Raw genomic sequence first — 144179 nt, 5'->3', positions numbered from 1 at the left:
TTGACATAAACAACTTTAAAGTTAGGGGCTCCCATCTTTTCCTTCCCCTTGACATTATAGTAAGTCCCATTTATCAATATTTCTTGGCTAGGTTAAGGGAGCTGTTCCAATCCACTATAAAGGTACCTCCTCATTCTGAAAATGCTAATTAAAATGTTCAGTGTCATCTCGAAAGATCTGGAGTATAATAAGGGTGGTTTTCATCAAAATCCTATTTTCTCTCTTTCGGATTAGAGATAGGAAATGAGGTTTCTCTGGGTAAGTAAAACATAATGGTCAAAAAGCAAAATGTTGGGGCCAGCATTGTGGTCTGGTGAGATAAGCTACCACCTGCAATGCCAGAATTGCCATATTGGAGGGCAGGTTCCCTGTTAATGTGCCTGGGGAAGGAGCAGCAGATCGTCCAAGTACTCAGGCCCCTGACACCCATGGCTTTGGCCTTGATCAGTCCTGGCAGTTGCTGCCATTGGGGGGTGAACCAAAAGTGGAAAATTCTCTCTCTCTCCTTTTCAAATAGATAAATAAATAAGCAAAATATTACACTAACGTTATGTTACCTGTTGTGTCACCGGAAACCTGGCAGTTTGGGTCACAACAGGTAAGCTGTCACCTGCAACACCCTCTGAAGAATGAACACTGCTGCTAGCTGACTAGTTTTTATGTGGTATGTTCTTCTGCATCTCCACACCCACAGATTTCCTTGGCGATCTGAGCTAGTCTGATGTTTATCCCAGCTCTCGTATGTGAGGGTCTTATCACCAAGGAATTAGTAGTATCCTACTCACCAGGAGAGTGTATTCTGCCTAAGCCTCATTCTGGATAGTTTAAGAAAATGCAGCCCTTGGAATCTCACATATTCATGAACCAGCTGTCAAGAGAAAGAACATGAATTCTGATTTCAGGCCTTTCTGAGCAGTGGTTTTGGAAGGGTTGATAGCTTCCCTGCAAAAGGCCAAGTTTCTAAGACGCTATTGCTATTATTGGAAATTTCCCAGTGCGGGCCACAGTTATGCAGATTTGAGAAGACAGAAGGGAAAAGACCTCAGCTGACGCAGTTCGTGAAATGTAGGTGAGAGATGGCCAGGGAGCCAGGGCTTTGACTCAAGGAAATGAATGCATCCCTACCTTATACACAATTCTCTCTCTGAGGCAGCCTTTCTTTCTTCATTATTGAGAGTATTGAGAAATTGCACTATCAAGATATATGTCCATATTGAATGCACAGAGAGTAAGAAGATAAACTTCTTGCCTTCAGAAGAAATAAAACTACACTGGCAGGCTTTCTAATGAGTGCAGGAATGGAGGTTTACACACAGCATTATGACAGAGGGGCTGCCCAACATACTCTGTCCTGCAGCAGTGGGTCATGGAGTAAGGGATTCTCGGGCTGGGCAGTATGTGCTGTTTTGAAGATGAATGGAAGTTTACAAGGCTAACAGAGGGAATGGAGTGCAAAGGAAGGAAGTGTTTTGGGAACAAGAAATTGCATGGCAAAAAGCAATGAGCCAAAGCGAAAGGTGCACTCAGGAAACTGAACTGAGTTATTTGCAAAGGTTTGAACGCAGAATGGTTGATGACTGGCAGAAGGAAGTTAGAAGATAGGAGAACGAGTGGAAAACATAAAAATGCAGGTAAGACCACAAGTTAAAGACCCTGGCAAACATGACAAGGCTGCCTGAACTCCTAAGGGCCATCAGGAATCATGTCAGTTTTATTTGGTCAATGCAGTGGATTTTCTGGTTTGTTTTGAATTAGAGTATCTTTAGCTCCTCCATTTAATGTAGAATCACCACTTCCTACGTTCCCCACCCGGAGCCTTACATACTTCATTATTCCACGGGCCCCTTAAGACATTAGAGTGTGCAATCCCATATTGAGGCCAAGGAGGCCCCCGGGGAATTTCAGGCAGATTTAAGTTTGTATTTTAGAATGTTTATTCTGGAAACAGTGAGAATGGATGATTGAGAAGGGGAGAGCTCTCTGGAAGGCAGCCCATGTGGATGTTACAGCAACAATGGAGGGAAGAGGGGAGACACGACAGCTCTGGGTTACAGTAACGGGGATGGACCAGGCTACAGATTAAGAAAGTCCTTAAGGAAAAATGGTCTACTGACCAAGTTTTTTTTTGAAATGAATGAATTTCCAACAGAGGAAAGGGGAAAGAAATTGGGAAGACGGAAGGTATAACTGAATTCAAGCTTGAGGCAAGTTGAAATTCAGATATTAATAGGTTGACTTAAGTGGCAGCAATCAGAAGAAAATTAGGACATTAGATAATTAGAAGGATCTTGGAATAAAGTATGGGCTGTTTAAAGATATAGGGTTGGGGGGTGTTGCCAAAGATAAATAGGAAAAGAACATGAACAGTTATGGTTAAAGACCCTATAATGAGTAGATAAAATTAGTATTAGGAAGACAAAGAGTTGTGAAAACCAAAGAGATCATGTGTCAATGGCTTGCCCAGGCCGGCACCGGAAAAGTAACAGCAAAGCCTGACTTTTCAGGGCAGGTAATCTATAATTTGCAGACATTGTTGTATTTTTGTTATATATACCTTCCAGCATAATACTATGCAAAATAGGTCAGAAATTCTATCCTTTGGCCTCTGTCTTTCCAACACAGGTATTTCTAGAGTGGAATAGAGCAGAAACTTTCCTTGAGAGTTGTCTGTTCCTTGGCAGGTAGACCTGACCTGGAAATAAAGAGAATATAATTCCCAGGGTTGCAAGTAATTCTAGAGGAATCTAAAAGGCTTTTCATGCTCATTTTGGAAAGATTATCACAATTAAGTTTATTAGTACAGAATTGAGACAATAGTACATTTTAAAGTGATATAGGAGTAGGTGATAATGCATGGCCCCATTAAGCCTTAAATTACTGCAGCTTCTGGTCAAATTACCCCTAAAGGTTAGCATTTGAACTCCCGTCAGTGTATGTGGTTGACTGTAGGAAAGATCAGGAGTTTCTTTCCTACATGCCAGTTGCCTGTACAACAGTACAAAACAAACAAAAAACAAGGGCAAATGCCGTACAGGTAAAAGCTGATTTGTAGGAACACATGGAAAGATCCCTGCTAAGTGGAGTGGGTGGTGTCATGAAAGTAGGTAGTGAAACCCCAAGGAATGGCATGGTGAGGGAAAATGTTTATTAGTAATAGGACAGCAGTTAGGGATAAGGGAAGGACCTCAGAGGATGGCGCACTGATCAGCTGCGGGACAGCACTGGTGTCAACCCTTACTTTAGTCTCTCCTACTGACTGGATTGAATCCTTTTTTTTTTTTTAATCCACATTTTGATCATCGCAGCACTCAAAATGCTCTTTTTAATTGATGGGTAATTAATGGCAAAGGAAAACGATGGTTTAGAACTTGGGGAAGTGACTAAAGTTAGCATTACAACTTTGGTTTTCTCTTTTTTTTTTTTTCTGCTTACATTTGTATTTTTTCAAGGTAACAGGAATTGTATACAAATGATAGTAGACCTCTACCTCTTTAAGCTTATCTAAAAAAAGGTAACTCATAATGAATTATCAGGAAAGAAAATAAAAGATGTACACAGGGACTCTCTCTTCATTGTCTACTTGGAATCTTTGTTTTCTCTATAAACTATAAAAGAGGAGAAGAGATCTCTCCCACTTAAGATTTATTTAAATGACTCAGTATATTCAAAGGTGCTGCTGTGACTAAAACAAGAACAGAAAAAAGCTTACAAGATCAGAGTAGAGAGGCAAAAGACCAGGGCACATTTTAAGATGTACCGAGACCACAGGGGAGGTGAGCCAGCAGATGAAAGGTTTGTTTCTCCTCTCTGTTAACTTTGATTTTCAAAGAGACTTCAGCTCCTGATGCAAAGAGTTGCCACAGCTACCATAATCAACCCATCTGCCTTTGGGGAAAAAAATGTAGGAAAACACCCCTCTACTTCTTGGATCATTGTATCAATTAGCCACAGGAAAACAGATCAGACAATGCACCTGCATTGCAGTTCTACTCTCTTACCAGTCATGTAGCTTTTCAAAAGCACAGCCTATGACACCTGTACAATGTTAGCCAATTTCCTTTTCTAGATGTGACCTCAGAGATGAACTTTATCAGGAAAAATGATTTAAAATGGATTGTCCTAAAGGATCACAGACATTTCTCAAGGCCTGGAGCACATTCCCATGAAATTCGGTAAAAGATACAGTGGGAAAATAGAAGTTCATTTAGATCGGTCAATAAAAAGGTTGTAAGATTAGTTGGAATGGTTCAAGATTATTTTTAAATTTGATATAAACACCTTTACTTTAATCACTCATAAAGGGCATCAAAAGTGTATAGCACTTCCCTAGGCCTGGAATTTGAGATTATTCTCTTAGCAACTCAAAAACATTAATTTGGTCTTTCAGAGCACAGATCATTAAATTACCTAGTAAGACAGCATCTTACAACTGCCGTAACTATTACTGTACCAAGCATTTGAAGAACTGGGGTATTAAATTAACATTAAATGATGCCAACAGTAAGATTCATTTACCAACCTTTACAAGATTGGGTACTTTAGTGGTGAATATTTAAATCCTACTTTCAAAAGCCAAACAGGTCTCAGTTTAGAGATTCAGGTGGTAGAAAACAAACTTCAAAATTATTTGTTGGTATTTCCACATTGGTTAGCATGAACTAGAACCCTGCATATGGGGCTGGTGCTGTGTCACAGTGGGTTAATGCCCTGGCCTGAAGCACCGGCATCCCATATAGGTGCCAGTTCTAGTCCTGGCTGCTCCTCTTCCAATCCAGCTCTCTGCTATGGCCTGGGATAGCAGTAGAAGATGGCCCAAGTGCTTGGGCCCCTGTACCTATGTGGGAGACCCAGAAGCTCCTGGCTCCTGGCTTCGGATAGGTGCAGCTCTGGCTGTTGCAGTTAATTGGGGAGTGAACCATCGGATGGAAGACCTCTCTTTCTCTCTCTCCTCTCTCTGTAATTCTTTCAAATAAATAAATCTTAAAAAAAAAAAAAAACTGCATAATGTCTGCAATTACAGTCTGATGTTCAATACTCCGCTATTAAAAGTACTCACTATATTGTAATCAGGAATGCTACCTACTGGTTCTCTTAAATCCCTTTTAGATCATTTCTTTGATGCATTTACCATGCATTTTCACCGAATAATAAAACATAGCTGTGCAGCTTCTGATGGCTGCATCTATCCATTGTTTAGTAATGTGTCATTTTTCAACATTTTAATAATGGAAGCAGGATATATTTTTAGTAATTGGATGTTTCTAGACAATGTTCATAATCTGTTGAGAAGTTGTATGGATTACAATAGATCTATTTTATTCACAGAAATGGATTATTTGGGAAAATGTCTTCCTCTTTAATGATGGTTAATATAACTGTAAAAATGTAAGTTCCTTGGCCCTCAGTTTACAAAATAGAGTATACTGGGATCTGTTCCCCTAAATAAACTGGTCTCTAATACTGATTACATTCATATATTGCCCATCATTCTCAAATAATCATTACCTACATATCAAATATATTTATGTATGTACATTTGTGTGCACACACGCGCCACACTTGGGGAAACGATGGCAGCTCTTTTTCTTTTAAAATAATCTGCTGAAATCTGGAAAAAAGTCTGCCAAGAAAACATTTTTTAAAGATTTATTTATTTGAAAAGCAGAGTTACAGAGAGGCAGAGGCAGAGAGAGGTTTTCCATCTGCTAGTTCACTACTCAAATGGCCGCAACGCCCAGAGCTGTGCTGATCCGAAGCCAGGTACTTCCGGGTCTCCCATGTGAATGCAGGGGCCCAAGGACTTGGGGCATTTTGTACTGCTTCCCCAGGCCATAGCAGAGAGTGGATTGGAAGTGGAGCAGCTGGCGCTCACATGGGATGCTAGCACTGCAGGCAGCAGCCTTTACCCGCTACACCACAGTGCCGACCCCAAGGAAACATTTTCAAGTATCTATGGGGCTGGTGTTGTGGCTCAGTGTTTTGTTACAATGGGAAGAAAATATTTTGCAAATAGTTTATAAAACAATTACCATGAAAATAAAAGTGATAAACACAAAAGTACAGGGAACAGCATTGTGGTTGTGGTTCAGTGGGTTACGCTGCTGCCCATGCCACTGGCATCCTATATCTAAGATTGAGTCCTGGCAATCCAATCCAGCTCCTTGCACGGCAACTGGAAAGCAGTGCACAATGGCCCAGTTACCTGGGATCTCTCTGCACACGTAGCTCAGGAGGGAGTTCCTGACTCCTAGCTTTGGCATGGCCAGGCTCCACCACTGCGTCCACTGGGGAATGAACCAGCAGACAGATCTGTCCCTTTCTTTGAAACACATCTTTTTAAAAGGGTTTGTGTGTGTATGTGTCTACACATACATATACACAAATATTCAACTATTTTCAAACACTGCACTAATTCAGATCCACGCAAAAAGTCTACAATGACCATTTACACACTGAGCAATGGAAGAGAGGCTATAACCGTTTTTATTTTTGAATTATGTTTCAATTGCCATTTCTAGATGTATTAGTATGCTGGTTCCCTTCTGTTTTTCCTCCTTCCATTTTTTCTGAGAAGAGACCTGTTGCTATTTTTATAACCTGGGACATTTGTTTATAGAAAGCTTAAAAGGCAGAAAAAGCCCACAAAACAAGTGAGTTAAAACAGAGACAATGCATTTTTTTCTCATTTATTCAAATTCACTGCAGGAAGTAAACACTAAAAGATTAAAAAACAAAACAAAAAATTCACACTGCAGTATGTACAGTTTCATGACATCACATGAAGAAATTAAACTTCTAATAAAAATGACAAATTATATTACTGAGCAGAGCGCATCAAAACTGCTTGTGTAAACCCCAGAATTCTTACCATGAATGGTAATGTGCCTGTATCCCAGTATTTACTAATATTGGAATACTCCTGGTATAATATGCTTCCAATGGGATTTAAAAATTCATGAAAGTAGTTGTGTGAATTCATTATGTCGAAAAGTAGTTGAATTGGTTTTTAAAAAAATTTTAAGACCATTGGATTTAAAGAACATCCTTTCACAAAGCTTTAACCACGGAAGTCATGTCCAGAAATGGAATACTGCCATATTGGGATGAACATCGGATCGGACTTGTTAAGACATTTTGCCAAATGCACAGATGCACAGGGTCCCCCATGCACTTTTCATGCAGCAGATAATCACAACTTAAATAAAAGGTTTATTCTATACATTTGTCCAGACTTGCAACTGTATACATACATGCACAATTTTTAAACCTGTCTGATTATATTTACACTTATACATGGAATATACAGGAACCAAAGAGATTAAAAGGCTTTTCTGTTGCATCAGAACAATACAAAATATGTAATTTTCATTAAGGAAATCACTATTTACATCACCTTTAAAAACTGATTTTAACATCTTCATGTAACAAGTCAATATATATATACATTTTATATATATATATATAAAATATATATCTCACCAGTTTACTCTTCTGTAAGACGCAGCACAGAATAAACAGGTAATGCTACCTTACTGATGTCAATGAGAGCTGTAGTACCCCTTCACAAATGACTTTATTAGGAAGAATTTGTGTAGATATCTAAAATAGTCCTTGAAAACGTGTAGTATGTGTGCATCCTTGTAAATACATGTGCATAAACAAAGTGACTGTGGATGTATGCCCTTTCTCACCCCTCTCCTTACAAAATCAAAGGCAACTCACATTGGGGACATTCTCTAGTAAATCAGAACAGCATTCTTTGTGGTCACATTTATTTATGTATTACATATTCTCAAGCCTTTCATTGTTAACAACAATCAACCAACAAAAAACCAGCAGTGCTGGCCCTTGATGTTCTTCTCCCTGACCCATGTCTTACTCACTTCCTTCTAACCAAGGGAGAATACTGGTATTTTTTTCTGACGTACCTGAAAGGCTTTTCACAATGATGAGAACAATGGTTTGTTTAAAAGCTTACTTACACAGTGTAGACAATAAGATTGTCACAGTATGGACATGGAGTAGAATATATTCACTGGCCCGAGGGATTTTCATGTCAGAATAAGTATATGCCTTCACCAATATTCACTCTTGACTATTATATAATATATCCAATAACTCTGTGTACAAAGCATTTTGAGAAAAAAATAACCATTTTGAATTTTAGATATTAGGAAATAACGCCTGTTTTAATATAAAATTCTTAGAAACAAGTTCAAGTAGAACAACTTCAAATTAACTTCCTTCTAATTAACAGCTGATAATTTTTGATAGGTTATTTTTTAACCCGTTTAACAATTAAAAGCCAAAATATTATCTGGTACATGAATTGTGGATTGTAAACACTGAACTTAAAAACGGACTTGCTTCAAGACTGAAAACCAGGTGGTTCAGAAATACACTAAGTTCTTCTAAGACAGTATCAATGTTTACTTTTAATCACTATTTTAAAATACTAGACTCAATGGAGTGGCTGTATACAATCTGTCAGATAAGTGATCTCTGTACACATTTGTTTAGTCAATCTGAGATTAGTGCCTTTCTTGGGTTTGAACTAAATGTTTTAATCTTTGTCAGCATTGTTCTTAGTCCGGACAATGGTTTTAATAAGTCAAGGATGTAGTCAGGAGAAGTTTCCAAATCTTCCTGGAATCACCTGAGTTTAATAAGTGGCCCTGTTATTCCATCCCTAAGGCTAATTAAGTAGATGTTACTCATTAGAATACATAAATAATCACAGATTTTCCTGAGATGTTGAGCCAGATAAGAAAATTGTCCCCCTCCACCCAATTTTTTTTGTCATAAAAAGTATTTTGAACCCGATTTCCAAAGACATAACGGTAATATAGGAATGCTAATATTGCAAATTTTGAGTTGATATGTGACTGTACTGGGGAAAATATAGGCATCAAATAGGTTTTTTTTTTTTTTTCTTTTTACAGTCCATATTCTGAGAAAAGTCATAAGCAATGGTCCTCAAACTTCAGCGTGCAGAAGAAACACCTAGGGAGCAGGTTAGGTGCAGATGGAAGATTCCCAGGTCCACTTAGCAGATACTTGCTTTGCAGATCTGATTTGCTGCCTGTAATTCTGCATTTTAAAACAAGTGCTCCAGATGGTTCTTATGCAGGTGGTCTGAGTCCAGCTTTAAGAAATCCTGGTCATAAGACTTACAGGTACCACAGGAATGGTGAGAATTAACTTTTACAAGAGATGGTGAAAGCTGTTCAAAGAAAAGCCATTTTACTTCTGTTATAAACAATTTCTTAAATATTCAACTATTCAGGAAACCACCTGAACGCAAATGTTAACTTCCCTAATTCTGTAAAAGGAGGAGTAATAATTTAGTAAAGTAGTTAAAATACAAAAATGGAAATCTGTCCTTTTTTATAAGGATCTATCAAACTTCCCTCAATTGTAATCAATTTTTACTAAGTAGTACAAGGTTTAAAGAAATATGTATTGAAAAGGACTGGGGCGGGCAGACATACTGGGAATCAAAAAACCCCTTCCAAGAGTTAAAAACAAATATGTCTTTTAGCAAAAGTGAAAAATGTTAAGTATATAGTTTTTCTGATTTATTGGATAATTTATTACTGGATAATGAGATGTGAATCAGAACTAAAATTTTAATTTGATATTATTCCCTAAGAGTTATTTAAGAGTTTGGATTTTTAAAAAAACGTGTAGGCTGACTTCTGAAAAGCAAAATGAAACACCGTATTCAAGGCATCAAAATGCAGTAATCCACTATGGATGGAGTTTTACATTTTAACTTATGCCTCTTATTTATGATTATAAAATAATTTCATTCATAGGCTACTCACAGTTGTTATCTGATGCATACAGAAGTGTGAAACAACCAATTGCTAAGTTCAGTAGTTTCCTCATGACATCTAATGTTAAGCAAAAATTAGTATGCATATTTAAACATCACCAGTAACCAATACTTCTCAAAATAAAAAAAAGTTTCAATTATACCATGCTTTTCTCAAATCATGCTCTTATTTATACAGATCTCAAGTTCATACTAATTAGTTTTAAAGTGATCCAAAGCTGACTGGTAGGTACATTTCATTCGGATTCTTTTTTTATTGTTAGCATGTTTCCCAGAAGTCCGTAAACATCTCCATTTGCACTGTGTGGGCGAGAAGCATTATTTCCCATATGGCTGTTGTAAGGGCTTCGTAAGTTGATAAAAGCAGCCTTAGGTTCTGCAGCAGGGAGTAACTCTTCTTTGACTGGAACCTGTGAGACACTTTCAGAAGAAGGTTCCCTCCAAATGTCCTTATCCTGCGTTTCTCGACTGGTAACAGAAGTGCCTCCTTTCTGGAGCATGTAATACAAGATTGGGTTAGTTTTGGTCAGTCTTGGAGAGTCTTTTTCATACTCACTCTTATCTACATCTGTGATAACCCACTTAATGGGTCCCTTCTCACTGGGCCCGGGACAGCCACTCAAAGGCCCAGTTTCTGGCCGAGAACCCGCACAGCTCATGTGCTCAGAGAAAGGTGGAGTCACAGGAGTTTTTACTACTCCTGGGTATGAAAATGTCCTGTTATCCACGCAACTACTGGGCTGACTGGAACTGTACATCAGTCCATTTAAAGAAGAAATGCTGAATTCAGGTTTGCTACTGGTCACATTATTTTTGTGTCCTTTTCTTTTACTGTCAACGACAGAGTTACTCCTGTGTGGGGACAAATCCCGCACACAGTTTTCTGAGAGAAGGAGCTGTTTCAGAACATTGAAACTTTTGCTCTCTCGGGCCCAACTCCTATGTTCATTTTCATTGGCTGAACCAGAACCAGCAGGATATTTAAATTCAAGGTCATTTCTGCTAAATTTCAGCTCTTCCTGGTTAATCAAAGACCCATACAGTACTTCTGGAGCGCTGTGATTGTTTGCAGCATCAACAATGTTATTTTTCATCTTTTTAAATGGATTTTCTAATGGCTCAGAATAAAGCTTCCTTTTCTTAGGGACCATACAAAGATTCTTTGATTCCAGAAGCGTTAGTTCGCTGCTTCTGTAGCTCTTGTCCGGGTCATCTGCCAGGTAACTCTCATGGTTTTGTCTCAGCAACCGACTTAACAAACCATTCTTCGAGAAAGAAAAATCCTGAGGTGAAACTGGCTCCGATTTCAAGTCCTCGGATGCTGGTAAGGCAGCTGCGTTTCTCTGCATGGTAGGAGCCGTACCCAGTAGTGGGGCACTCTTAGTATCATGGTTCAAGTGCAGATTTGTGTTGTGAATATGTAAGTCATCACAAGGCTCAGATTTTATTTTCACCATCAGTATTTGTTCACTTAAAGCTCTCTCGCTGTGTCCCTGAGTACTTTCATCTCTTATAGGAATCTTCTCTTTTTTTTCACTCTTACCTTTGTTGGTATTTCCCAGGAGCAACTGGAGGACAGTGCGTCTTTCAAGCAGATTTTCTATTTCAGAACTAGAAAGTCCTGGCTCAGGAGCTGCTGACTGACTACTGAATGCCTTACTGTCTTCAGCTGCATTTGTTTTATTTGCGAGCAGAGGGCTATTTAATCTCTCCATCATACCTAGCGGTTTGTCTGGGTTTACACTTAGCAGCTGTTTGCTGGGGCGCTGCTCGTCCGCTGACACGGAAGACTGCATCCCACACTGCGCTAGATTCTGTAACAGCTTACTGGCACTGAAAGTGGCAGAGTTTGGTGCACCTTCATTTTGGGCTGGTTTCTCTCCTTGTGATTCTTTGCTTTTTGTCAGGTCCATCAAGTGGTTAGATGCAGCATTCATTAGCTTTTCAGACTGAGTACTGCAGGCATATGGTGTGGAATTCCATTTGATGACCAGGGAGTTCTGAGAAAGATTGATGGGAGAATCTGCTTTGGTGGATGCAAGTAATGGTGGAGTGCTCACTGGAGTAGTCCTATTTGTACTGGGGCTTTCTATTACAGAAGTCCTTGTATAATTTTGTGGACTGAACTTTGTCACATCACTGTGTACTCCCTGAGTGCTGGTGGTCTTTTCTACATTTTCTTCATTCTTATGGCCAAGTAGCAACTGAAGAAGGGTTACTTTCTGGTGTGAATTTAGCTTGGAATTCTTTGAGGTGTCTTGATCTTCTTTGATATCCACCTCTGGGACTTTTGGATCCCAGGTGTTGAGCAAGGACTGAGTTAAGTTATCTAGAGAAACAGGTTGGTCAGATTCCACTTTTTCGATTCGGTGTTTGCAAGACAAATCTATGGGAACACAGTTAGAATAAGAACTTTCATCACCGCTACTGTCATCTGTAAAACTAGGATTGTTGTCTGAATATTCATCAATAGTTGTAGGTGTACTGCTATCCTCAAAAATGCTTCCTCTCTCACTATGACTATGTCCATTCATAGGCTTAGGTATGGTCTGGCTTTTAAGAAGGTGTAAAAGCAAACTATTATTGGCAGCTTGTTTTAGACTGTTTCTTTCCAGTGAGTTCTTATAGCCTGCATTTTTGGGGGAAGAAGGAACAATACCCATTGGATTTTGAAATGCTGTAGCATTACTTTTGCTAGTCATTAGTTTGCTTGACGATGTTCTTGCCTGACCGTTAAGATGGGTTGGCATTCCTTTCGAGAGCTGGAAACCACCAACATCCTTCTGGCCATTTTCTTGCAATCTGGCCATCGCAGCGAGTCTTTCACTTGCCACTTGATTTGCATTTTGTGTTTTTAAAGCATGTTCTCGAGAATACTGCTGCAAGTGAGCTTCACTTGAAAGGAGTAATGCTAACTGGCTACAAGCGACGCTAGGTTTAGGCGAGGTGGCAGGACTAGCCCTTTTTTCCACCATGCTTGCAACAGCCTGTAATCTGGCGGCACATGACAAGGGTTCACTCATGACCTTTGTTCCGCTTTGTCCAACGTGATGAGGTGATTCCACAAACCTATCTCTGATGAGGTTTTTAGTTACGTCAGGAAGATTGGTATCAGGCTTTTGATCTTTAGCTTTACTTTTCTTCAACAAAGTCTTTAGGTGACTTGATGCAACACCATAGCACCTTAAATCCTTTTCTACTTTTAAAGAATCATGATTGAGGGCATATCCTTGCTCCTTGAGGCTCTGCCTAATTTGTTGTGACAGGGCAACAGTCTGCAGCCTAGAGCTGAATGACTGGAGCAAAGAGGCCAGTAATGTGCTATCTTGTTTGCCTTTAGGCACATTGTCAACCATGCCAGCCAGCAAAGCTTCCTTCTTTACGTTTAAATTTACGATGGAATCAGACAACCTCTTCCGCTTAGCTGCATTCCAGTCCTCAGAAGACTGCAGCAGCCTGGCCTTTTTGAGATGCAGCATGCCAGATCCCTGGTATGTATGTGTATTGAGAACGGGACCATTACTTTGACAGGTGGGAAATGCACTGCCAGAAATGGTAAAGTTCTGATCTTCTTCATTGCGGTCAGCAGACTTTTTGTCGACGGCAGTACCTGATCCCCCTGCTGCCTGATGCATTAGTAATCCTTCTAGGTAAGTTAGAACAATAGAATCCTGGTGCACATCAGAGCCAAGCTCTTCTCCATGAGTCATGTTCAATAGAAGTATTCACAAGGGCTTGGTTTCTATTCACTTTAAAGGTTGGTTTTCTGTGGGTGATTGAGATGTAACTTTAATTAGTGAATGTCAGTTTATCACCTTCCATAGCAATCAGAGGTGTCCTGTTACATTCTGACTTAGACTTCTTCTAGCAATAACAATGCAAAAGGCAGGCAAACTCCAATGCAGTCGGACCACAGGGCTGATCAACTTTTACGGAAGAAGTAGAATTCCTTAACACATGGGTCTGTAGCATCAAGCAGATATACTCCTTAGTGAATATACTGTTTTGCCGTCTTCATCTTTTGTTTCCCATTAAATGCAAATATCAGTACTCTAAAAAAATAAATAAAAATAGTTAAGGAGGTGTAGAACTAGGACCACACTATGATACCTAAAACAAAAGGACATGGCATTTGTAAGTTTATACATACATATCACACATAAAAATATTTAATACATGCATATATATATGCATTAAGAGTCACTTCTTTAGTACTTTATGTCATTGTTATTTCTATCACATCGGAAATCTCTACTAGAAATCCTATGGGCTAACCCATATGGTTCACAATCATCAAGTCATTTAGAGAAAATAATGTTATATAACTATCTTCCAAAGCCTATCAAGTTTTTTAATTTCTTAAGCATCTTCCTAGAATATGAATGTGAAGTCTCCTTTACATTGTTATAGGTCTATGAGGGAGCTAGAATTGGCCTCCTTATACTTCTGGGCATTTAAGAAGAACCAAAGTAATATACAGAAAAAGACAGAGAAGTATCTATGACATGGGCTCATCTGATAATGTGGGGTTGAGGTGAACAGAAAAGATTTACTTGTGACGACATCTCCCAAGCCCCAAGATTCCCTAAGTAATTTTTAGAATTCCTGTTTTCAAAGAAATGGAAGCACTAATAAGTTTAAGATTATTCAGTGGGCCTCTGCAAACCATGATAATTTTAGTCGTATTTATAAACATTAAAATATGTATAATCACAAGCTTATCTATCCATAATGTTTACCACGACTTATTAAAGACAGAAGGGAGTAGCTCTTCAGAAGCTCACTTAGGGCTATCAAAGGTTTAATATGTCTGTTTTTAAAAATCCTTACTCATGTGTTCCATGCAGAACTTTTAATTTGAAATTCATTCCTTCGTAAATTAAAAAAAAGTAGGCTGTGAAGTATGATGAGAATTATCTTTTATTAGAATTTGCAACACTCCACTGATAATTATTATCAAAGATGAAACAAAACGATTTTCCATCATGAACACATAGGCAATTGAAGAACTCACTGCATTTCTAAAAACTTGCCAGATGTATTTTTTTTTTTTTTTCAATTTGACCCCAAACCAGGAAGCCATTACACCATTAGAAGAGAAGCTGGAATGATTTCCATGAAGTTTGTTAGTGAAGATGGCATATTGCTCAAGTTATGAGACCTCCTCAGTTCTATTAAAACTACCTTGGTCCCCATTGGTATTTAAAAAAAAGTTCATCTTAATTTAAAGACTTCTCTGTAGCTTTCTGGATAAAATAATTAATAGAAAGTCAAACTTTAGGAAAGAGTTATTACACAATTATTTTTATCAAATTACTAGATTTCTTAATTAAAAGGCTAAATAATTGTAGTCAAGAAAAAAAAATAGGGAAAAGAGACAGTGACAATTAAGATAAATAACATGTATAAGAAATAGGTAGAGAAGGGTTTTCCGTGAGATTTCAACCCTAATTAACTTAATGGGATCTCTGGGTGAATGTTGGTGTACCGATCAGATGCTGCTTGGGATACCTACATCTTACATCATAGTACGTGTGTTTGAATACTTGATATACTCTCAGTTCTAGCTTCCTCTAATGGGTAACCTGAGGGCAGCAGCTCATTAAGTTGGGTCCCTCTCATGGAGACTGGATTGAGTTCCTAGCTCCTGGCATCAGTGTGGATCTGGCTGTTGGAGGCATTTAAGGCTCGAACCAGCCAGTGGAAGATGTTTCTCTGTCTATATGTCTCTATCATTCTCTCTTAGCCTTTCAAATAAATAAAAATTTAAAAAACAAAATTAAAAATAAAATCAGAGTGCATTTTTACAGCTGACAGTAACAGAGTTACATAAATATGGTTTAATAATTATATTGACTTACAGTTAATTAAGACATTTAATGAAATATGTAAATCTATTGTATGAGTATTTCTCTCCCTACTATTGGCTACCTTTTGATACTTGACTGGACTGGAGAAAATCAAATCACATTAGTCATTTGATATTTGATTTATAAGTAGCCTTAAGAAATTTCATTGAAACAGAAGAATAAAATAAGATTACTGGAGCATCTTTGTGTTCATACTACTTGTGTTATTTCTATTCAACTTTTTACTATTCATAGTATATGCTGCAAAGTGGTATTCACTGCATCAAAAAGACTGAGTTTATATATTTCTGAATTTACAAAGCATAATCTGCAAGTTTATTTAAAAAGGATCTGTCATATTTTCTTTGCAAAAGGGCTTCAATGCTGCATTTAACCATTTATTCACCTGACCATTTACTTCCTATTTTAACAGAAATATTTAATGACAGAGATTAAGAATAATCATTTCTATTTTAACCTATTTACTTCAAGAACATTACATTTTTAACCTAACTTCAAGAACATAATGAAATATACAGCTAATTTAAGCAGTTCTTGGGTCTGAGATCTCTGCTTATTAGAATTAATACAGTGCAGAATATGCTATATAATAATATATATAATAATATATAATCTATATATAATGCTATAATACATGAAGTTATTGAATGAACAAACGGGAAATAGGAAGAAGGACATTTTTATTCAAACACAGACTTTCTATTCTCTTCAAGCACAGATAGATGAAAAGCTACAATAATGAAATAACAAATTTGAAGCCATACTCTCTAATTTTCTCACTGTAAATCAAAAGAATGACAAAGGCAAAGGTCGTTCTAAATATTTAATTTGTTCTTTTCATTTAAATAAATGTAACAAACTAAAACTTCATTCTTTCTACCTAGGCTTTTTTACATGATTTTCGTAAATCACTAAGTGTAAGTATTTAAAAAATTAAATGTGTTTTGAAAAATCCTTTAGGATTATTTTAAGATTTCTACATGAAAATTACAAAACAAATTTTTTAGCTTAGAAAATATGGCTCGTATACTTTGTATAAATATAATTACATGCATACACTAAGCTATCACACTCTTCCCCAGGAAAGCAGGTATGCATCTAGAGAAGAGTTGGAGGGAAAACTAAGACACACTTATAAGGAAGGGGATTATTTTCATTAATTCCTTCAAGAAGTCGTCTTCAAGTACCCATTCCAGGAAGCAGCAGCAGGAAGGAGAGCTTGCTCCTGGAAACCTGCTTTTAGGGTGGGCAGGCATCTCCAAGTCAAAGACTGTGTTTACTGGGAGAGGCTGCTTCAGGCGACACTCCACACTCTGCTGCAACAACTAGCCACCACCATCCCAGCAGAAAATGAAACGCTTAGAAAATCAGGCATTCCAAAACTCTTTCTTGAGGCCTTAATTCAATTACCTTCTTTAATTGAAAACTCTTTAGAGGAGTAGAGAGAGCCAACTTTCTTCAAATAACTTTCTTTTCTATGTCTTAAACAACTAAAGAGGGGAAACATGGTTAAAAAGCCTACCCACATTCATTAAGTCTTGCCTTTTGACTTCTGTAGTACAAAATCAGAGGAATTTCAGCAAAAAAGGAAAAGAGGCATGATACTTGGATATAGTACAGCTCACTGCGACCTATAAATACTAGGGTGTAGTGTAAATTATGAAAAGCACCTGATAGAGATATCTGAAGGTTAAAAATGTTAAAATCATTCTGCATTAGCCTAAAATTTTTTTCAGCAAAAAGATAACCATATTATTCATGAAGCACCAATATACAGTTCATTTGCCTGATCTTAAATATTTCTGAAGAGTGTTGCCAAGCTTATATTTGAGTACATTCAATCACAAGTACCTAAGTATCAACACATGTTTAAGCATTAGGCTTCTTTAGGGATTTGTAAGTAATATATTTAAACTGGAACAGTTTATAAAATGCTGTGATCCACTAGCTTATCAATCCACTAACTTCAACAATGATTTTATGGGAGATTCTGTATCTGTCTATTTGAAGGTACTCAACATTTTCCTCACAGACACAATATAAGAGAAATTTTACCTCTATGGCACGTACTTGCTAAATGATTCTAAGTCAAAAGAGCAGATTTCTTCCTGAAGTTGAATTATGAAAGAGAAAAGCAACCAAAGAGAGAAGAAAAAATAAATTACTACGAACAAATGAAGACCACACAACTTCTGCCAATCTCATTAAGTTTAGAAGGAAAAATTCAGTATAGAAACTAAAATAGGTGATACTATTTAGCCTGCATTAAGTATTGGGTTTATAGATGCGACAAGTGAATAAAGATTTCTTAACACTAAAAAATTTATATATATGAAGGTAAAAAAATATCTACCCAGTAGATATTTTGAGTGGTTCTATAAAATTTTAGAAAAAAATGACTTTAACAAAAACATTAGTGTAAGCTTTAATACCAAGAAATGATTAAATAAAAATCTGCTCTTTATAATTTTAGAGATTTTTAACCCTCAGCATAGCAATAAAAAGTTATCATCATATACATCTGGATCTAAAAGATATTTTATTAATGTTTAATTTATGACTAATTTACAGACTAGAAATACAGGGATAGTAAAACAACTTTATTGGACTTTTTAAATGTATTACTGAAGACTTAACATTTACTCTAAAATTTCTTTGAGTGGGGAAGAGCTCCCTAAATGCCAGCAACAGCTTAGGCCAAAGCCAAGAGCTTGGCACACAATCCAAGTCTGCCACGCGGGTGGCAGGAGCCTAGATACTTAAGCCATCTCTGGTGCCTTCCAAGATCTCCATCAGTAGGATGCAGGAGCCAAGAGCCAGAGGCAGGAATCAAACCTGGGCACTCCAGTATGGGATGTGGGCCTCCCAAAGGGTGCCCACACTCACAGCCTCTCATTTTTTTCAGAAACTTTCAAAAGTATCCTTGTACAGGCCTAAAAGATTCCATGACTTCTGGGTCGTTTGTACTTATTTAATTTAAAACATGTTACTTTTGAAAACTTGAACAGCTCTTAATAAGGTTGAAAAGAGGTAGTGCCTGGGGTCGACGCTGTAGCACAGCAGATAAAGGTGCTGCCTCCAGTGCTGGCATCCATATGGGTGCCAGCTCGAGTCCTAGCTGCTCCACTTTTGATCCAGCTCTCTGCTATGGCCTTGGAAAGCAGTGAAAGATGGCCCAAGTCCTTGGGCCCCTGCACACGTGTGGGAGACCCGAAGGAGGCTCCTGGCTTCCCGTCAATCAGCACAGCTCCAGCTGTTGCCATCTGGGGAGTGAGACAGCGGATGGAAGCCCTCTCTCTCTCTCTCTGCCTCTCTTTTTCTCTCTGTGTAACTCTGAGACTTTCAAATAAACAAATCTAACCCCCACCAAAAAAAAAAAAAAAAAAAAAAAAAAAAGTAGTGATCTTTGTCCATTCAATGAAATATTTCATTTCTATATCATCTCTTTGCTTCCAATCTCCTTTATCACATAACTGCATTACTGTTTTTTTTTCCATTTAATAAACAGTTTCAAATAAATCTGAGTGGTCTAGCATCATAAAAGATGAAATAATATGTCACATAGACCCTCTGAATACAACAGGGTTAGAGATTCTTATTACAAAATACTGAATGACAACTGGATGAAAACACTATATTCCTTTAGTCTTTAGAAGTATACTGTTCAACAGTTTTGCTTGCACACTGATTTCTGAGATGACAAAATCCATCTAGGATGTTGTCATCTGAAGACCACAGAGATCTGTTTCTACACAATGGCACCACCATTGCTCATGTCTAGAATGCTAACGGACTCCTGTTTGTTTTCATGTTCTGATTTGTCTAACTGGATTATCTTTCCAAGTCAACTTTCTTCTTACTGATATTCTGGACAGAAAGTGAAAAACTACTGAATTCTCAATTGTGTTTAAGTTCAAAGACTGTAGAGTCCCCAGGTTTGTTTTTTTTTTTTTTTTTTTTTTTTAAATGTTCTTCAAAGATGGTCTAGTTTAATGGGGTCTGCAGACATTTCTCTACTGTATCATCCTTCTAGGCACTTTCATTATTTTCCTTTTGTCTTATTATTTGAGTCTTAAAAAAAACCCACATCTTCAAATAAATGAATTCTTTCCCAAGATAATAAAATGGCAACATGCTTAATAACACAAGGAAAAATAAGATCATGAAGATACAATAATACACAAAGGGCTCCAGGGGACAATTTATAAAAGGTTCAAGTAATAAAAGGTTCCAACTGGCACACAGAGAATTAGCAAGACAGAATGTTTTATTCTATCAAAATGTTTTATTATAAAAACATATTTATTACACTTCCTACTAGTTAGAAATATACCTATAAAACAACTCTCAAAAAGTAAGTCCAAAGAACTCTGATATTATACCAAGAGTTAATGTATTTCAAGACAATTTAACAAAACTTTTTTTTTAAAGATTTATTTATTTATTTGAAAGTCGGAGTTACATAGAGAGAGAAAGGTCATCCATCCTCTGGTTCACTCCCCAACTGGACGCAATGGCCACAGCTGTGCCAATCAGAAGCCAGGAGCCAGGAGCTTCCTCTGGGTCTCCCACGGATGTGCAGGGGCCCAAGGACTCGGGCCATCCTCTACCACTTTCCCAGGCCACAGCAGAGAGTATGATTGGAAGTAGAGCAGCTGGGACTCAAACCAGCGCCCTTAGTGGATTCTGGCACTGCAGACGGTGGCTTTACCCACTACGTCACAGTGCCGGCCCCAGTAAAACTCACGTCTAGTTATGTAACTATGTTAAAATTGTAACTTAATCTTCCTTTTATTCATTTAAAATTGTTTATCAGCATGAAAATCTTTTAAAATTTACAAAACTAAAGGTTTACTGGTTCCACTAGCATGCAGCAGAAAAAAATTGTTATAGTGAGATAAATTATCCAAAAATAAGAAAATTGAACAAAATCATGAAGGAAGTTTATGAAACCCTAACTATATATGCATGGATAGATTTGGGGAAAGATCTGAAGTGTCAACACATAGATAATTTTTTAAAATATCTAGAAAAATGCTTTTCAAATTACAGTTTTTAAAAGGCCTGCAATTAATTTTTAAAAATATTTGATACTGAGTTGAAGTGTTAATATTTTCATGGACTTAAATAAAAGACAATTGTAAATAATTTACATAATGTAACTCACAAAGGCATGTTACACTGATTCTGCAAAGCAAATTGTCTCCATTGCAATACGTTTCTATTTGAAAATGGTTTATTAAGCACAAGGAAACTTTGCTTAACTTTTTATACACTTCGAAATAGTAAAACCCAAGTACTAAGATTTTACTTAGATAAAAAGAGACACATCTAATATAATTCTTAAATGTGAGACTCCTTCTCGCTGAGAATAAACAAATATTAACAAAGGTCTTTTTCCATTTGTTTTTAAGAGAACAATTCCATACCTTACTTGCAACCAGATTCTCCATTGAAAACACATTTAAGTAATTAAATATCTATGAAATCATGCGGTATGCTATTTCAATTATGTTTAAGAAATACTTCTTGACTTTCAAATGTTTCCATGAAATCTTGCTCAATTTCTTCTGTATAATCCAGTAATATCAATTTGAGTCTTGCATTTAAAGGCATGAGCATTTAGATTGATAGGCCCAGTTCCTGAAAATCCAAGTAAATAGTTCAGAGGCCTCTTGGCTTCCCTCTAAGACAAGACTGTGAAAGCAAGTTCAAAAGTTGAGCAATGGGGCCTGCGCTGTGGCGTAGCAGGTAAAGCCTGCTGCCCGCAGTGCTGGCATCCTGTATCACTGCTGATTCAGGTGCTGGCTGCTCCACTTCAGATTCAGCTCCCTGCTAAGCACCTGGGAAAGCAGCAGAAGATCCAAATCCTTGGTCCCCGTGCACCTATGTGGGAGACTTTGGAAGAAGCTCCTGGCTTCAGCCAGGCCAAGCCCCAGATATTGAGGCCATTTGGGACTGAATCAGTGGGTGGAAGATCTCTCTCTCTTTCTCTCTCTGCCTCTGCCTCTCTATAACTCTGCCTCTCAAATAAATGAATCTTTAAAAAAAAAAAAAAAAGTTGAGTAAGAAACAAAAACCCAAGTACCATTTATCAACAGGATATAAAACCAAACATTTTCTCTAAATGGATGAACTTTCCAAATCAAGAGTCAAATAAAAATTAGAATACATAAACCTCAATGCTTAATTTCATAGAACTAGAAAGAACAGGCAACATTTTAGATCAGAGCCTTGAAAATTCATCAAAATGTAAAGACAGTGAGTTCTCTAGCATAAACTAAGAGAAAGTTAATGAAAAAAATTAAGAAAAATAATTAAAGAAACATTCAAGGGTTGGCATTTCCCAGCAGAGAACAGAAAGGGAATAGTAAAAGAGTAAGCTTAAAATCTCATTAGAAAATTCCATATTTCTAACTTCTTGCAAAAATGAATCATAATTAATATATACTCTGATCTGAATTACAAAACAATTTTTTGCAGTATTATGTTTATTGGTTGTACAATTTAATGGGTATGCCCTGCCCCCTAAAGTGAACTTATTTTAAAACATTCTGCTCAACTGAACGCAACATTTGTGATCCTCACTGTGAGAGTTTTTGAGCCCTGTCCCAAGGGGCCTCCTTCTAGGTGCAAACAAGCTTCAGAGGTGGGAGACAGGCAGGCCGCTGACTGACACTGCAGAGTGAGGCAGATGCCCGGGCGGTCCTCCACTGCAACCTGAGGGACTTAACATATTTTTGCCCAAGGCCAGATTTGCTCCTCACTTCGAGGCCCATCAGCTTTAACTTGCTTGTCAGCTGCTTCCCTAGGAGTAAAACAGTGTCACTCACATTCTCTATTAAAAAGGCTCATCAGGAGACACTACTGCTTGTCGAACTTAAGTGTTCAGCACAAGGACATAAGTGTCTGTGGGCCTCTTCAACTCTAAAATTTTATTTCTATGATTCCAAGTAATTTGTCAAATTTTAGTTGATAAAAATGACAAGCATTTTAACCAGAAAGATGGTACTCTGTCATAAAGTCGAGGAAACAGCACTGACTAATATGTTTTATAGTCTTTTTAGTGAATTCTAGGGGAAGGAAATGGTTTTGATATAGCTGTATACCCTATCCACCCAATCCCCCCAAAGTTATTTATCTTTGCTATTTTTTCATTAGGGTTACAGAATTTCAAACAGATGTTTATTTAAAAGCTAAATATGAACTTACATTCAAACTGGAACTTCTGCTTATCTTAAAATGGCTATATACTGAATAAAATGGAAGATAACAGTAAAGATTTAAGATCATCAGCAACATACACAAATGTAAAAGTAAGCTAAAATAATAGTCTTAGAGACACAAACACAACTATAGTTGATAAATCAAAATAAAGGACTTCTTTGTTCTAAATTATGCTCAGAAGTCTTACATATGTGGATCAGACACAATAAATCCATTATTCATTTTACTCTGCCTCTGTATCTAAAATAAAATACTAACTTCACAATCAAAATTAGAAGTTAGAGAATTTAAGTTAAAAATCAAATGGCTAAAGAACCAAAGGAGCTACAGAAAAAGCTAAATTGCCAATTTCTGTTTTATAAAATGCAATACATTCCTGGCTGTTGTGCTGCACTGCCTTGAAAATATCAAAACTAGAATATTGTTAAATAAAATTGACTCTAGCTACAATTTCTAAAAATCCAGAATAATTATATGACAGAGAATACATGCAATATCATCAGCATTAATGTCTAGTCATTGTCTTCTACAAGTTTCTCTGAAGAAATATAAAATAATCATTAACTTACTTTGATAGCATGCACGCATAAAACAAAGTTTAAAAGTAACAAAGGGTATAGCTTCTACTAATCTTTCCCAATTGCAAAGTAACTGGTGCTATCAGTTTTCAGACACATAATATTTCCCAATTTCTATCAAAATAAAAATATAATGGAAAATGGATCATTTTCTCCTAGAATTAAGTGTTTATAGTATATAAACATCCTTTGAGATTGGAGCATAAATCCTATTACACTCAACTATGGTTTCCCCATCCCTAAAATAGATTCGACATACAGACACTAGCACAAGGTCAAGGTCACAGATCAGTAAGAAAGATTACCAACAGAACTGATGTAACAGCTGGCATCTGATCAAAGCTCCTAAGGTTTTTAGTATACTTAGCAGACACTCTGCATTTACTCAGAGTACACTCTGTTTTAGAAAATGTTTTTCATCTTTGAAGACAAAAGCTTTATATACTTTTTATTATATAGAATGTTCTGCTAAAATACTGTATTGGATCACAAAGTAAGAATACATATGTTTTGGAATTGTGAGTTTTTATGTGTATGTATGCATGCTTGCACATGTGTTTATTTTTGTTTGTTACAGCTGCTTTCTGCCATGCGAAAACTTAGAAAGTAATTTACAGCCCATGAGTGGACCGTGCTCCCAAACACTGCCAAGCCTTTGCTCCACTTGAAGTTGAAATTATGGTATATTCTGCGACATTCTCAGGTCACTTATTCCCAAAATACACAGATTTAACTGCTAATTACTGGCTCAATCACAGAAGTTTTATAATGTGTACACAGTCTTCCATAACAATTTCCAAATCATACATATAGAAGAAACTTTGGTTATCAACAATAGCAACAAAAGTGATTCTTAATGGAAAATACTGTTAAAGAACGCAGTTATATAACAAACCCAACACCTTTTGTTTCAGCTTGTCCAATAAGATGTTGAATTTATCTTAAATTACAGTTATGAAACAGTTATATGATGAGTGTTTGAACTGAAGAATTCTGATCCACAATGCATTTTTAAGGATTGCTGTTGAGGCAAATTTACACTATAAAAGTTTACCGTGTTAAATCAAGTATCACTTGCTAGGCTTTATATATTTAGTAAATTATTTAATGTATGCCATGTAAATGCTCTATTAGTTTTTGTTTTGTAAAATTATTTTTGATCAACAGGCTTGAATGAAAATACCAGAGCTGTACTACCTTAGAAAGACTTCTAGTTTTTCAATAACAAAGTAAAAAGAAAAAAATGTATCAAATTATCATAGCGAGTTCTTTACTATGCAGTGGATCATAGGTTTACCAAAATTATTATTGATACATGCTAATTCATTAATACATTAAACTTTGATCACAAAATCTATTAGTACATTCTCTTTGAAAACAAATGGATAGTGCTTGGCCCTGTACCAGCATGAGAGACCAGGAAGGATGTACCTGGCTCCTGGCTTTGGATCGGTGCATCACCGGCAGTAGTGGCCATTTGGAGGGTGAACCAATGGAAGGAAGACCTTTCTCTTTGTCTCTCTCTCACTGTCTAACTCTGCCTGACAGGAAAAAAAAAAAAAACAAAAACAAACAAATAGATAACTAGATACAAAAGATACTAGTAAAACCTTTTTTAGATAAATCCTTTATAAATTAATAAATATGTTCTGCTTTATTGGCTACTTAAGAAAAAATGCTATAGCTATACTGGCTATGAATGAATCAAGAATTTTGATTTGATTTTTCTAGAAATACTAAGCATTATATGATATACACTCTTCCCAGAACTGGCCCAGAACACAAAGATATCTAGATTGAAAGCTCTAGTTCTAGTCAGTCTGCAGAAGAAAAATGCTACCACAAGCATAATCCATGCACCCACATAATGGTGATGGCATCTGTAAAGGGAAGGTGTCAACAAGCCTGAAAGGGTCCCTTTCCAGAAGATTAATGGACAAAAAGATCAGTATATGCACAATATGTCTTTAGGTAACTTTCAAATGTCCTTCAATTAGGCAGATAAACGCACTAGCATATCATCAGTAGGCTGCTAACCTTAAATGGTTTCATTTCTATTCCAGCAATGCTATGCGTACATTCCCCTGACCTCTCTTGTGTCCATCTGTGCACAAAACCAAGTGTTTGACGTAACAGTCTCAGTAACTGCTTTCCAAGATCCAGCTTTGCTGCTGTCCAGGTCTAAGGCATGCTAGGTCCACAGCAGGCATAGATCGACCACACATGGTCCTTGCCAAAGCACCAGGAACTCAGAGGCAGCCTTCCCTGAAATCCACGGTGGGGACAGCTTTTCATTTCTGTGATTCTACAACACTAAGATCTTTGAATCACCTCACGAATAAAGCTGTACTTTGGTTTGTTAATTCCTGGCTCCCAACTAGAGTGCAAATTTCTTAGGGGTGAGAATGATTTCTTTTTTATCCTTACACCCTAACCCCAGCACCTGGCAGAGTGTAGCATTCCAGTAAAAACATACAGCAAGTCAACTTCTTGGAGGCAGAGTCTGTAAAATGAGGTCAGGCTGTCATAATTTTAAGGCACCTTACAATTTCAAGTGATAACAATAATGTTATTTATGATGCTTACTAACCAATTAGAGACATCTTTCTACCCTCAATATAAGGTAATACAAAATTACAGATTAAATAATACTCTATCCTACACAGGAAGTTATATGAGTTTGAAAAATATGTACAACTAGTTTTCTGGTAGGAAAACACAAGATTTAAACATTTAAATACATTCATATTTTTAGAAGATTTTAAAGTTTATATGAGATGATCTTTAACATCTATTTATAAAGAACTAATCAGATTGATTTAGTTTCCTTCAATTATTCTCTCCCCAGTCAAGATTAGTAAATTCTGGTTTGCAAACCTAACAAGAACAAGTATGTGGAGGCCAGCATTGTGGCACACAGCAAGTTAAGCTGCCCGCAATGTTGTCATCCACTGTGAGTGCCAGTTCAAGTCCTGGCTGCTCCTCTTTCAATCAGTTCCCTGCCACCGGGACTGGGAGGGCAGCAGAAGACGGTTGGAGTGATTAGGCACCTATCAACCACATGGAAGACCCAGATGGAGTTTCTGGCTCCTAGTTTTGCCTGGCCCACCCCTGGCCATTGCAGTAGTTTGGGGGGTAAACTAGCAGATGGAAGATTTCTCTTTCTCTCTTTCCTCCTATCTCTCCCTCTCTGCAACTCTGCCTTTCAAGCAAACAAAATGATTTTTAAAAAATGAGCATGTATTTCAAAATACTGGTAGTATCAGGCATTTTATCACACTTTCTTTTCAAATTATCTCCCCCCCCCCCAGAGGATAATACTTAAAACCCATTTAATATTAAAACGTTACTCAAGGGGCTAGTGCTGTGGCGCAGAGGGTTAAAGCCCTGGTCTGGGGTGCTGGCATCACATATGGGTGCCAGATCGAGACCCAGCTGCTACACTTCCGAACCAGCTCTCTGCTATGGCCTGGGAAAGCAGTGGAAGATGGCCCAAGTCCTTGCGCCCCTGCACCTGCGTGGGAGACCTGGAAGAAGTGCCTGGCTCCTGGCTTTGGATCGGATCGGTGCAGCTCCAGCCATTGTGGCCAACTGGGGAGTGAACCAGCATTTGGAAGATATCGCTTTCTCTCCTCTATGTAACTCTTTCAAATAAATAAATAAATCTTAAAAAAATTAAAAACTAAAAAATAAAATTACTCAAAACATCTTTTTGGTTGGAGATGTATTATGAAAGAAGTGGGGGCGGCACTGTGGTGTAGTGGGTAAAGCCGCCGCCTGCAGTGCAGACATCCTGCATGGGAGAACCAGAAGACATTCCTGGCTCCTGTCTTCGGATTGGTGCAGCTTTGACCCTTGTGGCCAACTGAAGAGTGAATCAGCGGATGGAAGACCTCTCTCTCTTTCTGCTTCTCCTTCTCTCTGTGTGTAACTGACTTTCAAATAAATAAATATTTTAAAAAAGGAAATATCATGATGAAAGATTTATTCCCCAAAATCAGACAAATCAAACTCATTCTAAGAAATAACTAATTATGGGAACCTAAGTCTTTCTTTTTTTTAAGATTTATTTATTTATTTGAAAGTCAGAGTTACACAAAGAGAGGTCTTCTATCCGTTGGTTAACTCCCAGTTAGCCATAACAGCTGGAGTGGCTCTAATTTGAAGCCAGGAGCCAGGAGCTTTTCCCATGCAGCTGCAGGGGCCCAAGGACTTGGGCCACCTTCAACTGCTTTCTCAGGCCATAGCAGAGAGCTGGATCAGAAGTGGAGCAGCCGGAACTTGAATGGGTGCCCATATGGGATGCCAGCACTGCAGGCGGTGGCTTTACCTGCTACACCACAGTGCTGGCTCGGAAACTAAGTCTTTAAGAAATAAATGGGTTTTTTTTTTCCCCCTGAACTGTCAACAACACTTGTGAAACTGTTTCTTCATGCCCATTTAAAAAAGTTATCATCCAAGTAGATAATCACTATATGCCAAAGCACTTGGGTGATAGATTCTATCAAATCACACAAAACTGGTCTGGGTTCAATTTCTGGCTCTTTCATTTATCAACTACTGAACTTTGGGCAAGGTTTTTCATTCATAAATGTGTAAAAGCTAAATGTTATATCATTCATAATGTGGCTCTGTGAAGATTCTAACAAAGACAGACAGTTCTGGGCTTAAGTCTGTGGTAGGTACTGCAAAGACTTGATTCTTTACAAATTCTTCACTGCCCAAAATAGAATATAACATCTTCTTGGGGGTGGGCATTTGGCCTAGTTGATAAGATGCCATTTAGGACACCCATATCCCATGCTGGAATACTTAGGTTCATCTGCTCTAGCACCAGACCCAAGAGGCAGTGGGAATGGCTCAAGTAGTTGACTTCTTAACACCCATGTGGGATACCTGGATTGAGTTCTCAGCTCCTGGCTTCGGCCTGGCCGAGCCTAGGCTGTTTTGAGAATTTTGGGAATAAGCCAGCAGGTAAGACCACATGTTCTTATGGGGCCAGTGCTGTGGCGTCGCAGGTAAAGCTGCCTTCTGAAGTGCCAACTTCCCATATGAGCACCCATTTGAGTGCCAGCTGCTCCACTTCTGATCCAGCTCTCTGCTATGGCCTGGGAAAGCAGTGGAGGATGGCCCAAGTCCTTGGGCCCCTGCACCCACTTGAGAGACTAGGAAGAAGCTCCTTCCTCTCTGTAACTTTCAAATGAATAAATTAACCTTAACAAAAAAAAGCACACAGCACATGTTCTCCTTTTTTTGAAAAAATGTAAATGTGTTTAATTTTTTAGTGGAGAGTGATTTTTTGAACAGAGGATTCATTCTCCAAAAGCCTACAACAGCTGGGGCTGGGCCAAACTGAAGCCTAGAACTCAGGTCTGAGTCCTCGAGGGGGAGTCAGGGATCCAACTATTTCAGCCACCTCCTGCTACCTCCTAGAATGCACATTAACAGGAAGTTGGAATCTAAGTCGGGTGGCAACTCAAACCTAGGCACTCTAATATGAAATTCAAGCATTTCAAGAGGTGTCAATCTCTGCACCAAATACTCTCTCTTTAAATTTTATTTAAGTTATGCATTTCATGTATTTCATATATACAGATTTAGGTACATATTGACACTTCCCACCCTACCTTCCCTCCGCCCATGCTCCAATCTTTCTTCCTTCTCCCTTTCCCATTCTCACTCTTAATTTTTACAAAGATCTACTTTCAGTTTACTTAATGATCATAAAGTTAACCCTACATTAAGTAAGAGTTCAACAAACAGTATGAAGAAAAAAACTGTTCCCCAACAGAAGAGACAGGAGCTGTAAATAATCATCGAATCTCAAAATGTCCATTTCACTCCCGTACATTACACTGTAGGTACTCTATTAGTTATCTTGGATCAGGGTAAATATAGGGTAACTGTCTTTTTGGGACTGGCTTGTTTCATTAAGTATAATGGTTTCCAGTTGCATCCATCTTGTTGCAAAAGAGAGGATTTCATTTTTCTTTTTACAGCTGAGTAGTACTCCATAGTGTATATATACACCATAATTTCTTTATCCAATCATCAGTTGATGGACATCAACGTTGATTCCATCTCTTAGCTATTGTGAATTGTGCTGCAATGAACATGGGGGTACAGATAAGTCTTTTCATATGCTGATTTCTTTTGGTTTGAATAAATTTCCAGGAGTGGGATGGCTGGTAGGTCTATGTTTAGATTTCTGAGGTATCTCCATACTGTCTTCCACTTTCTGTCTCCCCAAATAATTTTTTTAAAAGCCTCTTTTCCAGCTGGATCCATGAAAGTTGCTGAAAAGTAAGAGAAGGTTCCTGCTGGGCAAGAAACCCTTAAAAAAAAAAAAAAAGGGGGCACAGGGATTTTGCAGAGCCAAAGACCAAGTGCCTGAGAAAGCAGTTTCCCAAAATGATGATTTGAAAAGGCAAGGAGGAAGCTTGTGTCATGAAAAAGCTAATCACTATCATAAGGAACACAGGCAGATATACCAAAGCGAAACTTGAATGGAAAGGATGGCAAGAAAAGCTCCTAACTTCTTCATCTACGACGTGAGTCCCAGGGTCTGAAAGTGTGGCAGCTTTTCTGCCTTTGCCAGATTTCCAATAGTACTTTTGCTCAGCTCAGTAAGGCTTTAGTGAACAGGCTGAGGACTGTAGAACCATACACTGTATGGATGTACCTGAATCTGTAGTAAATGAATTAATTTGTATGTGTGGCTATAACAAAATCAGAAAGAGGTGAATAGATAACACCACGACTGCTCAAACTCTTGATAACTATGGCATCATTTGCATGCAGGATATGATTCATAAGACCTAGACTATTGGAAAACACTTCCTTCAAGGAAGCAAACAACTTCATGCAATCTTTCATACTAACTTCTCCCTGAGGTGGGATGAAGAAAAAGACCACCCATCTTTCAGAAGGCAGCAACGTTGACAACAGGGAGGATCAGATCAACAGGTTTCTTAAAAGGATCAATGATGGTATTTACCATATTTTTGTAATCTGGTATGATAATAAACAGTGACTACCCTCCAACTGAAAAAAAAATTAAAATCCTGGGAGCTCTTTGCCATAGACTGTTGACTCCTACCAAGTATAGGAGTCATTAAAAAGCCCCATTTTTTCATAGGTACTTTAAGTCATACCTTGTCCTCAAGCAAAAATACCAGGACACATTTTCTTTGATTCTCTTCATGGAGTTGGTTAATATATAATTTATCCTCATTCACCTTTTACCAAACAAGGGCACAAAACCTCAGAACCACTGAGTGATTGGTTAACTGTCTAATAAGTAGCTGATCCAAAATTAAATCAAGTTCGTCTGAATTCCAGCCTTTCCTGTTATATTAAATTGACTGTAACAAAAATAGATTCAAAAACATTTGGCACAGCAAATACTTTCACAGCACTTTCAGAATTTGGGATTTCTTTTTCTACTCTAAAATCTTGAATCTGCAATTGTAAATCTTTTGTTTTTATTGGAAAGATCACAAAGCACAGTGGTTTAGAGCATAACCTCTGGATTTCCAATTTTGCAATTCAGCAGGTCAATTTCCTTACCCATTCAGCTTCCTTAGCTGTAATAGGGGAATACTAATAATATCTACTTAATAACACCATTCTATGAAATGAAAAATATATGTAAAACTTTAATATAATCCCTAGCATTTTCAAAGCACTTGATGTTAACTATTCTATTCTTCTTTTTTTTTTTTTTTTTTTTTTTTTTGACAGGCAGAGTGGACAGTGAGAGAGAGAGACAGAAAGAAAGGTCTTCCTTTGCCATTGGTTCACCCTCCAATGGCCGCCGCACTGATCTGATGGCAGGAGCCAGGTGCTACTCCTGGTCTCCCATGGGGTACAGGGCCCAAGGACCTGGGCCATCCTCCACTGCACTCCCTGGCCACAGCAGAGAGCTGGCCTGGAAGAGGGGCAACTGGGACAGGATCCGGCGCCCCGACTGGGACTAGAACCTGGTGTGCCGGTGCCGCAAGGCGAAAGATTAGCCTAGTGAGCCGCGGCGCCGGCAGAATAAGTTTATTAAAAGCAGTAATTTCATATACAAAAGATGTCCATCATTTCTTTTTTCCCTAGATCTTTTTCTAAAGAATCTGTTCTTTACCACAAGTGAATAGGCCAACATCTGGAATCTGACCAAACTGGACCAGTTATTTCCTCTCTTTGGATCTGGGATTCAGACACAGACCAAAAACACTTCATCTTGTGGTAAGCTTACATTTCACAGATCAGTATATAAAAGTTAGTATGCTGAGAGGAAAGAATGCAGTAGGTACCTAAAGAGAAGCGGAGATGAAGAGGGCCAAATGAGAAAGACAAGAGATGGCAAGGAGCTCTCTAACAGCTTTCCTGTCTCACAAAGGTACAGAACACTCCTCTTGCTGTGTTCCTCAAGAGCCCGCTGGCCACTTCTATTAAGTCTCCCACGGGCTGCAGCTGTGGTGTAGCGGGTAAAGCTGCCACCTGCAGTGCCCCGAGTCCTGGCTGCTCCACTTCTGATCCAGCTCCCTGCTAACAGCTTGGGAAAAACAGCGAGAGCTGGCCCAAGTGCTTGGGGCACTGCACCCATGGGGGAGACCTGGAAGAAGCTTGTAGTTCCTGTCTTCAGACTGGCCCAACTCTGGCCGTCCTGGCCATCTGGGAAGTGAACCAGAGGACAGAAGATCTCTGTAACTCTGCCTTTCAAATAAATGTTTGTTTTTTTTTTTTTTTTTTTTAAGTCTCCCTGTACTTGCACTTCACCAAGGGAGCTTCTGTTCTGTGGAATCATATCATTCCTAAGACACTTCAATGACAGCATGTAAGACAAACTGCACTTTTTGATGCATGATTTTAACAAACTATGTAAACATCAACATCATTTTCTCTTTTCCTACAGAACCTTTGTTTACTTCATGTGTGGTCAAACAGCAACATGTATCTCCAGTTTTCCAATGGGAAAACTAATGCCACAAAGAGGTAAATAAGATGTCCAAGGTCATACTGAAGAGTCTGCAGGGGCAGAGCTGATAACAGAATTTCAGATTTCTTATTTCCAGGGGCCTGCACTAACCAGCTACCTCCCTTGACAAAACTAAAGTATGCCAATTATCCAAACTGTGTAGGAAACACTGACCAAAACAGGGGTTAATTGGACATTGGTTGTTCTAATTCCATAATCAGCTCTTTCCCTGAGCTACCCTGGGAGTGAATAACATATCTTTTGCAGGAATGGGAAGGAGGCCAGCACAGGCCATCTGGCTGAACATGTCCTTTCGTCAAGTTATCCCCGCAGCTGTGTGAAACTTACTGATGTTGAAGAACTTTACAGTTCAAACCGTCTTTTATCACTTTCCCTCTATATTAAAAGTCTACTTTTAATATACTAGTCAGCCAGTTTCACTCTGAATTTACTGAATATATAGAACATAAATATTCTGTGTGTATGTGTAGGTAGGGGTGGAGCTTAAAATTTTCTGGTATTAAGAACAGTTTCTCATATTCAAAGAGGGCAATTCAGACTACGACCATTAGGATAAAAGATGACTCATTATTGTTTTCATGTAGAAACTAAAACAAAATATTGGTCTTCCTATTAATAAAGAAAAAGAACTATGAAAGAGTACACTCAACCTACTTCCTTGCTTTCATTGTAATTGTGCTAAGATGACAACAAATGTTTACTATTAATACTTTATAATATCTCAGAATTGGATACACAATCATCCAGTGAGTTCCCATCACAATGCTAGTGGAACTAGCCTTAGAGCTGCTCCAGGTCAGATGTACACATTTTTTTCCTTCCAGTCCTCTGTTCTCTCTTCTTGCCTTCTCCCTTCCTTCTTGTTGGATAGTGTGTTCTTTTTTTTTTTTTTTTTCATCTTTTAATTCTTAAATGTTAAAGTATTCTACATGTCCTATTCATGAACACTCTTGACATTCAGAACTATAAGGCTCCTAATACTGACATGAAGGCTACACTCCATATGTTAAGAATAGAGGATAGGGGTGGGAAGGAGTAAGGGTTACCTTTATGCAATGTAAGAGTAAGAATTAATACCCAATTGCACTATGGTTGTCCAAACCCTAGATGACTCACCTTGAGCAAGGTCAAGAGAACCCTTATAAAGAATGAATGAGGCAAACTTAGAGGAAATATCTTTACCCAACATATGATCTACATGGTATGTATTTTAATTATAAGTTAAGGGCCCAAACCACAGAGCAATGGCAAGAATCAGATGAGAGGTGACAAAATCTTAAAGAAGAAACTGATATTCAAGCTGTATGTGTAAGTAGATACAGAAAATGAATTATTAGTGTGAAAAGTAGCAGAAAGTGTGGTTGACTGGTTATATTGAAGTTGGCTAGCAAACTAGGAGCAGATTATTGTTTCTGAGAGGGCTAGATAGCAAAATATTTGATAAAGGGATCTTGATTCAACTAACATCTACCTTCCCCAGCAAACTATGCCCATTTTTTTAAATTTTTTTAAATTTTTTTTATTAAAGGCTGGGGAGCGCCCGCACTATGTCCATTTTTAACAGAAAATGGGCAAGTGATCAAACAGTGCCTTCAATCAGAGTTCGTTAGTGAAGGTGAGTGATTATCTTGCATCAGTTAAAGAAAAAGGGATACACTGGATCAGACAAAGTTAGCTGTACTAAGACATTCTATGAGTTTCTCCTCTTTCTTTTACTACTCTACACTACTGGGTTTCCACATGTCTTCAATTCTTTGCAAGCTTTGATTGGTCCTGGTCCTAGATTACTGACCTAGCACAAAATACTCCTACAACTGTCAAAAAAGAAAGTATCAATAATGATGCCATGATGGAATAATCTAGAAGAAGAGGCAGAAGTTTCCATTGCTGTAGCTCTCCAACTACTTCTTACTCAATTCTTGACTGTGTATCACAAAACACATCTCTTATTAAAAGAACCCGGATAGGTTCAAGAAAAAAGACTAAATCCGGCGGGGTGGACCAACTCTCAGAACTTTGGGGCCTTGAGAGTTACTAAGGAAACAAAAAGTGGGTATGTTTTGTGTTTCTTGGTGCCTCACTTAAAAGCAGAAGGCTCAGCTCCTCTTCAAGATTATACTGCATTTCCCCGGGGTTTAGTTATTATACCCCTTTATTTTAAAGGCTTTCTTGAGAATGTTCTTAGTACACCTAGATCTAATTACTTTTCTTTCTCTGCTCCATCTTTTAGGATGATGATTCTTTCAGGCATTAAGGGTACACTCATTCCCTCTCCAGATGGAATAAAGTGTTTTATTTCATCTGTCTTTTTACCCATAAAAGAGGAAAACCTTTAAAAGTGTCACTCCAGATTTTTCTGTAGTTGAGTTTCAGAGATTATTATCATGGATCAAAAGAAAAAGTGTTTGCATAAGCAATATCAGGTTTTCAAAGAGTGAATGGAATAAAGAAATTAATATACTCACCTATAGAAAAGAAGAAATGTAAGGAAACAAAGTTGTCACTGTTTCATTTACTCTCCCCACAAAATTCTTAGAGCCTGGATGTGTGACAAAGATATACCAAAATGGAGATGTGACTAAATTGTTCATCTACATCTGAGATGGCAAGAAACCTCATCCAGGATTAAACAGTCACTCTTCCTTAAAGAATTTCTCCCTTTTTCTCTCTTGTCTGAAAACCAACACTGTCTTCTCTATTCTCTGTATCTTACAGAGCCTACAGAAAATTGGTTTACTTTTGAAATAAACCACAAAGGCAAGGATATCACTTAAATAATTTAAACACAATCAGTGAGTATGCTTTATAACACACTGATGGAAATAGTTGATAAATGATAAACTTCTGCAATCTATTTATAAGAGAAAATGATTCAAACTTTCAAAACAAAAAAATTACAATTTTTCTCTAAGTAAGTCCGAATGCGAACATGTGTTTGCTACAAGATGTCTCCCCTCCACTCTGCAAAGCACATATACTGCAGGGATATTTTCAGGAAGACTGACACAAAGGGGAGAAAAAAAAATCACTCCTTCAATATGCTAAGAAAGTATGCAGGATACTAAAGAGCCCTTAAATTTCTAAACAGTTTTCTTTCGAATATATTATTTAACAGCATAACCATTATGAAGTAGAATCAGTTGGGATACATGTTCAAAATCACAAAGGTTCAGTGGAGTTCTGTATAACCAGCAAAGTGGAGAACAAAATTATATTAAAACACACATTATTATTATATATGCATACATCAAAATCTACATATTGGAGCACAATAAGACTTCGTCTTGAATTTCTACTTTTTACTACATAATTTGAAAAGAATGGTCATCAGCCAATACTAGTCAAATTTCAGCAAAATTATGACTGAGAAGAGATACGAATGTTTATATCTTCTTAAAAATCTGTTAAATCATCCGTTTTTAGTTACAAGTTACTTCTACTACTGCAAAGAGAAATCCTAGTATTCTGTATTGTATTTACTACCTTTGTGCTGTCAGTGATGAACCTGCAGACAAAAGATGACTGGAAGAAACAAACTATAACTGAGACAAGTAGTTTAAAAAATTGGGAGTTGAGAAAAAACCTCCTATACTGGAGTCATGAAGTGTTTTACTATGTTGGTACTTACAGGACTAGACACCCCTCCAAGCAACCAGATGTCAATTTCAACAATTCAAAATAAAGAAAACATAAAAGTTGGGTTTTCCATAGTCCATTTCTGAAAGAGCTTCTTTTATACCTTCCAACAATTTCTATGATCAAAAACTCCTTCCATTTTAATTTCTAAAAGATACCATGAAGAATGTTAACACTGGGGCTCATTCACTTGTTATGAAGTGTTGGGAAAATCTGCTTAAACCTCAATTTAATTTATAGAAAACCAACTTACCTAATTGGTAAGTTGAAAAGATTAAAGATGACAGTAGATGCAATATGTAACAAAGGAGGTCCTCAGGAAATGTTGATTCACTTTACCCCTTTGTGTTACTCATACCTATACTAGGTATATATCATGATTCATATAATTGTCTTAGCATGACTTTTTTTTTTTTAAAGATTATTTATTTGAAAGGCAGAGTTACAGAGAGGCAGAGTCAGAGAGACAGAGAGAGAGAGATCTTCCACCCGCTGGTTCACTCCTCAGATGGCCACATCTGCAGCTGCACCTATCCAAAGCCTGGAATCAGGAGCTTCCTTCAGGTCTCTCACATACATGCAGGGGCCCAAGGACTTGGGCCATCTTCTACTGCTTTCCCAGACCATAGCAGAGAGCTGGATTGGAAGTGGAACAGCTGGGACTCAAATTGGCGCCTGTATGGGATGCCAGCACTGTAGATGGCAGCTTTACCTGCTACAACATAGTGCGGGCCCCATGGTTTAGTATAATTTTATACTACCAGGGCCAGTGCCCGTCAAATAAAAAAAATTATTAAAAAAAAATCTTATACTACCTAGCATAGCATCTTTCCTATCCTAAAACAAACCGTATGTGGGAACTGAAGTAAGCTGCATTACTTACCGTGAATGTTTTAATTTCCTATTTAGTAGTATCTGGTATTTCTGACTCCTAATAGAATCTAAAATCTAAAGTAGAACCACATATTATAGTCATATATATATATATTTTTTTTGACATGCAGAGTTAGACAGTGAGAAAGAGAGACAGAGAAAGGTCTTCCTTCTGTTGATTCACCCCCTCAAATGGCCACTATGACCGGCGCACTGCGCCGATCCGAAGCCAGGAGCCAGATGCTTCCTCCTGGTCTCCCATGCAGGTGCAGGGCCCAAGCACTTGGGCCATCCTCCCCTGCACTCCCGGGCCACAGCAGAGAGCTGGACTGGAAGAGGAGCAACCGGGACTAGAACCTAGGGTGCCGGCACTGAAGGCAGAGGATTAGCCTAGTGAGCTGCGGCGCCGGCCTATAGTCATATATTCTATTGATTTCTTTCGCCTTTGGCTTATGAAAATAAGAATTAAAAACAAACTCCCAGACTTTAATCCTTGAGTACTACCTGATATTTTTTCTTATTTTCCAACTAACTAGAACAAATAAAATTGCTAAGTTTACCAAAAAACGATCAACCTTGTTAGTGATTAGACATGAATCAATGTTAATTGCACTAAGGACATGATTTTTTAAAAACTGTAACTTTTGATTAGAATTCCAAATGATCTTTGCTTTTTACAGTGAAAAATATTGTTGACAAGTGTGACTACTGCACAACAGAGATACTGAAACTAACAGGTCCAGCTTTGGAGTCAGGTAGTCAGGCCTCTGAATCTTAGTTCAGATCCTTACAACTTTTCTGACACTCTGGGGATAATAACACATTCTTAACAGGGCTATAAAAAAGATTTAATGAAATAAAGTATTCAAAGCATTTAGCGTATGACTAGTATGCTTTAAATACTCATAAGTAAAAACAAATTTTATAGCAGGTAAGTCTTATTTTTCCCTCTAAAGTGAAAACAAAGCAAAACAACTTAAACCATACTGACATGTCTTGAGTTTTTTCAGTACTATACAAAATATAGTAGTCCCTCCTCATCCATCGGAGGTATGTCTCAAGACCCCCAGTGGATGCCTGAAAGCATGGGTAGTACTGAATCCTACATATAATCTCTCCTATACATACATACTTATGATGAAGTTTAACTTATAAATCAGGCACCAGTAAGAGATTAATGATATAACAGGTTTTAGCAATCTCATCACATTATGTTTTTTTATTATTAAGTACAGATTTTCCACTTAAAGGGAGAACTTTATAACTTCCTTGGCAAATTGGGATTCCCAACATCACTACTTTTGTTTTTGGGGGACATAATTAAGTAAAATAAAGTTTACTTGAACACAAGCTCTACACTGTGACAGTGATCTGACAACTAAGATGGCTACAAAGTACCTATCAAGCAGGTAGCATACACAGCCTGAATACAATGGATAAAAGAGTAACTCACGTTGTGGGTGGGACAGAACAGCATGGCAAAAGGTATCACACAATTTAGAATGGGTGTAATTTAAACTGATGGATTGTTTATTTCTTGTACTTTTCATGTGATAGTTTCGGAACACAGCTGGCCCAGAAAACTTTGTACCATTTCAGAGTTGTGTAAGTAATAATAAAAAGCCAAGTAATTACTCTAATTTCATGCAAATTAAAGGGTGGTTCTACAAGTAAAGTGTCAACCAAACAAAAACAAATGGAAAGTTTATTTTATATGCATATAAATACATACATAAAAGGAAAAAAAGAGGGACAGTACATAAAAGGAGCAATTAGATAAGCAGAAATTCCAATATGTACCTGAAAGATCTGAATTTTAGCCTACAGTATGTCACTGACTACCAGTATTAACTTGGACAGCTTGCTTAATTTATTCAATCCCAGTTTCTTCACTTACAAAACAGAGAACAAATCCTACTGCAGAGAACAGTTCAGAGGATCAGAGGTTGGAATGGATGATAAAGTTTCTTAAATCTGAGATGGAAGTCTCCTAAGAAATATATGTATAGTCCTGTGAGATCCATGTCAACAGCTTCCAACAAATCATCAAATCATTACTGGAACCCCGAAGTATTAAGAAATCTTGCAGCTTTGTAAAAAGTCTTTCAAATCTTCAAAGCTATTTTATTATTTTAAAATATTACTAGTTCTACAAATTACAGTGTTCTGGGAGGATGGCAGAGATTTAATTTTGTAAGAATTGTAATATTCCATGAATATGGATGAAGCAGTGATACATATAAACCTTGACCAAAGCCTATATCTGTAACTTAAGAATTTCTATCAAATAAGTTCAAGAAACTCACTGATAATTACAGAGACAATATTTTTACATAACTATTTGACAACTGTTTTGTTAATTGATTTAGCTCTATGTGTACATTATTGTACTAGTTTCCTAATTCGCCCCTATCCAACAGTCTCAAAACTGTAGCCAATGCTCTTTGTACAAGACAAATCCCATGGCTAAAAATGCATAATAGTTTTTGTTGCACTTAGAAGAAAGTCTTACTTCCTCTCTACAGTCTAGAAGCCCCAGCATTAACTGGTTCCAGTGACTCTCACCAATCTTATCTCATGTCATGTAGTCCCTTGCTCATCAGGTGATGTCCAACAGAACTGGAGAGAGCCATGAATATAATTTTTAAATTCTCTAGTAGTCATGGTTTTAATAGTTTAAAGTAAAAATAATTCAGTATATTTAAACCAATTTATCAAAATACCAAGCTATTAACATGAACTCAATATGAAATTCCTTGAGATGGTTTACACCTCCAAGTTCGCGTCTATTTTATACAGATGGCTCATGGCTACTGTAATGGACAGCACAGCACTAGCTACAAAGAAATTCCTTCAGTCCTAGAACTCAGGTAGTGCTTTCCTGCCCTCAGGCCTCTATGTTTTCTCCTCTTTCTGAAAAGCTCCTTTGGTTCAACTCATGGCCAGCTAAATAGCCAACCTCTTCAACTCAGCTTATATGTCACCTTCTAAAATAAATTTCTCCTAGTGTTTTTTTTTTTTTTTTTTTTTCTTGACAGGCAGAGTTAGACAGTGAGAGAGAGAGAGACAGAGAGAAAGGTCTTCCTTCCATTGGTTCACCCCCGAAATGGCCACTAAGGCCAGAGCTGCTCCGAACCGAGGCCAGGAGCCAGGTGCTTCTTCTGGGTCTCCCATGTGGGTGCAGGGGCCCAAGGACTTGGGCCATCTTCTACTGCTTTCCCAGGCTGTATCAGAGAGCTGGATTGAAAGTGGAGCAGCTAGAACTTGAACCAGTGCCCATATGTGATGCTGGCACTGCAGGCGACAGCTTTACACGTGACGCCAGAGCGCTGATGCTTCACTGCTTTTTTACACTTGCTTATAACCTGTCCTCTAGCAATACCCTGTAATCACTGGTCCATGGACAAGGACTGTTTCTATGTTGCTTACCATGGGTACATCTGAGATAGCGAATTCTTGCTGAACAAATACATGTTCATACATATTCCTAGCTTCTGTCTGAATAATGATTTAAGAGAGGGTCTTCAGAAAGCTCATGGAAAATGCATATTATAAAAAGAACTTTACACACATCAAATTTCTGCAACAAAATGAACTTATCTTTTAATTCCATTTTTGCATGAAGTTTCTAAAATACCCTCCTATATACTTATACACACACACAATACTAGGAAACAACTGACAGTATACCTTCACATGCAGAAAAAAAAATAGAAAATACAAACACAATTACCATGTACACTAAATAACATGTTTATAATATAACTGAAAATCCTTATTTTCAAGTAACAAGCTTACTTCATCTAAAATTACAAATGCTCTCTATTAAAAAGTAAACTTTTATTTAAATTCAGACCAAAGCATAAGGCATCCTGAATATTCCTCCCTCTCCAGCCTTCCAGAGAAAACAATGGAGCAACTGCAATTCATCTGGCATTCACACTTACACAGATCACCGCAGTCTCCCAAATAAAGATCCTCAGAAAGAAAAAAAAATCCGCAATTGCCCAGAAACTTTTTAATTAAAAAGAGAAAAGAAATAATGAAACTGAGTGGCATCTTGAGAAAGGTTTACCTTATCTGTTTTTTACTATATTTCTAAAGTGAGAATCATGATTTACTTAAGACATTTTACAGAGACTGATGTTGTGGCACAGTGGGTTGAGCTGCCACTTGGAACACCAGCATCCCATTTCAGAGCGTTGGTGTGAGTCCTGGCTGCTCCACTTCCCATTCAGCTCCCTGTTAATGTGTCTGGGAAAGCAGCAGATGTGGTCCAACTACTTGGGCCCCTGCCACCCACGTGGGAGACATAGATGGAGTTCCAGGCTCCTGGTTTCAGCTTAGACCAGCTCTTGATCTTGCAGCCAATCAAGGGGTGAACCAATTTCTGTCTCTCTCTCTCTCTCCACTGCTATCCATGTCACACAGCCTGTCAAATTAAATAAATAATACATAGATATATAAACAAATCTTCAAAAAGACATTTTACACTTCTAGGTGGAAAGGCAGTCACTGAAAATTAAGCACAGCTTTTGAAACATATATTAAGAAAGCCAATAACATAACAGATCAAGAATATATACTTTGGGGCCAGCGCTGCGGCTCAATAGGCTAATCCTCCATCCTCCACCTTGCGGTGCCAGCACAGCGGGTTCTAGTCCCAGTTGGGGTGCCGGATTCTGTCCCGGTTGCCCCTCTTCCAGGCCAGCCCTCTGCTATGGCCCGGGAGTGCAGTGGAGGATAGCCCAAGTGCTTGGGCCTTGCACCCGCATGGGAGACCAGGAGAAGCACCTGGCTCCTGGCTTCAGATCAGCGTGGTGCGCCGGCCGCGGCACACTGGCCGTGGCAGCCATTGGAGGGTGAACGGCAAAAGGAGGACCTTTCTGTCTCTCTCACTGTCCACTCTGCCTGTCAAAAAAAAAAAAAAAAAAAAAGAATATATACTTTGGGAGAATCAGATTAAAGTCATTGATCATTTCTCAGATTATAATCTGAGAATAAATTAATAGGTAAAAAATAGGAATGAAGATTTAGAGTACCATACTACATATAAAAGATGGAAAAGTCGTAGCTCTGACTTGAAATAACCAAAGAGCTTTACTATATCACATTATGGTTACCTAAACAAGTCTAATAGGCTTCCTACAAACTCCTCAAAAGAATAATGACCATATATATAAAATGTTCCTTCCAGGCACTATGCATGTGTCTTCTCATTTCATCCCCATGATAACCTATGGATATATGGATAACCTGATGGATATTACAATCCTGATTTTGCAGATGCAGAAAGTGTGGTTTAGAGGGGATTGGTAATTTTTTAAAAAATGTATTTACTTATTTACTTGAAAGTTGGAGTTATAGAGAGAGTGGAAAAAACAGAAAAGAGTCTTCCATCTGCTGATTCATTCTCCAAATGGCTGCAATGGCTAAGGCTGGGCCAGGCTGCAGTTAGAGCCAGGAGCTTCATCAGGGTCTCCCACATGGGTGGCAGTGGTCCAAACACTTGGGCCACCTGCTGCTCTTCCCAGGCCTTTAGCAGGGAACTGAATTGGAAGTGGAGCAGCAGGGATTCAAATAGGCCTCTGTCTGAGACAGTGACATTGAAGGCAGCAGTTTCACACGCTATACCACAACAAAGTTCAGTAATTTGTTTGTGAACTTCACCCAACTGCTGAACTAAAGAGCCAGATCAGGGAATTCTTTTTGGTCTTATAAGAGGGAAAGGGTTAGAAGTAGCTTACCTGCCACCACTACAACTTACACACTAACTCGGGAGTGTTAGACAGCCAAGTCTCCAAGTCATATCCCCACTGCTTTTATGTTTGATCAATTCGGCTTTCTGACAGTGTGTCTTGTTCCTTGTTTATTTCTACCTTGGAAATAAAATTTAGTCACAGATCTCTGCTCAGGGCTAGTTGTGTTAGCCCGTTGAACTAGGCATTGGGTTTTTGAATGGACTTCCTCAGTCTTTAAGATGGATACCCACCTGACATGTACTGCTGAGACATACATGTAAACTCCAACTGCACTTCCGGAAGTCTAATCTCTCCATGAGCAATATGAATTAAAAACATTACTCAAATTTCACACTTCAGCATTCAATTATCCATGAATGAGGTGAGGCCTACCTAGGATTCTCCCTTGGTAGTCTCCATTGTTTCAATTGGTTGTCTACTTTCTTGGCCTAGCAATGACTGTATTATTACAGAAAACACTACCATAGGATTAAATATCAACAAAATGATACTATTCACAAATTTATCCCAATACAGACCCTATAATTTAATAGATAAAGTTTTCTGAATTTTTTATATCTTTCTTGGTGATACCCAATACTTAGTCACCCATCCTTGATAGAAAAAAAAAACACATATACTGGGCCTACACTCACAGAAAGGAATCCAAGAAAGGTACACATAGGCAATACACACATGCACAATATCACTTTGCTGTGATTTACACTCTACTGCTTATAAATTAGATTTTACTATGATTACAAATATCAAATTTGGCTAATATTGACATAAAAACTATTATTTTAGAAGCATTAATTAAACAGAGTTGTTCCTGTAAGAAAAAAAAAATTAAAAAGCGAGCCAATTTATGTTTTAGTCCTGCTCAGGAACTAAACAGTTTTACAATAGTGGCTAAGTAACAACTTGTCTAAAACCCAGTATTCTTTTCAGGGAAATGAACCTTTCATATTAACTAATTTCTATGGTTCCTATTACTGTAGAACTCCAGTCTGAGCCTAGCTAAAGTTGTATACAAAACAATGAAGAAGGTCTGCTCATTAACTGAGATTAAAGAAGTGTCACCTATTTCATGGCATAAATTACCCGTCACTACAACGTGTCAAATTTGGTTTTCTCCATAATTTAAAGTATCTAGATCTGACTAAAGTAAGCATACAATTTTCTTGGATTTTCTAGATAATTTGCCTAAATAGTCAACAAATATTTACTGAGCAGCTATTACACCTCAGGTACAATGCTACACTGTAGAAACTTTGGTAAACAAAACACAGTCCTGTCTTTTAAAAACAAGCTATTTGACCAAAAAGAACTAAAAGAACAAGAAAATAAAATATAAATATCAATGTTCTCTATTTGGTATTCCAGCCCACACCGTTATTTTGTCTGTATTATTTGGTTAACTATTAAATCTATGGCTGGGGCCAGCGCCGTGGCGCAGCAAGTAAAGCCACTGCTTGCAGTGCCAGCATCCTATATGGGCACCAGTTCAAGTCCTGGCTGTTCCATTTCCGATCTAGCTCTCTGCTATGTCCTGGGAAAGCAGTGGAAGATGGCCTAAGTCCTTGGGCCCCTGCACCCACGTGGGAGACCCAGAAGAAGCTCCTGGCCCCTGGCTTTGGATCGGCACAGCTCCGGCCATTGCGGCCAATTGGGGAATGCACCAGCGGATGGAAGACCTCTCTCTCTCTCTGTCTCTCCTTCTCTCTCTGTGTAACTCTGCCTTTCAAATAAATAATCTTTAAAAAAAAAAAAAAGTGTGCCAAAGTATTTCTTCTGAATGAATAAAAGATTTCAAATTTTTCAAAAACTGTAAGGTAATCATAAAATTAAAAACTAAAATAAAACTAAAAAAAGTTGTAAGATTCTTCATTTTGGAAAATTAAAACATTCTGATTCTTAGTTCTAAGGTTTATTTTTCCTGTATGTTTTCTGATCCTTTTTTTTTCAGTAAGAAAAATCTCCCACACAACTATGTGTATAAATGCAATACTAATAAATATGATAACTACATTATATCAAAAACATTTAATAATCTTAATTTTGTCATGTAGTTCAAAAGTTCTTTCAAACATCTCATTTCCTTTACTGATAACATGATCTAAAATAAATAATTTCAATCACTGTTTTATGTCAGGATCTGGTATATTTGTAATTAACATATGCTTAAAAATGCTTCTCCACGTGCCCATTTTCCATGTAAGTATCTGTGAGCAAGTCTAGACCAATGTCATAGCTTACAAGAATCTGCATCAAGACGTCTTTATAATACATAATCAGTATATACAACAAATTATACACACATACTTTAATGGAAGTGAAATGTAACCTAAAAAATTTTGTAAAGTAATATATTTCAAGAATATGGAAGCAAACAATGGAACAGAACTTTAATTCCATCACTGTATTTGAATGAGCTGTTCTGCTTCCTATTTTTTTTTTAATCAAGTGCTGTGATTATAATTGAGGGATCAGGATGGGAACAGCGGTGGCAAAGGGCACCTGCCAGGTCACATGTGGCAATAAGCTTGGACAAGAGGGACTCTTCTTTCCCCTTACAGTACAGATTTACATACAACTTTAAAAGTGCAGCTACACCCACATTTCAAGAATGCTTGAAAATGGCAAGGTTCAAACTCTAATCACAGAGATTTCACATTTTGTAAAATATGAAAACACTCAGTCCATACTAAGCAATTCCCAAACCGTATACTTCAAGTATCTATCTGCAAAACATTCACAGAATTTAAGAAAAAAAATATTGACAATAAACACTGCAATTTCTTTTCCTACAAGAGAAATCAAACAGTACAAGGTTTATACAAATCAAACTAGTGAAAGACTAAAGTAAATAACACATTTCTTAATTTCCTTAACATAGTTTAAGATGATACAGTTCGTATCTTTTTTGAATGAAAATCTTCTTCCTATCCTCCATGCCACATAAGACCTTTAATAATATGATGTAATGAAAAATAATGTAATTTCCCAAACTAATTATGTCCATAACACCGCATGCGTCTCTCATTCTGTGGTTAAAATTGTAAAATATTAGCTTGAATTTCATCTCTGTCCGAAACACTTCAAGCAGTGAAGCCGATTAGTGCCTCAGAGCACTTTGTAGGGTTTCGTTATCAATCAGGTTATGTTCCCAGTGACGCTTTCAGCAAAATTGTCTTATTTGAATGAACTCTCCTGGACTGAAGTAAACAAAGCTGTAGCCCATTGCTCTTGCATACTTTTCATTCATTTATTTCCCCTTTCTTTAGTTAGGACTTACAGCATGAACCATAGAAAGAGTACATGTTAAATATTCCTGGAGTGTCACAATATGTAATACAATAAAACAGATTACAGCCCTACCTTTCTTTCACAGCAGTGGTGCCAAGCACAGGTACACCGGAGCAATCAATTTGTTCTGCAGACAGTAAGGCTTTCATAGAATACTAATGTAAAAATCTCTTTTCTTTCTCCTTTGCTTTGACTCCCCAATGCCCAGGTCCCGACCAATACAAGGAGGAGGGCGGTATATCTTCTGCTGAGATAACCACAACTACTAATCAAGTATACGTGTACAAGGGCACAGGATTAAACCTCCACCAAGCCTGAGTCAGGGTTTGAGAGCAGCTAAACACATGCACAGCTCAGTCAAAATTAAACATACTCACACACACGCAGGTGCCATGAAAATACAGACATGTCTACTCCAGTGAAATAATTCATCACAGTTTACCACTCCTTGTGGATTTTTTTCTTTATCTCAGCGGTATAAAATTACCTCCTGTTGAACCGAGGTCTTAAATCCAATAGCATCCAATAACAATTGTTTTTCCAGAAACGAGAATTATGATCAGTATTCTCTGCACTGAACTGTTCAACGCTTTTAAAGCAAGATCTTTTTTCTAAATTGTACTATCCAGTGTAGTTTACATGAACTCACTTTTTAGTAATCACATAGGGTTAATAAACTCAACAGATTCTTAAGATTTCACACTTAAAAATCTATCAGAATAGCTCAACTCTTGTTCTTCAAGAAAAGCATGCAGAAATAATATGAAAATTTGTTCATGAGATTTCCATTTACCTTTAAGTGTTTACATTAAGTATAATCCCATCTACTTAAAAACAGTCGCAGGTCTCAAAAATGTTTTAAAAAGCACTTTAACACTTTATAATTACAGCAGTGCAATGTTATACTTTTGATCTCATAAATCTAGAATTCTGAGGTTCCTTTCATTCAGGTATTTTCAGTTGGTTTATTTTTCCTTTACTCAAAATATGAAAAAGTATGCCAATCAACGAGTAGGGTGATACCAGAAGTTGTTAAATATTTTTAATATCACACATTACCTCATCTTAAGTCACGTGCCTTAATTTTCAAACAACTCTTGGTACGTGTTAATAGTCAAAGGAGTGCAAACTACATAATAATTATAACAAAATAATCTAAATAATTCAAGAAACTTCTTAGGAGACTTTCTAAATCAGCTCTGCTTTCATGTAAATCATTGCCTTAGCACAGTGAAAATACAGGTTTTATTATGTACTCTCTTCTTTAAAAAATCAGTAGGAATAATTAAGAAATACTAGCGATTCAATGAAGTATTGCAATAATGTTTAATCAATACTGATGCATTTGTCCTTGACACACTGACCATGTCATCAGGCTACTGTCATGTGATATCATGTCATTTCTCCACCTGGCTCATGACCTTGTCCTCTAAATGACCTAAAGCTTCCCTCAAGTAGCAGGAGGCCCCTCCCCGCTGTCTCAGCAAGGTCGAATGGGTCAGCGTGTCCTCATCTATAATCCACCACCATTTGTCAGCAGGGAGGCTGGAGGAGGCAGGCTTGCTACAAGGGGAGAATGCCCAATTAGGCAGCTGTCACACAAAGCATAGGCTGCAAAATTATCCCCTGTCAAAAGAAAGAGCAGCTGCGGGTGCCAATTACAGCAACCTTTCAACCCTTTAGGTACTGGAAACTACACAGAAGTAAATGAAGAACAATTAGTGATAACAAATCGATGAATTAGGACAGTAAATTAGAAATTACTAGCAGGTGAGCTGGGGTCATACATAACACTGAGGGCATACTAGACTCCAGGCAAGGGCAGGATGCACTGAATCACACCAACTACTTCCTTGCATAGAGATTTCCCCTCCAACACTTTCTTTCTGCAAAGCTGAAATGTTTTAAAATACTCATTCCTAAAGATATCTATCTTAATGTATACATACTCTTTCTTTCATGGACCCAAAGAAATTGCTTTTTGACAGGAAGAAAATCCTTCAGAACAGTAAATCTAGTTAATTCTAAATTCTTCTTACAAAATCTGTATATTATACATATTATACCCTCAAACTTCAATGTTTTAAGTGTGACAAGCAAAATCCAAAATCTCACTTTTGATAATCACATTTAAAATACTATCCATTTTGTAAAGTACCTGCCCTAATTCTATCTCAGTCACCTTTTACAAGGAAAACTCTATTTGAAAAAGCAACTGCTTGCGAATTCTAAGAAAACTCTTTTGCTAATATCATAATACTGAAGTCACATGATGTGATTTTTGTGTATAAAGAAATAACTGCGATATATAACATAAATATGTAAACGTCAACCACAAAATCACTCTCTTAGATTATTCTGCTTCAATCCTGCAAAGGTGATGTGCATTAAGGCTCCAGAATAGAGAGCAAGCCAACTCACTTGGTCTCCATCCAACTGATGTACCTGGTACTTGTCGCTCCAGGCAATGAGGGAGGATTTACACTGGGAAACAAGTCCCTCAAAGGAGAGCAAATCCAGGATGGCCATCATGTGTTTAAGGACATGGTTTCACCGTGCCTTAGGATGTCATGTAAGTTCAGAAACAACTCTCTTAAAAGACTATTTCAAAATAATTTTTTCCTTAGAAAAAAAACACGTCTTCTATACTAATATTTTGCAAGTTGAGAAACCTGAGTATGTGCTGTAGTTTCTAAAGATGCAGGGGTAAATCACTTCACCAGACCTCTACAGCATAAATGGGTAAGAATGAGAAAGAGAAGGCAAGGCCATAAAAAAGCACTATACTCACCCCTCTCCCACACATTATAAATAAATCATAGTTGCCAGAAGGAAAAGTGTACAGGGAATCTCTGGTTCCTAACTTAAGCTATTTGATAAAATTTCCAAGAAATAAATGACATGGACGAAAACTTCCTTAAAAGTTTAGCCAAAATTTTATTTATAAATTATGTTTTTTACCCTTTTGCAAAAATAAGCAAATAATAAGTCAATCGACTCTCTAAAGTCAGACAAGGAATTCCAAAGAAGCAGAAGCAGACAGGAATGAAAGAGTTAATGCCTTTAAAATTCAGCTTCCATCATACATGGGTGACTATCTCTTTAAATAATTTAAATCCTCTCCATCAACTACAAAGCTGTTTTGAAGCCATTTAGCTTTGTTCTTTACATGTGTTCTAATTAAGAAATGACCTTGTCATCACACACACCAGAAATCCGGGATTATTTCCTACAGCAAAAATTCACAGAGCCCCCAAAAAAAGAAAAAGAGGGGGGAAAAAGACTTCTTCCTGAGTTCCTCACGAAGGAAGTTGTTGGTTGGCTGAATGCTGAAGCAGTTTCACCGCATAATTTTTTTTTGTTGTTGAATGTCACAGGGCGGGTTAGTGTGACCTTGAGCTGCATCAGCAGCACAGCAAGGGTCGAGATGCCTGCAGGCGCCCTTGTACTGGATTTGCAAGACAAAAACCTTCAAACTGGCTGAAGGACATCTTAAATCTCTTCAAAGGTTTTCTGAACTAATCTGGGCTGCTCTTAGCAGGATCTGTGCCAGTGTGAGAAGCAAAATTAAAAACAAGGTCTTTGACAGGATGTTTTCTTCTATTAACCCTTCCCAAGCGAAACAGCACAAATCACAAGCATTCTGGAGAGATGGTTCACCTCGAAGCATTCTTTCATAACAAATTATGTAAACAAGTGATCACAAAGGATGGGGCAGCTATTAGTTCTCAAAAGTAAACAACCCTTCCATGTGCTTATTAAAGAATTATTATTTCACGACCATATTTTAGTGTAGTAAATGCAAATTTTAACCTCTACTTGTATCTTTTAGACTTGTAGTAGTGACATGCTACACTAGGGATATATTTCCGTAACATTAATCTCAAAAAATCTTATTTAAAAAAAAATAAGCTATGAGCTGATTAAGTCACTTCATGGACATTGCATATAGCCTACTGAAACTGACATAGGTAAGTTATACCACGTGTTTACTACATTCCTCCTTCCTAACATGAGGGAACAGGCTGTTAAGAGAAGGGGGAAAATCATTAGACAAGTGGAAATAAACATAACCAAAATAAGATAAAGTAATGTTTTAAGAAATTAGCATGACATTTTATGATTGGGTTTTAACATTTCCAATACAAGGACTATGAGAAAGTATTAATGCTTGTGGAGAGTTGCTATGGTTTTGAAATTCATGCAACTGGAAACTTAATCCCCAAATTCATATGACAGTGGTGTTTGCAGATGAGGCCCTTTGGAGGTAACTAAGATTAGCTGAAGTCATGAAGGTGGGGCTTATAAAAAAGGAAGACAGTCTGAGCTGGCGTACTTCTTCTGTCTGCCATGCTATGATGTAGCAAGAAGGTCCTCATCAGACGTCTAGCAGATGCTGGCACCACGCTCTGGAACCTCCCAGACTCCAGAACCATAAGATAAATGAATTTCCCTTCTTTATTAGTTAGTAGATCTTAAGTATTTTGTTACAGCAAGAGAAAACAGGTTAAGATACTTTCCTAGCAATGGCCTCAAAATTAATTTAGTGGCTACTGTAGACAAGTTTTAAAATCACTATTCTAGAACAACAACAAAAAGACAAAACAGTCCTAGTTCTCAGCAAACAATGAACAGCTATAATACTTAAAATGCAATGTCCTAAAATCAATGTCTGCATCTAAATGATGGTTTGTCATTATCAGATATCAGGTATGTAATGACTGATTCTAAATTTGAGTATTAATGTGAAGTATGGAGATAATTAAGGTACAATAGGCTGCAAATTAGTCTTTTATAAAAAGATCAAATAAATTCAAGATAAATACTGAGCAACAACAGCCACACTTTTACGCACCTGAATTCAGTATCTGCTTTCTTGAAAAAGACAAGAAAAAAGTTAAATGCCTAGTGAATGGATAAAAACAAGAGTGTATACAGCAGATGTGAATTTCTTCTTTAGTCACCAGGGGGAAAGGAGTAAAAGTACATATTGCATTAAGTGCTATGACTGAAATAGGCAGGAAGTGCTCTAGGAACACAGAGTTGGCTATAACTATTGTTTCTACTTCACGTGTGTATGTGCAGGTGGTGGTCAGCAGTAGTTAAAGGAATCAGTACGGATTCTCCAGGCACAAGGGAGTGGCAGCCAATCTGGGCTACCAAAATAGCACTCCAAGGCAGGGAAGAACTGACTGTGATACAGGAAGGGAGATAGTCCCAAAGTGACAGAGATTAGGCTGGAAATGCAAGTGGGACCAAGGACTTGGAATCAAGGTCATGCCAAGGAGATGGCCTTTATCTGGTGGGCAGTGGAAGTGGAAGGTTTGTAGGCAATAGTATGATTAGAAGCATACTAGAAAACAAAAACAGAAGCTGTGGAGTTGTTGATGGCTTAGAAAAGACAAGACCGTGTAGTCCAGTTACACACACACAAAAAATCATGGTCAAGAGAGGGTGGGGGCAAGAAAAATTGAAGAAAAAGACATCGCTGAACCCAAGAAGGTTGGTTTGAATATTCAGAAAGCAATTTGTGAAGCATAAATACTTACAGTTCTATAAAGGTGTGTGTTATTGAATAGTAACCATTAAATCAGAACAATTCTTGTGTCTCCAGCCTAGGTTTGTAAAACACTGTTGAAATATACAAAGTTTCGAGAATATCAGTAACTCTTATAAAGGTATGGAAGAGAGACAGAATGGGAGCCTGTTTGAAATCTGAATTTTATACATTTTGAATATCAATCTTCATTAAGTTATTAGGTAAAGCTTGTACTTCTCAAGACAATAGCATACACTCTTGCAGAGCAGTGTGATGGCTTATTTCTCCTGGCTATAAGGGAGAGACTTCTGGTTTAAATCATGGAGTGGTAGCTGGAGCTAAGAGTTTCATCTAACACTAATGAGAAAAAAATTAACTCAGTAAACATTTATTGAGTGCCTACGGTGTTTAGGACACAGAATTAAAAAATAAAAACTCCTCAGCATTCTACTGGCTTTGTGCTTCTAGATTATCACTCATGATGATACTAATTCCAGCTAACCCCATGACATCATCACACAATAAAACGAGGTAAAAGAATATTCAGCTGTTGGTGAATCAAGAGACTGAACTAGCATCCATCTTGGTATTCCCATCCAGCTGAAAGGTACACTATACATTCCCAGAACTCTCAGGGAAGACCTAGTGCTGTGTAATTTGAAGAGTCGTCAAATACTCTGGAGACTGACTGTCCTGCTAAGACCTCAGAAAGAATTTAACAGAGTATCAGCCAAAGTATGAGGGTAGGGAGTGAAAAAGAACAGAAGTCACTAGGGCCAAGAAAATATCTGCCAGAGAGCAGACTGTACTCTCAGAAAAGGAGCGCCAGCATCAGGGATCAGGTTGAGGCAAGTAGAGGGGAAGGTCACACAAAGGAGAGAAGAAGGAAAACTCAAAGGGAAGCTAATTCACTCCCCTCAAGGAAGATGCCCACTTTATTCTGAGAAAATGACTAAACCTCTAAAACCCAGAGCAGGGAGAATCATCACCGGAGCAACATTTGGAGGTTCAGAAACTGTAAAAAGGGCTATGACTTGAAAGCCAGGGTTACTGACAGGGCACAACTAAGAACGACTTTACTGCGTATCCACAAATAAAATGACTTCTCCTCGAGTAAGCATCTCTCTGTCTCACAGCTGCCAAGACAACAATGGTAAAGTTCCAGCACATTCTATGTCTAGACATTAATAGAAGGGTGGGTAACATGATAAGCTTCATAAATTTTTTTTAAAAACATAATCTACAAACAAAATCTAGATTACAACATTGTTGAAATAAAAGTACAGAATATTTTGTGGTCTTTAAACAAGTTAATTCCTTTAAGCAGCAGTTTTCACAGTGTGGTCCAGAGAGCCAGCGGGTTCCCATGACCTAGTTAGGAGGTCCATGAGGTTGAGACTTCTCTCAGAATACTGAATTATCATCTGCTTTTTTGTTATCTTTCTTTCATGGCTAATCAGGGGAGGTTGTCTAGAGGCTGTGTGGGGGGCACTTCAAAAAGTTCATGGGAAATGGAATGTAAAAAGGTAAAGTTTATTTTGGTGGAAAAACAATTTGAAATCTACAAATATAAGGGGTCTTCAGAAAGTTCATGGAAATGTATATTATGAAAAACAAACAAAAAAAACTAATGGATTTCAAAGTGTTTTACAACAAAATACTTATCCACTCCCTCTAAACTTTGTGATGTATCCTCTGTATCTGTCACTGTTTTGATGAGAATGGAATACATCCCTGTGCATTCTTATGCTTAAAATTCTTTCCTCAGTTTAAATTTATAATATAGTTGATATGATTCTTTTAAATAAAAACTTTCTTGGGTTCTCAGTAATTTCAGAATATAAAGGGTCCTGAGAACAAGAAAACTGAGAACTGCTGCTGATCCACTAAGCAGTCATGAAGTGCTATTCTAGTTGTCGCCAACTAAAATGTCTACTTCATAATTTCAAGGATTTCCACTACAACTATGCCAGATAAACAGTGTTCTTTGTGTAGAAATACATCCAAGACACAGGTGGGGAATGAGGAGAATTATTTTATTAGAGTGAGGAGGATATGAACTATGTCCCATCTTTGCATAGTCACTATTATTCTGAATTTACCATTCAAGAAGTAGCAAATTCACAAATGTTCGTTTTAAGTTGTTTTATGGTAAAAACTGAAACTATCAGTATAACTAAGTGATAAAATAGCCCTTACCAGGCTCACAAGGCTGTAAGGAAATCACAGAATCAACATTATAGATCCTAGCAAAAAGGCACGAACTAGGTGGAAAAAGTATTGAAAGAAAGATTTTGGGGGAAAAGACTAGATGACAAGTCAGGACTGTTCCTTTTTTCCTTCCTTCCTTTCTCATTTTTACTTCATAAATTTATTTTTCTCAGAACCATGCAGCAGTTGATACCACGGTCCATGATCATGATTGAAAACAACCACCGTGGGGTTCCACTAGCCCCCACAAGACAGAGAATGCAGGTCACCTGAGGCAGAAAGTGATTCACAATGTTCTCCACTCATAATCCACAATTAAATTTGGCCAAAAGTACACAGGTGGTCTCTTTCCTCCTTGCCACCAAATGTTGGTGGTCAATCCAACTGTTCCTTGACAAACTAAACCATTTCAGAGAAAACTAAATTTCATTACTAAAGACAAGACCTGTGTATAACTTTATTGGCCATTTTTATATATTGGTCACTTTCAAAATAAGATCCAAAGCTGTGTTTAAGAGGACATGAAGTTAATATATTGATACATCAAACTGGTGGTTTATTTAAAATACCAACTTTGAAATTCTGCATTATTTCCTACTTTTGAATTTACTCTAATTTGGTCTCATTTTGAACTTGGCAATTTTTCTGAATGCCAGACTACAACTTTTCCCTTCTAAGGAAAGTTTTCAAAATCTTTGGTGAAAATAGGGAAAGTTCTTATGAGATTAAGAAAAAGGGGCTTTCTAATCTGCATGTTTTGCCTGTGAGCCCAGTTACACTGGGCACTGTTCTTAATAAAGGCAATCCTACAGAGGAGGCATGAGAATCAAGTCTAGGAATAAACAAGGCTTTGCCAGTTGGAAAAAAAGCTACAGGGTGGTGTATTAGCCCAAGCAAGAAAATACAGCAGCCACACTTCTAGAAACTTTATCGACAGTAATTAGAAACTTTCATAGAATGTGACAGACTCATCTGATGTCCACTGAATTTAATGATGAAAGTTTGAACTTACTATTCTGTGTGGGTTTTTTTCCTAATTTCCAATCTGTTGTACAAAGAAGCTTTTTAAAAACAATAAAAATTACAAAAATAAAGTGATATGAAAACATGCAAACAAAAATTGGTCCTTCATTGCAGATAGTTTGAGAAGCATTAGCTTGGAGGACAAGTTGCAATATGGCAGGAGGAGGAGGAAGAGAGGTGGCAACAGCAGGAGATAAAGCTTCAAGCTAGAAGCCTGCACAGATTGTAACAACCTTTTTATAAGTAAAATACAAAAAAGGAAATAAATGGGGGTTTGAAAATAAATTTGTGTATCTCTAAGCCAGAATGGGGAAATTTTAGTTATCTAAATAAAATGCATAGTAAACTCTTCTGTTAAAATCCCACCAATTTCAAAATTACAAACTGCAAGCCACATGGTTGAAGGGCAAATGTAACAGGCATTGAAGGAGAATATCGAGTTCACCAGTTACTTCCAATGAAAAAGACCTAGGTCTATGTAAGAAGAGAAAGTGAGTTGACGGTTGGATCAACACATTTTAAAATTATTTTAATCACTTAATTTGAAACCTTCCATGGAATAGGAAAAAAACCTGAATTGATTTGGAGACTTAGTAGGGATTTTCCTCCCTAAATTATGTTAGTTATATCAATTAATGTATTAAGTAAGAGACTTAAGGCGAGTCAACACTTTAAAAGAGATCAAATTCAGAAGAAATGTTACTTATATTAATGTTTAGCATTCTACGTTAGGGTTAATTAAGGAAGGCCATTGGTTTCGTAGTGTCATTATGCTATTAGAAACACTAAATTACTTTTGATCAGAGAAGTAACACAAATAAATTAGCACTGTAGGAAAACCTACCAGCTGTGATAGAATGGAATAAGGACATCACTAAAACAGGCTCAACCGTACAAGAGCTCTAGATAAGAAATGACAGGGCTGCCATGACTGGCTGTGAGAACAGGAATTAAGAGTGGATAGCATGGAACTGGCACAAAAACATACTTGTAGACCAATGGAACAGAATAGAAACTCCAGAAATAAATCCATGCATCTACAACCAACTTATCTTTGACAAAGGCGCTAAATCAATCCCTGGAGCAAGGACAGTGTCTTTAACAAATGGTGCTGGGAAAAACAGATCTCCACATGTAGAAGTATGAATCTAGACTCATACCTTAAACCTTATAGAAAAATCCATTCAAAATGGATCAAAGACCTAAATCTATAACTGGATATAATTAATTTACTAGAGAACATTCAGGAAACTCTGAAAGACATCAGCATAGGCAAAAACTTCTTGGAAAAGACCCAGAAGCAGAGGCAATCAAAGCCAAAATTGACAAATGGAATTACATCAAGCTGAGAAGCTTCTTCACTGCAAAATAAACACTCAGCAAAGTGAAGAGGCAACTGACAGAAGGGGAGATATATCTACAAACTACACAACTGACAGAGGGTTAACATCCACAATCTATAAAGAGGTCAAGAAATTCAACAACAACAAAATAATCAATACAGTTAAGAAATGGGTAAAGAACTTGAACAGGTATTTTTCAAGAGAGGAAATTCAAATGACCAAGAGACACAAAAAAATGCTCAGGATCACTAGCTATCAGGTAAATGCAAATGAAAACCACAATGAGGTTTCACCTCACTCCAGTTAGAATGGCTCTCATACAGAAATCAACAAACAACAAATGCTAGAGAGGATGTGGGGAAAAAGGTACTCTGGACCACTATTGGTGGAAATGTAAACTGGAGCAGCCAATGTGGAAGACAGTATGGAGATACTTCAGAAATCTGAATATATACCTACCATATGATCTAGCCATCCAACTCCTGGGAATTTACCCAAACCAAAAGAAATCAGCATATAAAAGATTTATCTATACCCTCTTGTTCAATGCAGCACAATTCACAACAGCTAAGATATGGAATCAACCCAGCTGTCCACCAACTGTTTACTGGAAAAGAAATTAAGGTATATATACACTATGAAGTACTACTCAGCTGTTAAAAAAAAAAATCCTGCTCTGTGCAACAAGATGGACACAACTGGAAACCATTATACTTAGTGAAATAAACCAGTCACAAAAAGACAGATACTGTATGTTTTCCCTGATTTAAGTAATGGAGTATCTAAATGTAATGAATTGGAATGAAATAGACATTTTGAGATTCAATGATTGTTTAAAGCCCTGTCTCGTCCATTGAGGAACAGTGTTTTTTTTTTTTCTTCATACCACTTGTTGAACTCTTTTACTTAGTGCAGGGTTAACTATACAATCATAAAGGAAACTGAAAATAGATCTTTGTAAAAATTAGGAGTGGGAATGTGAGAGGGAAGAGGAGGAAAGGTTGGAGCATGTGCAGGAGGGAGGGTAGGAGTGGAAGTGTCACTATGTTCTTAAATCTGTATGTATGAAATACATGAAACTTGTATAACTTAAGTAAAATTTTTAAAAATTTTTAAAAAATGGATAGAATGGAAGCGATGTTGAAAACTAACAATTTTGACCCAAGCATCCAGATTTTCATAGCCAAGTTTCCCAGTCAGGGATATCCCCATCACAAAGCCAAGTTGATATATGGCAACTAATTCCAACTAAGATGACCTTGGTTTCACTAGTAGTACCACTGTTCCACTAAAAACTTATAATTTTAAGCACTGTTTACAAAGTGTTTTTATTTTAAACACAACATACATTACAGTAGTTTTTCTTAACCATGGTTTCACTTTCCACGGTTTTAATCATCTGTGGTTAACCCATGTTAGCACAATTATACAGTAAGATTGCAGAGAGAAACACCATATTCACATACCTTTTATTATAACATACTATGATAACTGTCCTGTTTTATTATTATTGTCAATTACTTAGATATGTCTAAATTAAACTTTTTCATAGAATGCATGTACTTAACAAAACAGTACTATATACGGTTTAATACTATCTGTGCTTTAACAGGGGACCACTGTACTTTTCAGGAGAGTTTTATAAAGTTTGGGGAAGGCATTACTAATGCCTACTTTACAAAAATTAGCCTTCTTTATTGTCTATTTTCGTATCTTTATAGATATTTGTTTGTTGAACACAAAAATTTTAACAAAATTTTCCAGTGAATTTCAAGACATCTGTTGAAATCATAACAATTCAATCAAACTGGGAAAAAAAAAAAAAACAGTAAAGAACATTCCACAGACAAAAGTTATGACATATAACAATAAAAATTCCATTTAGTGAAAAAGTTGATATATTCGGAGGCTTAAGCTAAATTGGTTTACAGTTAATTTACCTAATTCTATCCAAGTTATTCATTGCTTTTGTATCATCAGTTTCGTCAAAATTAGCTAATAAATGTTACACACTGATATGAGCAAACATACAGAGTATATGGAGTCAAATAAAATAAAATAAAATAAAACATGAATTTGTTAGTTAATACCTACAATGACTTCCATTTCTTTCAAAAGGGGAAGCTAACAAGTAAGCAAGGGAAATCTGGTCTGAAACACTAAAAAGCTTTATAAACACTTCATGTTTTATGTGGTTTCAAAGTATAAGTAATCAAATTCATTTTTCCAATACTTTCTTTGGACTTTCATTCAAAAGGACATTACTGTACTTAAAAGTATAACAAGACTTTTTAGAATATGGATGTGTAACAAACTACAGTAAAGCATGTTAGTCGAGAATCTCCAACTGTCAACTAGTAGTCTCCTGAGATACATACCAGAGATCTCCCTCTTGGAGACATAATCCACTGGCTAATGGAAGGGTACTGAAAAAAATTCATATACTTTGACCCAACATATTCCAACTAACTGATCATGAGCTCCTCATTTCAAAGGAAGAACGACCTTAGACAACAGAAACTTGGCATAATTCCTTTTAAAATCTTAAATCGTTTTTGAATATATGTAAAGAATTTAGAAAATCTCCACTAATAATACAGTGTTATGTTTTCAAAGTTTTTCACTGTACCTTCTAAATAACTTTTGTTAATCTGAAAGAAAAATCTTTGATCATGTCTAAGAATAACTCATTTACATATTTACTCATATGCCATGAGTGATTGTTGCTTACCATTCTGATTACTCAGTAGAACAAGGATGCTGAAAAATTAAGAACAACAAACTATATCACGGGGCAAGGGGCAGAAGTGTTAACAGGAGTATGCCTGGTTATAATGTTCTTTTTTATAAAACTTTAGGGGGCCAGTGCACATCTCCACTGCAGTGCCGGCATCCCATATGGGTGCAGGTTCGAGTCCCAGCTGCTCCACTTCCCACCCAGCTCTCTGCTGTGGCCTGGGAAAGCAGTGGAGAATGGTCCAAATTCTTGAGCCCCTGCACCCATGTTGGGGATCCAGAGGAGGCTCTTGGCTCCTGGCTTCAGATTGGCATAGCTTTGGCTGTTGCAGCCATCTGGGGAGTAAGCCAGCAGATGGAAGACCTCTCTTTCTCTGCCTCTGCCTCTCTGTAGCTCTGCCTTTCAGATAAATGAATGAATCTTTAAAAAAAAATTAAAAGTTGATAAACAGGGTTCAATATCAACTATATTTTTCCAAATATAAAAGATTTTAAAAAATCAACTTATTGCTTAAATTTTCCATGAACTTAAAAAAAAGTTTATTTATTTTCATCATTTGAAAGAGGACCAGAGAATAAGAGCAAGAGAGAGAGAAAAAAGAAACAAAGAGAAACACACACACGGAGAATAATCTTCCATCCACTTCTTTACTCCCTAAACACCCCTGTCAGAGCTGGAAAAGGAATTCCATCCAGGTCTTCCAAGTGGGTAATATGGGCCCATTATCTGCAGCTTCCAAAGAAGCATTAGCAGGAAGCCAGATCAGAAACAGAAACATAGGTGCAGGGACTTGAACCGGCACTACACTATGCAATGTGGCATCGCAAGAAGTAACTTAATCTGCTGGGTCCCAAACACCGACCCCATGAAAGCAAATATAAGATTATCAATCATTTCTTAACACATAATTACAGCTGAATAAAAGAAATTTTAGTATTTCTAAATAAAAGTCTAGTGTATTTACAATTCTAACTTAGAGGTAAAAATATGTGAATAGTTGTAAAAAAAAAATGCAGAGCAACCAAAGAATTAACAACAATTTTATACAATTGTTTTTGACAAGTAATGTTTTAGAGATTTTTCTTGGTGAAATTACAAGAAAAGCCAAAGCAGTTAAGTGGAATGATTAAAATAACCCCATCGCTAAGTTTTCTTAACATAACCAAAATAGTGCAGAAAAAGGATTAGGTACTATCACTGTGACAACCATATTATGCCTGCAGGTAAAGTGCAAATTTGGCTGAGTTCCCAAGCCCGTTTTGAAACATCCTAGTGAATTAGAACACCCAGAATTTCAGGATGCTCCACCTGCTCTCTCTTCTGATCAGAGTTTTCAGGTAAATACCTGAAAGAGGTATTAATCACAGTTAATTATGAGAAGAATAACCATTCACTGTGCCTTTTTGCAGTTACCTGTGCCTTTACCTAGTTCACCTGGTTTGCTTCTGCTCAGAAACAAGCATGACAAACATGACGTGACAAATTCACTTAGGTTGCAGAAAGACTAGAAAACAGGAGTGTTAATCCAAGTAGAATTAACCACTCACTCTGCTCTCTCCTTGCACTGCGCACCTAGTGGTGTTGATTTGAACCAATTATTGTATCACTTCTCAGATGCTAGTATAGTCTTTGCCTTGGAAGAGTAACCATTTCACATAATTCCAGAAGTAATCACTGACCTATACCATAACAAACTCATAACAACCAAACATCCTTCCACATTTCCTCAAGATACTATATAATTAATTTTTATCTGAAATGATTGCTACTTCACATTTTGTATTAACTATCCAATTTCTCTGATTTCTGGTAAAAGTAAGTACCACCCACACAAATATAATCTCTTCTTTTAAGCTTCCCAATCTCTTCAACCAGAAGTAATCTACACATTTAACTCTTAAGAATATCTGCTGTGTTTTTCTTAAGGAAATTTTAATCTTTTACTGTTTGACTACATTTATTTATCTACATTTATCCTTTCCCTGTAAGTTCCTTAAAGTAGGACTGTATCTTATTTTTTAACCAATAGTCCAATGAAATAATCTGCATTGATAAAAGCACATAATACACATTTGATGATTATAATTTATAATTATATAAGAATTTATAATTCTATAACATAGAATTTTCAGAAATATATCAAAATCACAATGATTAAGCCTGAAGAAATAAAAAAAATATTCTCACCGTCACTCCAAGGTTTAAGCCTCTGCTTTCTGTGAAAGGAAACTGAGAAGGCTGTTGAAAAGTAGCTCTGATGTCATCTGGAGTCTTCAGATTCCCCAGTCCTGCGTTAGTCAAGTATGCATCTTAAGAAAAGGAAAAAGATAGTTTGGCAACTATTCCAAGCCAGATTCTAGAATACCTTTTCTAAGTTCGGTAAATGTATTCAAGAATCTTTTCTTGTTCAAGTTTAATGCAAAAGTTAAGTCATTTGACAGGGAAATACAAAGCTTTTATGAATACTGTTTTGTTAAAGGAAAGCAACAGATTTTTGTGTTCCAGATAATACAATTACTTAACTGATAAAAAGTAGATGCTTCAACAAAGTAAACTACAAAAAAGGCTTAGGGTTGCTAGGATGTACTTAATAACCTTTGTAAATTTTTTCATCTTAATAGTGTTCTGTCAGATTAATTCAATCAATTTACAACCAAAAAGTCTAAATTTTCCTGAAGGTATATTTCCAATAAAGAAAAAAAGGAAGGAAAAATAAAAGCTATAATTTCTCTCTTACAAACATTCTCAGTTGTAGATTCCATCTGCATAAAATTCTAGAAAATGAAAATTAATCAATAGTGAAAGAAAACAAATCAGTGGGGTAGCTGGGGATGGAGAATTTAAAAGGGAAGGACTATATATAGATGTTATCTTTTAGTTAATTGTCTGAGAGGCTGAAAAAGAGATGGAGAGAGAGACAGAGAGATCTCATCTCTTGGCCCACTACCCAAACGCCTGCAATGGTAAGGACTGAGCTGGGCTAAAGACTCAAGCTGGAAACTCAATTCAAGTCTTCTGCATGGATGACAGGACCTCAATTACTTCAGCCATTACCGCTGCTTCCCAGTATCTGCAGCAGCAGGAAGCTGGAGTCCGGAATCGGAGCAGGGTTTGAACCCAGGTACCCTGATACACAATGTGGGCATCTTAACTGCTAGGTTTAACAGCTAGCCCTGGATGTTGGCTTAAATGCAGTAATAGTTTCACAGATGTACATATATGTCAAAATATATCAAAGTATACATCTTAAATATGTGCAGTTTATTACTTATCAACTGAAATTCAATGAAGTTGTAAAAAAAAAAAGTCAAATGCCCATCAATGTTATTTGATGTCATAGTTGCCCAAGATTTCTCCTACTCAAAAATAAATAAATAAATAACCTATGAAGGATTTATACAAATATTTGACCATAAGGATATTCATATTATTGCTAACAGAAAAATTTATAAATATCATTCAATGTCAAAATAAAATAATTAAAACTAATTAAATAAATTATGATATATTATGGCCATTAAAATATTATCTAACAAAATTAAGCTATATGGAATGATGTATTAAATGTCAAATAAAAACAAGAGACATGTTCAACATAATTAAATTTTTGTTTTAAAATTATACAAAAACACATTTTTTGCATTTAGACAGCTAAGTTTGTTGTTGATTTCTATTTTTTAGTCTCTCTACAATGAATATATTACTACTTTACTAACAGACAAAATAAATTAGAGGATGAAAACAGCAAAATGTAAAACTATCCACTCCCTAGAGCAAGTATAAAACAAATACTTAATCCTAAGAGGCAGTACACATTACAGAGGTAGTTCTGGCTGTCATGCTACCCTCACCAGCGACCTAACAAACAGAAAGAGGCAGATCTGACAGATGAATGGGAACAAGCATTATGTAAGCTACATGCTTTACCAGTTTATAAAGCACTTTCACGGACATGACCTTATTTGATCTTCATTACTCAGTGAAATGAGCAGAAGGCATTCTCCCATTTTACAGAGGAGAAACAGACACTAAGCAGGGCTGGCTAAGTGACAGGCCTCAAATTACAGACCTTGGACTCAAATCAAGCTTTGCCTATAAATTCTATCAGCAATATAAGAGGGACATGTGGGGCAGGGGAATAACTTTTCTGATTACCTATACTAGAAGGAAATGATTAATATCTGCTTTAAAACAACCAGATTTGCAATTGTATTAGTACTCCTATTAGAATTTGCCGAGGAACTTGGTAATTTTCTAAATCCCATTTTCCAACCTCAGAAACTATAACTGTTAAGCCCATATTGCCCCTTGTCATTTTTGACTAAACCAATGAAATTTTTGCATATAACTGAACTGTTTTAATTTTCAGTTATATTTCTTTCTTTAAAGTTGAAACAAGAAAGTAACTGTATTTTTGAATGGTGAATATCATAAATAGTGACCTATAAATTGATGTCAAAGGATCTAACTTAATGGAGGTTTAAAATACAATTCCCAACTTGACTCTCACTGGGATTAAACATGACAATAGGTCTAATCTGATTTCATCATCATTTTAAAAAATCATCTATTATTTTTCACTTTATGTTTCTGTGTGGGAGCAAACTGTTGAAATCCATACTTAATGTATACTAAGCTGATCTTCTGTATATTAAGATAATCGAAAATGAATCTTGATGTGAATGGAAGGGGAGAGGGAGTGGGAAAGGGGAGGGTTGTGGGTGGGAGGGACGGTATGGGGGGAAAGCCATTGTAATCCATAAGTCGTACTTTGGAAATTTATATGCATTAAATAAAAGTAAAAAAAAAAAAAAAATAAAATAAAATAAAATACTACCTTTCAAGTAAAATCATTTTGGAACAAGGACACAGACAAGAAACAGTCCCCAAACAGATATATTCTATGAACAAAAAACAAACTCCTGGCAAGAGAAAAAGTGAACATCTTTTAGATGAGCTAGTCTTACTAGTATCTTATTGATGAGCTGGTCATTTTCTGTTGAGAAGGCCTTGAGGCACAAGGGATTCTCGCTACTACTCTCATCAACACTCACAGGACAGAGATGGAACAGATTACTACAACTTGGTTGACTGAATAGTAACTACATATCAAACATAATACTCAGCGAACCTTATGAGATGACTACTATTGTGTCCATTTTACAGATCCAGGAACTAAGTTCACATTACCCCAAATCACAAAGCTATGTGGAACTGGAATTCAAATTCAGATATTTTCCACTTGAAAAAAGAAGGGGCCTTGAAAGTTTCCCAGAACATAAATATTGACTTTTCATCCACAGTGTTCTCAATTCAGGTAGTGAAAAACATCTGGAACCAGTATTGTGAGGTTCTTGAGTCTATGTTTTCCATGTAATAAGTTAAAAATATTCCACACCACAATTTTTGTCTTAATATTTTGCCACATTCTAGAATGCTTTATTTTAATAGTTAGTCCCCTATTGATTACACTTCTTTCAAGCTAAGTATATGATCTCATGAAAGATAAGTAGAAACAGTATTTAAATAATAAAAAATAACTAAAGCAAATGTAAAAAAACCTATTCTTACAGATTGGTAGTTACACATTTTCTTGTATTAATAAATGGGTAATAAATGCCAACTCAAAGAAATTAAATGTGCCAGATGTGCTTTGATTCATGACTGAAGAGATATGAATATATTTAAATAACTATAATAATTATATTGTGGAAATTTAAAAATTATCAAAGTATATATGCCCAAAGAGTAATGATAGGGTAAAATCATCAGAATAGGATGCCATGAGAATGATATCCTATTCTAATTGAACAAACTGTCAGCAAATTAGAAGTCTAAGCACTAAGTTAGGTGTTGGAATTCAAATGTGAACAAGACACACATAGCCTTCATGGAAAAAAAAAGACAAAAACAAGAAAACAAAATCAATACAATTATTTGTGAGTTCAAACAAAGCAGGAAGTAGGGAGGAAGTTACTTCACATAACGTGATGAGGATAAGCTGCTTTGAGGAAATGACATTTAAGCTAAACAACCTGAAAGCCCTGGCCACAGGAAGAAAATAAAGAGAATTTCCAATATAAGGAGTAGCATATGCAAGGGCCATGAAGCAAAAGCATTTGCCTGGTCCAGGAATAGAGAAATAACTGCAGTGGGTAGTAAAAGCACAAGGAAGAACATGTTAAAAAATATGAGGTCAGAATAACGAGCATAAAATGTGATCTCCAGTTAGTTTTTGTAATACAAATGTTACTACACACAAAATACTAAAAGTGAGGCTACTATAATCATGATAGTGACAATTCTAGATTGTGAAAGGAGTTTGGATTTTTCTCCCTACTATTTTCCACATGCTCCAAAATAAGTTGTATATATATCACAATGAATAGAAAAAAATATGGTACTTTGTGGCTCAGTATTAAATAGAATTCATGACAGCAGACACTCATGCATTGTCCTCAGAGTACATGCACACCAAGAGTGAACTCTTTCAGTCTTTCACTATTAATTATTATATTTGTTATAAATTTTTATTCTCTCTATATGCCTAGTTTTTAGTTTATGTATTTGTTCTAATCATCAATTTGTAGGCTTTTGTTTTCTGCATCTACTGAAATAACCATGTGGGTTCTGCTTTTTATTCTATTAACTGCATATTGCATTTAAAACATTATATATTATGTATACATTCAACATTACATTTTTGACATTCCATGTTGAAATAACTCTCGCCTTCTGAAATAAATGTGTACAACTAACATCAAACTAATAGTGAAAGACAACTCAGCTCTCTAAGATAGGGAAAAAGCCAATGTTATCTGAGATCTACTCAGTTTAACAAGAGAAATATAAACATATATGGAATGGAAAAGATAAAATTGTCCTTATATACAGGTAACATGAACTTGTGTACTGATAACCCTTAGGGATCCACAAAAAAAGAAAAAAAAAAAAAAAACTAAAATAAGACAGTTTAGAAAGGTATAAGAAGATCCAAACACCAAAATCAATTGCATTTCAAACACATTAGTAGTGAACAATTTTTTAAAAAAGGATTCCATTCACTAGTAAAAAGAATTTAAAAAAAAAAACCTTAGTAAATTTAACGAAAGTGTAAAACTCAAAACCACAAAACATTGTTGAGAAAAATTAAGGAAGATCTAAATATACTCCTAGTTCTTTATTTACTGGAACAAAGATTCAATTGATAGGAAGATTCAATGTCATTAAGATGTCAATTTGTACCCATGATGATCTACCCAACTCTATCATGAGTTTTAATAAAAACTGGTTTTAAAATATATATGAAAGTATAAGTGACTGACACTATCTGGGAAAATTTTGAAAAAGACAATTGAAGTTACAGGATTTAAACTACCTAATTTCAAAACTTACTATAAAGCTGCATAGTAACCAAAACAGCGTCGGGTACTGGTGTACAGACACGACATATAGATAATGGCAGACTAGAGTACAGAATAACTTTGACTTTTTTTTTTTTTGGACAGGCAGAGTGGACAGTGAGAGAGAAAGGTCTTGCTTTGCCGTTGGTTCACCCTCCAATGGCCGCCGCAGCCGGCGTGCTGTGGCCGGCGCACCGCGCTGATCCGATGGCAGGAGCCAGGTACTTCTCCTGGTCTCCCATGGGGTGCAGGGCCCAAGCATTTGGGCCATCCTCCACTGCACTCCCTGGCCACAGCAGAGAGCTGGCCTGGAAGAGGGGCAACCGGGACAGAATCTGGCACCCCGACAGGGACTAGAACCCGGTGTGCTGGCGCCACAAGGCGGAGGATTAGCCTAGTGAGCCGCGGCGCCAGCCATAACTTTGACTTTCATGTTGATTTGATTTTCAACTAACAATCCACAGCAATTTGACAGAAAAAGAACACTTTTTAATAAATGGTGCTGTCGCAATAAGATATACAATGCAAAAACAAAAACAAACAAAAAAAAAACTCAAGACGGATCATAGTCTGAATTATAAGAACTAAAACAACAAAAGTTCCAGAAAAAGAAGAATACTGTGAACTTAAGGTATGAAAAGATTCCTTAAATATGACAACAAAAGCACAATTCATAAAAGAAAACACTGAAAAACCTAAACAAATTCCTGAAATCACATCAGTTAGATAAAAGACCCAAAATGGCAGAAATTACTTATAAATCATATGTATCATGAAGAAATGGTATAACATTAAGCTCAACAACAGATAACAGAAGACATTTAGCCTAGTTGTTAGGATGCCTGCAGGCCACTTCGGAGTGCCAAAGTTCCATTCCTGCCTGAAGCCCTTTTATCCAAGCTTTCTACCAATTGAGGCCTTAGGAGGTAATGCTGGCTTAAGTAACTGGGATGCTGCCAGCACTTGGGAGAACTGGATTGTGATCTTGGGTCCTGGCTCTGGCCCAGCCCAGTCTCAGCTACTGTGGGCATTTATGGAGTAAACAAGGAAGTAGAGAATGCACATGATTTCTCTCTCTCAAATCAACAAAAAATTTTTACAAAGGGGTGGGCTGGCATTGTAGCATAGCAGATAAAATCGCCACCTGCAACACTGTCATCCCATATGGGCACCAGCACCAGTTCAAGTCTCAGCTGCTCCACTCTCTGATCCAGCTCCCTGCTAATGGCCTGGGAAAGCAGCAGAATATGGCCTAAGCACATGGGCCCCGGCTAACCACATGGGAGACCTGAAAGAAGCTCCTGGCTCCTGGCTTCAGGTTGGCCCTGTGCTGAACGTTGTGGCCATCTGCAGAGTAACCAATGAATGGAAGATCTTTCTCTCTCTAACTGTGACTTTGAAATAAACAACCTTTTTTAAAAAATTAAAAAGATAAACTAATACATATTTTACAAATAGGCTAAAGATTTAAAGGTGCTGCATCAAAGGCGACAAATGTTTAATAAACTCACAAAAGGAGGCCTATCATCACTAACCATTATAGAAGTGCAAATAAAATAACCAAATACCACTACACATTCATTAAAATAGCTATAATTTTTTTAAAAGAACTTTTTAAAAATCAAAGGTTGAGGAGGACAGGAAGAAATTAAATCCCAAGGTGGGCATTGGGGTAGTGGTTGAACACTGAGAAAGATGCCATGCCCCATACTGGAGCACCTGGGTTCATATATGGCTCCAGCTCTAGACTTCAGCTTCAAGATAACGCAGACCCTGGAGGCAGCAATGATAGCTCAAGTAACTAGATTCCTATTATGGATGTGGGAGACCTGAACTGGATTCCTAGCTCCTGGTGGTAGTTCAGCCAGGTCCTGGATGTTGCAGGCATCCGAGCAGTGATCCAGCGGGTAAGAGTGCGCGCTCTGTGTGTGTGTGTGTGTGTGTGTGTGTGTCTAAGAAACAAAAATTAAGAGAAAGAAAGGGAAGCAAGGAAGGAAAGAAGAAAGAAGGCAGAAAAATATATTTTAGTCAGTCAAAGAATGAGTCTAACTGATATCTATTATCTGGTCTCAAAGCCAACAAAATACTTGCTTGCTTGCTTACTTACAGAAATTTCAGAACTGTCTCATGGGAGATGGTCATTTTGAAGAAATTACTTAGTGTAGGAGATAGGGAAATTGGAGTACTTCAATACATTTTAGGTTCTAAACAAAGTGCATTTTCCCCTGCAAATCTAAACAGTCTTTTCTCCCTAGTTGGTAAGTCATATTCACCATCAACAGCCAAAAGTATGATGAGAAATGCCTGCTCTACCTCCAACGGCAACGTTTCTCTGCCAATTAAATATTTCTTTATATTTACTGCATACTACTTCTATCTGAAAAAATAATTACACTTAAATATTCTCAAAAACTTTGCATTATAGGTAGGGCATATATTACTAAGCAATAACCACTGTATAGAGTTTATTATTTTTGAAGTTTTCAAGTAAGTTAGAAATGTTAATGATGTTCTAAATCACATTTTCTGTAAATATTCCCCGAGTACCTAGCACATAGAAAGTACTTGGAAAAGTGACTGTCATCATTTTATGTAATACCCATAGACTGAAAATCTTAGTTATGTGCTGCATCCTAGGTTAAATACGAACAAGTACATCTTGGGCTAATTCCTCCTCAACAGAAAATAAGAAGTCCCTCATGAAGATAAACTCACCTCAAATATGTCCCGTCCCACGGGACGTCAACTAGGGCCAAGCACCTAGAGGGAGAAATGAAGGGACAGGAGACACAAAGATGGCAGCAAGACAAGGGTCCTGATCAAGCTGCACATTTTATTTTTCAACCACACACTTACATATCATAAAGGCAGGGTGTCGGGCGGGGGAAGGAGGGGGACTTATCTTGTAGCTGCAATGCTTGTGCAAGTGGGGAAAAGGTTACAAGGTCTTAAGGCACAAGGTCACACAAGGTTGCGTTATCAGTACTCTCCGGCCTGGGCTGTCTATCCCTGCCTCAGTAGTTTTCCACTAAGAGGCCACATGCTGCGTGGTCCCTGACACAGATACACTGTACCAATTCTTTCTCTTGGCTGAGGTTTCTGTTTAATGATCTGCTTGAGTATCAGTTATAAGTTGTACAATATGGAGGAAGCCAGGTCGGGAAAGATGACCTATTTGTTCATAACACACCTCCTTTAGAAGGATCATTCACCACACATAGAGGTAACAGACTTAGAACTAAATCCACACCACTGGTCCTTATGGTGTATTTCTTCTTTCTAATGTATATTTTCATGAAGTTTGGGGCTTCAATAATGCATTGATTTGAAGAATAAATATATTTAGTATTCATTTTTTAAGCAAAGTGAGCACTAAGTATTTGTTCAGTGTTTAGATGTTTCTTGGAATACTCTATGTTAAAAGCTGAACCCTGTTCTTCCAATTGCACAGACTAAACATCTGGCTGCCATCTGAGATGTTTCTCTTCTCATCCTACGTCCAATTTGTCAGCAAATTCAGTCTCTCATCCAGAGAAACTCACCTAAGATGTACTGTACCGGGGCTGGCGCCATGGTGCAGTAGGTTAATCCTCTCCTTTGGCGCCAGCATCCCATACGGGCACCGGTTCTAGTCCTGGCTGCTCCTATTCCAATCCAACTCTCTGCTATGGACTGGGAAAGAAGATGGCCCAAGACCTTGGGGCACTGAACCCACGTGGGAGACCTGGAAGAAGCTCCTAGCTCCTGGCTTCAAATCAGCGCAGCTCCAGCCATTGCGGCCATTTGGGGAGTGAACCAATGGACGGAAGACCTTTCTCTCTGTCTTTCCCTCACTGTTTGTAACTCTACCTCTCAAATAAATAAATACTTTTTTTTTTTTTTTTTTTTTTACTTGACAGGTAGAATCATAGACAGTGAGAGAGAGAGAGAGACAGAGAGAAAAGTCTTCCTTCCATTGGTTCATCCCCCAAATGGCTGCTACAGCCAGTGTTACGCCGATCCGAAGCCAGGAGCCAGGTGCTTCCTCCTGGTCTCCCATGCGGGTGCAGGGCCCAAGCACTTGGGCCATCCTCCACTGCCCTCCCGGGCCACAGCAGAGAGCTGGACTGGAAGAGGAGCAACTGGGACTAGAACTCGGCGCCCATATGGGATGTCGGTGCTGCAGGCAAAGAATTAACTAAGTGAGCCACGGCGCCAGTCCCAATAAATAAAATCTTAAAAAAAAAGATGCACTGATCATTTCCTTCTCTTGGCTGAGATTTCCATTTAATGATGTGCTGCAGTGTCAACTACAAGCTACCCAGTGTCCACCTACTTCTTACCCTATTCAAGTTATCCTCTTTTCTTCTAGATTATTAAAACAGCCTCCTAGTTTCTACTTTATAGCCTGATTTCTGCTTCAAAAGCCCCTTTGGTCATTTTAACAGGGCAAAGCAGTTCTGGGGAAATGGTATATTCTATCACGTCTAGTCTCCTAGTGGTTTCCCCCTCTGATCTCATCTCCAGTGACTCTTCCTCATCCATTCCATCTAGCCATAATGCCTCTGACTGGAACACTTTTCCCAAGACAGCTGTTATCACCTGTTGCCATGCTGATTCAGTCTTTCAACCAAATCATCCTCTAGGTGCAGTCTGTTCTGGACATAATCTAGAATTTCACGCACTCCACCTCTGAACTTCCACACGCCCTTCTTAGCTTCAACTTTTATTTAGCACTTATTAGAAAGACACCATGAAACCGAAATGCTTATCTCAACTGTTTATAAAATAGGGGCAACAATGCTTTTCATTTTTTCTCTTGTTCAGTATCTGTTCCCAGGGCCTAGAAGAATTAGCAGAACACAACAGGCATTCAACATGACCATATTCTGTGATCTCACAAGAGACATTACAGAAGCTAACAAAACTGCGTTCCTCACTTGCTATGGTGCCTCCCCAAAAACACACTGTCCCCTTTCTTGCTTCATGGCAGGCTCAGGTGGTGAACACTGAACAGGAAAAGCCATTTATGACAAGCAATGTTTCCTCCGGGAATAACAGGCTTAGACTTGAGTACGCGAGTACAATTATTGTCAGAGCAGGTGACTAGGAACTATTTTCCTCATTTTAAAAAAGAAAAGAAAACAACATGGGAAAACGGCTAGTTTGCAGCCATGAAGAGTGACATCACACAGACATTCAAGATGATATAGTTGAAAGACAGAAAACCTAAGTGGGTCCTTGGGAACTTTGTTATGGCAATTGTGGGGAGCAACTCGGACTAGACTAAGTTACTGGAATTAAGACTTAATTCTATGCATCTGCTCTCCCACAATATGGCGCTGGGAGAGAAGAAAACAGCTTCTACACAGCTGCCTCCAGTTCAGCCAATAAACTGTAGGACTTGCTCCTGATTGGAGGAGAGCAGCGTACTCGGCGTGTGGGCAGCCGAGTTGGGATTGGCAGAGGAGGACTATAAAGGAGGAGAGAGACCACATGCACCAGGAACATCTAACGGGAACATCTAAGGGGAACACCTGTGCAGCCCCCGAGAGAGCCGGCCGGCGGTGTGCCGCTCCCCTGCGGAAGTGGGGAATGTGGCAGGGGGAACTGCCCTTCCACGGAGGTGGAAGGGATAGTAGCCAATCCGGGAAGAACCAGCAGCAAACCCGGGGAGGGCCGAGCAGACGAAAGAACAGCGCAGGGTCCTGTGTCGTTCCTCCATGAAGAGGGGGAGCGACAGCAATTAGTCACCCATACTGCAAACCTCCTGATGAGTGAAATAAACCCTTTATCGTTTTAGTAGTCTTCCATTTTAATTTTAATACACAGAATTTTTTTTCAAGTGTTCACATTGTTTCCTGCAAACTACAATGAAGGTGAACAGAACTTGGCTGTCTATCCCTTTTTCAGGCTGTAAGCCTCCAGGACTGTCATACAACAGAACTTCAAGATATTTCAATGTAAGTCATGCTTCTCACAGGAATGTTACAAACACTGTGGATGCAATTAATTGGGAATTTAAAAAGAATATGACCAAAGCAAAGGCAGTTCAAATACAGAGCTTTAAAATAACTAAAATTGCAAAATCAGCTCCAAACCATTATATGCCTAAAAATGTTCTGTAGGACATTAAGTGCTCATCCACAGGAAGGAAAAAAGAAAAATGAAGTCAAGAGGACAATGGGAGGTAGAGAGAGGAAAAGAGGTCCCAAGAGAAAATAAACAGGGAATTAAGAAAGCAAAATTAAATAAGATAATTATGTTCCCTCTGTATGTGCACATACTCTGGAAAGCAGCTGGGGGACGTGATCCATTCACTGGAGATGTTCCTTTCATCCCTGAGGTAATCCCAGATCGGAGGAGAAAGGAGGAAGTCGATGACTAACGTGAGGAGTCCAAGTGCTGGTTTTGAGTCAAGGGGTTTTGATTTTTAACTCAAAGCCAACATGTTAATTAGTGCCAAAGCCATAACTATAATGACCCAAAACTAAAGCTCTTCAAGTTCTCAGTATGACACCCTAACAAACCAAAGTGCCTCCGCAGAGAAGTCTTATAAACTTTGAAAATTCTTATAAATTTATTAAGTCCTTTGTCAACCAAATTACTTCCTGTAGACAGAATGAGACCAGAAGGAAAAGGTAATAACCTTACTATACAATAAACTTAATTTTGTATTTAATACAATACCTATAATATATATTAACTATTTAATTACTCATAGCTCCATTCACTGTCATTTTTGGAAAATTGTTCTGATGAAGTACAGTTCTAGAAAATAATTTGTTTAAAGTCACTGAGAAAAGTAGAGATTTTATGCAAACTCTTCCCACCATATTCTCTAATAGCAAACAAAGCAGTAAAATTATTTTGTTGTTAAAAATATTATTTGTTGGTAAAACTTCATAAAGCAATCATTGGATCGATTTAACAAAGGACTTTTGTTCAGAAATGATGGGGGATCATCCAAGGCTAACTATAGGCTGATTTCAAGTTCAAGTCTCACTGCCTCCTGCTCTTCCTTGTTTCTTCTTTGGGTCAGTCTCTACATAGGAAATGAAGCAGGAGGGACAGCAGACGAAGGAATTAAAAGCCAGTCTTTAACTGATAGAATTAAAAAGGAGAGAACGATACAACATGGGAAGCAGGATACACAGCAGACTCATAGAATGGCAGATGTCCTATACAGCACTCTGGCCTCAGAATCAACCCTTAAGGCATTCGGATCTGGCTAAAAAGCCCATGAGAGTATTTTAGGCATGGAAATCCAAGACACTCTGGCAAAAAAATAAAATAAAATAAAAAAATAAATAAATGAAAGATCTCTGTGAGATCCCAGTGGAAAGAAAGGGAAATCAAAGGTACCTTTCTCTGAAGGGAGGAGAGAACTTCCACTTTGGCTACGACCTTGTCTAAATAAGATCGGAGTTGGCGAACTCAAAAGGCTTCCATAGCCTTGGCAACTCATGACTAGAGCCTAGGGTGATTACTGACACCATAACCAAGAATGTCAATTGTTAAATCAACAACAGGAGTCAATGTGCACTTACTCCCTATGTAGGATCTCTGTCCTTAATGTGTTGTCCAATGTGAATTAATGCTATAACTAGTACTCAAACAGTACTTTACACTTTGTGTTTCTGTGTGGGTGCAAACTGTTGAAATCTTTATTTAATATATGCTAAACTGATCTTCTGTATATAAAGAGAACTGAAAATGCATCTTGATGTGAATGGGATGGGAGAGGGAGCGGGAGATGGGAGGGTTGTGGGTGGGAGGGAAGTTATTGGGGGGGAGGGGAAGCCACTGTAATCCAAAAGCTAAACTTTGGAAATTTATATTTATTAAATGAAAGTTTTTTTTAAAAAAAGGCCCGTTTTAGAAAGACAAATACCATATGTTTTCTCTGATTTTTGGCAGTTGATACAGAATACCAAAATATGTATAGAAATAAAATGGTCATTTTGGGGGCCAGCGCTATGGCACAGAGAGTTAATGCCTTGGCCTGAAATGCTGGCATCCCATATGGGCACCAGTTCAAGACCCGGCTGCTCCACTTCCAATCCAGCTCTCTGCTATGGCCTGGGAAAGCAGTAGATGGCCCGAGTCCTTGGACCCCTGCACCTGCGTGGGAGACCAGGAGGGAGCTCCTGGCTCCTGATCGGCACAACTCCGGCCATTGTGGCCAACTGGGGAGTGAACCAGCGGATGGAAGATCTCTCTTCTCCCTCTCTGCCTCTCCTTCTCTCTCTCTGTCACTCTTTCAAATAAATAAATAAATCTTTTTAAAAAAGTCAATAATCAGAAGTGACGGCAGAGTTAGGTATTCCCTCCTGGATCATCTACCACACCACAGTGCCTCAGCCCTTGCTAACTTCAATCCATTCACCTGTAAACACTGTCTTAACTCCAATGTGAGTAAAATCTTTAGGATTTTAAGTAGTGTCAAATAGACTTCTGTAAGTTTTAAAACAACCCTTTAGGAGTTATTCCCACTTATTAATTTTTATTAACTAGAAGCAAGTAAATAGCAGTTATTGACAACCATGCTAAATCGTATGTTATCTCCCTTAATCATTACCTATAAAGTAGATATTATCCAGTTTTACAGACAAGCTCAGAAAAGTTGAACTGAGGTAAGAGGCAGATCTGCAATTCAAATCCAGGTCATGTTTCTGCACTGCACAAGCACTATCCATAAAGCCTCCATATTGTCAGACCAATTGCTTTGGTTAGTCAGCCACCTGACCTTTCCACACAAGATTAATAGTCTGTTTATAAATCACTGTTCATGTCTTGTGTGCCTAGAACTATGCTAAAACACAAAAGTAAATTTTTTAAGATTTATTTATTTATTTGAAAGGCAGAGTTACAGAGAGGCAGAAGCAGAGAGAGAGGGAGGGAGGGAGAGAGGGAGGGAGGGAGGGAAGTCTTCCATCGGCTGGTTCACTCCCTAGATGGCCACAACTGCCAGGGTTGTGCCAATCCAAGGCCAGGAGCCAGGAGCTTCTTCCAGGTCTCCCACACTGGTGCAAGGGCCCAAGGACTTGGGCCATCTTCCACTGCTTTCCCAGGCCATAGCAGAGAGCTGGATCAGAGCTCAAATCAGTGCCCACATGGGATGCTGGCATTGCAGGCGGCTGCTTTGTTGGCTATGCCACAGTGCTGGCCACAGACACAAATATAATTGTAAGACTTTGCCGACCCTGCTAGACTCCTTCACTAAAAACATGCTGTGGCAAAGTGTTAGTTTGAGTCCTAGCTACTCTGCTTCCAATTCAGCTCCCTACTAATGAGCCTATGAAGCTGCAGATGATGGCTCACGTAGCTGAGTCCCTGCCATCCATGAAGAAGACCCAAATGGAGTTCCTGCCTACTGGCTTCAGCCTGGCCAAGTCCTGGCTGTTGAGGGCATCTGGGGAGGAAATTAGCAGAGCTAAGTTTCTCTGTCATCCTGCCTTTCAAGAAATAAATAAGTAAATAAATAAATCATATATACTCCTAGAGTATGTATGGGTGTGTATGTGTGGGTGTTCATAGGGTAGTCTAGCTTCTGACAGTTTCTATTGGCAAATTCACCAAATACTCTGCCCCCCCACCCAAACACAGCATAAAGACCCTGAAATTTCCCTGCCAGAATAAAGCCTACTAAAACTTTGTGCAGCAGTATCTTTAGGACTTAAGTATCAAAAAACTGAGGAACTGTTGATACTTTAAAAATAAGTCTTGACCCAGTAAAAACTGGCACCTAGCCTTTTATTTTTCTTCCAGTCAGCAAAACTTTAAACCTATAAAAATTCAAATAGTACTTAAGGCCATGCATTTTGAAGTAGTTCCATTTATGGTGAGTCACTTCCAAACTCAGACTTTATACTGAAAACTTATTTTTAACCTGGGTATGCAGGCAGAAGTCACTTTTAAAGCCTGTAACTGCCACATGATGAAACACAAAGCAAGTCCAGGTGAGGTTTTATCAATTTTTTTTTTTTATCTGAAAACTGTCTGTCTTCCCTAGGGAAAAAATAAACACTATTACTGACTCTAATGTACCACCCTGCTTTAAGTTCAAAGAAATTTAGACATTGCTATTCCTAAGCCAGAACTGATCTAGAACTCTACAAAAATGGAATGAAGGCCAGATAATCACCAAAGAAACACAGTAAGCAAGTGTGTACTGGGAAAGGAGAATTGGAGGAAGTGGTAACTATATCAGGAGGTGGCAGATGCTAACTAGTTCAGACTTCATAGGAATTCAAAAGCATGGACCAGGGTTTGTGAAAACTCTTAAAAGTAAAAGCGAAAAAAGAAAAACAGAAAACATAAGGAGGAAAGTGTTCTAATTTAGGAGGTGCTTCTGAGTAAAACAGTCATTCTCTTAAGACCCATTTATTTCTTCCAAAAAATATATCAAGATTAATGTCAACAGCATGTGATCTTGCTATAAGATCACACTGATGAAATACAGTATATATTTCCTCATTTATTCTGTATAATATTCCTGGATGAAGGTTGTATCCTCATCCTACAAATCAGGAAACTGAAAATCAGGTAAAATAAGTGCCACAGTCTATGGGGAAACCCAGGGCTTAAATATAAATCTTTGAATTGTAAGACCACCATTCGCCACTCTACCACATTACACTGTGGCCATGATGGTGCCTGCTCTTAATGTCTACATAAAGAGGTAAAAGAAAAATATCAGTCACCCTCCACATCCACAGGTTTGACATCTGTGAATTCAACTAACTGTATATTGGGGTTTGAGGAGCGTGGGGAATGCATTACATCTATACTGGACATATACAGACTTTTCTTCCCCATGTCATTATTTCTCAAACAAAACAATATCTCTATTTACCCAGAATTTACATTATATTAGATGTCCTAAGTAACCCAAAGGTGATTCAATGTATAGAGAAGGATTGTGTAAGTTACATACAAATATTATACTGTTTTACAGAAGAACTTCCGCATCTAATCCTAGAACCAATCCCCCACATATATCCAGGAACAACTTTGCAGTTCCCCTTTTCCATGGTTTCACTTTCCAGTTTCAATTACATTAACTGAGGTCCAAAAATATTAAATGGACAATTACAGATATAAGCAGTTCAAAACTTTTACACTGTGTTCCATTCTAAGTGGCATTATGAAATCTCACACCAGCCTACTCCACCTTGCTGGTAATGACACATTACTCTGTCTACTGTAGTCACACTAGATATGCTACTCACCTGTGAGACACTTACTAGTCTTCTAGTTTATCCAATCAAATGCCACTACGTAGCAAATACTGTGTTCCAGTAACCCTATTTTTACTAATAGTGGCCCCAAAGTGCAAGGGAATGATGCTGGCAATTTAGATAGGCCCAAAGAGGCTGCACAGTGTTTCTTAGGTGAAAAGGTAACAGTTTTCAACTTAAGGGAAGAGAAAAAATTATATGCTGAAGTTTCTAAGACATATGTATTGTAAGATTAAATCACTTATCCATGTAACTTTGAAAAAGGAAAAAAAAATCCATGCTGGTTTTGCTGTTACACCCCAAACTGCCAAAGTTAGGGCCATAGTTGTGGGGAGCAATCCGGACTAGACTAAGTTACTCGAATTAAGACTTATTCTATGCATCTGCTCTCCCACAATATGGCGCTGGGAGAGAAGTAAACAGCTTCCGCACAGCTGCCTCCAGTTCAACTAATAAATTGTAGGACTTGCTCCTGATTGGAGAGCAGCGTACTCGGCGTGTGGGCAGCCGAGTTAGGATTGGCGGAGGAGGACTATAAAGGAGGAGAGAGACGGCATGCACCGGGAACATCTATGGGGAACATCTAAGGGAACCCGTGCAGCCCCCGAGAGAACCGGCCGGCGGTGTGCCGCTCCCCTGCGGAAGTGGGGAATGCGGCCAGGGGGAACTGCCCTTCCACAGAGGTGGAAGGGATAGTAGCCAACCCGGGAAGAACCAGCAGCAAACCCGGGGAGGGCCGAGCAGACGAAAGAACAGCGCAGGGTCCTGTGTCGTTCCTCCACGAAGAGGGGGAGCGACAATAGTGTGTGATAAGTACTTAGTGAAGATGGAAAAGGCATTAAATATTGTGTAAATACAGGAAAAGAAAACACAACATATATATTTGTCTGAGTACTATCTGTGTATACCCAGGAATACACTGGGTATCTTAGAACATACCTCCTGTGGGTAAGAGACACTACTAAATAATTTCATATACTTTTTATCATCTATTATTTTTCACTTTATGTTTCTGTGTGGGAGCAAACTGTTGAAATACTTACTTAACGTATACTAAGCTGATCTTCTGTATATTAAGATAATCGAAAATGAATCTTGATGTGAATGGAAGGGGAGAGGGAGTGGGAAAGGGGAGGGTTGTTGGTGGGAGGGACGGTATGGGGGGGGGAAGCCATTGTAACCCATGAGTCGTACTTTGGAAATTTATATTCATTAAATAAAAGATAAAAAAAAAAAAAAAAAAAAAAAAAAAGAAAGTTAGAAAAATAATCCCCATTTTCCACTAAAGATGAAGAGAAGTTACTCTATTAAAAGGTATTAAAGCTAACAAAAGTATTGTGATCAACAGACTGTTTAAATTATATGACTTTCCAACAAATGCTACTCCTCTAACAGACACTCCTGGGAGTATTTAAATAAAATTAAAATGTTATCAACTTTTCATATCCTGAAGTTACTGTGAAAATGGCAAATTAGTATTAATCCACTAAAGCATCACTATTAATAAGCTGTATTTTTAATACAGCATAACAATCATTGTCTACCATGGGCTCTACCCATTTCTATGAGAATAAACAGGCTTTCAGAATTTTGTCTATAAAGTAAAAATAAAACTAAAGAATCAATTTTTTAATTAAGATTAAAGAAAAGGCTGAAGTTTTTCTAAATTTTATGGCCTATGTATACAGTAAAAGGTACCTATACTTCCTAAAGAAGTATACAGGGCAGCACAGGAAGTTAGCCTCATAAATGTATTAGTTGTTCAAAGAGCATTATCTAAATTAAACATAGTATTTTATTATGCATAACAAAGATTCAGAAATCACAACCACTGTCTTCTCTCCCAAATTCAGTATCTATTACTGGTTTGTGTAACCAACATTGGAGCTTTTAAACACATACCATAATCAGTGCAAACTAACAGGGACTATACCACATGGTTTAAGCCTCTGATTCTAAAAAATCATTCCTCCCAGAACCTCTTTCTGTCAACTAATGTGAATTAAATAAGAAAAACTAAGGATCACTCTGGAAAGTCAATCAAACTTTTAAACTTATTCATATTTAAAACTGCCACATTCCACAAGGGTAATTTATTACTTTTATGACTGACAACTATATTTTCTTTCTTGGTGAATAGCAAAGAGACTTACTAAGGTAAACATTCAGTTAACCCTAAATCAATCTTGTTTATTGTTCAGTCAAAGAACATTTAAAACGTATTATGTATATCACATTAGTCTAAGAAATTTATACATTCAACACAATAGATACATGTACTATCACAAATACTCATACAAATTTCCAATACACATTATCACTTCATCTTCAAGAAAACCCTATGAAAAAAATGCTACACAAGCATAAGTAACTTGCATAAAATAAGAAAGGATGAATTCTCCTTTTTAAAAACTGTCTCTGAAGCTTTAAAATGGTATCATAAGGTGGGCATTGAGGCACAAAGTGTTAATTCACTGCTTGGGATGCTGCATCCCCTATCCGACTATTATCTCCAAGTTCTGGCCACTCTACTTCCAATCCAGCTTCCTGCTCCTGCATCCCAGGAGGAAACAGATGATTTTTCCAATTGCTTGGGTCCCTGCCACCCACGTAGGAGACATAAATGGAGTTTTACACTCCTCACTTTGGCCTGGCCCAATCCTGGCAGTTTCAGATATTTGGGGAGTAAACCAGTAGATGGAATCAATCTCTCAATCTCTCTCCTCCCCCACCTCATTGCTCTGCTTTTCAAGTAGATGAAAATAAACATCTTTCTAAATTTATTATTACAATAAATAAATAAAATGGTATTGGGATATAACCTAGAGTTTTATTTCAATAATACTTCATCACCTTGTGAGGCTTACAGTGAAGTGCTTTACAAATCACAAAAATCATAAAATATATGATCCTTTCCCTTTAGAAGTTTACATTCTTACTGAAGAGATGAATAAAAAGCTATGAAAAATAAATGCAGTATGAATTGTAGCCATAAATTACTATGGAGTAGAAGGTGGCTCATGTTCCCTTTGGGCAGAGTAATTGCACAAATCACAGGATAGGTAGCATCTAGGTAAAAGAAACTAGTGGGGAAATAAAAAGACATCTGAGGTGAAGAAAGCAAAAATAATGTGGCATTGTAAGAAATGGGCAATTAACATATTTTTTAAATGGAGCAAATCAAATATTGGATACTACGGTAAGCATGAACCAGACAAAATTAGGACTTGCCCTTTACCTTGTGAGCAAAGGCGTTTTTCAGGATAATGATACTTTCATCAGAAAGTTTTGTTTTTACTATACTGTGTGGAAAATACTAGGTAATAAATACTAAAAGGCAACAGACCAGTTAGAAAGTCATTGTAGTAACCAACAATTAGCACTAAAGCCTGAATTTGGAAGATGCAGTAGAAAGATAAATAAAGAAACTAAAATTTCTACATCTTCTTGTTTTCATGAAAATGATTACCATGATAGCCACATGTAGGAGAGTCTGCTGTCACGTGTTCAATGTCATGTGCTCACTGCAGGTACAGTATAAAACAAAAATTTGCAAACAAACTTTCTGAGTAGACCTTCTTAAACTATCCCATAAAGTTATCTGTTCTATAAGGGAGTAAACATTTATAACATCACTTTGAATGTATTCTGGAGCAGCAGCATATACATGTTTTGATTATATTTTTTCCACAATTCTGAAAAGTTACTGTAGGTAACCTAAAAATACAACTTTCAAAAACTACAATTAGAGACTACCTGCATAAAATGAAAGGCAACTATATAACATGAAACAGGAAAATTACTTCCTAAAAGCTTTTTCAAGGTCTACCTGATCCACACTAATTTTAAGATATCAAAGTAGTGGAGCCAGTGCTGTGGCACAGTGGATTAACGCCCTAGCCTGAAGTGCCAACATCCCATATGGGCGCTAGTTCGAGACCCGGCTGCTCCACTTCCAATCCAGCTCTCTGCTGTGGCCTGGGAAAGCAGTAGAAATGGCCCAAGTCCTTGGGCCCCTGCACCCGCATGGGACACCCAGAAGAAGCTCCTGGCCCCTGGCTTCGAATTAGTGTAGCTCTGGCTGTTGCAACCAATTAGGGAGTGAACCAGCGGATCGAAGACCTCTCTCCCTCCCTCTCTCTCTCTGCACCTCTGCCTTTCAAATCAATAAATAAATCTTAAAAAAAAAAAAAGATATCAAAGTAGAACATGTCTCCTGTATCTTACTGAAACAGAAGAAATCTCTTACAAATGTACTTTTCAAACAGATTACCAAATTAAACCATCCTTGTTTCAGGAGGATAAGGAAAAAAGAAATCTACCCCAAAAGTAAAATTCTACCCAGCATATGTCACCTGAGATAAGATGAAAGGTATGAACCTACACGTCACATATTTTTATTCTACAGTTAAATACACATATATGGCCCCTGAACATTGGCTAATTGAGTTATTTGACATAAAACCAAACAGGAAGCAAAATAAGCTGTTTGAGATATACTTAAACATAATATATTAGACATCCAACACGGTCTCTTCTGTTGGGTCTTTAAAGGTGTTCTGAACTAGATGTGAATTTGACTAAAGCATTGTCTTTTAACAAAACCCATGATGTAGCTGTGCTGTCCAATATGAAACCACTGGACATGTGGCTACTGAGCACATGAAAGGCGCCCAGTCAGAACTGAGACATGCTGCTGTAAGTAAAAGTACACACCACATTTCAAAATCTTACTAAGAGAAAAAGAATGTAAAGTATCTCATAACTTCTATTCATTATTCATTGAGAGAATATTTTTCAAGTTACATGATATAGCGGACATTATACTTCTGAATAGCACTGTCATAAAGACCTAGAAAAAACATTAACATAAAACTCCTCAAATCCTTTTTTTTAGAATATCCACTAAATTGCTATACAGTTTTCTATAAACATAAAGTCACAAGAAACACTGAGATAATTTTTATATCTCAAGAGCATCTATAATGTTAAATATTCAAAGAAGTATCAAAAATACAGTAAAAAAGTCTTCATTATATGTTACACTGATTTTGCTCCAGAATTCATTTTCTGTATTTCCACAACTGTAAATATGTACAGGAAGGTTTCAAGCCCTATTTTCCTTCAGTAGGGTTAGGAGATTGTGAACCAAATACATATATATTTATTATAATGGAATCAGAATGTCAGCAACTTAATTTCAATGGATGAGAAATTTGAAATAACTCCTAAAAAAGGGACTTACTATTTACATTAAAAGTTGAAGGAAAATAAGTCTATCACATAATACGGGCAATTACTAATAAAACATACAATGATTGACATTTATTAAATATCCTTAAAAGCACTTTAAGTATCTATTATTCTAGAGCTAAGCATATGTACATCCCACTCAGCAGTTCCACTCCTGTCCATATACTCGTCAGAAATGCTTATTTCTACCAAAAAATATAAAGAAGTTCATAGCAGCCTGATATTTAAGCACAAACTAGAAAAATACTCAATGTCTGTTTACAGTAGAATGGCTAAATAGTGATACAACCATAAAATGGAATATAGATTATTTGGGAAAAGAAAAACAAATGATATCCAAAATACAAATGACTTACATATATAATGTTGACCCCTTCCCCCAAGAAACCAGACAGAAGACAGTTCAAACTATGTGATTTCCTGTTTTATTCAATATATTTATGTGTCACCCTCCATCTATTCCTATTTCAAGAAATCTAGCTAGATGGCCAGCACCGCAGCTCACTAGGCTAATCCTCCGCCTTGCGGCGCCGGCACACCGGGTTCTAGTCCCAGTCAGGGCGCCGGATTCTGTCCTGGTTGCCCCTCTTCCAGGCCAGCTCTCTGCAGTGGCCAGGGAGTACAGTGGAGGATGGCCCAAGTACTTGGGCCCTGCACCCCATGGGAGACCAGGATAAGTACCTGGCTCCTGCCATCGGATCAGTGCGGCGGCCATTGGAGGGTAAACCAACGGCAAAGGAAGACCTTTCTCTCTCTCACTGTCCACTCTGCCTGTCAAAAAAAAAAAAGAAAGAAAAAAGAAAAAAAGAAATATAGCTAGCTAGTTTTAAAAAGTGAAACAAAAGATATAGGGGAGGTATAATGTTGGCCCCTAAGAAGGAAACCCTGCATATGGGACTAAGCCCAACATTGACTTTAGCCATACTGGTTGGCATATCCACAGGGGCTTTGGTGGTACATTATGGTCTAAATGTTTGTGACCCCCATCATTCATATATTGAAAGCTATCCACTATGTGAGGGTATCTGCAGGGAGAGCCTTTGAGATGATTTGGTCATGAGGACAGTACCCTCATGAATGGGATTAGCAACCTTACAAAAGAGGCCCTCGGAGTTCCCCGGCTCCTTCCACCATGTGACATTATAGTGAAATATATGTTTGTGAGGAAGTGGGTCCTCACCAGACACTGAATCCGCCAGTGCCTTGATCTCAGCCTCTAGCACTGTTTCTCTTACAAGCAACACAACCCATGGTATTTTGTTATAGCAGCCCAAACAGACTAAGACAAGTAGCAAAAGACAAGAGGTTAAAGCAGTTAAGCTCAACTGTCTTCTGAACATCTTTCCTTCCCAGTAGTATGTCACACATTACTGGGTCTACGAGAGGAATCACCATAGTCCTGCAGCAATCTCTCCACATATGATTAGGCAGAGGGAACTGAGCAGATGCATGTTCAGAAGCAGAGCCATATGACCAGGTTGAGTATGTCCGTGGATTCTGATGACACACTGATGCAAATACAGGTGACAGTTGATCCCTAGCAGGTAGAGCTGCCCCAGGTAGTTCCAGACTGCAAGCTAGCCTAAACGTTTTATGTATATTTCATACTATCTTAAACAAGAACATCATATATTTCACTTTGGAACTATGACATTCTTAGAAAAGGTCTATACTTAAGCCAGTTCCTGTATCCACAGGTTCTGTATTCATGGATTAAACAACAATATTAAAAATATTTCAAATAAAATACCAAAGAGAAAACTGATTATGTACTGAATACGTACAGACTTTTTTCCCTTGTCATTATTTCTTAACTACTACAGTATAATAGCTAATTATAGAGCATTTACATTATATTAGGCATGTAAGTAATCTAGAGATGATTTAAAGTATATAGAATGAGATACATAGGTTAAATGCACACTCCCATTTCGGAAGTCCTAGAACCAATTCCCCAAAGATATAGAGAAGTTCAGATATTTATAATACACAAAATAGGTTTGATTTCACTTAGTTTTTTTTATTCACACAAAATTCAGATTTATCAAGGCCAAAATACATCCCCGCTTTTCTGTGACAAATGTCAAGCTCAACTTATCAATATATGAAAGCTAAAGAAAAATAAGCAACACAATATGGCATAATAGTGTTAACTTTCCTGTTACTGAAAAAGGCTTCCTATGTCCAAAAAGGTGAAACAATGAGACAAAACACAATACCTTTGGGATGTGCCTCTCTCAAATGTTAAAATAACAAGTCCTGAAGCCAGAGTTCTCAATAACTCACAATCCAAGTACCACCTGAAAATGAAGAGAAATGAGTGTTAATAAGTGCTCCTTATTTCCACATATTTCAATAGCATATTTTACAAATGGAATTTTAACTATTGATTAAAATAAATCATCCAAAAAACAGTAAGAAAGATGTATTATGGGCTGGCGCCGCGGCTCAATAGGCTAATCCTCCACCTTGCGGCGCCAGTACACCCGGTTCTAGTCCCGGTCGGGGCGCCAGATTCTGTCCTGGTTGCCCCTCTTCCAGGCCAGCTCTCTGCTGTGGCCCAGGAAGGCAGTGGAGGATGGCCCAAGCGCTTGGGCCCTGCACCCCATGGGAGACCAGGAGAAGCACCTGGCTCCTGGCTTCAGACCAGTGAGGTGCGCCGGCCGCAGTGCGCCAGCCGCAGCGCGCCGGCCACGGCGGCCATTGGAGGGTGAACCAATGGGAAAGGAAGACCTTTCTCTCTGTCTCTCTCACTGTCCACTCTCCCTGTCAAAAAAAAAAGGAAAAAAAAAAAAAGAAAGATGTATTATGAGGAAAAATATATGCTTTCTTTGGGCACATTTCTTGACCCCATAAGATAAAACAACTTGTATTACAGAACTATTTACCAAAATACACTAAGTATCTGTCTTTACACAACTGTGAAGATTGTCACCGATTCTTGAGGATGTGAAAAGTTAATGTCAAGGATAAAGAGCAATTTCAATCAAGGACTCTGCGAGAAAGAGTATTATTTGATAATCATTGCAGAGTTTTAAATATCTCATTTCTTTCCCAGACCAATAAGAACAGAAAATGTTACACCCAGAATTAAAACCATACTAGAATGGCACTGACATGTGGGAAAGCTTACACTTTGGGGAAAAGAGCAGATTAAAGTTCCTAGCCATCAAAAGATTATAACGTACCCTTTATTACTGTGGTGGCTGGGGCCAGCCTTGTGGTGTAGCAGGTAAAGCCATGGCCTACAGTGCCGGCATCCCATATAGGCACCGGTTCGAGTCTCAGATGCTCCACTTCCAATCAACCTCTCTGCTATGGCCTGGGAAAGCAGTAGAAGCAGCCAAAGTTCTTGGGCCCCTGCACCCACATGGGATAACCAGAAGAAGCTCCTGGCCCCTGGCTTTGGATCGGCAAAGCTCCAGCCATTGCGGCCATCTGGGGAGTGCAACAGTGGATGGAAGACCTCTCTCTCTCTACCTCTCCTCTCTCTGTGTAACTCTGACTTAAAAGTAAATAAATAAATCTTAAAAAAAAAAAAAATACTGTGATGGCTGAGGGAACTTTATATTCATCAACAAATGGACAGTGAAGCCAGCTGATGATAGGACAGCTCATGCAAACTCCCTGATTCCACTCTAGATCATTCTATGTGTATCAGACACTGCACTAATGTCTGGCTTATACTTCTAGAACTCTCAATTTCTAGTCCATATCCTATTATCAGTTCTCAAGAATAGCTTTGACAAAAAATAAACCCCAAAGCCTGAATCCCAGCTTCCCTAAATAGCTGCTTTTATTATCATTTCATTTTCTGGGGGTCCTAAAGTCCCCTTCAACCTATGTGCAGGTACCCAATATCTTAGAACAACACTTCCCCAACATCTTAGCCAAGTAGGCTCTTCAACCCTTAGGCCTTCAGGTCACCTTCTCAGTATCAGACTTATTATTATTCTCCTTGTGACCATGAGCCCTTCACTCATCATTGAATCCCCTAATACCTAACAAGTATGAGCCATACAGCTAATGCCCAGTAAACGTCTGCTCAATGAATCAATGCATCTTAGAGCCTTGATCAATTAACACAACACACTGAAGTAAAATAATAACCATAAAAGGAAAGAAGTAATTATATGGACAGACTACAATGAAAAATACTTGCCTGTCTTCTAATTATTTCACACCCACACAAACATCTTCACTCATTCTCGGCTATTCATCAGTAACACTCCTCTAACATCTAGGTCACTGCTCTCCAACCCCCCACAGATAGTCTGGCTGGGTGACAGGTCTCAGATGAGGAGAGATTTCAGTCTCACTTTCTGAGGTACTATACCAACTGGCATGGTAATTAGACATTAACATAAATTTCTAAGCACATACATCAATAACCCCAAAGCTACACTTCATCAGTAACAAGAAATGTAATCTAGATGAAAGTACTTTAAAAAGATCGAGAAGGGGTTGACTACACGACTAGTGCTTAAAACACTGGTTAAGACATCTGCAATGTGTATCGAAGTGTCCAGGTTCAAGTCTTGGCTCTGCTCCTGATTACAGCTTCCTGCTAATGTAGACTCGTGGAGGTCTCAGGTGATGGCTAAGTATTTGGGTCTCTACAATCATGTGGGAGACCTTTATTGAATTCCCAGGTCCCAGCAACAGTCTGGCCAATCCTGGCTGTTGCAGACATTTGGGGAGTGAACCAGTGGACAGGAGCTCTCTGCTCCCCAACCCCATCCCTCAAATAAATAGTTTTTAAATCATCCTCAAAAAGTTCATAGAAAACAAAATTAAAAGATGTTTATTTCGTCACAAAAAAATTTGAATTCTATGTATATGAGTATGTGCAAGTCAAAGATACCTGGAATCACGATTAAGGGCAGAATGTTGTCAAGATCTTAGAGAAAGAGAGAAGGCATCTCTTTAAATAGTAAGTTTATAAAAAGAGAAAAAAAACAAACAAACAAGCAAAAAACCCTGAAGAGACCTCTAGGTGACTGAGAAAATAAAAAGCATTATCATTTCCGATTAGGACATGACTTTTTCAGTAGCTAAATAAAAACATTACCAAATCATTTTATGTAATAAAATTTAACCTCATTTTGACCTTCCTCATGAGGCAGGCAAATCTCTCCATCCAATAAGGTTCCACATGAACTCTGTAAGATGATAAGCAATACCTTAATTGCATTCATTTACATGACTTTGAAACTATTCTGGGCTGAAGTCATTGACTGCAAGGTCACAAAACACAAAACAGGAGAATGGATGCAATTTGTTGAGGATTGATCCACTTAGACAGTGTGGCAGCACCTTTTTCATCTCTCCTTAGGAGACACCAAAATGCTTAATGCATTCAACAGGTGTAGATATCTCTATTTGATGTCTTTTAGAAACACAAACCGTGTGTACGTGTGCGCGCGTGTGTGTGTGTGTGTGTGTGTAAGTTCATCATCTATTATGGCCTTCCTAATAAATTTAATCTGCCTAACAATTCTATTCCTTAACAGAATTTAAACACAAAACAGGATTATTATTTTTATTATGTCACATAATTTCTAACAACTGCAACTGAGGTTACAAAGCTAAACTTTTACGCCAAGAATTGCAAAAACAGAATGCTAAATATATTAATAGTTTCTGCTTTCATGTTTTATGATCTCAACAAGCATATGTTTCAACTAATTTGTTTAAAGGAGCATACTTCTTAAGTCTCAAATCTAATAATATCACATCACTAAAAGAAAGGAAGCACAAACAGACTGACAGAAGTTAACTGCCATGGATTACAAGAGACAATGTGTATTCTTCAAATCTCAGAATGTATCAAAATTTACAAAAATAAGTTAACTCCATAAAACATTTCCCTTCAGTAAAATGCAATTCTTACAAAAACTAGGTATTATTGACACTAGAATGTGTTGGAGAAAAGGAAACCAAGGAAAAGAATCTAAGATACTTTTTAAATGTTTATAGTATTAGTAGAAATGTAGCACCAAGTATTTGTTCTAGGTTTAAAATAACATCATGAGGAGATTCTTTTAAGAAGTTTCTGTACATTAACTCAGGTAACTCTGATAGTTAATTTACTACTCAAGCACTTTTATACTACACTAGTTAATTTTTTCCACTTAAAACAATTTTGTGAAAGAAGCAATGATATTTTAAAATGTATGCTTCACTTTCTCTCCCTACAGACAAGAATATGAATTTGTTTAATGTAAATCTATTTTACATCCCAATCATCTTGATTGGTGATACTCCACAAAGAACACAATAAATATATATACACACATATGTATATGTAAGTACTATATTCCTAAGTAAACTACAATACTGTAACATCACTTTCTCCTCTTAAGAAAAAACACTGGGGTTAGGCATAGGTTTAGCATTTAAGAGACTGATTGGGACAAGTGCACCCCATTTCTACTGCCTCTCTCTAGTAAGGACCCTACTGATTACAGTAGGTGCAACAAAGTAATCCAGGGCACTCCCCACCCACCCTGTCATTTAATCTCATCTGCTAAGTCCCATTTGCCATAAAAAATGACATATTCACAGGCTCTAGGGATTAGGGCATGGACATCTTCAGGGAGAAAATCACTCTACCAAACACAGATACTTTTAAAGATCAGCAAAAGACAGAGGTTGTGGTGTGATGAGTTAAACCACCGCTTGTGATGTCTGCATCCCATATGGAAATGCCTGAGATCAAATCCTGCCTCTGCTTCTGCTTCAGCTTCCTGTTAATGAACTTGTGAGGCAGCAGATAAGGACTGAAGTACTTGGGTCCCAGCCTCCTCATGAGAGACCCAGGCTGAGATCCCAGCCCCAGGCGTTAGCCTGGCCCAGCCCAGGCAGTTGTGAAAATTTGTGGGAGTGAACCAGTGGATGGCAGACCTCTGTCTGTGTCTGTTTCTTTCTCTTCGTTTCAAATAAATGTTTTGTAATTTAAAAAAAAAGAAAAGAAAATGAGGGGCTAGCATTGTGATGTACTGGGTAAAGCTACCACTTCATGCCAGCATCCCAGATGGGCACCAGTTTGTGTCCTGGCTGCTCCACTTCTGATCTAGCTCCGTGCTATAGGCCTGGGAAAGGTAGTAGAATATGGTCCAAGTGTTTTGGCCTCTGCCATCCAAATGGGAGACCCATATGGAGTTCCTGCCCCTGGCTTTGGGTGGCCCAGCCCTGGATGGTTGCAACCATCCGAGGAGTGAACCAGTGGTTACAAAACTCTGTCAATCTCTCTCTTTCTGTAACTCTGTCAAATAAATAAATCTTTAAAAAAAATTAAAAATGAGAAAACTTTCTAGATTTACTTTGGATTAGTTTAGTTAAAAATAAATGCACATATACACTCAATAAAATAGTAATTGCTATTATTACCGACATATTACGTGCAATGATCAAATCTCCTTTAAGTATTTTAATTTTCTTTCTAACTGAGTAATTCAGGGTCCCACATAAAATGTACAGTCTGTGTAACAATGTAATCGGTAATTCCCAGTTCACAACCTTTAACAAGGTTAGAGCACTTGAGGCCACTGAGAACCTGCCATTATTGTTTCCAGTGTTTTTGGTTATATTTCTGAGGTAATCAGACCTCAGCTGTTGAAAACAATCTTCTGATAAAGATGATAACTTTTTGTTTAGCTCAAATACTTCTTGCCCATCCCAGAAAATTGAATAAATGCTGTATTTTCCTACACTCATTAATAAGTTCCATTGTATTTACATAAAATTAAGATTTTTCTTCCTGTGGATAGCAGAATATACTAAAGCCAATTCGATAACTACAACCTAGTCTTTGTATATCACTAAATGGGCTATAATCTTAAGCAGAAAATGACCTATATTAATGCCATCACTCTTGTAGCTTTCAATGATGAAAGAAGTAAGCCCAAGTATAGGTTCAGATACACTTCGATCTCAGGCAACCATTGTAAATCCTATTCACAAAAACAAATAGGCATATGTGTGTCTCATTTATGTCCTTCTGCATATTATGTTTTGATATCTTAACAGTATTTCTGGCTGGGAAGAGACCCCCTCTGTGGAGTTAGTAAATTCTTAAGAGACAGCAAAGGTTCCAGACCAAGCAACCCTTTGATATGCAAACTAACCAGTCTATAATGTACTTCCTCTATCTGACCCATACACCACAGGAGACAATATCCCACTGCCCTCATCATCCTTAGGCCTAGTACCAGGCAAAATAGGGGCCACCCTGCCTATTCAAAACTATTACTATATACCTAAACTTACTATTGTTCTATATTTAAGCTTATTGTTAACCACTGCCAAATCTGGATACCCTACCTGCCTTGCCTGTCCTGAAGAAAACTCCAACAAAAGTTATGGCCAGCTCCTGCCCCTTTATCTTCCTGACCAATGCTGATGCTTCCCCTTGTAGCCCCACATGGCATGCCATGCCTCTTAGGACCTGTAAGTATAATAAACTTCATTTCTCTGAACCTCTCCTCTGTCTTCTCTTGTGGTTGCACCTGACTGACCACATGAAAGAACACCAAACATTGTGTGTGTGTGTGTGTGTGTGTGTACCCACACACATGTACGTCTCTCTTTATGTTCCCTTTACTTTTCCCTCTCTTTCCCAGGCAGTCAATGAACAAAATATTACACTTTTATAAATTTATAATGATGTAGCGATAAACTGTCCATCTGCCTGAAAAAGAGATGCCCAAATAAAGACATCTACAATTCTCTATACAAAATTAAATCCTGGAATGACAGTGTTGCTCAGATAACACTCACAGAACAATGTGACTCAATCTGCAAAGAAAGGTCAAAAACAGTCCATAAAACGTGGAACACCTGCTACAGAATATGTTAATTCACGGTTCCATCTAGGAAATGTTTCTCTTCCTCCCTCACCTGTTCCCCCACCCTTCTTGCATTCAACTCCATAAACAGCAGTTATCCCCCATTATAAAACAGTTGACGGTTAAAACAATGAGCCAACCAAGAAAGTACAATATTCTATAACTGACATTTACTGCACTGGCCTTGGACTTCTAATCTTTACCAGACGGGCACACAAATCAATCCATCAGCTCATAAAGGTGTGCTTTTTTAACCTCTAAAACAGATGGGATTGGCCAGAAGTGTCTGGCATGTCAAACTGCTAATCACTGCTGCCCTTTGCACAAAATAACCCACTTAAGTTGAGGCATGGTTGCACTGTAACCGACATTAGTCTGTGGGAAACCCATTTAACTGTCACACACTCCTGCCACTCCTGCTCTCCCTTAATTAAGCCTAATGCCTTATGCTTTGACCTTTTGTTCTAGCCTATTAACCCTATCTAGTACAAGTTCAATTATGTTAAACTAAAAAACTTTGCTGGAAAATATTAAATGCCATGCTCAAAAAATTGTAAGGGACAGTCTCCCAGCCCTAAGTTCTATGCACCCTGATACTCAATGCATTCCAAAGTGAAATCTCACTTTTCAAGTAATGCTGATTTTTTCAGAGTTATGAAGAACCAAATTATCATTCTAGTCCAACCCCCTTATTTTACCAAGGAAACTGAGGCTAGAAAACATCAAATGACTCAGCCATCTCTTTACCACAGCAAAATCACACTACAACCTGACCAATCCCTGGTTCTAATTCTTTATTCTCCAAGGTGCCTCTAATTAATAGTTAAGCCAGTAGTAGTGTATTACTGATACTAATATTTTCACCACAAATTACCTCTCACTATCCTGTAGAACTGCTATGCAGACAGGCCTAGACCAAAATACAGGGTTTCTTCAACATTGTTTAAAAGTTTTCCTTTTTCCACCCAGGCAACAAAACTCCCCATTCCCTCATTACTTTTTTTCTTTTTAAAATAATAGTCACTGAGAACTACTCAATCCTGCAACACTTGCAAAGCAATACATAAAAATACAAAAGTTTTTTCTTTCCTGGTAATGTGTTAGAGACAACGACTAAAGATACAGAAACATTATAGCATGATACTTATTCATACTGGACGAATTAGCAGCTATATATCTTTTAAAATGTCTTTAATTTTTATTTATTTCGGAGGGAAGGAAAGAAAGAGAGAGCAAGCCAACACAAAGGCATCCATTGGTTCTCTCTCCAAATGCCAGTAATAGCCAAGGTGAGCCAGGCTGCAGCCAGAAGCCCGAAACTCCATCCCAGTCTCCCACATAGGTGGCAAGAGCCCAACTTCTTGAGCCATTACCAGCTGATTCCCACTTGCATACACAACAGGAAGATACACTTGGGAGTAGAGCCAGGACTTGACCCAGGCACTGCAATACTGGATGTGGACATCCCAATTGACATCTTAAGAACTGGGCCAGGGTCGGCGCTGTGGCATAGTGGGTAAAGCTGCCCCCTGCAGTGCCGGCATCTCATATGGGTGCTAGTTCAAGTCCTGGCTGCACCACTTCCAACCCAGCTCTCTGCTGTGGCCTGGGAAAGCAGTAGAGGATGACCCAAGTCCTTGGGCCCCTATACCCGGAAGAAGCTCCTGGCTCCTGATTTCAGATCGGCACAGCTCCGGCCATTGCGACCAACTGGGCAGTGAATCAGCAGGTGGAAGACCTCTCTCTCTCAATCTCTGCCTCTCTTTCTCTTTCTGTGCAACTCTGACTTTCAAATAAATAAATAAATCTTAAAAAAAAATGAAGTAGGCCAATTCTCACCCCCAAAGTAAGTCTTTTTAAAACCTGTTATATGCATGTGAATTGCTGTTCACATTTAGCAGAATTACAAAAACAAAACTTTAAAATTCTCTATAAAACAAAATCAAATGTAAAATGCTATCACAGAGATATTTTATTTTAGCACATTGCAATACATGCTGTTATTTCTCCTTCCATTTACTTCAATTAGAAAAAAATTCTCATTGTGAAATAAAATAACTTATAGATAAATAACATAAAATTTGGATTTCTATGACTAGTATAAGGACCTGCACATTACATTCAGATTTTCAAGACTTAAAGTAGGATTTTACCTTTTTTTGTTGACCACCCAATGGCCCCTTTTTTTAACCTGTTCTCAATATTAACCAGTGTCGTCTTTTGCTTCATCAATCCTGAGTCTTACAGGTTTAAGGTAACATGCTATTAGATAGAACATATAATAATTTTGCAAAAGGAAGACAATTTAAAGTTGTGCTAAAACAATGAATTCTCCCAATGGGAGAATTCATTATCTACATGGGGAGAAAAAAGAGAATGTGGGACAAGAATTTAAAACTCAAGGTGAATGCGTTCACACTGTTAGAATGATACATTCAAAGAAAAATATTCCTTGACATCATCAGGATGAATACACAAGGATATGTAAATGTAAAATACATGGATGGATGACTGGTCAAAGCCAAGCACACACTTGTAAGCAAGGGCAACTATCAGGAAATGCATTCTCATTCACCTTTTTCCACTGCAAAGGATAATAATGCTAATTTAAAGGAGCTACCATACCTTAGTTACACAAGTTTTAACTCATGAAATAAAGTTCGAGTATTTGTTGAGAAATGCAATAATAGGAAATTCACGTAACTTACAGAAATTCATGTACTCTATAACACACTGACTGACACTGATGAGCAATGAAGGGAAAAGGAGTCCAGGTACTCAGGACACACGTAAAAGCACAAAGTAGAATATGCCACATAAATGGTAAATGTGCTTGCTTTTCTGTTCTTTTACTTTGGACATTAGTCATTAGCTTCTTTTTTTACAACAATATGCAAGCATGAGAATACACAGAAAAATATGTGAGCCATGATACTTTTCCTATCTATAAAGGAGAAGCACTGCCAAGCACACATAAAGTTACATTTGGTAAAAAAATAAATAAAAAGAAAAATCTGTCTTCACAAAGCAAGAAACTCAATTAACGTCATTTTAAAGGCATCTGTTTAAAGTCAATACTATAAATATATATCCAGATAATTTATATATTTTCTTTAGCATTGAAAATTTCTGATCTAGAAATTTCTGACCTCCATTTGAAAATACTTTTATTTTCTGCCTCCCCCAGCAATTATTAATATAGTTGCAAATGATTTTGATTGTAAATCAGGAAATTAACCTTTAGAGAAGCATATATCCCACTTTTTAAAATGTAACAAAAGTGCTTCATATTCTACGAAGTTCTATAATTTACCAGGTTTGGACCATCAATTGTTCTTGATATCTTCTACCTTTTAATGTTCTTGAACATAAAAATTAACTGTAGACTTGAAATTTTAGAATGCTCCACCTTCCCAAGCAGTCAAATCTGACACAACGAGGTATGCCAAGCAGGTGGGTCCTTGTTGACCACTGGAAGTAAAGCTAAGGAAATTGCCCACAACACTCTAGAAATACTTTGCTCCATTTCCTTACCCCAAAACCTTAAATATTACTCCCAACAATTTTGCTAAGCAGGTTTTCTAACATACTATAATGTGTGTATTTCTGAGCAAACTTGGTAATACAAAACAAATTATTTCAAGTGGCAATTAATTATAATATCACCAACTTGCATTTTCCCCTAATTAATGAGCCTGTAAAGGAGATGATAAATTTTATGGTAGAAATATTCCTTTTAGAATTCCTAGTTTCAATAAAGAAAAAAAAATCAGAAAGGCATCTATTATTCTTAAGTTACACGTAATGAACAGCTGTTACGTATAAATAGGGGCCATCTCTGGTCCCAAAGACTGCCAGATTTGAACAACCATTGGACTGGTATAGCTACAGGCAGCCTTCCATGCGCACGGACAGCACCAACAATGCACTGATGAACATGCTCCTTTCGTGGAGCTTATAGTCTACTAAGGAATACAGGCATATAACAAGTATAACTGTGGCAATTAGGGATTACATAAAACTCTGAGAGAAAAATTCCAAGTTTTTGAAGACTGGGGACTGTAGTGCATCTCTAAACTTTTCTGCACACTTTCCTATGAGCAAAATGTATCTCATTCCAATTTGCCTTACCAAGGTCAAAAAAGTGATCAGTTTACGGCTCATGTCAAAGGGCCAGTCAGATGCCCTCTCTTGGCTTTCCTCCTAAGGGGATGGACCTGTGTACCTGGGTTCACAGCATATGATAATCACAGTGCCCCCTTCACCTTGTTACCTTTTCACAATGGAATACAGTGAGTCTCTATCTACTGAATTATGTTTCCAATTGAACCAACAGGCCCAAACACCTCCACCAATGGTTTTAGTCCATCACTCATCAGCAATACATAAAGTCATCCTGCCAATCTTCTGGTCAATTAAAGTTATCTACCTAGTTGTTAATCTACAAACAGGAAACTCCCTTATTCTTTTAAAATAGACCACAAAATATGCATTACACGTGAAACAAAGTTGTCCCATGAATAGATACAAACTTCTCTCTTTCAAATTCTCAATCTAGCAATTACATTCCAAGAACCAGAATATCAAATAAATCCTAAGACTCTTCTCAAAATCATGAGAAAGAAATAAAGTACTAACTTGGGTGAGGCAGTTGCTCTTTCTCATTCAACTCATTATTGATCCTTCTCTGGGTACTGGCTTGGACTTCACTGCTGGATTCATTGCCAAAAGGTATTAACTATTCCCTAACGCTTGGAATACAAACCTTTCTTTCTAAGTCTGCTTTAACAAAAACAAAGAAACAAACACAAAACTGTGAAATAAATTAAGATCTGACTTCTCTTCTTGGATCTAACTCCACTGCTAGCTAGCTGTGTGACTTTTAAAATTTATTTGAATTCTTAAGGTTTCAATCTCCTCTATAAAATACAGATAATAAATGTTTTGAAAATTTTCAAATAGCAGCAATGACTAAAATTGCTGTAAGATAGATAATCATTTACCTTACTACATCACATGGATCCTCTTCGTTAAAAAAAAAAAAAAGGGCAGGTAAGAAATGGTGCAATAAATGGGGAAAACAGGCTAAAGAGGAAACAAAAATAGAGAAAGGATAGAGAAAGGAGGGGATCAAGAAAAAAGAACATGGTGCATAAATGCTAAATGGTATTATTTTAATCACTGTTTGACTTACAGTCTAATTAGCTGTAAGAAAAAGGAGGAAGTCTCCACAAACTGACTTCTTGGATGAGAAGTAGAAGATTCCTTTAAACAACTGTGCTTAAATCCATAGCACATACTGCTTTTATCAGACATTTTTCCACTCTGAAAATCCAAGGATTTGATGAAATTATTTCAATTTGTGAACACTGAGGCAAAAGAAATTCTAAGCTTAAGAAAAAAGAAATAAAAATAACAATAAAAAAAGAAAATGTGACTTTGACTCAGATCAGCCAAATACTACTAGGATAGGTAAGAATAGTTTTTTAGCAATGCCACTAACAATGCACTGCCTTGGGCTTTACCTCAAAAATACCAAACATCTAGACAGTGGGGGGAGAGACAGCCAGTAAAATTTAAAACTGCCATCTTCAGGCTTTATTTGGGGTATCATGTAGATTCATGATTTTTTTTAAAAAGTCAAAAATGGATTAGGGCAATAATATAAACACAGATCTAAAACTGCAGGTGTTTCCCCAGAGTGTTCAGTGTCACAGTTTTTCTCTTATTTGGCCAAAATACAAGATGCGCTCCCTTAATAAAAGAAACAAAACACTTCCTCTGCAGTTTTTATACAAATCCTTTGTTTTTCCAACACTTACTGGGCAATTCAAAATCCAAAGCACACTAAAAAGTATTATGTATATGAGCCTTATTACTTATCTGCTCAGGCCAAGTGGTTTTGGGTTCAAAATTCCATAAATTTTGAATGAGGTAAGTAAAAAGAGGTGGAGAGGTTTATAACTCCATTTCTCAGGGCCCTAACAATAAAAGAACATACCTGGTGTGTACTTGAAAAATACACTATGTGCCACAAACCTCAAAAATCTCCTTCCTAACCATGGTCTACTCCCAAAATGAAGTCAATTACTTCTCTCTCTACATTTGCTATCTTCCAGTAACTTCACGGATGCATCATCAATTTCTTCTTTGTAGTACAGAGACTAGTTTACTAGTATTACATAGTCTTTAACAAAATTATTGTGGATGAAGATAGGGTAATAAAAAAAATCATGTTAAGAATGGTCATAGTCAAGAGTTGTAATTTTTCAACCAGGAAGAGCTACTGCTCTGAATTTGCTACCACTGCTCCTTGAAGTGGACAAACATAATTAGCCTTGGGAACATCGGGATGAAGACCATGACAAGCAATTGTAATGAATTATATCTAGAAACATAGTTGCTTTCACTGCCTCAAAGAACACTGCAGTAATTCTGTGGTACACTTTGCAAGAGCGAGCACTGGAAGGAAAAGCACCTGTTCAGCCTCCCTCGGTGGCTCTGCTTGTTTCCCTCCAGTGAAATGCAGGCAGCAGGACATCCAGCTCTCTCCCAGAACTAACAAGCTGCTGCAGAATCATCAGCTGGCAAAAACATGCCTGGCCAGTGAGACTAGAAATCTAGGCTGGGAGGCTTGAACAATCTGCCTGAGTTTTGTAGCTTCCAGGAGGACAGGAAAAACATTTTTAAATGACTTCCTGAAAGTCAGATGGCCATTGGGTTTTGCTTCAAAAGACAATATATTTTCATGGAAAATCAGATTATCACTGAAATTCGCCATGTGACATCAGGCATGTTACTCTGGCACCTCTCAGACCAGGTCCATCTAAACTACAGAAAGTGATACCTACAGGTCACAGGGGAAGTGGAAGCATGAGAAGAGAAAATGGGTACAAAGCTGAGAGGACGATGCCTGGCACAAATCAGTAGCCCCCAAACACCAGCTCCCTTCCCTTCCACGATGCTTGTCCCAACAGAAAATGGAAAAGGCAAGTAACTAAACAGCAGTTTAGTTTTTGGGCTTGTTTATTTTGTATTACACGTTTTAAACCAATCATCTCTACTCCTTTGAAAGAAATCTCAGGCTTGAAATCTTCAGTGTCAAGAACAACAAAACTAAGGTGTAGTCAGAATTGCTGGATTTCAGAAATTCAATCTAACCGCCACATTCTACAGATGGTGCCAGGGAACTTTTAAAAGGACATTCTTCTTTTAATCTGTATTATACTGATTTAGTAGGAGAACCTAAACCTCAAAAACGAGTGTGGAATAACAAAGCAAAAACACTATTTTTAATATGTTTTTCAAAAATCAAACTAGAGTCTACAAGACACGCCGTGCAACCAGTCCCTTTAGGGGAAAAGCAGCAACTGCGATGCACTCGTCTTGAGGGTATTTCTTACTTCCCATCTGCAGGCTTCCACCTGTTTCCAACTCCTTTTTCTTGACATCCTCCATCTTTTTATGTCCTCCTCCCTCCACTTAATGTGTTACTCTCCCAATGTACAAATCTACCTTACCATAGAGGACTATATTCATATTCATATGTTAATAGATTGGAGGAAAAAATCTTTAAAAACAGCATTCACAAACCATTTATAATTCCTTAAACATTTCATATCCCGACTTCTAGACTGATTCTTCAAGACAAAAATTTGTCCCTTTTTTTATTCTGACCTCTAATTCTAAAATTTCAATTGTATCCTGTAACACGCAAGGTTCTCTTACCCATATTCTCATAAAACACCATAGGGTTATAATACTACTCTCACTTTAATACTGCATATAATTTCTTTATTATTGATTGCTAAATTAGCATCTGAATATTAAGCACATATTTAATAAATTCATATTATTTAGGGTATAGGCAAATTCAACTATTAAAAGCACATAACTGTAAGGAGAAGCTAACATAATCACTAGATATGTGACCTCAGCCAAGCTTTTCTCTTAACTATCTAAAACTTATCACTAAAACTTAACTATCTAACACTTAGTCCCCTCACATAGCAAACAAAGAATGTAAAGTAAAATAATCAAAACAGACTGGTAACAACACAAGTTTCAAACTCAGTTCCAGAGCTGCTATCAATCACTCAGCAAATTACAGGTTTGAAAATAAGGAGTAGCCAGGACTATCACTTAACAGGTGCCTGAGAAATGACTCTCCTAATTAGAAGTCCAAGGGTGACAGACTCCTTTCTACCAAAGCTCTGAATAAACACCAACATTAGGTCAATCAGAGCTGTCCTGTCCCAGTGGTATCTTAAGCTGATGACTCAAATTCCCAGCAGGCTTCTAGTTTAATACTTCTTGAAACTCTTAAGCTTACTTACATAGTGACCTGAAATTTAAGGCAAGTAAGGGTCTCTTCCATTCTTAAAGATAGTTTCACAAACTGACTAAGTTAAAGAGGAAAGATGGGTTTCAATTTTGAGCTCTTATTCCCTGAAATTCAAAATGTTCTGGGGAGAGTGAACTATGCTAGTTTTGAGTTCCAAACACAACTATTAATCTATCAAAGCAGCAATTTTATTTACAAGCTTCTTAACTTTTTTTCTACCCAATCCTATTTATGGAAAAGGGAAATAAGGGAGCGAAGAGGGAGAAATGGATGAATGAACGGTTATCACAATCACCTTTCTAGCCAAAGTTTCAAATAATTTTAAAATTATTTCAACAAAGGGGCCGGTGCTGTGGCGTAGTGGGTAAAGCCACTGCCTGCAGCCATATGGATGCCAGTTTGAGTCCTGGCTGCTCCACTTTCGTTCCAGCTCTCTGCTATAGCCTGGGAAAGCAGTGGAAGATGGCCCAAGACCTTGGGCCCCTGCACCCGCATGGAGACACAGAAGAAGCTCCTGGCTCCTGGCTTCAGATCAGCACAGCTCCAGCTGTTGTGGCCATCTGGGGAGTAAACCAGTGGATGGAAGACCTCTCTCTCTATCTGTTTCTGCCTCTCTGTAACTCTGCCTTTCAAATAAATACATAAGTCTTCAAAAACAAATTATTTCAACCAAGATATGAGTCAGATGAATTACAATTGCCCTAACATGTAATTATCCAAAATACAATCAAGAACAGTCTATCTTTATTTCTTTATCTGAAAGATGGAATAACAGAGAGAGAGAGGGAGGGAGAAAAAGAGAGCTCCTCCATCCCCTGGTTCACTCCCCAAAAGTCCTCAACGGCCAGAGATGAGCCCAGCTGAATCCAGGAACCAGGATCTTCTTCCAGGTCTTCCGTGTGGGTAGCAGGGGCCCTAGCACTTGGGCAACCTTCCCCTGCTTTCTCAAGCACATTAGCAGGGAGCACCTATACAATGGTTTGCAAAGAAACCCGGTTAGGACTTCAGAGGTCTTAGCGGCCTCCATTTTCCTCCTTCCTTGAATCATAAGATAATCAAAGAAAGCATTTAAGACTGGAGTTTGGTGCAGAGATTAAGATTCTGCTTGGGATCCCACATCTCATTGTGGAGTGCCTTGGTTCAAGTTCAGGCTCCTTTTTCCAATCCTAGCTTCCTGCTAATGCATGCTCTGGGAGGCAGCAGTGGTTGTCCTAACACTTGGGGCCCTGTCACCTCTGTGGGAGATCTTGATTGAGTTTCTATCTCCTGGCTTCAGCCTAGCCCAGCCCCAGCTGTTTGGGGTGTAAACCAGTGGGTGGAAAATCTCTCCTTATCTTTTATTCTTCCTCTCATTCTGCCTTTCAAATAAATAATAAATAAGAAAAGGTTTCAAAACTAAAGTAATCCTTTTGTAATTATTTATGTTATCTTTATCAAAGATACTGTAAGAGTTCCCCAGCACACCACCTAAATCTCGATGCTCAAAACAGTTTTCCACGTGGACTAGGACTAAAGCTATAGATCTTAAAAGAAAGAAAAGGTCATGTGGTATATAAGTGATTTTCTTTCAACCAAACTGTAATTCCTGGTTCCAATTTTGAACCCCCAAAATGAATTTTAGACACTAAGAAAAGTGGACGCACACAGAGACAGAAAACTTATCATTTCTCTCCCTCAAACAACCACTATTTATATAATATTGCTGGCCTCATAAAAGGCAATCCATTACCATCAGCAATTCACATCCCCGTTACAGCATCAGGATACAGAAACAAGATCTCTCTCCTCCATTGACTTTTTGTTCACTCCAAGTTCTGCACATAACCCTCAACTCCATTCCACTGGACTGCTTCATCATTAAACATTCCTGGTTTTTACCTTCTGAAGTCTTAGTGATCATCCTGGTGTTATAGTTCTCTGATTGTCATGTTATCTAAATACTACACAATAAGTTTGCTCATTTATCTACCAGCAGTCCCTTGGGGGGGGAAAACTGCAACTTAAAAGAAATGCATCTTGAACAATTTAATTCACAGCTTCAAACTCTTCCATTTGAAGTCCCACCACTACATTCTGCTTGAAAATGCTTCCCTGACTTTCCACAGAGTAGTCAAGATTCTTTTTAATAAAAACATCCAGTTGGAAGACATGAGCATACAGAGCCTGGTTAGAATAGCAAATGCTTTTCCCCACAGGCTTCATCCATTTAACAGAAAATCATTAACAAAACAAAACAAAGGAAACCCACTCCGATTATTTGTCAATCACCTGAAGAGGCAGATGGCCTTAAGTACAGGAGTAAACAGACTTCACCTCACCATAACCAAAAAGGCGCTATTCATGGAAGAAAACACCCAGAGATGCTGCAGCTGTTTATTTTCAAAAAGAAGAAGAGCAAAGGAGAAAAGAAAGGAAGGAAGGAGGGAGAGATGGAGGAAGAACAGGGAAGGGAAGGGAAGAGATGGGACAGAAAAGGGAGGGGAGGGGTGGGAGGAAGAGAGAGAAAACTTGGAATCCTCCTTTTTCTCTATTAACCTACACTTTAAAAAGTAATGATGTCAGGCAATCTAAGTATGAAAAGCAAAGCTGATCAGACCCCAAGTTAAGGTGACCACATATCTCTGTTTGATAAGAAATCAGGTTTTAAATTTACATTGAGACTTATCCTTTAACCTGCCTCACAAAATTCTTACCGCTTTTTACAGAACACTTAAAACATGAGATTTCAAGTTTCTTGAAAATTTTCAGACTTTAAAATTAAACACCTAATTCCTTTAACCTCATACATCCCAAAATTACTTCTCTGTTATTATCTCCTAGGACTGGCTTGCGGCAGAATCTCTGAAATTAATAACCTTCTTCCCTCTCATTTTCCTAGGGAGCCAAGGATGGCACAGCTTCTTATCTTCCTATTTGTTCCATTAGATTGACATATTTTGCCTCATCTGTCACCTTCCATAAAACTCTGCTTTCAGATATGAGTTAATTCATTTTTAGTTGTCCTCAATGTTCTAAAATAGTGACGTCTGACAGAATTAATACAGTGTTCTAGTTCTCTCTGTATTTAATTAAAGATCTTGGAGGCCATCTTTCTCTCAGGCTACACCATATAAAGGAGGAGCATAACTTCCTCCGTGGACAATGTGATGAACCACATGGCAACAAGCACCGAGGCTGCCTCCCTAAGGTCTCCCATTTACCAATTGCTATACCACATACAAACCACTAGCCAAACAGAGCACCACTTCATTTCACCTCTGTTTCACTTTTCACATCTCCTAACAACTCTACTACAGCTTACATTCGCTCTTACTTCTTCAGTATACAGAACTTCCATAGTTTTAACTCTTCCCTACATTTTGGTATTGCTTCTATTTCACTGGACTTAAAAATTCCTAATGGCATTTAATATGTAAGATTTCTAGAATTTCTGATAACACCACAGAAAGTCTGAGCAATCCGTTTAAAGCTACCTCGGAGAACATGCTGAAAATTCTGTTTTAAATCTTTTGAATTAATATCTTTTGGAAAAGAGCCCATTCAACTTGATATGTCATAATTTTCGATTCTAAAGGTGGCATGGATAATTTAAATTGGCACTTGCTATTTATTACTTAAGAAATTGTTCCCCTGAATGGCCTTTTGAAAGCCAGCACTTCTTAATCATTTTTTGACTATATCAAAAACTGCAAGAGACAGGACAATTTAAGCAAACTTCAGGAGCAACAAACTAACAACAAACTCTAGGTGGTGGTATAGGTTATTTTTTATCATGATGTTTTGCTCTTAAAACTGCAAGAGTCAGGAGAGCCTTTAGCTTCTTCTACATATATTTCTTTAGTGCAAGCTTAATATTTTAAGGTATTTTGAATTACCAAAAGTTCTACAGAGTTTGAAGGTGCAGCTAAGAAGTCGTTCTATGTCAATTTCTCCTATTAGTTTTAAATTTGATTTTCAACTATCTCAAAGGTACATTAGGGACCTCATTTGAGTAAAAGCAACAAAGATCAGTGTTCTTCTTAAAATATATATACTTGATTTACACTCCTAGGGCACACTTAAGGCTAAGTTTGGAAAGAACTCTTTCCCCACTAGAATACGGAAACAGACCAGAGGAACCAACCCTACAGCACACAGGGCAGCGGCTGCTCCACGAGCTGGTTCTCCTCCTCCTTTGTCTCTGGCCACTAAGTACTGGCAGGAAAAAAGTTCACGATGAAGCCTCTGCTGCCTCAATCAGCTAAACCCTATTAATGTTACTAAACTGGTGGGCAAACCCACAGCAACTAACTTGGAAGGTACAAAACATTCCAACAAATTTCAGGCAGCAACCCACACTTCAGAATCCAGGCAGATGAAGCACTATTTGTTTAAAAGTCTATTTATTTCACTGTCTCGTCAACAAAGGTGGTAAACTTATGATTAAACATTGTATAATCACATCTGGAAGAAGCCACCCACTTGCTAAGCCTGTGGTTCACTTAATAAGCAGGTTCAGTGCACTTCATAACTTTAAAGAATGAATTAGCGAAGCCCCTTGTTGCACAAATCCCCCAAGAAATGTAAAATGAGCATTCATTATATACAGCCCAGCAACCATGTCTCATTTACACACCGAGAGATGGCTTCTCTACCTCCTAAAGACAGTATTCTCCCTTACAAGCTCACAACATTAGCGAGACAAACTCCAACTCAGTCCCAGCACCCTAGTTCAGAGTCCTCCTTGGTACCTAAGGAACGTCTTGATTTTCTTTTTCCCCTCAAGATAAAATGTCCCACGGGGTGGGGTGGGGGGACAAAAACACGTTTTAAAGACTCCCAAGTAGTTCATCATTCTGCTCAACTGCTACCCTCAGAAGCCAGTTAAGATTTCTGAAGGTGCTAGAAGGTAGAAACTCCTGGAATGCTTCGGAGATCAACATGTGTCAGACTCCCAGCCCGTCCGCCTCCCAGACAGACTTGATTCCTTTGTTCCTTCAGGCTCACCACCAACTCCAGATTAAAATTCGGAAACTACTTTGGAAAGCATGGGAGGGTAGGCAGCGCATTTCCAGGGAAACCCTCCCCGAAGGCAACAATATTCAATAGTAGGAAGGAGAGCACCGATCAAAGAGGAGAGGAAAAGCAGGCTTCCAAAGGCTCCCGGGACTTCCACGAGGCTCACCCTAAAAAAGAGAGCCCGGGTCCTGGCTCAGAGGTTACACCACGGCTGAGGCCTCGGGTGCAAGGAGCCTCGCCCTCGGGAAGGGACCGGCAAGTGTCGGCGGCCCGGGCCTGAAGCTCCGAGAGCGGTCCCTTTTCCTACTCACTTTTCCTGGCTGGGAATCGGGCGAGCAAAGAGCAGGGAGGTACCCGGGCGAAAGGCAGGGAGCTGTGCCCGGCGCCACCCAGGACGCCGCTGGGGCAGCAGGACCGAGCGCGGCGCGGCAAGCAGCGTCCGGGACTCCGGGCCAAGGGGGCAGCCGCGCGGGGCGCGACCCTGGCCCGGCCATCTGTGTCCGTCCGAGCGCATGGGGGACACACGGCGGCCGCCCCTCGGGTCCAGGACCGGCACCGACGGAGGGGCGAGCCCGGGGCTAACTCCACAACTTGCCGGGCCCGCTGCCCGGGGGCCCCCCGAGTTCTCGGGTTGGGGAAGATCCGGACCCGAAAGGTGAGGCGGGGTTTTCCCCCCACGCCGAAGCGATTCCTCGCCGCCGCCGAGCCCACCCCGCCGCCTGCGTTCGCCCCCCGCCGCCGGCTGCGCTGCCCTCGCCGCCCCGACGCCCCCCGAGGCCCTGCCCGCCAACGCCAACGCCGCGGCGGGCCGCGCTCCGGGGCCGTTTCCGGCGGCGCGGGCTGCTGCTCCTGAGAGCCCCCCGGCCGCGGCCGCCACTCACCCGAGGCCGCCGCGGCTCCAAGCCTCCGGTTCCGTCAGGCTTACTCCGCAAAAGGGGCCCCGGCGCCCCGTCCTTTCCCCGGCGCCCGGGCGAGCTCTTCCCTCCGACCAGCAGCGCTGCCCAGCGCAGCGGCGGACGCGAGGCCACGGGCGGGCGGGCGCGCGCGGGCGGGCAAGCGGGCGTGGGGCCGGCTCGTCCCTCCGCCTCGGCCGCCGCCTCCTCCTCCTCCGCCGCCGCCACCACCACCACCGCCGCCGCCGCCGCCGCCTCCTCCCGAGTTCGGGGCTCTGCTGCAATGTCTGCGAGGCTGACTTTGAGCGCCTCGCTCGCCGCCCGCCCGCAGCCGCGCTCCTCCCTCCGCCGCCGAGTCCGCCGCGGCCCAGTCCCTCCCCTCGCCGCTCCACGCCATTCAGCTCTTCAGCCAAGTTTCTTAACCCTTTTTTCCCCCTCCCTCCTATTGTCACTGGGGCAGGAAGCTGGCGTTCGGTCCCGGCAGCTCGCAGGAGCTGGGGACCCCCCCCCCCGGTTTTTGTTGTCCTGCTCCTCGCCTGCCCTCCAGATGGCCGGGCCGGGCTGCAGGGCCCGGAGGTCCGCGGTGCCCGGGAAAAGTGGGTGCTCGGTGTAGTCCCCTCGGCTCGCGGCTCGCTCCAGCCGCCCCCCGCCGTTGCACGCGCCTGGACAGCTCCTCCTTGGGGCCGTGGGGATCATTCTCTTTCCCCAGGCCAAAGGGCTCGCATTTGGGGTACAGCCTGGGGGGGCCCTGGACGCCCCCCGTGTTCCCGCCTGGGTGCTGGCGCCTTAAGTGTCTCCCTCCTCCCATTTTTATCCCACAACACGCGTCCCCCCCCCCCCCAGCTTGCACCTCCTTGTAATCCATGTGTCCTGCTTTCATCTTGGGGGCCACGGGCACTAACTCGAGGTCACTGTGTCCCCGTGTCCAGCATGCAGCAGGCACCCAGTATTAACGTGGCGTGACTCCGAGAGGAAAACTAGGAAGGAGACCTGAGGAGTGCCCCGCTCGGCTCCCTGGACGGACGCAGGACCCAGGAGCAGGTCTGGGCTTCAGCTGCTTTGTCACCGCGAAGTCACCCCGGCGAGCCTGTCAGCCCAGCGACAGCCTCCCCGGGAAGGATCTGACCCCAGCGGACCCGGCCAAAGGAACGGGGCTGCCACTTCTTCGGCAGCCCTCCTGGGTTCCGTCCCCGAAAAAGAAATAACAATTACATCACGAGGCCGGGCGGCCGCGCGGGGAGCCTCTGGGTTTCCTGCAGCCGAATCTCGCTGAAGCCGCCTGGAAGTTGGGGAGGCTCCAGAAGGGTGAAGCCCCAAAGTGGAGGGAGGCGGGCGGGAGTCCTAGGAATCCATCCTGCCCCCCCTCTTCTCCTTGTATTTGCTGCTTTAAAAATCGAATGCTCAACGCTCCCCAAACATCTAAGTAGACCGATTAACGCCCCCTCAGCACCTCCCCAGATGTCAGGTTTCTTTCTGACTGGAGCAGCTAGCGTTTAGTAACTCGCCAGAAAAAAAAAAAAAAAAAAAAGAAAAAGAAAAAGAAAAAAATCACCAGGGGAAATGAGTGCTGTTGCTGAAATTGTTTTTTGCTTGACACAAAACAACTCAAGTACAGCTTAGCCTCACCCTAAACTCTGAAATGGCAAGCCCACGTAATAACACTTATTAGATCAGAGAATCGAGTGTGTGAGACACGCCAGTCTTATATGTAGGTCTCCTTAAGAATTTGCTAGCATTTGGAAGTTAGGGTTGCTAGTGTACTTTAAAAAAAAAAAAAAGTATGTATTCCAAGTCACAAAACCGTAATTCTATGCCTGTTATGTAACGGCTGTATTGTAAACTTAAGTTTTCATTTTACCTTTGAAAATATGAATGAGAGTTTTGGAAGCCCTCAGGATCTTGAATCGGGAAAGCAATTTTTCAAATGAATGTTTAATAAATGCAGCCCTTAGCACAGTGCTGGGCACATGGTAGGACTGTTTTGCTTAATGGTTATAGTGCATTTTAAAACAATTATTTCACATCTCCCTAGTGATTCAGCTGGGTAATCTGTCGTCATCTAATACAGTTTAAACCTCAGATAATAGCTTGTTATTTGCGTATACCACAGTCCGAAATCAGCTCAAGGCAAATTAGTAAAGGCTGCTGTTTTATAGTGCATAATTTATCAGGATTGATGGAAAGCAAACTCTTGCAGTTAAATGATGATCAGCATAATTGGAACTCGGCACTTCGGGGAGGAGTACAAAATTGTATTTGTTACACAGATTTTCTGAAATGTGTTATAAATATTTCTGTTTTCTTGAGCAGTTTATTGGACTGCGTTTGACATTTCCCTGAAAATTCAGTGTCAATTTTATTAAAAGTATTGAAGTAGGTTGTAGGAGATTCAAGAAATATATCAAGTTCCTTTTCTGTATGAGGCTTCTTCCTGGTAGGCAAGCTCTCAGGAGGTATATAAGTCACTGAACTGAACGACTTCAGGAGCTGTGACTTACGGATTATCTTGTGTGGTTTCTCTCTTCCCTGTCACTGGAAATCTGTTATCCTTTCCCTGCTACCAGCATCGCTACCTCTAACACTCTCTTGCCTCCTGATTGGAAGATTCTAGTCTGGGCAAACTGGGTATCCAGATAGCCTAATTTGTCACAAGTCTGTCTAAAGTAATAACCAAATAGGTTCCACACAAGGGAATGACAATGACGTATGTGCTGACCAGGGAGTAAGGCATAGGCACCTTACTTGCACAGCCTTTGGGACAGATATTTGGACCCCTCAAATGTTGTGTTTTTATGCCCCTCCTTTCATTCAAATTACAACATTCACTACATACCTTTTATTTCTCTTAAAAAAATTCCTTTTTATTTATTTTGCAGAGTGGGGGGAGAGAGAGAGAGAGAGAGAGAGAGAGTGAGGTCTTTCATCTGCTGGTTCATACTTGCAACAGCCAGTGCTGCTGAAACCAGGAACCAAGAATTCGATCCAGGTGTCCCACATGGGTGGCAGAGACCCAACTAGTTGAGCCATCACCACTACCTCTCAAGATGTACATTAGCAAGCAGCAGAGCTAGGCACCACAGGCGTCCCAGGAGGGTGTCTCAACTGCTGCACCAAATGCCTACTCCTCAACTGTTGCTTGTAAAAGCATTCTTTATGCTTCTAAACCAGGTTTCGCATCATTTACATTGGTGAATAAGCCAAGTATTGGTCCTGCCCTCTAACGCTAGCATTAAAAAGTCCACTGCCAAGGCTACTCACTTCTTATTTATGTTCTCAACCCCGCAGAAATCCAGCCATTGAAACCCTGAACTCTTTTATAATAGTGCATTAGTGTTAAATAAATTGCACATAAATGAATTCTTGTGGAATTCATTTTTACTTAATGATGCCAATGGTGTGGGGGAACATTTTCTTGTTGTTCATTGTTTTTAAAAAATCAATACCTAGATTTCCTGGCTACAAGAGTCATTGCAAGGATACTGGGACATTATATGTAATATAAGAAAGCCTATTCAGAAATTTGTATTTGGACACCAACTCTCCTTTGAACTGCTTGGGCTATGAAGAGGAAGCCATTCAGTTTATATGCTTGGACATTTAGGTATTATAAGCCCCAGGTTCCTATGGGATCAGATGCTTATTGTTCAGGCTCAGTATGCCTGCCCACCACAGAGACACAGTCTAAGAAGATATGCCTTTGATATGTTCCCTAAATCTCTCCCACATAACACTTTCCAAAGCATTTTGTGACTTGTATGTATTCCACCCTTGAATACCAGCAAAGATAGAGTCCATTTGCCTCTCATTCACATACAGAAACTTCCAACCACCTATCCCTGTACTCAGTAAACAGTAGGCATTCAGTAGATATTGGCCAAGATATAGTCATAGCCCAGTGAATAGGATGTTTATTTGGGATATGCATGTATAGTGAGCAAGTTGATAATATTTTCCAGAGAATACAATGCTCCAGCTGGCTATGAGAAGTTAGGAAGTATTTGACAAGCAGGCAAAGTAGGAAAGGGGTTCTCAGAGGAAATAGACCATTTAACTATAGAGAGGTATGTGAAAATGTTTTGAACCCATATGATGCACACTGGGTAAATTCTGACATCTGAGGGGGGAAACCAAACAGATCGGATGCAAGTAGGTGAGAGTGTGGGTGGGAGGGCAGGTACGGTGGGAAAATCACTATTTTCCTAGTTGTATTTATGAAATGCATGAAGTTTGTATTCCTTAAATAAAAGGTTTCTTTGGAAAAAAATTTAAAAACAAAGAATTAAAAAAAAAAAAAGAATCTCAGTCTAATTGCATGATTCATTATAGTCCCTTAGCTTCTTGAGCAATGTTGTCCAACAAAGACTTATACCACAAATGGAAGCTACAAATGTAATTTTAAATCTTCAAGTAGTCACATTACAAAGTACAAAGAGGTAAAGTTAATTTTAATAGTGTATTTTATTAAATCCAGTATACCCAGTATTTTCACTCTAATGTGTGTGTAGACAACCAAAATTACGAATTAGATATTTTCATATTATTTTATTCATACTAAGTCTTCAAAATCTGCTGTGCCTTTTACACTTGTAGCACATCTTGATTTGGACTAGTCATATTCAAGTACTCAACAGCCACATGTGACAAATGACTTTTGTATTAGAAAGCATCCTCTACAGAATGGAGGAAGATCTATGTCATCTTTGAAAGTATCATTAAAGGAAATTTTCAAGATGAAAGTCAAAATCTTGTTAAATCTAAGATTTCATTTTCATCTATTACCGGTGTTCATACTATGTTTTAAAGACCACTTTCATATGTCGAGGCTTTTATATCAATTAGAGAATCAGCAAAGTTTATATTTTATGTACTTGTGTCTTCATTAACCATACTGTAGTTAAAACTACTATCTCTATTAACTCTGGTGTGGACTGTAAATATAAACTCTCTTTATAGCAGAAATAAAATGCTGTAAATTTGGGTTGAATAAACTTAAAAAGAATCCAGTCTTTCCTAGAATAGGGAAATGTCTCTGTGCTAGTTACTGCCAGGCCTTGTCCTAGCTGTAGAAGCCAAGATGTTTGCTCTTTAATTCTTCCATGCCTAATGACTTTGTGCACTACAAAACCTACCTCAGCCTTTGTCTGAGGCAGTTTCCTACCTGAAGCTGTAGTAGGAAGAATGTTCTGCAGTTCTCTGAGTACAGAGAGGTCTGAAGAGCTAACATGAAGCTGTTTAAACATCCTGCCTGCAGGTCACTGTTCAGTTTTCCCCTAATGAGATTGGAGCCCTTTTACTTTCAATAGGGTTTGATTGCCAAGGACTGGCAAAACCCCGGCACTCAATGTCTATACGAAAGTGAATCCTGGAAACTAGATCTTCAAAAGTAAAGTCTGAAAATGGTTGTACATAGCAACCAAAATCATGATAGAAAAAGGCAGATACTTGAATGAAATGCAAATGTGGACGATGGCTTCTCATTCCTTCCCAAAACAAGAAAATGTCTCGTACAGTAAAAAGATTCCTAAGGCCAAGAAATCCCAATGAAGCAAAGAAACTCTGTTGATTTTAATTGTGTCAGTTTAATATACCTCAACAATTGAAAGTAAATGTTAAACAAACTCTATCCTTCTAATATTGCAATGAGGTTTATAAATCTCATTAATGTCTGGTCTTGCAAACATTTCTTTTTTGGAATTTAACAAACATACATTAGTATTATTAACCAACTGATAAAATATTATCTATTAATTTTATATATTCAGGTAGTCTTCAACTAAAGCAAAGTACGTTTTTCCCTTCTGCAAAGAAAGTGTCTGTAGGAAAGGAAGCTAGAAAGGAAACGTGATGTGTGCTTACGATTTGTTGAATAGTTTGACTCAAAAGGAATTGACATAGACACTGTTTTAAATTTTTTAGATTGAGAAACATACAAATCTTTTTTAAAGGTAGTTAATTTTATTATTGTTGAGATAACATATTTTTAATTTACATTATGGTCAAAGGCTTAATGCTCAACTAAACGAAAAGTTATACAAATAAAAAGTAAAAAGACAATAGATCAGCAAGTAAAATTTGCAAGGGCTATAAACAGCAATCAAATAAAAAGATGCTGAACCTCACTCATATGAAGTAAATTTTAAAATAGTCACAAAATAATTAAAATAATAGTATATATAACTCTTAATAATTTTTTAAAGATTTGTGTTTGTTTATTTGAAAGGCTTAGAGAGAGAGACAGACAGACAGATCTTCCATCCGTTGTTTCACTCTTAAGTGGCTACGATGGCTGGGCCTGAGCCAGGCCTAAGCCAGGAACTAAAAATTTCTTCCTGATCTCCCACGTGGATACAGGGGCCCAAGCACTCCAGCTGTCCTCCACTGCTTTCCCAGGTGCATTAGTGGGGAGCTGGATTGGAGGTGGAGTAGCGGGGACTCAAAGCAGTGCCCATTTGGGATGCTGGTGTTGCAGGCAGCAGCTTAACCTGCTGTCCCACCATGCTGGCTCCAACAATTTGTTTTACAGATTTAAAACAAAGTTTGAAAAAACACTGCATTTGCAACAAAACTGTTATACACAGGCATTTCTTTTTTCTTTTTTTTCCTAAATTTTTAAAAATTTTAGCTCCCAGGGCAGGTGCTGTGGTGTAGCAAGTTAAGTCACAGCCTGAAGTGCTGGCATCCCTCATGGGCACCAGTTCAAGTCCCAGCTGTTCCACTTCCGATCCAGCTCCCTGCTAATGCTCCAGGGAAAGCACTGGAATATGGTCCAAGTCTTTGGAACCCTGCATTTATGTAGGAGACCCAGATGAAGCTCCTGGTTTCTGGCTTTGGCCTGGCCCAGCCCCAGTCATTATGGCCATCTGGGGAGTGAACCAGCAGATGGAAGATCTTTCTCTCTCTGTCTTTCCTTCTTCCTCTCTGTAATGCTGCCTTTCAAAAAAATAAATTAAAAGGGAAAATTTAGCTCCCACGTATAGGGGAGAACACACAATATTTGTCTTTCTGTGTCCAGCTTATTTCATTCAACAGGATGTCCTACAGTTCCAACCATTGTGATGCACATGATAGAATTCCATTCTTTTTAATAGCTGAGTAATATTCGTGTGTGTGTGTGTGTGTGTGTGTGTGAAACCACATTTTCTTTACCCATTCATCTGGTAATGCATACCTTAGGTGATTCCATGTTTTGGCTATTGTGAACAGCCCTGCTATAAACATGGTGGAGCTGGAATCTCTTTTTGGTATATATTCAGTAGTGGGATTGCTGAATCATATAGCAAGTCTATTCTACTCTTTTAAGAACTTTGCATATCATTTACCACAGTGATTGCACTAATTTACATTCCCACCAATAGTGCATACGAGTTCCCCCTTTGCCACATCCTTGCCATCATCTGTTACTCTGTCTTTTGGATAACTGCCTTTCTGTTTGGTTTTGATTTGCATTCCTTTAATGACTGGTGATATTGAGCATTTTTTCATATTTTCCCTGGCTGTTTGTATTTCTTCTTTTGAAAACTGTCTCTTTGGGTATTTTGTCCATTCCTTAACTGAATTGGTTGCTTTTTGGTGGAGTTTTTTGTTTTTCAGTTCCTGATATTTTAATCCTCTGTTGGATAAGTAGCTTGCAAATATTTTTCCCATCCTGTGAGATGTCTTTTCGCTCTATTGATTATTTCCTTTTCTGTAGAAGCTTCTGAGTTCAGTATATTCCCAGTTGTCTAGTTTTGTTGTTGTTGCCTGTGCTTTGGGGCTCTTATCCAAGAAGTCATCACGTATACCAATGTTTCAAAGTGAAACACACAAACCTTACATAATTTATTTTGACAAAGCCAAAACAAAATTATTGTCACCCTTAAATAGGCATATACGTCTTTGTACATACGTAGCACACATGCGCTGCTATGGTTTGTCCCCCAAAGGTTTATGTGCTGAAAAGTTTGGTCGCCCTTGAGATAGTGCTAAGGCAGTGAAAACTGTAAAAGGTGAGGCCTCGTGGAAGACAATTAGGTCATGGGTGCTTCACCTTGGGAATGGATTAATGCTGTCCTGAAGAAATGAATGAGGACTATTAGCAGCGGATTAGTTCCCAGGAATGCAAACAGGTTGCTTTAAGACACACGGGCCCCTCCCTGCTCTCTAGCTTCCTTTCCCACCCTGTGGTCCCTTCTGCACTCAGCGTGTTCCCAGTCTGCTTCAGTGCCACGTTCTGATGCAGCCAAGACGCTCTCCTCAGGATGCTACCACCATACTGTTGGGACTTCCAGCTACCGGAATCGTGAGGCAAATAACACATCTTTTGCTTTTAAAGTACCCAGCCTAAGAGATTGTACTGCAACACAAAATAGACCAAGATACATACCCTAGGATTTCACACAATTCAAGGGGGAAAGTATAGCTTTTTTCAACAAATGGCGCTGACAACTGCATATCCACATGCAAGAGAATAGAATTGGACCTCTTCATATCATATGCAAAAGTTAGCTTAAATTATAGTCTTAAATGTGAAAACTAAGCTATGAAACTCTTAAAAAATTTATCAATAAAACCTCACAAATAAATATCATCTTATATATGACACTAAAAGCACAAGCGACAAAAAGATATAGTTTATTGGACTGAAATCAAACTGAAAATGTTTTGTGCCTCAATGGATACCACTGATAAAATGAAAAGACAACCCACAGATTGGGAGGAAATATTTAAAAATAATATATTTTATATGGGACTTGTATCTAGAATATACAAAGACTTCTCGCAATTCAGTAATAAAAAACAGAGGCTTAATCATTGAAATCAGCAGAGAAACTATTATTAAACACATGAGAAGGTCCTCCATATGATTAGCCACCAGAGAAATGCAAACTAAAAGCAAAATATGATATCACTTCACACTCAATAGTAATGGCTACAACTGAAAAAAAACAGATGAAAGTCAGTGTTGCTGATTATGCAATTAGAATCCTCAGTGGTTGCTCCCTATTGTTGCATGCAAAGCATCTCAAGTCTTAGTGGCTTAAAACAAGAAATACTTATTATCTAAAGTTTCTGAGGGTAAAGGATTCAGGATGGTTCTGACACAAGCTCTCTCCTATTGTGGTGACAACAGACTGCTGGCCAGGCTACAGCCATCTGAAGGCCTGCCTGGGTCTGGAGGATCAGATTTCAGGAAGGCTCCCTCACATGACCCTTGGCAGGAGGCCTCAGGTCCTCACCATTTGGGCCCTTCCTTAGGTGGCTTGGGTACCCTTATGATGTGACAGCTAAGTTCCACTCCAGCAAGCTATCCAAGAGAGATCCATGGTGAAGTCACAATGTCCTTCATGACCTGGACTCCTAATTCACACATGGTTACTTCCATTTTACTCTGTTAATTGCAAATGAGTCACTAAGTTCATTCCACACTCAAGGGGAAGGTCATTTTGAAGGGAGGAATATCAAACAATTTGTGGACATATTTTAAAACCACCACAGTAGGCAGTTGGCATTTTCTTCCGTGGCCTGCATCTTTGGTTTCCCAAACAGAAATACATACATTGTTCTCATACACGAAGTAGGCTCACTGCCTTCCTCAAGGGAATAAGAAAGACCCAAATCTCTGCCAGCCACCACATCAAATCTCTTGACCAAGATTTCTGGGTTATATGTAGCCTTCTGCAAAAGGCACAGATTGGGTAGCCAATAAGCGAAAGATACATTGTCAGCCACCAGCATGCATAAATTTTCAATGGTGAAGGGACAGGATCATTGCAATAAGCCTTTCTATTTGGGAAAGAGAGAAGGAGAAACAAACATGAGTCCCATCCCATAATAATTACCAAAACATACTGAGCAGTAGTAGCCAGGACCCTCTATCCAAGCACTGCAAAACAATTCCTTGGTTGGCTAACTTGGTATCCTCCGATTTTTTTTATATTTCTTTTTTCTTTTTGAAGATTTATTTATTATTTATTCGAAAGGCAGAGAGCGGGGGGGGGGGGGAATCTTTTATCTGTTGATTCACACCACCAAATAGCTGCAATGGGTTGGGCCAGGCCAAAGCCAGGAGTCCGGAGCTTCTTCCAGTTCTCCCGCATGAGTGCAGGAGCCCAAATACTTGGGCCATTATTTGCATCTTTTCCCAGGCACATTAGCAGGATTTGAAGTGGAGCAGCCGGGTCTCCTAGCACACATATGGAATGCCACCAATGCAGGTGGTACCTTAACACACTATGCCACATTGCTGGCCCCTCTGATTATTTCTATTGAATATTCTCATTTGTCCCTTGCCCTTGGTTGTCCCTGAATCTGCCCTTGGGATTTTTATACTTGATAATTTTCTTTGACAAATGTTATCTGAGTTAGGCACAGGAGAGGATAGCCTTCTTGGAGAGCTCAAGGGTTTTGAAATATTGCAGCACAGGGATGGTTTGAAAGTTTTAACAATCAGAGACTATTGCAGACCAAGTCTGATGTTTCTTTGGAAAGTTAATTCCTTGGAACACTTAGCAGTCTTGGTTTGTTTCTATTCCATGTACAAACTGGAATAACCAAAATGTTGCACACAGGGCTTTCAAGGCTGTTTTTATTTACTAGATTCTGTTCTGTGCTTATACCTCCAGTCCTTAAATTAATGGTAGCTACCTTGAGATCATTTGAAATAATAGGCTTAGGAAGGGAGGCTATACAATTTATCACCTCTTGCCAACAACATCACTGCTGCTTTATGATAAGGCAAGTGTCTTACCTCCTGCAATGCTTGCAGTCTCATGGACACAGCTTAAAACGTCTTCAGTTTTACATAGAGTAGATGACTTTTTCAACACTTCCTGGCCCAAATCCTTGGGCTTTTCATCAGAGTAGTTAGCAAATATAGGCAGAGAATGCCTTCCTTAGCAAATCTTTGCTTCCTTCCACCTGTTTCCAGAAGGTTTGATTCCAAACAGAGTTTATCTAACTCATAAGATTTTGCTGAAAATAGCAAAAATGACCAACCACCCACCAACATTATGAATTCGTTTTACTATTTTCTGTAATGTTATAACCTCAGTCAGCAAATAGCCTGCTCTTTAAGGTAAGCAAGTGACAGTGTAACCAAATATTTTGCGACCACATTAAAGGACCACACAGTGCCCAAATGCTTCTACAGAACAGCCGTACCTCTACCATTTCTTCTTGTAAGTATTACATTCATGACCATGCAATCGTTTTATTATAACATCATAGATGTCTTCCAGAAATTCTGCTAGAACCCAGGAGCCAAGTTTGGATGACCCATAGGAGGAATGCACAGATCCACAAAGAGACTGCCATGTAGAAACATCTTTCGCTTAGAACTAATGAAGATACAGACTAAACACTGGAACTTCCATTGCAAATCTGTGGAAAAGCCAGAGACTCCACCATCTCACCTGCCCAACAGCCCTGGGCTCCACAGTGTTCATCTCCATCTTCTATGTCTCCTGGGAGTGTGTCTGGTTGGTGGAAATCAGGTCACATGGAAAATCTTAACTTCATCTGAAGTCCGAGAGATGCGTGTAGCCTTCCACTTTCCTTTAGGAGCCAGGAAAACATGGCAGGAAGAGATTAGACTATTGTTTAGTGTGTCATTGCAGAGTATGTAGCACAGTGGTGAAAGGCTTATTTCTGAATTTTAATTATGTTTTAACTAATATGCTAAAACGAGGAAATCATGACTATATGTAGGAAAATTAATATACAGCATGAATTAACTTAATGTACTATGTTTCCTTTATTTTAGGTCCACCTTTCAGTTTTTTTTTTTAATCTTTTATTTAATGAATATAAATTTCCAAAGTACGACTCATGTGTTACAATGGCTTCCCCCCCCATACCGTCCCTCCCACCCACAACCCTCCCCTTTCCCACTCCCTCTCCCCTTCCATTCACATCAAGATTCATTTTCGATTATCACCTTTCAGTTTTAAAGCCACTAATAACATCCCAGAAATGTTTGTCTTTTCTAGTAGTCACATAGGAGGGAATCTTGGTATGAGGCCAAAGTGGAGCTGGTATGTCTGCCTGGAGACCAGGACTGTATGAAAGTAAATGAAAATTCTCATCTGAAGCTAACCATGGGTCAAAATCAAAGGAGACAGCGGTTGTGGCCATTTGCCTTTCAAGTAAGTAAATAATCCAGAGAGAATGTAAAATCAAGTATCTGGGAGAGAGCAAGACTCAAAGTATGTGAAGCACAGGCAATATTTCAGATTGTAGATGAAGAACAATTCACCTAAGGATCATTAAATTGGGGTAAATCTTGCATTAATTATATCTCATTGTATTTTAGCTCTTAAGTGGTTAACATTTGTTAGTAAGTTTACTACATGGTCTAGTTGGGATGTGAAATAATATACTTATTCTTGGATAGGACACTTTGGTTGTAAGGAATAAAGACCTATGTCGAGTAACTTGAACAAAGGGGGGAAAAAGGAATTTCTAAGAGATATAAACATGTGGAACCTAAGGAAATGATGTCCCACCAGTCATTAGGAAATCCTAGCCCTTCATCCTGGTGCTCAATCAAGGAAATGCCTTGCTTCTTTACTTACTCAGACTCTGTTGGTCCAGTTTTCCAAAGAGAAAACTGATTGACTATTGGCCAGTCAGTGGGCTTGTTTTGTGACAGACATCTACCCTGGTCTAATCAGTCATACCCAGTAGAAAATGAGGGAGAGTTCACTAAGTACAAAGGATTGACATTCCCATGCCTGTGAATAGGGCTGGTAAAACTTGAAGAGTAAGATGGGTGTGGTAGATAAATAAACTAATGTCTTCAGTACAGTCGTTACCTTTTATAATATAAAAATAAGACTTGTAATATTATAACAGCACCATTAATCTTATTTACAATCTGCTTTCACGTTAGTGCTTATAAATTTTTTATGTAAAATAGCTTAAATATATTCATTCTTTCACCAATTATTTACTGATTGCCTTCGCAGTACCCTGAGGCACAGTGTATCAAGTTCTCTTGATAACAAATGAACAAACCACACTTACTTCCTTCAGGGCACCCACAGGAGGGGTCACTAATGCTTGGTTTGATTTGTCTTTTAATGAAGATATGGTTAAAATGGGTGTCACAGGGAAAGGAGGAATTGGTTCATAGTTTGGGGATTCATGGAAAAGTTTCTTCCTTCAAGAAATGATTTTTGAACTGGATCATGAATGGTGAATTCACCAACGGGCTTTTCTTTCTTATGGTCTTCACTGATTAACTTTTATGTTACTGTAACATTTTGTCATTAAATCACATTTATAGCTGTTCTGACCTTCTAGGAAGCTTGATTGATTCTCGCTGTGTCAATATATAGGGCTAGAATGGTGTTGAATCAATTGGAAGCAGATTCTGACTCCTTCCATGGAGTAAAATCTGTTTGTCTAAAAGCCCCTTGACTTGCATGCTCATCAAAACTTTTCAGGTGTCTTTAGTAGTGGTTGTTGTCCTTTCTATGTTCTTTTTCTGGGAATCAAAGTTAACCTTAAAATTATGAAATGTGCCAACCTTACCTTTGGTACAAATACATACTGTTTTTCTAGCTTACTTTTAGAGCACCACTCTTTTCCGTACCTAATAACTTCATAATAACATTGCATAATATTTATGTGCCAAGTGTCTTCGACTCTAACACGCCATCAATTGTCTCATATACTCCTAAGAAAGAAGATTGCAATCAATTATATGATGATATAATGCTTTCTTACCACATATGTTTCTAATTTTACACTTCTTTTTTTTTATTTTATTTTTTGACAGCCAGAGTGGACAGTGAGAGAGACAGAGAGAAAGGTCTTCCTTTTCCATTGGTTCACCCCACAATGGCCACTGCGGTTGGCGCGCTGCAGCCCGCACACCGCGCTGATCTGAAGCCAGGAGCCAGGTGCTTCCCCTGGTCTCCCATGGGGTGCAGGGCCCAAGCGCTTGGGCCATCCTCCACTGCCTTCCTGGGCCACAGCAGAGAGCTGGCCTGGAAGAGGGGTAACCGGGACAGAATCTGGCACCCCGACTAGGACTAGAACCCGGTGTGCCGGTGAGGCAGGCGGAGGATTAGCTTATTGAGCCACGGCACCGGCCAATTTTACACTTCTTGTAACAACCTTTTTAAACTTATTTATTTATATATATATATATATATATTCAATCTTAAATCACTCTAATCTGTAAATAAAAGAACAATATAGGGAAAAATATATTCTTTAAGGCACTCCTAACATATTTTTACATTGAGTCTGTCCCCAAAATATAACTTTTTGTCTTAATCACTGATGTCTATTTTTGAAACCGTAATTTAAATCTTTGTACTGTCAAAAATGTTAGCATTGGTATAACATTTCTTTTTTCCCCATAAAGACCTTTTGTAATTTTTAATTAGTTTTTAACAGTTTCAGTATGGTTTGTAGATACTGTGCTAAGAACATAATGACATTACCTTTCCCCCTTCCTCCATTCCACCTGCCTTTCTTCTCCCTTTCTGTAGTTTATGAGATAGCACATTTTAAATTTATATTACAGTGAAAAGGCTTAATACTTCACCAAATAAAAAGCAAGAAGACCCTTGTTTTGTGGACTATAGACAATGGCTATAAATAATAATTGAATGAAAAAATATGACCATTTCAGCCATATGCAGTATATTTTAAAGTAATCACAGATCTTTGAACTGTAGTAGTATAACATTCTTAACCATTGGTTTGACAAAGCTATAAAACAAAACTTCACAAAATTGTATTTGTAGCAATAAGAATACACACAGGCATTTTTTTCTTTCTTCCTTATTTTTTTTTTTTTAAATTTTATCTTCCACAAAAGGGAGAGCATGCAGTATTTGTCCTTCTGTATCTGGCTTATTTCATTTAATATGAAGTCCTTCAGCTGCGTCCATTTTGCTGCAAAAGGTAGAATTCATTTTTTTACAACTGAATAACATTACATTGTGCATGTATGCCTATTTTCTTTATCCATTCATCTGATGATGGACACTTCGTTTGATTCCAAATTTTGGCTATTGTGAACAGTACTGCTATAAACATGGTGGTGCAGGCATCTCTTTGATACAAAGTGTTCACAAGTTTTGAGTATATACCCAGTAGAGGGATTGCTGGATCATAGGGCAAGTCTATTTCTAGTTTTATAAGAAATCTCCATGCTGTTGTCCACAGTGGCAGCACTGATTTACATTCCCTCCAAGAACGTCCACACCCTCGCCAGCATTTGTTACTCTCTGTGTTTCAGATTTTAGCCATTCTGATGGGGGTGATGTGACATCTCATTGTCATCTTTTTTTCTTTTTAAAGATATATTTATTTATTTGAAAGGCAGGATTACAGAAAGGTAGAGGCAGAGAGAGAGAGAGAGAGAGAGAGAGAGAGAGAGAGAGGTCTTCCATCCACTGTTGTACTCCCCAAATGGCTGCAGTGGCCGGAGCTTGGGCTTTGGCCAGGAGCCAGGAACTTCTTCCAGGTAAGCAGGGGCCCAAGGATTTGGACCATCTTCCACTGCTTTCTCAGGCCAAAGCAGACAGCCAGATCAGAAGTGGAGAAGTCAGGACTCGAGCTGGTGCCCATATGGGATGGCGGCCACTTTACTTGCCATGCCACAGTGCCAACCCCTCATTGTGGTTTTGATTTGCATTTCCCTGATGGCTTATGATGTTGAGCATTTTTTTCATATAATGGTTGGCCATTTGTATTTCTTCTTTAGAGAACTGTCTATTGAGGTCCTTTGCCTATTTCTTAACTGGACAGGTTTTTTGTTGTTGTTGTTGTTGAGTTTTTAAATTTGCTGATATATTTAGGATTTTAATCCTTTATTAGATAGGTAGTTTGAAATATTGTCTCCATTCTGTTGGATATATCTTCACTCTATTGTTTCATTTGCTGTGCAAAAGCTTCTGAGTTTGGTTTCATTTGTTTAGTTTTGCTTTTGTTGCCTGTGCTTTGGGAATCTAGTCCAGGAAGTTGTCCCTTATGTTAATGTCTTGAGTGTTTCCCCCACATTTTCTTTCAGCAGCTTCACAGCTCTTAAATTTAGGTCTTTGCTCTGTGTTGAGTTGATACCTCTCACCAAATACAAAGATATAATACTTCTTAAAAGAGTATTCTGCCCCTATGACTGGGATCTTTTTGCCCAAGCCATTGACCTTCACTGGGCATGTTTCAATGTAGGTGTATAGCAAATGATGCTCATAGCAGTGATGACAACTTATATTCCCATTTCAGAGATGTTAAAATATCAATGGCATATGGCATAAAATCAAAACCACATGATAATATTTGATGATTTCCAATATGTTACTACAAACATTGGTTTACTTCACCCTCAGCATAATAATGTAAGAGAAGTCAAGTAGGCACTTGCTGTTACCTTTCAAATGAAGTACAAAACATCTCCCAAATTAAGCATCTTGCCCTAACAACAAACAATTAATGAATAGAGTTTATAACACATTTGGTATTACTGGGACATTTTATTCATAATCCAAACCTTTTTTCCACCAATTCATGATCATTCCCACCATATTTCTCGTATATTCATGGATGAACAGTGTAATTCTCAGCTTTCACCTATTACTTATCATTGATCATTGAAAAATTTCATCCAATAGTTAACAAATTATGCTCTAAAAATGAAATTTCAAGATTTTCTGCTTTGTAAAATCAGATAATGGTCATTTATTTCAATAGCAAAAAAATAATTAGCTCCCATATAATTTTCCAAATAAATTTTTAAAAATATTTTTTCTTAATTTTAGTTTCTGCTACCATTTGATGATGCTAGACTCTTATTTCATACCTTTTGGAATTTACACTAAATTAGTCATTTCTAGTTTTCTATAGCAGCATTGTGAAATAAGCTTTGCCACACGGTTTTCATTTCTTGAACAAATATGAAACATTTTTTCAAAGATTTATTTATTTATTTATTTGAAAGGCAGTGTTACAGAGAAGAAGAGGCAGAGGCAGAGAGAGAGAAGATTTGCATTTACTGGTTCACGCTCCAAATTGCCACAATGGCCAGGGCTGGGCCAGGCCGAAGCTGGGAGCCAGGAGCTTCATTCAGGTCTCCCACATGGGTGCAGGGGCCCAAGCAATTGTGTCATCTTCTGCTGCTTTAGCAGGTGAATTAGCAAGGAGCTGAATCAGAAATGGAGTAGCCAGGATTCAAACTGGTACCCATATGGGATGCTGGCTCTGCAGGTGGCAGCTTAACCCGCTACGCCACAGTGCCAATCCCATATGCAAACTTTTTGCTTTCATTTTTTTTTCTTCTAGAAATCTGCTGTTTTCTAGGAGCGCATAATTACCAGTAGCTCAGATACATTAATCCCTGTTAGTAAACTACCAAGTTATTGTATTTGATTCCTTATTAAGAGTCCTTAGAAAATTCTCAAGGAGTAAATTGAAACATTCCATAAGACAGTGTATGGGTTGCTTTTTGCCTGCCAGACTTTTCAAATTCTTTCAATTACGTAAAGTGAACAAGACATTTTAATTTCAAGAAAGTCCTACCTGTGATCAACACCTTTTCCAGACCATTTGGGGAGAAGTCACTCAATTCTGCACCAAAGAACCAAATTCACAGCTTCTTTCTAGGTAGGAAAGAACTGATGCACTTAATTAATCATTCCAGGAAGCTAGGCTGACTCTCGTTACTTCAACACATTGTATGTTTAAAGCATGTATAATTTAATCCTGTTTGAATGATGTGTGAAAGAGAATTGACATAAAATAGCAAGGAAGCTATGAAGTGAACTGAGCTATATAATGTGGGCATAAGCATTTTTAATATCACCTTTAAAGGAACCTGAAGTGTATTTGATGGTAGAAGACATTTTAGTATAGATTTGAAAGCTATCAAACAGCATCTGTTGCCTTCTCTATTTTGATAAAAACATGCTCACAGGGAAAACAGTGGTTTGTCTGTTAGGTCAAACACTAATGACACATTTGTTAAAATAATCTCTTTAATTTGTACAACATTTGGCAATAAAGTGCACTCCCTGTATCGTTTGGATTTTGAGCCTTCAGCATTAACTGAGCACAGCTAAGTCTAACACGGCAATGGACTCTGTTAAAACCTGGGCATATGCATTTCTCATGCCCTATTGTGTTCTACTCTGGTGAAAAGAGGTAAGAAACATTATTGTGATGGCATTAAATGTTACACATTGATATATCTAAACACCATAATCCTGAACTGTCTCATTTTGTCATGTTCTGTTTCTATACAGCTTTTGGATCAAAGGCACTATAACTACAAGGCTTAGATGAATAATGAGGATTAACAATATTAACAAAGTCATAAAAAAGTGGGTTATTAATGTTCAAATGCTGGGTAAATGCTTTAAAATTATCCTATGGTTGTTCATATAAAAACACAATGTTTCTAGCATGTGAAACAAAATTAATCCAAGAGATAATAATAGTAGAAAACATAAATAACTCATATTATCAAAATATACTGCTATTTTCTGGAAATTAGACTGTGTTTGAAAATTCAAATTAGTTCCTGTTTCTAAACTACTGTTTACATTTTATGAATGTACATGTGTATGTTTGAGTATATATGCATACATACTCTAACCCATAACTTCTCCTTACACACATTATGGTGTGCTTTCTGTCATACATAGCCAATTAAGCAAGAAGCTAGTGGACACAAATGAAGCAAAAAAGCCATACCTTCAGCATCTTCTGGAACTTTGCTAAATGGGAGTTTCCTTCACACATGTATACTTGGAAATTCTGACTTGAATATGCCCTTCCTGGGGACATAATCACACGGAAAGCCTTTAAAGTTTTGAGTTTTTGGTACTATCAAAAAAACAGCAATGTAATAATCCTTCCAGTAGCATATGCCATTATTGTAGACTAACATGTTCTTTTATTTTTTTGTTTATGAGGATCTTCTTCTGTTTTTGGAGAGAGAGATCAAAGAACACTCTATACATAAATCTTGCTTTCATTATAATGTTTCTTATACTTTATTAATATTCATTTCATCCAGGCTTGAGTATTGTCACATTTCCAAATAACCTTCACCCTGTTAGACTTTAAGCTCCTGGAGGTCAGGATTTTGACAGAACTGATAGTAGCAAGAGAGACTGTCAGTGGACGTATCATTTGTGTTGGCACAATCAAGATGATATGAAAGGGGGCTGGCCTGTGGCACAGAGAGTTAAGTCCTGACCTGCAGTGCCAGCATCTCATATGGGCACCATTTTGAATCCTGGCTGTTCCACTTCCGATCCAGCTCTCTGCTATGGCCTGGAGAGCAGTGGAAGATGGCCTAAGTGCTTGGGCCCCTGCACCCTTGTGGGAGACCTGAAAGAGAGGCTCCTGGCTCCGGCTTGGCCCAGCCCCAGCTGTTGCAGCCATCTGGAGAGTGAACCAGCAGAAGGAAGATCTCTCTGTCTCTTTTTCAAATAAATACATAGATCTTTAAAATAAAACAAAAAATGATGTGAGACATGGCAAGGGCCATGGCAGAGGAAACTTTACCAAAAATAGTGTAGGCATAGGAGGAGTCAGTGAAATGAGCCTAGGTCCCTCCATTAGAAATAGACTCAGGTGCTAGAACACATTCTCATGCCTCCTCCCATATCATTGCTACCATATGGAATTAGCTTTTTTTATAATGGTATGAAATTATGTCCTTTTGGAATACATTTTTTTGTGATAAAGTTGTTACTAACCTTTACATTTAGCATTATTTCTCTGGATAAATCCTTCCTAATCCCTAACACTAGGAAGTAAAGAAATAGTTTCTCAGAATCTTCTTAACTTAGGGTCAGAAATCCTGTTAGATGGGTATGAAACAGTTAAAATGTCAAGGAATATGCAAACATATTAGCGAATTGTTAGAAGATTATTTCTCACTTTTTGGCCAAGTATTCTCATGGATTAGAATAGTGTCCAACACACATAGAGATTTCAATAAATATTTGTTAAGCGAATGACTAATAATAAATACTATTTACTTTCTGCTTACACAGGTCAAACAGGGTGCAAAATACTTTCTAAATATTGAGTCATTGAATAGTAGTTACTATTATGGATCTTGAGAGATTAAACAATTTGTTCAAAGTTACATAGCTAGCAGGTGCTGAAACTGGGACTTAAACCAGAGACCTACACCCAGAGCCAGAAGTCTTAACCCACACATTACATTACCTGGCTCTATTGAAAGAAAGCACACAAGAATGAGTGATAAAATGTTGTCACTTGATAAGAAACAATCATTCTCTAGCTTAATTGTGCTTCAAGAGAACACAACTAGTAAAGGCAAGAGCAGGGCTCATGGCATTGCCCATCCTTATAAACAACTTGTTTAAGAAACTGTAACTAAGCTTTGCTTATTTTTCACTTGAAATTGGATGGAATGCTCTATCAGATCTCCTCAACATTATTTTAAATTTTAACCCATCTAAGTGATAAAAAGAAACTTAAGGTGCTAATTACTTTAGCAAAGACTAATAAGTGAAACACCAGATACTACATATTTTCCACTGCAAATATATCACGGGAAGCCAGCTGTATCTTCTAAAATTTCATGATGTCATCATACGGCTTCAGGATCTATTTAGTAGGCTCATAATCTTATTAGCTTATCTCTGCTTCCAGTCATGCAGTAGACCTTAATTGCATGGGTTTGCTGGTAATATTGTTAGAATTAGAGATCTGGTCTCATATTTCATGCAGGAAACGTCTTATAGAATAGTGCACAAAAACTTGCCACCCTGAGTAATACCTTATGACCCGTTGCAAACTGATGTCACTGTCCCATTTTTCTGTAGAGGTCATCACTTCCTGACATTGAGCTATCACATTAGTGACTCAGAATTTTTGATCTTGTACAACTTTTCCCAAGAGTTTAAATCTGGGATGATGATTTCAAAGTATGATGGAAGCAAAGTGTTTCAGTTCAGCAAGTTTCAATGTCACAGTGAAATTTACCGTGTTTTCCAGGCATCAGTTACACTGCCAGGTTCAGAGAGATTTCAGTCATATTAAGGATGAAAATAATTTTGCATTTCCTCCATTTCTACTCTGAATTTTCTATTGCATCTCTTTGCCCCTCAATTTTATTCACCTTTTTATTCTGTTACAAAATTTTGATAAGCCAGTATCACATATTTTCTTAGACATCTCACAAAAAGAATTAGGACTATTACTTTCAAAATTTTTTGAACCACTGAAATTTATTGCCCAACAAGGTTGCTTCTTGTGGTCCTACCAGAGCTAGACCAAGTCTTTCTGGGGAAGAGGTGGCAAATTGCTTCCATAAGACACTATCCCTACCTGTATGTACTGATTAGTGAGGCAAAAATGAAATCTTTTTTTTTCCTCAATGCCTTCTGGGAGTAGAATCTATTAATTAGGGCTCATTTATGCCATCTTGTCTCTGTGAATGAAGCTGAGAAAGAAGCTAACATGCCAAGGGTGGAGAGAAGTGTTCAGCCAAGAGGACTGGAGGAAGCAAGACCAGCAGGACACTGCCTGAGCTATTTCCTAATCCAGCACCTCTTACCCCCATTTCTGTTCCTGAAATTCTCAGTTATGTAAGAAAATTAATTCATGTTTACCCCCTTATGTTAGTTTGGATTGAGTTTCCATTGTATAGATGTCTTCCAACTCCAAGTCCAGCAAAAAGGACACGTTTCATTACTCCAAAGGGCAATATATATTCTCCCAAATTAGTGCCAATGGCTTTGATTAGCTGGACTTGAGCAATGGGCTCACTGTGAACCACTTACTGTTGCTAGAAAAATATGATGCTCTGATTGGCCAGCTCTGGTTCATGCACACTTCTGTCATCAGAGGAATGCTTTCTTCGTTGGTACCGTAACAACTGAGATGGGGGTCAACGCTATAGTATAGTAGGTTAAGCCTCTGCCTGCAGCACGAACATCCCATAGTGTGCTGGTTGATGTCCTGGCTGCTCCTCTTCCAATCCAACTCTCTGCCTTTGGCCTGGGAAAGCAGTGGAAAATTGTCTGTCCAAGTGCTTGGGCCCCTGCAACTCACATGGGAGACTTAGAAGAAGCTCTTGGCTTCTGATTGGCCTGGCTCTGACCATTGAGGCCATTTGGGGAGTGAACCAGTGGATGGAGACCTCTCTCTCTGTCTTTCCTTTTCTCTGTCCATAGCTCAACCTATCAAATAAATAAATAAATAAATAAATAATGCTGTTTTTCTTTGAAACTGTTTCTGAGCACTCGTCTTTCATATGGCTTTCTTATCTGCACTCTTGCGTCATTTCCTTACCATTTTACTTTGTCTTTTTTGAGTATTATTACAATTTTTTGTCATTTCCTTTTATTACAATCCTGAAATATCCTATTTCAACATTTCTACTGTATTTGTTTTTAATTTAGTATTTCTCAGATTTGGGGATAAGTGTTGGAAAGTTTAATGAGTGACCTGGAATCATAGAAGTAGTCCCCCTTTATGTAGATAATACTTTTTTGGTAGCAAAGGAGAAATGCCACTGCTAAGTACTAAGTAAGGTGCATAGATGTGAAAGAATTAAAAATGAAAAAATAAATTAACTTATTGAGACATCCCATTTCAATCACTACATTCAAGCTTTTTTATAAAGCCTTTTTATATGTGCAATTAACAATAACAAATAAATTTATTTGAGTTTTCCTACCCTTTATGGCCATGCCCAGTGGAGCTGTTAATGAGTAGGAAAATGATTAAGAGGCAGGTGGCAGAGAAGCTAAGGATGTGAATCAAAGAGTCTAGATAATGCACAAGCTCAATGGCGAGTGCTAAATAATTGATACCTGGGTATGTATGATCTGCAAACAGAGGCCACTGATACACAGAGCAAAATACTTTTGTTACGAATGGTCTCAGGTTCCCAGCTACCATCCACCAATAATGACTTTTTTCTATTTAATTCTGACAATAAGACAACCCATGATTTTCATTAGCATGTTCTAAGATGAATTATTCTACAACCCTTAGGATATATCTTTTTCAGTTGGTGAAATAGCCATTAGAAACCAATGAAATGGATACTAAAGTCTATCATATATTTACTTCAATAAAATCAACATATTATTGGTAAACTATAATTTTTTTTTGACAGGCAGAGTGGACAGTGAGAGAGACAGAGAGAAAGGTCTTCCTTTGCCGTTGGTTCCCCCTCCAATGGCGCGCACCGCGCTGATCCGAAGCCAGGAGCCAGGTACTTATCCTGGTCTCCCATGGGGTGCAGGGCCCAAGCACTTGGGCCATCCTCCACTGCACTCCTGGGCCACAGCAGAGAGCTGGCCTGGAAGAGGGGCAACCGGGACAGAATCTGGCGCCCCGACCGGGACTAGAACCCGATGTGCCGGCGCCGCAAGGCGGAGGATTAGCCTAGTGAGCCGCGGTGCCGGTGATAAACTATAATGTTTAAATACACACCTGCATATGTTACAAAATTCAAAAGATAGACCAGATACACAGCAAAAGTAAATTTCTCTCTGTAACTCAGCTATCCAGTTATTCTTTCCAGAAAAAACAAAAATGAAAACATTATTTCCTATTTTTATTATTGTATTCTAGCACACTGGAAGCATTTGAAAAACATATGTGCATCTAAAAACATTAATGTGTTATTATTATGTATATATTTATAAGCACATTATTATGTACCTTTTTACTTTTTAGCATGAAGCGTATTTAAAAATTCATGAAAATGCGTATTATGAAAAAACAATGCATGGATTTCCAAAAATTTTTACACCAATGTAAGCATATTTTTTAATTCCATTTGTCCATAAATTTTTTTGGAGTATGCTTGTATATGCTAAAATTTTCTAATGATTAAATTGCTAATAAAGATGTTGAAGACAAGCTTCCTGATATGAATTTGAATGATTGGAAAAACCATAATTTCTAGGATAGTAGGCATAAAATCATTAAGAGAAAACACCCCTTGACCAATCAGATATGAAAATATGCAAATTAAAGTTGCAATTAGAAAATCATTGTTATCTATAGAATAAGCAAGTAATAAGAACAATAAAATGGTGACATGAAATCTGCAATGCCTAGATCCCATGCTGAAGTCAGAAACCTGGAATTCACTTCTGATTTTCTTCCCTATTTTGTCCACATATAATCCTAAACTACAACCTGTCCTACCATCCTATAAAACACATACATATATTTAATCTCTCCAAAGGGCATAGCTAATGATACCCAGATTCCTGGCCTACAGAAACTGTAAAATACCAGTATTTCTTATTTTAAGCTACTATGCTTTGGGATAATTTATTACATACTGATATAAAATCAACACATATATAACAGGATCTAGTTTTGTTAATAATCACAGTGTTTTGTAAACTTTGCCATTGGTCATTATGATGTTCGTATAATGTCTATTCTCGTCCCTTTTAAAATGTATACCCGAGAGAGAAAGAATCTTGTTTATTTGGTTCCATAAATACCTGTGGCACTTATAATAGTCCTGAAATTCATTTGTTGAGTGTAAGAATAAATAAATGAATTGACATTCTGGATGTGCTGCTGATGGGAGAATGTAAACTGGTAAAAGCTCATCATCTGTAAACAAGCTTATCACTTTTTGATTAATAGTCTTACAGGTGCAAACTCTTTGACCCAGAAGGTTCTTTGTTAGAAATTTATCCTGGAATATTAAGCTTTTTTTTTTTTTTTTCAGGCAGAGTGGACAGTGAGAGAGAGAGACAGAGAGAAAGGTCTTCCTTTTTTCCGTTGGTTCACCCCCCAATGGCCGCTGCGGCTGGTGCACCACGCTGATCCGAAGCCAGGAGCCAGGTGCTTCTCCTGGTCTCCCAGGTGGGTGCAGGGCCTAAGCACTTGGGCCATCCTCCATTGCACTCCCGGGCCACAGCAGAGAGCTGGCCTGGAAGAGGGGCAACCGGGACAGAATCCGGGCCCCGACCAGGACTAGAACCGGGGGTGCCAGTGCCACAGGTGGAGGATTAGCCTACTGAGCTGCATCGCTGGCCTGGAATATTACGCTTTAGCCAGAATAATGTTCCTTATGTTGTGTATATAAATATTATAATAATTATAATATAATATGGTTGTGTATATAATTATATGTAAATAATAGTATAGACAACCTACGTTTAACAATAAAGTATTAAATTATGGGGCATCTAATGTATCCATTAAAAATCATGGTATAGAAAAATGTTTATCAACATAGAACACATCAGCATACATTGCTGAGAGATGTAAACAAGTCAGAAATATGACAATGGGGGTGAGCATTTGGCACAGTGGTTAAATTACTGATTGGAACAGTTGCCTTCTCTATTTGAGGGCTTGGGGTTTTTTTGAGTCCCAGTTCCACTTCTGATTCTTGCCTCCTGCTAATGTGCATTCTAGGAGGCAGCAAGTGATGGCTCAAGTACTTAGGTCCCTGGCTGCCACACAACAGACCCAGACTGAGTTCCATACTCCTGGCTTTGGCCTGGCCCAGCCCCGGCTGTTGCAAGCATTTGACGAGTGAACCAGCAGATGGAAGATCTGCCCATCTGACTCTCTGCCTTTCTGATAAACTTTAAAAATTTAAAAAGGAATGAAACAGTAGATTGGTTTATGGAGTGTTTACTGTGCTTCCATCTCACTGTGAAACACTCCTTTGTTAGGTGATCTTATCTGTGTGTGTACAGAGAATTGTGTGTGCCTAAGTACTAACAGAGCAGGAAAATGTCTAGGATATATCACTAACACACGCTGATTATCTCTGAGAAGAAAGATGGGTTTTTTATTTTTGCTTTTGTTTCTTTCTCTCATTTTTCTACAATGAAAAGGAACCTAAGGCCCAAAAATGCCAAAAGGAAAGTTGTCAAACGATAAGGATTATGGATACCAACTGGAAAACATAGCCAGAGACAAAGAGCAGAGCAATAGATCAGAGGTTGGGCAGGGATCCAGGACATGCTGACAATAAGGAGCTATTGTTCATGGTTCTGCTGGGAGATGCTGCCACTTCCTAAGGTAATAGGGATCCTATACAATCTGGGAGAGGCTCTGGGTAGCCACTTCATTAGGCATTGACATTTTTCCCCAAAGAAACCTTTTATTTAAGGAATACCAACTTCATGCATTTCATCAATACAACTTTACAAATATAGTGATTCTTCCCACCATACCCATATTCCCACCCACACTCCCACCCCTCTTCCTCCTCCCTCTCCTATTCCCAGCCTTATTTTTACTAAGATCTATTTTCAATTAACTTTTTACACAGAAGATTAACTCTATACTAAGTAAAGAGTTCAACAAATTGTTTGAAAAAAAAAATTGTTCCTCAATAGTCAAGACAAGGGTTGTTCAAAGTCATTGCATCTCGAAGTTGATTTCACTTTTTTTTAAAGCATTCTTTTTTTGAGGAACAATTAACTTTGAAGAGGAACCCAAGAATGATACATCTTTTGTGAGCACTTAGACATAACTGTAACTTATGAGACATAAGAATATCCTCCACTTAATACATTAAAACAAAGTAAACCTTTGAGAACAAGTTTTACTATTAACTCTCTATTTTTTAAAATTATTTTTATTTATGTATATGACAGGTAGAGTTACAGACAGAGAGACAGAAAGGTCTTCCTTCCATTGGTTCATTCCCCAAAATGACTGAAGCCAGGAGCCAGATGCTTCCTCCTGGTCTCCCATGCGGGTGCAGGGCCCAAGCACTTGGGCCATCCTCCACTGCCTTCCTGGGCCACAGCAGAGAGCTGGAGTGGAAGAGGAGCCACTGGGACTAGAACCCGGCACCCACATGGGATACCGGCACCGCAGGCGGAGAATTAACCGTGAGCCATGGCACCAGCCGACTATTAACTCTTATAATACAACTCTTTGAGGACAGAAGTCGGCATGGGAAGTTAGTGCACAGTGACTCCTGTTGTTAATTATGTATGTCATCATGGCTGGCGCCATGGCTCACTAGGCTAATCCTCCGCCTGAGGCACTGACACCCTGGGTTCTAGTCCCGGTTGGGGCACTGGATACTGTCCCGGTTGCCCCTCTTCCAGGCCAGCTCTCTGCTGTGGCCCAGGAGTGCAGTGGAGGATGGCCCAAGTGCTTAGGCCCTGCACCCACCTGGGAGACCAGGAGAAGCACCTGGCTCCTGGCTTCGGATCAGCGTGGTGTGCCAGCTGCAGCGGCCATTGGAGGGTGAACCAACGGTAAAGGAAGACCTTTCTCTCTGTCTCTCTCTCTCTCTCACTGTCCACTCTGCTTGTCAAAAAAAAAAAAATTATGTATGACATCAGTGATCATCCGAGGCTCTTGACATGAGCTAAGCACTGACATTATCAGGAGTTTATAAAACTGAATTTTCTTGGTCAGTTTCAGGATAGTCTGGCTGGCCAGAAGGACCCCAGGTGGGAGGAGCTTTAAGAGGTATCCTATCTATTCTACTGAGCCCCGCTGAACTTTGTGGCCCAGTATCTACTTGATGCTGCCTCCTGAGAATTTAGACTGCATGTAAACTGAAACATTTAAGGAACACAGTCCACTTTATCTATCTATTCTTGGTTGCCTGGGTTTTCCTAGGAGGCAGCTTATAGATTCCTTTTCATCATTAGCCTAGAGATCTGATTGAAACTTGGCATCAATTTGCATAATTTCATATTCTATAAGCAGCCTTTCTATGTTTCTAGATTTGTGGGTGTGAGGATTTCTTTTGATTGATACCCTTGGAGTTAGCAGCTGCAGTTTTAGGGGAAGGATAAGGGATATCAGCGTAAGATTCAGAGTTTCCACCTGTTTAGGGCTGAAGATTTACCCACAGACCAAATTATCCATTTTAGTTCCTGAGGTCTTTTTTTTTTTTTTTTTTTTTTGACAGCAGAGTGGACAGTGAGAGAGAGAGAGACAGAGAGAAAGGTCTTCCTTTTGCCATTGGTTCTCCTTCCAATGGCCACCGTGGCAGGCATGCTGCGGCCGGCGCACCTTGCTGATCTGAAGCCAGGAGCCAGGTGCTTCTCCTGGTCTCCCATGGGGTGCAGGGCCCAAGCACTTGGGCCATCCTCCACTGCACTCCCTGGCCACAGCAGAGAGCTGGCCTGGAAGAGGGGCAACCGGGACAGAATCAGGCGCCCCGACCAGGACTAGAATCCCGGGTGCCGGCGCTGCAGTTGGAGGATTAGCCTAGTGAGCCACGGCACCGGCCTGAGGTCTTTTCTAGGGTGATCAGCATGAAAAGATAAAGCATGGACTGTTGTTTGTATCTAGAACATTGCAAGAATTGTTGGAATCTGTGTTCATTCTTCGTCTCCATGATCAGAGGCACTCATATAAATAAAAATTCTGACTCCACACTTCCCAACACATATTTTTGGTTCTACTGCAGAGACAGTGTTTTCATATCAGGTTTAGAACAGTCCAGTGAGGAACTTCAGGAAAGGAGTTCAGTGATAAACATCAAGAAGTTGTCAACATTTACTATTCTCTTTGGGCCAGAATCCTTAGAATCAATTCTTGAATCACTTAGTGAAATCAAAGTGTATTCAAAAGTTTGGAAGATTGTTATCCCATCTGCCATCCTCTCAGATCAAAGGTTTGACTTGCAAAGACTCGGGTGTCAGATCGAGTGAGAGGACTTTCAACTTCCACAGTGCCCGTCCTGGTGGGTTGGTAAAGATTCCAAAAGGAAATCTCATTAAGGGAATGGCAGATGTAGAAAACATATTTTTCTCTTTTTTCTTTTATTTATTTGAAAGACAGATTTGGAGAGAGAGAGAGAAAAAGAAACAGAGAGAGAGAGAGAGAGAGAGAGAGGTCTTCTATTTGCTGGTTCACTTCCCAGATAGCCTCAATGGCCAGAGCCGCGCCAATCTGAAGCCAGGAGCCAGATGCATCCTCCAGGTCTCCCATGTGGTTGCAGGGGCCATCTTCCACTGCTCTCCCAGGCCATAGCAGAGAGCTGGATCAGAAGTGGAGTGGCCAGGTCTTGTACCGATGCCCGTATGGGATGCTGGCACTGCAGGCAGCGGCTTTGCCCACCTGCGCCACCGTGCCAGCCCTGAAAACATACTTTTCTGTTCTTCTTTGAATGGGGTAAGTATTATGGGTTTATTTTTATTTTTTTTAAATTGTGAAAATTGCTTCAATATAGCACTATAATTATTTGTTTTCATATCTGTGTACCTAGCCTAATCTTTTTTTTTTGTGGCCATACATTTTTTTTTTAACCCAGAAACATTTTATTTAAAGTAGAGACACTTCATGAATTTCATACATACAGCTTTAGGAACATACTGATTCTTCCCACCCTACCTGCCCTCCCACCTGCACTCCACCCTTCTTCCTCCTTCCTTTCCTATACCCATTCTAATTTTTCACTAAGATCTATCTTCAATTAGCTTTATACTCATAAAATTAACTCTATACTAAGTAAAGAGTTCCACAAATAGTATGAAAAAAAAAAATAACTGTTCCTCAACAGTCAAGACCAGGGCTGAGTTTTCAATATGCATCTCTATCTATGTAATTTTGAATACGTAGAGGTGGATATATTTGTGATGGGCAAAAGCACACAATGTCCTCATGCCCAACTTGGAGCCCCCTTGGCATTGAAAAGCCACATGGGATGGTTTTGTTTTGGAACAGTCTCTGGGTCTACTGATTGGTGTTTGGCAAAAGCAGCCATCTGGTGCTTGAGTCTCTCAAGGATCTGAATTAGGTGTGGCTCTCCTTTCACTTTTATTCCATGGAACTCAGAACATTTGCTTCTACTCCCTACTTGGGGTGTGATGAGGATGTGAAACAAGGTCCGGCTGCTCCCTTCCTCAGCAGGTTCCATGACTCTGGGATTAGCAACCTGTGTACCAAGTAGCCAAGCAAGCTGGCATTGCCACTTCTCTTCCAGGCAGTAAATACAGCCATCATTCTTTAACCATCACATTTTGTCCTCTGGTGCCACAATCCATAGGTACCAGGCATGAAGACCAACTACAACCTCAAGTATCTTGCTTGGAGAATGGGAAAGGATGTATAAAGGTGAGTTAGTACAGTTCACTGGATTGTGGACTAAATGGATGCTGATATTTAGAAAGAATTGAAAGAATTGCTTAACCAAATTTTCAGTTTAAGTATTATGTGTGTCAACAGGGGGTTACTAGTTAGGCCATTTATTTACAAATCATTCAGATAAAATGCATGTATGGATTATGTATGCAAGCCAATATAATCCTTGAATTATTCATTTTAATCTGAGCACAGATTAGAAGTAAAAAATCATCAATAATGCAAATAATTTTCATAAAAATATATTCTTCCTACAAAACAAATATTTTACCTACAACCTAACAGTTTGCTTGTGAAACAATTGAAAGTTAAAAGATTGTCCTATAGAAAACTAGTGCATCAGACTTACATCTAATGCTAAACCCTCAAATATCCAATATTGTGTCTTTTACCTGGCTATATTATTGACCACCATACAGTGTAAATTTATCTTATTGATCTAGTAAGATAAAAAGAGATGAAATTTCCTGGAAAAAGGATGGCTATTTCTTTAGTATCAATATTTTTATTTGATATATGTCAAATCAAAATTACCTTTGTTTTTTGTCATTCTAAGTTATTAAAAATTATTATTTTATGCTATCATCTTGGAATGCAAAACCATTGATCTTTCTGGAAAAATTACAATAAAACCTGTTTGATCGCCCTTTCCCATGACCCAGCCCTATTCATCTTGGAGGGAGAAGACTTCTATAGAAAAGATCTAAGTCATTTTCAAGAAAAATGGTTCTTCAAAGCTCTATTGATTGCCAAAAACACTATTACTATGAAAAGAGAAATCTTCAACTACTCCAAAAATAATTGACTGGACATATGTTATGTGTGACCCAAACGACACTAAAAAGAATTTCATTTAATCAACAAAATAGATCTTTCATATAAAAGTTGGCTTTCTATAATGACATATAATAATCACCAATTTTATAGTGGACTCCAATACTAAAGAAGCCCTCTGAAAGCAATTGGCTTTTAAGTGCTCTCTTTTTTTACATCATCAGATTCACCTGCTGTCAAGATATAATTTTCTTAGTAAAACCTCAAAATCTGTTAAAATGAAAACTATAAAAACATATTATCTACCATCAAGCATTAATAATAGTCACTGTAAAACAGTAATTGTTGTATTGAAAAATCAGAATTATCTATTATTGTTTTCAGGCATATTTGAGTAAGTTATTCAAAACATGTATTTACCTTGAATGCTTTATTTCCTTGCCCTTGAAATTAATTCTGTGTCTCCATGTGACTGTTGCCTCAATTTTGGTCTTTTTTTTTTTTTTTTCAACCATCTTGATCATTCAGATATGCTTGGTTGATCACCTTGGTAACCTCTTCAATCTGACTCAGTGCAAAGGAAACTGAAGTATGGAAATTATCTGTTTTGGACTTGACTCTTCCTCTACAGAAACTCAAGATAAAATTCTACTTTACGTCCATTCATTTAAACTTACCCAAATCTCTTTGCTTTCATGACAATGGACCATGAAATATGATCCTAGGGAAGCTGGTTTCTTATCAAATTGCTCAAGGAATGCACAATTGTCTTTATTATTGAATTCCAACATTCCAACTATCTGTAACTTCCTTTATTTCTTGCCCATCCATACATATATTTAAAATTACTTAAAGTTATATTAGCACAATGTTATAAACATTTGGGGAAAATTAAAGAAATAAAAATTTGTTTGTAATCCTATTATTCAACCATTAATGCTTGTTTGCTTTTTAGCCTAACCTTTTTCTATGACATGAACATAAAAATATACACACATGGGGCTGGCTCTGTGACATAGTAGGCTAAGCCTCTGCCTCCAGTGCTGGCATCCCATATGGGCACCGGTTTGTGTCCTGGTTGCTCCTCTTCTGATCTAGCTCTGTGCTTATGGCCTGGGAAAGCAGTGGAAGATGGCCCAAGTGTTGGGCTCCTGTACCCATGTGGAAGACCCTAAAGAAGCTCCTGGTTCCTGGCTCCTGGCTTCGGATTGGCCCAGCATCTGCCATTGTGGCCATTTGGGGAGTGAACCAGCTGATGGAAGACCTTTCTCTCCATCTCTTCCTCTCTCTTTCTGTGACTTTACTTCTCAAATAAATAAATAAAATCTTTAAAAATATACACAAATATAAATACAAACAAAATGGCTCATATTTATGTATTTTGTCTATCCATGTCTATTTGCACACATGAGTATGTACATATATATTCAGCTTCAGATAGTATATATAGTTTACTCTTTTTGTTTCAAAAATTTCAGCATTATATCATGGACATGCCTCTGTATTTATTTATTTATTTTTAAAGATTTATTTATTTATTTGAAAGTCAGAGTTACACAGTTAGGCAGAGAGAGGAGAGGCAGAGAGAGGAGAGGCAGAAAGAGAGAGAGAGAGGTCTTCCATCTGATGGTTCACTCCCCAGTTGGCCACAACGGCTGGAGATGCGCAGATCCAAAACCAGGAACCAGGAGCCTCTTCCAGGTCTCCCACGCAGGTACAGGAGCCCAAGGACTTGGGCCATCCTCTACTGCCCTCCCAGGCCACAGCAGGGAGCTGGATCGGAAGTGGAGCAACCAGGTCTCGAACTGGTGCCCATATGGGATGCCGGTGCTTCAGGCCAGGGCGTTAACCCACTGCATCACAGTGCCAGCCCTGCCTCTTTGTTTATTAAGTAGTTTTCAAAATCATGATTTTATAGCCTATATGTCATCAAAGTATTTATCATGTTTTATTTGAATATTTCATTATTCAACATGAATATTTCCATTCAAAATTTATTTCTGAATATTACTCCAGATTGGTGTTTCTGACAATTCTGTACCCTAACCAAATATTTATGTCCTGATCTTTGTTTATATTGTATTGACTTATTTTGTTTTCTCCATGACCATCAGAGTGGATTCATTTCTTTTTGAAGATAAAAAAACAATTCCTCTTTTATAAATAGCAAGTTATTTTTCTTTCAGTGCCTGACTCAGTTTTTATCTTCGTATTTACAATATGAATGGGAAGCAACTGTATTGACCCATAAAATGGGGGGAAAACAGGATTAGCTATTTTCTTTGACTGAGAACCTGGTATTATAGAAAATTAAAACATTTACCAAAAAGTATAATTGTTTTGTTTATTTCAATATGAAAATAACATATATAAACTTGTATGTAGCTTTTGCCTTTTATGCATTGTGAAATTGGAAGGTGGCTTTTTTTTTTTTTCTGGGAATCTTGTGGAAGGCTAATTCCTTCATCCTTTCAAAGGAAGGCAGACTCAGTTTCTTATGCTTTGAGCTCTGAACTTAATGTATCATCAGGTTATATGTATTACAGAAGAGTTAAGGAAATGTGGGAAAATGGAAGTTATCATATATTATTGAAAGAATATAAATTACTACAATACTTTGGAGATCAATTTGATATCTGTTCAAGTTTATGGTTTACAGTCCCTATAGCAGGGAGTCCATTCTCAGTCAGGTGTAAAGGGAGACAAACATACTCAATAGCATTCTAAACAGTGTTGTTTGAAACACATGGAAAACCTGAGTGTCCACCAATATTAGATAGACAGCTTGTGATATATTCATATAATGGAGTTCTAAATAGCAGTAATAAGGGATTAACTGGATTTTCAAGTAGCACTATGGATAAAAGTGAAAAACAACGAATGATAAAAGCACACAAGTGCTTTTGAGTGATAAAATTACACAAGTACACACACACACACACACATATATTTGCAGGATAATTCCATTCATGTAAATTTATGTATGTAACATATATAAAATATATATTTTCAGAATAACTCCATTCACATAAATTTAAAGCCAGACAAACTGAAATAATATCTTGTTTATGGACCTCTACCCATCACCTCAGGATTGTGGTTATGTTTAAGGACAGAGGTGGGGAAGAAGGGATGCATGCAAATAGGATGAGAAATGGTATAACACAGCTTCAATAATTTCTCTAATATTTTAATTATTTAAAAAATTATCTATAGAGCTGGCTTTATGGCATAGTGGGTAGATCTGCTGCCTATGATGTTGGCATCATATATGGGTGCTGGTTCAAGTCCTAGCTGCTCCACTTCCCATACAGTTCCCTGCTAATGTGCCTGGGAAAGCAGCAGGGGGTGGCCCAAGTCCTTGGGCCTCTGCCACCTACATGGGAGACCCAAATGAAGCTCCGTGTTCCTGGCTTTGGCCTGGTCCATTCCTGGCTTTTGTGGCCATTTGGGGAGTGAACCAGTGGATGGAAGATCAATCTGTCTCTCTTTGTAACTCTGCCTATCAAATAAAATAAATCAATCTTTAGAATAAAAAAACTTGGGAGCACATTTTGCAAAATAATAACATTTGTTTATCTAAGTGGTGGATAGAAGAGTATTTCTTGTATTAATCTTGTGCTTTTCTATGTTTGAAATGTTTCATGATTTTATAACATCTTGAGTATTTCTTAAAAAGTGCTACTATAAAATGTCAGAGAGAGGCAGTGACTAAGTTGTTTGTGGGAAGGAAATGGGTAGATGGATGAGAAGTGGATTTGGTAGATGGTGGGGGATTGGCAGTGGGGCGTGGGGAGAAGATTGGGAAGAAACTGCCACCGAAGAGACAGGGTATCTTCTCAAGACTGGAGAGGACTTGAGCTCTGGTACTTAACTTGTGGAAAGCCAGACATAAGTGACACACTCTTTACTTGGTCCCTATGGTGTATGACAGATGGACATCCCCCAAATGCAGCAGGATGACCACTTACAGAAGGGCCTTGAATGGCCAGCACCAACGCAGAGGGGAATCACATTCTTCTGAACCCTAACACACTTATTATAACACTTTTTCCTAAATCTATTACCTTTGAGACATGTGCCCCCTCCCAAAAAAGCAAAGAATCAAAAGTAAAATAACTGTTCTGTTTGTTGGCAAAAAGAAGCTATCATATGCACAGGGTTGGCCTTGGTGGTAGGGCTGGCACCTTCCTCACTGTTAGTGGGAATATAAATTGGGACAATTTGCCAATGAGTATCATGAGCCTTGAAAACTCTCTATTTTCTGACCTGGTGATTTTTTATCTTAAAGAGAAAATCGTAAATGTGACGAAATGCTTGCAACAGTGCTATTATAATACACACTAGTAGAAACAGTTTAAATGTCCAACAATAGGGAAATGGACAAAATAATGTCATTACCTCCATATAACAGGGCATTCCATAACCGTCCAAACTAATTGGATATTTTACTGCCATTAAAAATCATAGTATTATAGCAGGCATTGTGGCAGAGCAGGCTAAACCAATACTTGGAATACCCACATCCCATACCAGAGTACGTGGGATCAAGTCCCATCTCCGTTCTGATACAACTCCCTGCTGATGCATAACCTCTGAGTTAACAGATAATGACTCAAGCCCTTGAGGGTCTGTACTCAGGTGGGAGACCCAGATAGAGTTCCTGGCTCCTGGCTTCATCCTGGCCCAGACCCAGCTGTTGTGGGCATTTGGGGAGTGAACCAGCAAATGCAAGATCTCCCTCTCTTTATATATATTTCCTCTCTCTCTCTCTCTCTCTCTCTCTCCTCCCTTTATTTCTCTCTCTTTCCCTCTCTGTGTGTGTGATAAACTTCAGAAGAAAAGCTTGTGCAAAAATGTAAAAAAAGACTAATTTCTGCAAATAAAATCATAGTATCTAAGCATATTTATGTACACAAAGAAAATATTCATATATATTTTGTTCAAGAATAAGAACAGGATATAACAGTTTACACACAATAGTGCCAATTTTATAAAATACATATGCAAATGATAGGAAATGTTTAACTATGTTATCTCCTTATGATTTTTATTTATTCTTCATTTCTATTTTACAAGATCTTACAATAAACATGCTTGAATTTCCATAATAAGAAATAAATTTAAATGAGCAGGCATTTAGCCTAGCGATTATTTCAGTTGAGACTCATCAGAGTACCCAAGTCACAGTCTTGACACTGGTTACTGATTCCAGTGTTTTGCTAATGAAGACGTGGGAGGCAGCAGCGACTGCTCAAGTAATTGACTGGAGACCTGAGTTGAGCTCTCTGTTCCAAGCCCTGATCATGACCCAGCCCTAACCATTGTAGGTAATGAGAAGTACCTCGCAGATAGGAGCATGCTCTCTCTCTGTGCCTCTCTTTCCCTTTCTCTGTTTCTCTGCCACTAAAGCAAACAAATAAATAAAATTTTACAAATAAACTGGAGCAACATCTGGGCACTGACAACATAAACCTTTACAATACTCTACTCACTTTTTTGAAAAATGTATTGACTTCTCTGACAGGTAGAGGGACACACAGAGAGAGGCAGAGACAGAGAGCAAGAAACCTTACAGCCACAACAGCTAGACCTGGTCAGGACAAAGCCGGAGCTAGAACTCATCCCAAGTTTTGAGCCATCATCTACTGTGTCCTAGGTAACAGCTGAATCCTCCGTACTGCAATGCTGGCCCCTCTGTTCACTTTTATAACAGGCATTTCTAGCAATTGCTTTTTGTGTTGCTCTGGTCCCCAGATCTGTCACCCCCTACCTAGTGAGATAGAATAATAGTTTAACACTGGGTATATGAGAATCTTCAAAATCTGTGCCCATCTTTTTAAAAATTTCTTTGTCTCCACTCTCCCCATTTGGCCATCTCTTCTGTGATCCTTTTTCACCTGCTCCTTTTCGTGCAAACCCTCCTCCCAACCCACATAAGAAGCACTGCCTCCTCTTTCATAGAATTTGCCCTGTGGTACTGCAATTGTTTATCTCCATGGCCTCTGCTAGACCGCCAACCTCTTAAGGTTGCTACAATGTTTGATTCCCCTTGGTCGGATGAGTGCCTGGCACAATTCCCAACACCCTGTCAAAAAGTATTTGTTGAGTGAAGGAATAAAGGAGAATATGCACTGTGAAAGCAATCTGCAAATTTATACGTGCAAAGCTCTCAACATTAAACATAATTAGCAAAACACTGCAATAGGTAGAGATTGAGTAACATTAAAGATTATAGCGACCATCTTGTAAATCCTTGAGATTTTAAAATGAACAAGAACTTTTCCTAACCTAAATCATAAGGAGAAGTCAAAACAAACTTCATATTTTTGAGACACATTTCAAAAGAAACCCACTGGAATCCAGTAAGAACAGCACAGAATGTGCAGGACTTCTAAAAACCGTGACCAATATCAGTTCTCAGTGAGAAAGGCTTGGCTGGTGCCACCACTCTAATACCATGACTGTTAAGCATTCTCCAGAACAGGAATGCTAATTCTAGTAAGCCACAGAGCAGGGTTATCAGTGCCAATCTGTTGTTATGAAAACTAATATAATGGGAATGCATTTGCACCTACCATTAAGCATAAAATGCTGCAATGGCCAGCAAACCCTCCAGAAGCTCAGAGTGAGCCAGGCTCGCAGTCTTTGTCCCATTTCGGGCTCTATATTTTTTTAAAGTGATTTGGAAAGTTGGAAATGAACCAGGGAAGAGCAACAAAAATAATTAGTGTTGGCAAATGAACCTATGGGGAACAAAAGGGAAAAGAACTTGGAATTATTTGAGCAGGAGAAGAAATTGCTGCAGGGTGACTGCAAAATCATTTTCAACCGATGAAGTGGTATCATAAGGATAATATAGTATTGGTGACTAAGGTTGCCAATCAATTATTTTCTTTCTTGCTTCCGGTTTCTAAATTTCCAGAACCCATTTGAGAACATGGCTAAGCAACTAGGTAATAATAAAAGGATAGAATCAGCTCTACTATCCTGAACAGTTATGGTTTCTGGATCAGACACTTGAATAAGATTTCCTGATACTTATCTTCTTTTCTGAACTCACAGCTCTATTTCTACTACTTAATTCAACAAATCTTAAGCCAGTTGCATCCACAAGGATTCGCAGAAATCCACCAGCCTATGGATACATAGGTTTGTAGTATGCATCACATACCTGTGAATCCAAAGAATAAAAGACCAAGCCAGGCAAGAGCAGTGATTTTGCCTCAGTATGAACTAATAAGAAAAATAACGAAAGAGAGACAGGGAGAGAGAAAGAGAGAGATAGATATCCAAGGCTTATTCCTTGGAGGGGAAGCTCAAGTGTTTTGCTATCCATAGAAACATCACAGAGCTGAGAAACAGCCGTTACCTTTCCCCCTCAACAGTAGGAGTCAGGAGATCCCTGTTTTCTTGATACATAACCAATTTACCAAAACAAAGATTGCACTGGAAGCCATGAATAATGCTGATTCTTAGAGAAATGATACAGC

General features: G+C 38.5%; 1 protein-coding gene and 3 long non-coding RNA genes across 6 annotated transcripts; 3 read left to right on the top strand and 1 right to left on the bottom strand.

Annotated features, from left to right (window-relative positions):
• Positions 1–6670: 6670 nt before the first annotated feature.
• On the bottom strand, positions 6671–61223 carry NRIP1 (nuclear receptor interacting protein 1). 3 transcript variants are annotated; one of them, XM_051859451.2, is made up of 3 exons: positions 61102–61223; positions 24945–25050; positions 6671–13890 (listed from the first exon to the last, which is right to left on the bottom strand). In XM_051859451.2, exon 3 carries the CDS (start codon positions 13546–13548, stop codon positions 10075–10077), a length of 3474 nt encoding a protein of 1157 aa, XP_051715411.1. In that variant the 5' UTR covers positions 13549–13890; positions 24945–25050; positions 61102–61223; the 3' UTR covers positions 6671–10074. The 3 variants fall into 3 exon arrangements, with proteins under 3 accessions (XP_051715411.1, XP_069928017.1, XP_069928018.1); XM_070071916.1 differs by lacking the exon at positions 24945–25050; XM_070071917.1 differs by lacking the exon at positions 61102–61223 and having other exon boundaries at positions 24945–25054.
• Positions 27769–63745, top strand: LOC138849256 (uncharacterized). Its single transcript, XR_011387789.1, has 2 exons — positions 27769–31748; positions 32419–63745. It is a non-coding gene; the product is annotated as an uncharacterized lncRNA (long non-coding RNA).
• A 4394-nt stretch (positions 63746–68139) lies between these two features.
• On the top strand, positions 68140–104925 carry LOC103350587 (uncharacterized). Its single transcript, XR_518556.4, has 3 exons — positions 68140–68224; positions 72143–72259; positions 91082–104925. It is a non-coding gene; the product is annotated as an uncharacterized lncRNA (long non-coding RNA).
• A 227-nt stretch (positions 104926–105152) lies between these two features.
• On the top strand, positions 105153–112498 carry LOC138849255 (uncharacterized). The gene is made up of 2 exons (XR_011387788.1): positions 105153–105638; positions 106806–112498. It is a non-coding gene; the product is annotated as an uncharacterized lncRNA (long non-coding RNA).
• The last annotated feature ends 31681 nt before the right edge of the window (positions 112499–144179 follow it).

Source organism: Oryctolagus cuniculus, chromosome 4 (genome assembly GCF_964237555.1).
Source record: "Oryctolagus cuniculus chromosome 4, mOryCun1.1, whole genome shotgun sequence".
Taxonomy (NCBI): Eukaryota; Metazoa; Chordata; class Mammalia; order Lagomorpha; family Leporidae; genus Oryctolagus; species Oryctolagus cuniculus.
This window is presented reverse-complemented; position numbering and strand designations above follow the sequence as displayed.

Bases quoted from the DNA above. Each gene is read 5' to 3' on its own strand.
- NRIP1 (XM_051859451.2), bottom strand. From the start codon at position 13,548: ATGACTCATGGAGAAGAGCTTGGCTCTGATGTGCACCAGGATTCTATT.